The sequence below is a fragment of the Dendrobates tinctorius genome, unplaced genomic scaffold, assembly GCF_039654945.1.
Source record: "Dendrobates tinctorius isolate UK_male_01 unplaced genomic scaffold, ASM3965494v1 ptg000143l, whole genome shotgun sequence".
NCBI classification, from domain to species: domain Eukaryota; kingdom Metazoa; phylum Chordata; class Amphibia; order Anura; family Dendrobatidae; genus Dendrobates; species Dendrobates tinctorius.
This window is the reverse complement of record NW_027361810.1, coordinates 35,340,427-35,484,605: the sequence shown is the minus strand read 5'-3', so window position 1 is coordinate 35,484,605 and position 144,179 is coordinate 35,340,427. Positions and strand designations below refer to the sequence as shown.

Genomic DNA, 144,179 nt, shown 5'->3' with positions numbered 1-144,179 from the left:
GAGCCCCTGATGTACCTAAACAGTGGAACCCCCCACAAGTGACCCCATTTTGGAGACTAGACCCCCCAAGGAACTTACCTAGATGTGTGGTGAGCACCTTGAACCCCCAAGCACTTCACAGAAATTTATAACGCAGAGCCGTGAAAATAAAAAATATTTTTTTCCTCAAAAAATTATTTTTTAGTGCGCAATTTTTTATTTTCAGAAGAGTACCAGGATAAATTAGACCCCAAAAGTTGTTGTCCAGTTTGTCCTGAGTACACTGGTACCCCATGTGTGGGTGGGGACCACTGTTTGGGTACACGTTGGGGCTCGGAAGGGAAGTAGTGACATTATGAATTGCTGACTTTGATGGAATGGTCTGCGGGCATCATGTAACATTTGCAGAGCCCCTGATGTACCTAAACTGTGGAACACCCCCACAAGTGACCCCATTTTGGAAACTAGACCCCCCAAGGAACTTATCTAGATGTGTGGTGAGCACCTTGAACCCCCAAGTGCATCACAAAAGTTTATAACGCAGAGCCGTGAAAATAAATTTTTTTTTTTTTCCTCAAAAAAAATTATTTTTAGCCAGCAATTTTTTTTTTCACAAGGGTAGCAGGATAAATTGGACCCCAAAAGTTGTTGTACAGTTTGTCCTGAGTACACTGGTACCCCATATGTGGGTGGGGACCACTGTTTGGGCACACGTTGGGGCTCGGAAGGGAAGTAGTGACATTATGAAATGCTGACTTTGATGGAATGGTCTGCGGGCACCATGTAACATTTGCAGAGCCCCTGATGTACCTAAACTGTGGAACCCCCCCACAAGTGACCCCATTTTGGAAACTAGACCCCCCCAAGGAACTTATCTAGATGTGTGGTGAGCACCTTGAACCCCCAAGCACGTCACAGAAGTTTATAGCGCAGAGCCGTGAAAATAAAAAATAATTTTTTTTCCTCAAAAAAAAGATTTTCAGCCAGCAATTTCTTATTTTCACAGGGGTAGCAGGATATATTGGACCCCAAAATTTGTTGTACAGTTTATCCTGAGTACGCTAGTGCCCCATATATGGGGGGAACCATTGTTTGGGCACACATAAGGGCTCGGAATGGAAGTAGTGACGTTTTGAAATGCAAACTTTGATGGATTGGTCTGCGGTCGTCGTTACATTTGCAGAGCCCCTGATGTGTCTAAACAATAGAAACCCCCCACAAGTGACACCATTTTGGAAACTAGACCTCCCAAGGAACATACCTAGATGTTTGGTGAGCACTTTGAACCCCCTAGTGCTTCACAGAAGTTTATAACGCAGAGACGTGAAAATAAAAAAAAATTTTTTCCACAAAAATATTTTTTTAGCCCCCAATTTTTTATTTTCCCAAGGGTTCCAGGAGAAATTAGACCCCCAAAGTTGATGTGCAATTTTTCCTGAGTACACTGATACCACATATGTTGGGGTAAACCACTGTTTGGGCACACGTCGGGGCTTGGAAGGGAGGGAGCACCATTTACCTTTTTGAACGCAAAATTGGCTGGAATCAATGGTTGCACCATGTCGCGTTTGGCGACCCCCTGATGTGCCAAAACAGTGGAAACCCCACAATTCTAACTTTAACCCTAACCCCAACACACCCCTAACCACAGCCCTAACTCCAACACACCCCTAACCCTAATCCCAACCCTAACCACAACCCTAACCCTAATTCCAACCCTAACCCTAATTCCAATCCTAACCCTAATTCTAACCCTAATTCCAACCTTAACCCTAATTCCAACCCTAACCCTCTTTCCAACCCTAACCCTAACCCTCTTTCCAACCCTAACCCTCTTTCCAACCCTAACCCTCTTTCCAACCCTAACCCTAACCCTCTTTCCAACCCTAACCCTAACCCTAATGGAAAAATAAAAAAAAAATACTTTCTTTATTTTATCAGTTGATCCTGCCTATGGGCGTGATAAACGGGGGGTTTGTTTACATTTCATTCTATTTTGATCACTGTGAAAGTGATCAAAATGAATGAATGGAAAATGGAGCCGGCGGGCGCACTGCGCATGCGCCCGCCATTTTCCAATATGGCGGCGCCCATGGTCCGGGACCGCGGGACACCGGGAGCCATAACGGCACTCGGTGAGTACCGGGAGGTGGGAGGGGGGGCAATCGGAAGCTGGGGGGAGCTGAGGGAAGGCGGGGGGCAGATGATGACAGTGGCGGCACATCGCCGCTGTCATTCAGTGGCGGGGGGCAGATCGCCCCCGTTAACGGGTGGGGGGTTGGATCGCTGTCACCAGCCCTGTCCGATGCTACAGCAGCATCGGACATGGCTGGATTGTAATATTTCATCAATTTTCATTGATGAAATATTACTATCGCTCTGATTGGCTGTTTCACTTTTAACAGCCAATCAAAGCGATCGTAGTCACGTGGGGGCGAAGCCACGCCCCTATGCTGAAGAACAAAGCCCCCTGTATCTGTGGGTCGGGTGACCTTTCAGTGACCTAGGTCACCCGACCCGCATGGGGGCTTTAAAGTCATGACGCCACATAGGCGTCACTGGTCAGATTTGCACCAGTTTTCATGATGCCTACGTGGCGTCATTGGTCGTGAAGGGGTTAATTGTCTACCTGTTTCAAAGTCATATGGACTTCTTCCTCAGGAGACATAGTTCCCAATGCAATGAGTGAGTGAAAAACATCGTAGAGCAGGTACACTCCTCCCCCAAAACTCCCTGATCTCCACAATAGCAAAATATACAATCCAGACAAAATAATTGCCCTTATAATAAAACATTTGTGCTTTAAAACCAATATCCTGAGCAAAAATGAAGGATTACAGGAAGATAGACATATCAATCCTATTATTAAAGCAGATGGATTCTACTGCACGAGTGCGCATAATCCACCTGGCTTCCCTTCTAAGGAGGAGTTTATGCAAGTCTCTCCCCTGTTCTCCATCTTCTCCTCAAAGAGTGCTCCGATTCTCTCATCCGAGAGAATCGAATGACACTATGCTGACACTCAGTTCAAATAATTTGCATAATCGTCCCAATTCTCTTGGATGGTAGAATCTACAGCCATTTATTCTTACCCTTACCATAATTCCATAATTGATTTTTTTTTTTTGGGGGGGGCATGCCACCTTCCTCAGTTGTACTAACATAGACTGGCTAAAATAATATAGAGGTGTACAACAGTCATGGCGGAAAGTGTTGGCAGTCTTGAAATTGCTCCAGATAATGAAGTTTTTCCCCCAGAAAATTATTACAATTGCACGTTTTGTTATACACATCTTTAATTCATTGTCTCCTTACTAACTGAATAATTTTTTGTGACTCATTGAGCAATTTGTTAGCGGTAAATTTAAGCTTATATTTGTTATGTTTATTAGTGAATATAATGGAATTTTGGTGAACATATTGAAAATTGGCAATTTTTAAACTTTCAATTTTTGTGTCTTTAAACCAGATAGTTATATCACACAAAATAGTTAAGCTGGTTTCACATTTGCGTATCTGTGCGCAGCGTTTGTTCCGCATAGATCCGCATGCATCATGCGTACATATCTTTAACATGGTGTACGCAGGGACATGCATTTGCATGCGGATGCGTACACATGCGTCGTTTTGCATTGTGCGGCGGGGTGCAGCGAACTCAACATGTTGCATTTTTTGAGGCGTCAAAAATCCGTCAAATATGCGCAGGCATATGCATTTGGATGAGTGCGTAAAAAAACCCCGCATTACTGTCTATTGGAACGCATTGGTACGCTTGATCAGGCGTACGCATGCTTTCGATATGCATGCGTACTTCAGACTGAACAATCCTCCAACTGACTGCCACTTCCCCTGTAACAACTTCCCCAATCACTCCTAGCCTACCATCACAACCCAACACTTGCTATGAACAGGTCACCGAGGAGGCTAACAGAAATAGGCTAGGCCACCAGGAAACCAGAAAGGTTGGTCACTTAGCGGATTGCAGACCCCTAATACTAAAAACACAAGTAGCAGTAGCCGTGGAGCGTACCTACGATGCCCTAGATGCCTCAGCACAGCTGTAGAGCTAACTAAGCCTAAAGCAAGAAAGGTGAAATCTAAACTGCCCCGGAGTAGACCCCAAAGGAATAGATAGCCCCTAAACATATATTGTCGGTGAGACAAGATGAAAACACAAACGCAGGCAGAAAATAGACTGAGCAAATGATGGGGCCCAAACTGACTAGATAGGATAGGAAAGAAAAAACACTGTCTGCAATCACGCAAAAACCCTAAAAAATCCAACACGTCTGAAGTACAAAAAAAACACTGATGTCTCACGACCTCGCCCCTACTATATCAGCATTCTGGTATGAACTGGCAGCAAAGCAAAAGAGACTAATATAACAGGGGACTGAACAAACTAACACAAACTGCAACAAACGGAGTGGGGTCCAGCACAGCCCCCAGCAGGGAGCACGCTGAACCCTCACAACAAGCAGAAAGAAACAAAACCAGATCAAATGCAAAGAATTAGTAAATAAGCAACTTATCTGAACAATGCAGGATCAGGGCAGGAGACTAGAGTTGAGCGAAACGGGTCGAAAAAATTCAAAAGTCGCCGACTTTTGGCAAAGTCGGGTTTCATGAAACGAAACCCGACCCTAGGATGAGGTCGGCCACGAGGTCGGCGACTTACGCGCCAAAGTCGCGTTTCAAAAGTTTGTTTTGCGCTCTTTTTCAGCCAATCAGGATCCACGGACACTGTGGGCAACGTGATGACATAGGCACGGGTCACCACCATCTTTCAGAAGGGCATGCAAGTGATTGGCTTGCTTTGGGGGGCGTCACAGGGGGTATAAAAGGGCGTGCACGCCGACCGCCATGTTACTCATGCTGATCTCAGAATAGGGAGAGCTGCTGCTGCTGATGATTTTGTAGGGAGAGCGTTAGGCAGGGAAGAAGACACCAAAAACTGCTTCTGCTGCTAGCGATTTTGCCTGTACAACACACCAGTCACTGTGCAGTGCAAGGGGAGGCTATATAGTGGTGAATCAGTGGTGTTGGTTGTTGGGCTGCCTTCTAAGGCTTCCTGACATTCCTGCATTGCTGTTTACCCACTGCTCCGCACACTGCTTTTTTAAAAGCAATCCCAATTTTTTTTTTTATCCTGCTGAGAAGAAGAAAAAAAAACTGCTTCTGCTGCTAGCGATTTTGCCTGTACAACACACCAGTCACTGTGCAGTGCAAGGGGAGGCTATATAGTGGTGTATCAGTGGTGTTGGTTGTTGGGCTGCCTTCTAAGGCTTCCTGACATTCCTGCATTGCTGTTTACCCACTGCTACGCAAACTGCTTTTCTAAAAGCAATCCCAATTTTTTTTTTTGTCCTGCTGAGAAGAAAAAAAAACTGCTTCTGCTGCTAGCAATTTTGCCTGTACAACACACCAGTCACTGTGCAGTGCAAGGGGAGGCTACATAGTGGTGTATCAGTGGTGTTGGTTGTTGGGCTGCCTTCTAAGGCTTCCTGACATTCCTGCATTGCTGTTTACCCACTGCTCCGCAAACTGCTTTTTTAAAAGCAATCACAATTTTTTTTTTTGTCCTGCTGAGGTACTGAGCGTGCATTTTTTCACACCATACAGCGGTGTACGCTTCTCACACAGTACCGTGTAACGGCTGTTATCACAGCCACAGTGAAGCTATCAGAAAGTCACTCTGTGAGAATAAGTCGAGGACATGTTCCGTTCTTACAGACCTGCACTCTAGGGAGATTCCAATTCTGCCCAATTCTACATACACCTTGTAGTTTGTGATACACTAGCCAATTTCTGCCTGTGACAGAGCGCTCAGATACTCAGTGGGCCTCACACAATCCATAAGTGTCCAGTGTCCACAAGTGTGTGCAGAAATTCAAAATCTCCCTTATCCTCTAGTCACTTTGGTCACAGCTCTGCCATCGAGCCTGTGACAGAGCGCTCAGATACTCAGTGGGCCTCACACAATCCATAAGTGTCCAGTGTCCACAAGTGTGTGCAGAAATTCAAAATCTCCCTTATCCTCTAGTCACTTTGGTCACAGCTCTGCCATCGAGCCTGTGACAGAGCGCTCAGATACTCAGTGGGCCTCACACAATCCATAAGTGTCCAGTGTCCACAAGTGTCTGCAGAAATTCAAAATCTCCCTTATTCTCTAGTCACTTTGGTCACAGCTCTGCCATCGAGCCTGTGACAGAGCGCTCAGATACTCAGTGGGCCTCACACAATCCATAAGTGTCCAATGTCCACAAGTGTGTGCAGAAATTCAAAATCTCCCTTATCCTCTAGTCACTTTGGTCACAGCTCTGCCATCGAGCCTGTGACAGAGCGCTCAGATACTCAGTGGGCCTCACACAATCCATAAGTGTCCAGTGTCCACAAGTGTGTGCAGAAATTCAAAATCTCCCTTATCCTCTAGTCACTTTGGTCACAGCTCTGCCATCGAGCCTGTGACAGAGCACTCAGATACTCAGTGGGCCTCACACAATCCATAAGTGTCCAGTGTCCACAAGTGTGTGCAGAAATTCAAAATCTCTCTTATCCTCTAGTCACTTTGGTCACAGCTCTGCCATCGAGCCTGTGACAGAGCGCTCAGATACTCAGTGGGCCTCACACAATCCATAAGTGTCCAGTGTCCACAAGTGTCTGCAGAAATTCAAAATCTCCCTTATCCTCTAGTCACTTTGGTCACAGCTCTGCCATCGAGCCTGTGACAGAGCGCTCAGATACTCAGTGGGCCTCACACAATCCATAAGTGTCCAGTGTCCACAAGTGTGTGCAGAAATTCAAAATCTCCCTTATCCTCTAGTCACTTTGGTCACAGCTCTGCCATCGAGCCTGTGACAGAGCGCTCAGATACTCAGTGGGCCTCACACAATCCATAAGTGTCCAGTGTCCACAAGTGTCTGCAGAAATTCAAAATCTCCCTTATCCTCTAGTCACTTTGGTCACAGCTCTGCCATCGAGCCTGTGACAGAGCGCTCAGATACTCAGTGGGCCTCACACAATCCATAAGTGTCCACAAGTGTCTGCAGAAATTCAAAATCTCCCCTGTCCTATAGACACCTTGTACCTTGTTTTACATTACTATATAGTTTGTTGGATTTTGTCTACATTTCTACCAAAAATGAGGAAGGCTGGTGGAAGAGGCCGTGGAATTGGGCGGGGGTTGGCAGCTGGTAATGATGGTGTTGGTGGTGGATCTGATGGTAGTGGCAAGAGCAAAATAGGACCGAATGCAGGAGGTGTTGAGCCTGCATCATCGTCTGGCTACATAAGGCCTCGAACGCTTAGTTTTCTAGGAGTTGGCAAACCGCTTTTAAAGCCAGAGCATCAGGAAAAAGTTTTGTCTTACATTGCTGACTCAGCCACCAGCTCTATCGCCTCCTCTTCTTCAGTTGTAAAAAGTAAAAGCACTGAGTCGTCATTGGAGGCTCATGTTCATGAACCACACCTTTCCTTGTGTCCTTCACCCCAACCAAGATTGAAGGATGACGCAGGCCATACTACTGATTACTCCATGGAGCTGTTTTCACATACCATGCCTGGATTATCAAGTCAAATGGTGAATTACCCAGGCCAAGATGAATCTGACATGGAGTGCACTGATGCACAGCCGCTGATGGATGATTCTGCTGGTACATTCACTCAGAGCACTACATTGTCCTCGCAGTGTACAGAGCCAGATTCTGACCCTGATGAGACTCAGGTGCCCCTTCCCACACACTATACCACCATACACGGTGACACAGAGGAAGGTGCACATGACATAGAAGAGGAGGTGATGGATGACCCAGTTGTTGACCCAGATTGGCATCCATTGGGGGAAGAGGGTGCTGCTTCCAATAGCTCAGATGAGGAGCATCCACAGCAGACATCGACATCGCAACAGCTGTTATCTGGCAGGCCCGGAGCACTCCAAAGACAGGTTCCAAACATCAAAAGAGTTGCTGGACAGCTTGTCCAGAGGGTCAAAAGATCACAGCGTGCTAGGCCGCAAAATGTCTGCCAAAGTAGGAAGAGTGCAGTGTGGCACTTTTTTGAACAAAATCCTCATGATCAGGCCAAGGTTACCTGTAAGAAGTGCGCAAAGACCTTTAGCCGAGGGAAAAATCTGAAAAATTTGAAAACCAGTTGCATGATTAGACATTTAACCAGCATGCACTTGCAAGCGTGGACACAACACCAAACCTCAAGTGCCACATGTGCAACTGATCACAATGAAGGTAGTCAGCAACGCTACATTGTTTCCCCCACTGTAACCCCACCGGTTAGCACAGCAGCAAATGTTGAGGTGTCGTTGCAATGCCACAGCAGTCAGGGAATCCCACTGTTATATCAACGAAAGACTGATTCTAGGCCATCAGAAAGAACAACAACTCCATCACCATCATCAACCCTCTCTCAGTCTGCCCTGTCCACCGCTACTTCCACCATATGCAGCTCTCAGGTCCAGCTCACCCTCCCAGACACTATGAGTAGGTCAAGAAAGTACTCAGTCTCTCATCTGCGTACACTGGGTTTGAACGCCCACATTGCCAAACTAATCTCGTTTGAGATGATGCCCTTTCGGTTGGTGGAAAGCGCAGCTTTCCGCGAACTCATGGCCTATGCAGTACCACGCTATGACCTACCCAGTCGCCACTTCTTCTCTCGCAAAGCCATCCCAGCCCTCCACCATCATGTGAAAGACCGCATTGTCCATGCACTCAAGCAGTCAGTGAGCGGAAAGGTGCACCTCACAACTGATGCATGGTCCAGTCGGCATGGCCAGGGCCGTTACGTGTCCATCACTGTGCACTGGGTTAATGTGGTGGATGCAGGGTCCACAGGGGACAGCGGTGGTGGGACAGTGCTGCCTAGCCCACGGTATAGGAAACAGTTGGCTGTAGGCGTTCGACCCTCCTCCGCCTCCTCCTCCTCCAGAAGCGAAAGCTCGTCCACAGAGCGCAGTCGTACGAGCACTCCATCTGCAGCTGCCACTGTTGCACACGATGTGTCCCCCTATCGAGCAGCTAGTGGAAAGCGTCAGCAGGCTGTGTTGCAGATGATGTGTTTGGGCAACAGACACACCGCCGAGGTACTGGCCGAGTACTTGAAGCGACAAACTGAGTCATGGCTGGGCAGTGTACATCTTGAGGCAGGCAAGGTAGTTAGTGATAACGGCCGTAATTTTGTGGCAGCCATAGCCCTTTCAAAACTCAGCCACATACCTTGCTTGGCTCACACCTTGAACCTGGTGGTGCAGTGCTTCCTCAAAAATTATCCGGAGTTAACAGCCCTGCTCCAGAAGGTGCGAAGACTGTGCGCGCACATCCGCTGGTCGCCTGTACACTCCGTTCGTATGCAGAAGCTGCAGCGATTGCTCCACCTTCCCAACCACCGCCTCATTATCGACATTGCAACAAGGTGGCACTCCACCCTGCACATGGTGGAGCGGCTGTGCGAGCAGAGGCAGGCCATAATGCATTTGTGGGAGGATACACGGCCAGGCACTTTGAGAGCAGACATGGAGTTGACAGGTGTGCAGTGGTCGAAGCTGAAAGACCTCTGTAAAGTCCTTCAGTGTTTTGAGGAATGCACACTGCTGGTAAGCGCAGACGACGCCATCCTAAGCATGAGCATCCCACTTATGCGTCTGCTCATGCAAACTTTGACGCACCTTAAGGAGCAGGCGTCTGCAGCCAATGTTGATGAGGAGGAAGAGGAGGAGGGAATCCTTGATGACATTCAGCCATTGTCTGCTCAGGGACCTCTCCTGGACGAGGTGGAGGAAGAAGAGGAGGAGGAGGATGATGATGGGGATGATTACTTAGGGGAGGAGGATGCATCTCGTGGGGCAAGTGAAAATGTTGGCGTGGCAAGGTCTGGTACAGGGTTTGTGCGTGACTGGAGGGATGTGGATTTGCCAGAAAGTGCTCCTCCAACCAGCACTCGCAGTGCATCATTGACACCGGGAACATTGGCCCACATGTCAGATTATGCCTTGCAGATCCTAAAAAGGGACCCCCGCATTGCCAAAATGATGAACAATGACGACTACTGGTTGGCCAGCATCCTGGATCCACACTATAAAGGCAAATTACAAAACATCATGCCACAGGAGAACCTTGACCTAATATTGGCTAATAAACAAGCAACTCTGGTAAATCGGTTGCTTGAGGCATTCCCAGCACACAGCAGCGGTGATGGTTCTCACACGAGCCGTACGGGCCGGGGGCAGCTTGGCAGAGGTGTTCGTGGTGCACACAGCAGAAGTGGCGTTGGAGACAGGGGTTTCATGACAATGTTGTGGACTGATTTTTCAAATACCGCTCACACAACTGGTAATACTGCATCGATGGAAAGTGACAGGAGACAGCAGTTGTCAACTATGGTTACAAACTACTTTTCCTCCCATATCGATGTTCTCCCACACAGGTCATTCCCCTTTGACTATTGGGCCGCTAAACTGGACACCTGGCCTGAATTGGCCCAATATGCCTTACAAGAGCTCGCTTGCCCAGCTGCAAGTGTGCTATCGGAAAGAGTCTTCAGTGCAGCTGGATCAATCCTGACAGAAAAAAGGACCCGTCTGTCAACCCAAAATGTGGATGATCTAACCTTCATTAAAATGAATCATGCATGGGTTTCCAAGGATTTTGTCCCACCTTCCCCTGATGACACATAGGGTGACAGAAAAATGGCTTGCTTTGGTCCACCTCTTCCTGGGACTTCACCTATTTCGCCTTTTGCATCAGCTGAATGTCCAACATCAACATATGCCACTTTCTAAAACTCCCTAACTGTGCTGCCTCCACCCCCCATGGCCGGGGTCACCACCTAGCGCACGACACCGTGCGAGTGCCGTTGCCCTGGACAGGTGGGTAGGCCGACTCTTGGGCGCGGGCACTGGCACAGGGTCCCTCGTAGTGCAATCAAGTGTCTCTGACGGTGGTGGTGCACACCCGCCGTCAGACACACCGCTGTACTATGAGGGGCCCAGTGCCAGTACCGACGCCCACGAGTGGGCCCCCCTTGCTTGGGCAGGGCCCCAGCATTTGCAATCTTTACCTCTCCCTGCTCCTCCGCTGTGTAATCTGGGCCGTCAAATCCATACTGTGCCTGACACCGTCTGAGCCTGCCTCCTGATGTATAGACATATATTTTGAATGTGTACGCTATCCATACATGTTATCTGGGGATACGGTACCCTTTCTAACCTTTGTGCAATCACTTGCAATCCATACTGGGCCTAACACCGTCTGAGCCTGCCTCCTGATGTATAGACATACATTTTGAATGTATACACTATGCTATCCATACATGTTATCCGGGGATACGGTACCCTTTCTAACCTTTGTGCAATCACGTGCAATCCATACTGGGCCTAACACCGTCTGAGCCTGCCTCCTGATGTATAGACATATATTTTGAATGTGTACACTATGCTATCCATACATGTTATCCGGGGATATGGTACCCTTTCTAACCTTTGTGCAATCACGTGCAATCCATGCTGTGCCTGACACCGTCTGAGCCTGCCTCCTGATGTATAGACATATATTTTGAATGTGTACGCTATCCATACATGTTATCTGGGGATACGGTACCCTTTCTAACCTTTGTGCAAACAAGTGCAATCCATACTGAGCCTAACACCGTCTGAGCCTGCCTCCTGATGTATAGACATATATTTTGAATGTGTACACTATGCTATCCATACATGTTATCCGGGGATACGGTACCCTTTCTAACCTTTGTGCAATCACGTGCAATCCATACTGGGCCTAACACCGTCTGAGCCTGCCTCCTGATGTATAGACATATATTTTGAATGTGTACGCTATCCATACATGTTATCTGGGGATACGGTACCCTTTCTAACCTTTGTGCAATCACGTGCAATCCATAGTGGGCCTAACACCGTCTGAGCCTGCCTCCTGATGTATAGACATATATTTTGAATGTGTACGCTATCCATACATGTTATCTGGGGATACGGTACCCTTTCTCACCTTTGTGCAATCACGTGTAATCCATACTGGGCGTGAGAACGGCTGGCGAGCTGTTAAGCAAGCTACAGCACCTGTGGTTTGCACACGTAAGTTTTTAATTTTTTCAGGAATGACGGTTAGGCCTAATTCCGGAACTGCGGTTGACCTGCACTTACTGGGAAATCATTGTTCGCGGGTAATAATTGTAATCAGTGATCCCCATCACTAACGTTGTTCAGCGGGTTATCTGCACCTGTAAGCAACAAACGCTGGCCTTTTCAGTGTAGCGCACATGCAGCCATGGACATGTAAGGGCATGACACACCAGTTATTGGCCAATCTCATGTGCCAGAGTCTCACGTGTCCCTCTAGTAAGCCGGACTCGGACCGCGGGGCATGACGGAGTCTCGTTCGTTAACGGAATTAAGCTTGCAATGTGTGCATCTGTTCTGTAGCTGGCATGGTTGAGGTTTCCCAGGTGGAGTCGAATTTAACCGTAGGCTCCACTCCTGGTGGTGCCCTTCTGGACATTCCTTTAAGGTTCAGCTTTGCAACCATACTGCCCACGTAAAACAAACACTTTGCCTTCATGAACGCTGTTTGGAGAGTCATGACTCGTGGGAATAACGCCGCCCAATCAGTTAACCTGCTAGAGAGATCCTTCGTTGCTCCCAAGCATGACATCACACTCCCTAGGAGGAAGGTAATGCCACTGTGGCGACCGTACTCCTGGGGGCAACACAAGTGCACTGATGCCCAGCCACTGCTCAATGAATCTGCTGGTACATTGACCCAGACCACTACATTCCCCTCGCACGCTACACGGCCTGAATCTGACCCTGATGAAACTCAGGTTACCCTTCCCATATACAGTTCCATCTTACACGGTGACAAAGAGGAAGCTGCAGATGAAAGTGCAGGTTCGGCCCATCCACCATCAGACACACCACCGTACTATCAGGGGCCCTGTGCCAGTGCCGTCGCCAACAAGTGGGCCCCCCCTGCTTGCTCAGGATCACAGCACTTGCAAGGTTGAAATACTGTGCAGTGAGATGGAAGATGGGGACGACGAGGAGTCCAGACTAGTACAGGGATTCCCTAGCGAGGAGACTTATTTCATTGTTTTCAATGTTGGGACAGCAATTTTTGGGGAGCACTATACTCTGGAGAATGATAGATGGGGCCCACCATACACTGGAACATTCCAAAGGTGGACATCAGACACTGGAGCAGCATTTACAGGGCCCATTATACACTAGAGCATTAGAAATGGGGCCCATTATGTTTGGAGCATTATTTGGGCCCATAAGACAGTGGAGCTTCATCCATGGAGACCAACATATACTGTAGCATTATGTGGAGCTCATCATATACTGTTTCAAACATTATATGGGACCAATGATTCTGTATGGAGAAATAGATGGGCCTTGTCATGAGATGTAAAAAGTGAAGTATTTTTCATTGTACTATACCGCTATTTCTCTGCCGTATCGGAGCATGATGAGTTGTGGTATGTGTTAAAGGGGCGCTCTTTCGCCCAGGGCACATGAAAACCTGGAGCCAGCCCTCCCCCCCACAACTTTAGCCAAATAACCCCCATTTTTCAGTGCGTAACTTGTATTATGAAGTTAATTAAGGTTGACAAGCTTAAGTAAGAAGAATTGATGCTTTTGGCATTCAAATGGGCACTGTAGGTGTGTTTCCTGTCCTCCTCTCACTGCCGACTTTTATTCCCCATTGACTTACATTGGGTTTCGTGTTTCGGGACGACCCCGACTTTTCCCTATAATCGGACGATCTTGCTCGACCCGACTTTTGGAAAAGTCGGGTTTCATGAAACGAAACTCGACCCTAAAAAACCAAAAGTCGCTCAACTCTACAGGAGACATCAGACCTCAGAATGCCCAGAAAAACAAATCACCAGCAGGGATTGAAGGAAGCCTGCTAACTTAAATACTCCAATCGGTAACCCCAGATCTCCAATCATCATCATCATTATCAGGTGGCAGACCTCTGTCAATCCGACCAGCTCCACTACCCCCAGTAACCACCAGAGGGAGCCCTGACCCAGAAGTAAGAGAATTCACAACAAACACCCCCCAAATCCCAAAAGTAAAACGCTTTTTTATTTTTTGCTATTTTTCTAATTTCCTCTTGTTATGTTTGTTAATAAAAATTCTTTTGGTTCACAATACCTGTTTCTTTATCACTTTATTTAAACATATGGGTATTGTTGAGTGAAGTATTAACGGGTGTTACAGTAAAGGTGTTTATTATTAAAGTTGCAGTCAAAGTGTTAGTATTAAAGTCAGCAAACATTACCGGGACCTAACATTACAGGTACGTAACATTACAGGTCCATAACATTACAAGTCCATAACATTACAGGTCCATTTAACTTAGTGGCTTAAACGATTTTGTCCTGCCATGCCACACATCCAATATCCGAAGCAAAGTAAGCAGCAAATTTATCCCTCATTTGAGCAATTTCCACTGTAGTCCTCAGAGGGTGATCTTGGTAATCCTGCAATGTGGTATGAACAGGTTCGTTAAGTTCTAATTGTTGTCGCTCTTTCACCAGGATGAAATTGTGCAGAACAACACACGCTTTCACAACCTCATCAATTGTCTAAGTTTTTAGATTGATGGCTATTGCCAAAATGCGCTATGTAGATACCAGCAATCCAAATGCACACTCCACAGTTCTTCGTGCCCTTTCATTCAGTAGTTGTGAATCCTTTTGGTGTGATTCAAGTCCCAACTTGAGTATGGTTTTATGAGGTTGACACACATTTGAAATGCCTCATCCCCAACTGTTGTGAGTTCATTTTCCCATTCATTACTGAGGCCCGAGGAACTCCCTCTTCTGGTAAAGAAAGGTAGTGAGCCTGATTATCAAACACATGAGGCTGATGATGATGACTGGCTGAGTGGAGGTACTGACTGGATATAAGGCTGCCGACGCCCTTCTGCCCTGCGAGTGATTTCTCTGTGGGATCCTTGGAGACCAGTCTGAATTCCTGCTCCTCTAAAGCTAAGTTTGCTGCTCGGCCTTTTGCTTTGGTGCTTTGACTTTGTTTTGCTTTGTTTTTCTGGATTTCTGCCATTCCCTGCTGGGGTGTGCTGAATTCCTTTAGCTCTGTCTTCTGAAAATACCTGAGTGCTGATTTAGTTTTTGAAGCCTAGCTGCTTCAGGGCCTTTTTCATATCAGCTTGTTGGCTTATGTCTTTGATAGGGTTTTGGCAGATTGCAGACAGCAGCCTTCCTGTCCTTTCCTATCTAGGTAGTTTTGGGCCCCGTCTTTGCTCAGTCTATCTTTCTGTCTGTGTTAGTGTTTTCATCTTGCTTCACCGTCATTATATGTTGGGGGCTGCCTATTGCTTTGGGGTCTGCTCTGGGGCAGTTTAGATTTCCCCTTTCTTTCTTTAGGCTTATTTAATTCTCCGGCTGTGATCGAGGGGTCTAGGGCATCGTAGGAACCCCCCACGACTACTGCTAGTTGTGTTGATAGGTTCAGGGGTCTGCAATCTGATAGTTGCCAACTTCTCTGGTTTTCTGGACTTAGCTTGTATTTCTGCTTTTTCCTCCTACGGTGACTCATTCATAACAGAATCACCCGCCATACCGCAGATCCTAGGGTACTCAATAGCAGGAAAGAATTGTAAAAAAAAAAAAAAAAAAAAAAAGTGTGTATATTTTTTCCTCTATATCTCTGAGGCCGTAGGGGGAATTTTTTTTTCTCTCAGTGGAGATAAAGCAATTGTCTGATCGTGTGGAGCAGCTCGCTGCGGAAGTGCGGGGAATTTCCGCCTACCTTGCTCATTCACATGCTGCTGAACCAAAGATTCCTACACCTGATGTATTTTTTGGGGAGCGGTCTAAATTTTTGAATTTCAAAAATAATTGTAAATTAATTTTTGCCTTGAAGCCTAACTCGTCAGGGAGCTCCACGCAGCAGGTTAAAATTGTCATCTCTTTGCTGCGTGGCGATCCCCAGGATTGGGCGTTTTCTTTGAAACCAGATGATCCTATTCTGACTAATTTGAACGCATTTTTTCAGGCCTTGGGGTTGCTGTATGACAAACCTAATGCCATTGATCAGGCAGAAAAGACCCTGCTGGCATTGAACCAGGGTCGTGATTCTGCAGAATTGTACTGTCAAAAATTCCGAAAGTGGGCAGTACTTACTACCTGTAATGATAATGCCTTGGCTGCTCTCTTTCGGAAGGGGTTGTCAGAAGCCGTAAAAGATACTATGGTGGGATTTCCTGTTCCCTCTGGTCTTGACGATTCTATGTCATTAGCCATTCAGGTTGATCGGCGTTTGCGCGAACGCAAAGCTGCACGAGAGGTGTTGCCACCTGTTGAACAAATGTCTGAACCTATGCAATGTGATAGAGTTTTTTCCAGAGAGCAGCGTCAGGCGTTCAGAAGGCGTAATAAGTTGTGTTTTTTCTGTGGAGATGCCTCGCATATTATTTCTGTCTGTCCTAAACGAGAGAAACGCTTTGCACACACGTTTTCTGTTGGGGGTGTTCAACCTAAGTTTCTTCTGGCTATTACTCTGCTCTGCTCCCTGTCCACATTTTCCGCCAAGGCTTTTGTGGATTCGGGAGCATCCCTAAACCTAATGGACTTGGATTTTGCTAAACGTTGTGGATTTCCGATGACACCTCTGCAGACGCCTATCCCTTTGAGGGGATTGATGCTACTCCTTTGGCTAAAAATAAACCTCAGTTTTGGACCCAGGTGGTAATGTGGGTCGCCCCAGACCATCAAGAAAATTGCAGATTTTTGGTGTTGCATAATCTGCATGATACTATTGTTCTGGGGTTTCCCTGGTTACAAATTCATAAGCCAGTTTTGGATTGGAAATCTGTGTCTGTGGTGAGTTGGGGTTGTCGGTGTGCCTTTAGTGAGGCTCTGGTGTTTTCCACCTCTCCTCAGTCACATGATGTTCCTGATTATTTGGCGGACTTTTATGATGTATTTAGTGAGAATGAGTCTGCGTCTCTGCCTCCTCATAGGAGTTATGACTGTGCAATTGAACTGAGCCCGGGGTGTAAATTTCCCAAGGGTCGGCTCTTCAATTTATCTGTACCCGAGCACGAGGCTATGCGATCCTATATTAAGGAGGCGTTGGAGAAGGGTCATATTAGACCATCCTCATCACCCTTAGGTGCCGTTTTTTTTTGTAGCCAAAAAGGATGGATCATTAAGACCTTGTATTGATTATCGTGCCCTCAACAAAATTACTGTTAAATATCAGTATCCGTTACCCCTGATTTCTGATCTATTCTCCAGAGTTAAAGGTGCTTGCTGGTTTACCAAGCTTGACCTCAGGGGGCGTATAATCTTATTCGTATTAAGCATGGGGATGAATGGAAGACGGCGTTTAATACTCCGGAGGGACATTTTGAGTACCTGGTGATGTCTTTTGGGCTCACTAATGCCCCTTCTGTCTTCCAGTGCTTCATGAACGATATTTTCCGAGATTTTGTCGATAAATTTTTGATTATCTATCTGGATGATATTTTGATCTTCTCCAAGGATTGGGATTCTCATGTGGAACATATTCGGACTGTGTTCCGGATCTTGAGGGAGAATTCCCTGTATGTCAAAGGATCAAAATGCCTTTTTGGAGTACAGAGGATTTCTTTTTTGGGATTTATTTTGTCCCCGTCAACTATTGAAATGGACCCGGCCAAGGTACAGGCCATTTACGATTGGGTTCAGCCCACTTCTTTGAAGGCCCTCCAGAAGTTTTTGGGTTTTGCTAATTTTTATCGGAAATTTATAGCAAAATTTTCTAGTATTTGCAAGCCATTGACTGATTTGACTAAGTAAGGTGCTGATGTGTTAAATTGGTCTCCGGAGGCTGTTTCTTCCTTTCGGGAGCTGAAGCGAAGATTCACCTCCGCCCCGGTTTTGCGGCAACCTGATGTCTCACTTCCATTCCAGGTAGAGGTGGATGCTTCTGAGATTGGTGCAGGAGCTGTTTTGTCCCAAAAGGATCCTGTAACATCTAAAATGAATCCCTGTGCTTTCTTTTCCCGAAAGTTCTCTCCATCTGAACGTAACTATGATGTGGGGAATAGGGAACTGTTGGCCATGAAATGGGCATTTGAGGAGTGGAGACATTGGTTGGAGTGAGCCAAGCATCAAGTCGTGGTCCTCACTGACCACAAGAATTTGATTTACCTAGAGTCAGCTAAGCGCTTGAACCCTAGACAGGCTAGGTGGGCCTTGTTTTTTACACGTTTTGATTTTGTGGTTTCTTTTCTTCCTGGAACGAAGAATGTCAAGGCAGACGCCCTCTCTAGGAGATTCTTTGTTGATTCTCCTGTGGTGACCAAGCCTGCTACCATCTTAGGTGAAGGGGTAGTTCTTTCTGCCATCTCGCCCGATTTGAGACGTACTCTGGAGGAGTTCCAGGAGGACAAACCTGAGCGTTGTCCCAGTGGAAAGTTGTATGTTCCTGACCAGTGGAAGAAGAGAGTGATGTCTGAAGTTCATTGCTCTGCTTTGGCTGGTCATCCAGGTATTTTTGGTACTAGAGATCTGGTGAGTCGGTTTTTTTGGTGGCCCTCGTTGTCTCGTGATGTCAGGAATTTTGTGCAGTCCTGTGGGACGTGCTCCCGGTCTAAATCGTGTTCTCACTCTAGTGGGTTGTTGATGCCTTTGCCTGTCCCCAAGAGGCCATGGACCCATATTTCAATGGATTTCATCTCTGATATGCCTGTCTCTCAAAGGATGACTGTTATTTGGGTGATTTGTGATAGGTTCTCTAAGATGGTTCATCTTGTACCACTCCCTAAGTTGCCGTCTTCCTCTGAGTTGGTGCCCCTGTTTTTACAACAGGTGGTTCGTTTGCACGGGATTCCTGAGAACATTGTGTCTGACAGAGGAGTCCAGTTTGTGTCTAGATTTTGGAGAACTTTCTGTTCCAGGCTGGGAATTCAGTTGTCCTTCTCCTCTGCTTTTCACCCTCAGACCAATGGGCAGACAGAGAGAACAAACCAGACCTTGGAGTCATATTTGAGATGTTTTATTTCTGCTGATCAGGATGATTGGGTTTCATTTTTGCCCTTGGCTGAATTTGCTTTAAATAATAGAGCTAGTTCTGCCACTTTGATGTCACCTTTTTTTTGTAACTTTGGGTTTCATCCTCGATTTTCTTCAGGGCAGGTGGAGCCCTCTGCCTGCCCAGGTGTTGACACTGTGGTGGAGAGAATGCACCAGATCTGGGACCAAGTGGTGGATAAGTTATCTCTCTCCAAGGAAAAGGCCCAGCGGTTTTCCAACCGACATAGGACCATTGGTCCCCAGTTTAAGGTTGGTGATATGGTGTGGTTATCATCAAAAAATATTGCTATGAAGGTGGCTTCTCCTAAGTTTAAGCCTAGATTTATTGGACCTTACAATATTTTGGAGATTATTAATCCGGTCTCTTTTCGTTTGGCTCTTCCTGTCACATTTAAAATCTATAATGTGTTCCATAAATCTTTGTTGAAGAGGTTTGTTGAACCTGTTGTTCCGGGGGTGGCACCTCCAGACCCTGTATTGGTTGAAGGTAACATGGAATATGAGGTAGAGAAAGTACTGGATTCCCGTCTGGCTAGACGGAGACTCCAGTATTTGGTTAAGTGGAAGGGTTATGGTTAGGAGGATAATTCCTGGGTCCCTGCCTCTGATATTCATGACAAAAGATTGGTGCGTGCCTTTCATCGGGCTCACCCTGATTGCCCTGGTGGCGTAGTTGAGGGTTCGGTGACCCCTCCTCAAGGGGGAGGTACTGTTGTGAGTTCATTTTCCCCTTCATTACTGAGGCCCGAGGAACTCCCTCTTCTGGTAAAGAAAGGTAGTGAGCCTGATTATCAAACACCTGAGGCTGATGATGATGACTGGCTGAGTGGAGTTACTGACTGGATATAAGGCTGCCGACGCCCTTCTGCCCTGCGGGTGATTTCTCTGTGGGATCCTTGGAGACCAGTCTGAATTCCTGCTCCTCTAAAGCTAAGTTTGCTGCTCGGCCTTTTGCTTTGGAGCTTTGACTTTGTTTTGCTTTGTTTTTCTGGATTTCTGCCATTCCCTGCTGGGGTGTGCTGAATTCCTTTAGCTCTGTCTTCTGAAAATACCTGAGTGCTGATTTAGTTTTTGAAGCCTAGCTGCTTCAGGGCCTTTTTCATATCAGCTTGTTGGCTTATGTCTTTGATAGGGTTTTGGCAGATTGCAGACAGCAGCCTTCCTGTCCTTTCCTATCTAGGTAGTTTTGGGCCCCGTCTTTGCTCAGTCTATCTTTCTGTCTGTGTTAGTGTTTTCATCTTGCTTCACCGTCATTAAATGTTGGGGGCTGCCTATTGCTTTGGGGTCTGCTCTGGGGCAGTTTAGATTTCCCCTTTCTTTCTTTAGGCTTATTTAATTCTCCGGCTGTGATCGAGGGGTCTAGGGCATCGTAGGAACCCCCCACGGCTACTGCTAGTTGTGTTGATAGGTTCAGGGGTCTGCAATCTAATAGTTGCCAACTTCTCTGGTTTTCTGGACTTAGCTTGTATTTCTGCTTTTGCCTCCTATGGTGACTCATTCATAACACCCAACCACAACAAACAGCATTGGCATCCTTCAGTGTTCGGAAGAGGTCGTGGCTGTGGAAAATCGAAATTATTCCCATACAAACGTTGGCCCATGTCAAAGTTTTTGAAAGTCTGTGAGTCATTTCCTCATCCAAATGAGCCAAAGTCCACGGTCACAAATCGACAGTCAGCATCTGCTATTGCCATGAGAACAATAGAAAAATATTTTTTGCAATTGAAATACTCAGATCCACTTCCAGCAGATTTCCTAATCCGAATGTGTTTGCCGTCCACAGCCCCCAAACAGTTAGGAAAATTACATATGTCCTGGAATTTTGCAGCATTTTCCAGCCAGAGTTCAGTTGTGGGTTGGGGGAGGAATGCTTCATGCAAAACGTCACATAAATCACGACAGGTATCTCCAACAATCCAAGAAAGAATGGACACTCCAATCTGGAATTGAAAATGTAGAAATGATAAGGTCTCTCCGGTAACCAGGATTCTGCCGAACAGAAAATGGAAAAAAATATTAAGTACATGGCTTTTATAACAATAATAATAATGACATGTGTTTGGTTTTCAAAATTACGTACCTCAGGGTCACCAACAGATGTTTCTCAGCAGGAATTGCTCGACGTAGCTGTGTGTCCTGCCTGGTGATGGATCCTCGGACATGTAGCAGCACGTCATTGAAGCTCTGTTCCGACATTCTCATGTACTCGAAAAACATCTACGAGTTTTCACGCAGATCCGTGTACAAGGAGTGGTAGGATCCATGGCTCTCTCAGACTTCAACTATGAGGTGTTGCCAATAGAGACGACGATGTTTTCTCCGTCTTTCTCTTCTTCTTTCTTCTTCACATGCAAAAGCAAAGGCAAGAGCCAATTTCAATGACAAATCAAGATGAAGAAGGAAGCTCTCCACGCTAAGATCCATCTTGAAGCTGGATACAACAGCAAAAGACGAGGATTTCATCTGTGCAGTGTGTCTACATATAGAAATCCCATGAGACATGCCCATTGGGTGTCAAGGAAACTCTACAGGAAAAGCATTGGAAATAGAGTTGAGCGACTTTTGGTTTTTTAGGGTCGAGTTTCGTTTCGTGAAACCCAACTTTTCCAAAAGTCGGGTCGAGCAAGATCGTCCGATTATAGGGAAAAGTTGGGGTCGTCCCGAAACACGAAACCCAATGTAAGTCAATGGGGAATAAAAGTCGGCAGTGAGAGGAGGACAGGAAACACACCTACAGTGCCCATTTGAATGCCAAAAGCATCAATTCTTCTTACTTAAGCTTGTCAACCTTAATTAACTTCATAATACAAGTTACGCACTGAAAAATGGGGGTTATTTGGCTAAAGTTGTGGGGGGGGGGCTGGCTCCAGGTTTTCATGTGCCCTGGGCGAAAGAGCGCCCCTTTAACACATACCACAACTCATCATGCTCCGATACGGCAGAGAAATAGCGGTATAGTACAATGAAAAATACTTCACTTTTTACATCTCATGACGAGGCCCATCTATTTCTCCATACAGAATCATTGGTCCCATATAATGTTTGAAACAGTATATGATGAGCTCCACATAATGCTACAGTATATTTTGGTCTCCATGGATGAAGCTCCACTGTCTTATGGGCCCAAATAATGCTCCAAACATAATTGGCCCCATTTCTAATGCTCTAGTGTATAATGGGCCCTGTAAATGCTGCTCCAGTGTCTGATGTCCACCTTTGGAATGTTCCAGTGTATGGTGGGCCCCATCTATCATTCTCCAGAGTATAGTGCTCCCCAAAAATTGCTGTCCCAACATTGAAAACAATCAAATAAGTCTCCTCGCTAGGGAATCCCTGTACTAGTCTGGACTCCTCGTCGTCCCCATCTTCCATCTCACTGCACAGTATTTCAACCTTGCAAGTGCTGTGATCCTGAGCAAGCAGGGGGGGCCCACTCGTTGGCGACGGCACTGGCACAGGGCCCCTGATAGTACGGTGGTGTGTCTGATGGCGGGTGGGCCGAACCTGCACTTTCATCTGCAGCTTCCTCTTTGTCACCGTGTAAGATGGAACTGTATATGGGAAGGGTAACCTGAGTTTCATCAGGGTCAGATTCAGGCCGTGTAGCGTGCGAGGGAAATGTAGTGGTCTGGGTCAATGTACCAGCAGATTCATCGAGCAGTGGCTGGGCATCAGTGCACTTGTGTCGCCCCCAGGAGTACGGTCACCACAGTGGCATTACCTTCCTCCTAGGGAGTGTGATGTCATGCTTGGGAGCAACGAAGGATCTCTCTAGCAGGTTAACTGATTGGGCGGCGTTATTCCCACGAGTCATGACCCTCCAAACAGCATTCATGAAGGCAAAGTGTTTGTTTTAGGTGGGCAGTATGGTTGCAAAGCTGAACCTTAAAGGAATGTCCAGAAGGGCACCACCAGGAGTGGAGCCTACGGTTTAATTCGACTCCACCTGGGAAACCTCAACCATGCAAGCTGCAGAAAAGATGCACAGATTGCAAGCTTAATTCCGTTAACGAACGAGACTCCGTCATGCCCCGTGGTCCGAGTCCGGCTTATTAGAGGGACACGTGAGGCTCTGGCACATGAGATTGGCCAATAACTGGTGTGTCATGCCCTTACATGTCCGTGGCTGCATGTGCGCTACACTGAAAAGGCCAGCGTTTGTCGCTTACAGGTGAAGATAACCCGCTGAACAACGTTAGTGATGGGGATCTGTGATTACAATTATTACCCGCGAACGCTGATTTCCCAGTAAGTGCAGGTCAACCACAGTTCCGGAATTAGGCCTAACCGTCATTCCTGAAAAAATGAAAAACTTACGTGTGCAAACCACAGGTGCTGTAGCTTGCTTAACAGCTCGCCAGCCGTTCTCAGGCCCAGTATGGATTACACGTGATTGCACAAAGGTGAGAAAGGGTAGCGTATCCCCGGATAACATGTATGGATAGCGTACACATTCAAAATATATGTCTATACATCAGGAGGAAGGCTCAGACGGTGTTAGGCCCAGTATGGCTTGCAGGTGATTGCACAAAGGTGAGAAAGGGTACCGTATCCCCGGATAACATGTATGGATAGCGTACACATTCAAAATATATGTCTATACATCAGGAGGCAGGCTCAGACGGTGTTAGGCCCAGTATGGCTTGCAGGTGATTGCACAAAGGTGAGAAAGGGTACCGTATCCCCGGATAACAAGTAAGGATAGCGTACACATTCAAAATATATGTCTATACATCAGGAGGCAGGCTCAGACGGTGTTAGGCCCAGTATGGCTTGCAGGTGATTGCACAAAGGTGAGAAAGGGTACCGTATCCCCGGATAACATGTATGGATAGCGTACACATTCAAAATATATGTCTATACATCAGTAGGCAGGCTCAGACGGTGTTAGGCCCAGTATGGCTTGCAGGTGATTGCACAAAGGTGAGAAAGGGTACCGTATCCCCGGATAACAAGTAAGGATAGCGTACACATTCAAAATATATGTCTATACATCAGGAGGCAGGCTCAGACGGTGTTAGGCCCAGTATGGCTTGCAGGTGATTGCACAAAGGTGAGAAAGGGTACCATATCCCCGGATAACATGTATGGATAGCGTACACATTCAAAATATATGTCTATACATCAGGAGGCAGGCTCAGACGGTGTCAGGCACAGTATGGATTTGACGGCCCAGATTACACAGCGGAGGAGCAGGGAGAGGTAAAGATTGCAAATGCTGGGGCCCTGCCCAAGCAAGGGGGGCCCACTCGTGGGCGTCGGTACTGGCACTGGGCCCCTCATAGTACAGCGGTGTGTCTGACGGCGGGTGTGCACCACCACCGTCAGAGACACTTGATTGCACTATGAGGTACCCTGTGCCAGTGCCTGCGCCCAAGAGTCGGCCTACCCACCTGTCCAGGGCAACGGCACTCGCACGGTGTCGTGCGCTAGGTGGTGACCCCGGCCATGGGGGGGGAGGCAGCACAGTTAGGGAGTTTTAGAAAGTGGCATATGTTGATGTTGGACATTCAGCTGATGCAAAAGGTGAAATAGGTGAAGTCCCAGGAAGAGGTGGACCAAAGCAAGCCATTTTTCTGTCACCCTATGTGTCATCAGGGGAAGGTGGGACAAAATCCTTGGAAATCCATGCATGGTTCGTTTTAATGAAGGTTAGATCATCCACATTTTGGGTTGACAGACGGGTCCTTTTTTCTGTCAGGATTGATCCAGCTGCACTGAAGACTCTTTCCGATAGCACACTTGCAGCTGGGCAAGCGAGCTCCTGTAAGGCATATTGGGCCAATTCAGACCAGGTGTCCAGTTTAGCGGCCCAATAGTCAAAGGGGAATGACCTGTGTGGGAGAACATCGATATGGGAGGAAAAGTAGTTTGTAACCATAGTTGACAACTGCAGTCTCCTGTCACTTTCCATCGATGCAGTATTACCAGTTGTGTGAGCGGTATTTGAAAAATCAGTCCACAACATTGTCATGAAACCCCTGTCTCCAATGCCACTTCTGCTGTGTGCACCACGAACACCTCTGCCAAGCTGCCCCCGGCCCGTACGGCTCGTGTGAGAACCATCACCGCTGCTGTGTGCTGGGAATGCTTCAAGCAACCGATTTACCAGAGTTGCTTGTTTATTAGCCAATATTAGGTCAAGGTTCTCCTGTGGCATGATGTTTTGTAATTTGCCTTTATAGCGTGGATCCAGGATGCTGGCCAACCAGTAGTCGTCATCGTTTATCATTTTGGCAATGCGGGGGTCCCTTTTTAGGATCTGCAAGGCATAATCTGACATGTGGGCCAATGTTCCCGGTGTCAATGATGCACTGCGAGTGCTGGTTGGAGGAGCACTTTCTGGCAAATCCACATCCCTCCAGTCACGCACAAACCCTGTACCAGACCTTGCCACGCCAACATTTTCACTTGCCCCACGAGATGCATCCTCCTCCCCTAAGTAATCATCCCCATCATCCTCCTCCTCCTCCTCTTCTTCCTCCACCTCGTCCAGGAGAGGTCCCTGAGCAGACAATGGCTGAATGTCATCAAGGATTCCCTCCTCCTCATCAACATTGGCTGCAGACGCCTGCTCCTTAAGGTGCGTCAAAGTTTGCATGAGCAGACGCATAAGTGGGATGCTCATGCTTAGGATGGCGTCATCTGCGCTTACCAGCCGTGTGCATTCCTCAAAACACTGAAGGACTTTACAGAGGTCTTTCAGCTTCGACCACTGCACACCTGTCAACTCCATGTCTGCTCTCAAAGTGCCTGGCCGTGTATCCTCCCACAAATGCATTATGGCCTGCCTCTGCTCGCACAGCCGCTCCACCATGTGCAGGGTGGAGTTCCACCTTGTTGCAATGTCGATAATGAGGCGGTGGTTGGGAAGGTGGAGCAATCGCTGCAGCTTCTGAATACGAACGGAGTGTACAGGCGACCGGCGGATGTGCGCGCACAGTCTTCGCACCTTCTGGAGCAGGGCTGTTAACTCCGGATAATTTTTGAGGAAGCACTGCACCACCAGGTTCAAGGTGTGAGCCAAGCAAGGTATGTGGCTGAGTTTTGAAAGGGCTATGGCTGCCACAAAATTATGGCCGTTATCACTAACTACCTTGCCTGCCTCAAGATGTACACTGCCCAGCCATGACTCAGTTTGTCGCTTCAAGTACTCGGCCAGCACCTCGGCGGTGTGTCTGTCGCCCAAACACATCATCTGCAACACAGCCTGCTGACGCTTTCCACTAGCTGCTCGATAGGGGGACACATCGTTTGCAACAGTGGCAGCTGCAGATGGAGTGCTCGTACGACTGCGCTCTGTGGACGAGCTTTCGCTTCTGGAGGAGGAGGAGGGTCGAACGCCTACAGCCAACTGTTTCCTATACCGTGGGCTAGGCAGCACTGTCCCACCACCGCTGTCCCCTGTGGACCCTGCATCCACCACATTAATCCAGTGCGCAGTGATGGACACGTAACGGCCCTGGCCATGCCGACTGGACCATGCATCAGTTGTGAGGTGCACCTTTCCGCTCACTGACTGCTTGAGTGCATGGACAATGCGGTCTTTCACATGATGGTGGAGGGCTGGGATGGCTTTGCGAGAGAAGAAGTGGCGACTGGGTAGGTCATAGTGTGGTACTGCATAGGCCATGAGTTCGCGGAAAGCTGTGCTTTCCACCAACCGAAAGGGCATCATCTCAAACGAGATTAGTTTGGCAATGTGGGTGTTCAAACCCAGTGTATGCGGATGAGAGACTGAGTACTTTCTTGACCTACTCATAGTGTCTGGGAGGGTGAGCTGGACTTGAGAGCTGCATATGGTAGAAGTAGCGGTGGACAGGGCGGACTGAGAGAGGGTTGATGATGGTGATGGAGTTGTTGTTCTTTCTGATGGCCTAGAATCAGTCTTTCGTTGATATAACAGTGGGATTCCCTGACTGCTGTGGCCTTGCAACGACACCTCAACATTTGCTGCTGTGCTAACCGGTGGGGTTACAGTGGGGGAAACAATGTAACGTTGCTGACTACTTTCGTTGTGATCAGTTGCACATGTGGCACTTGAGGTTTGGTGTTGTGTCCACGCTTGCAAGTGCATGCTGGTTAAATGTCTAAGCATGCATCTGGTATTCAAATTTTTCAGATTTTTCCCTCGGCTAAAGGTCTTTGCGCACTTCTTACAGATAACCTTGGCCTGATCATGAGGATTTTGTTCAAAAAAGTGCCACACTGCACTCTTCCTACTTTGGCAGACATTTTGCGGCGTAGCACGCTTTGATCTTTTGACCCTCTGGACAAGCTGTCCAGCAACTATTTTGATGTTTGGAACCTGTCTTTGGAGTGCTCCGGGCCTGCCAGATAACAGCTGTTGCGATGTCGATGTCTGCTGTGGATGCTCCTCATCTGAGCTATTGGAAGCAGCACCCTCTTCCCCCAATGGATGCCAATCTGGGTCAACAACTGGGTCATCCATCACCTCCTCTTCTATGTCATGTGCACCTTCCTCTGTGTCACCGTGTATGGTGGTATAGTGTGCGGGAAGGGGCACCTGAGTCTCATCAGGGTCAGAATCTGGCTCTGTACACTGCGAGGACAATGTAGTGCTCTGAGTGAATGTACCAGCAGAATCATCCATCAGCGGCTGTGCATCAGTGCACTCCATGTCAGATTCATCTTGGCCTGGGTAATTCACCATTTCACTTGATAATCCAGGCATGGTATGTGAAAACAGCTCCATGGAGTAATCAGTAGTATGGTCTGCGTCATCCTTCAATCTTGGTTGGGGTGAAGGACACAAGGAAAGGTGTGGTTCATGAACATGAGCCTCCAATGACGACTCAGTGCTTTTACTTTTTACAACTGAAGAAGAGGAGGCGATAGAGCTGGAGGCTCAGTCAGCAATGTAAGACAAAACTTTTTCCTGATGCTCTGGCTTTAAAAGCGGTTTGCCAACTCCTAGAAAACTAAGCGTTCGAGGCCTTATGTAGCCAGACGATGACGCAGGCTCAACACCTCCTGCATTCAGTCCTATTTTGCTCTTGCCACTACCATCAGATCCACCACCAACACCATCATTACCAGCTGCCAACCCCATCCCAATTCCTCGGCCTCTTCCACCAGCCTTCCTCATTTTTGTTAGAAATGTAGACAAAATCCAACAAACTATATAGTAATGTAAAACAAGGTACAAGGTGTCTATAGGACAGGGGAGATTTTGAATTTCTGCAGACACTTGTGGACACTGGACACATTTGGATTGTGTGAGGCCCACTGAATATCTGAGCGCTCTGTCACAGGCTCGATGGCAGAGCTGTGACCAAAGTCACTAGAGGATAAGGGAGATTTTGAATTTCTGCACACACTTGTGGACACTGGACACTTATGGATTGTGTGAGGCCCACTGAATATCTGAGCGCTCGATGGCAGAGCTGTGACCAAAGTGACTAGAGGATAAGGGAGATTTTTAATTTCTGCACACACTTGTGGACACTGGACACTTATGGATTGTGTGAGGCCCACTGAATATCTGAGCGCTCTGTCACAGGCTCGATGGCAGAGCTGTGACCAAAGTCACTAGAGGATAAGGGAGATTTTGAATTTCTGCACACACTTGTGGACACTGGACACTTATGGATTGTGTGAGGCCCACTGAATATCTGAGCGCTCGATGGCAGAGCTGTGACCAAAGTGACTAGAGGATAAGGGAGATTTTTAATTTCTGCACATACTTGTGGACACTGGACACTTATGGATTGTGTGAGGCCCACTGAATATCTGAGCGCTCTGTCACAGGCTCGATGGCAGAGCTGTGACCAAAGTCACTAGAGGATAAGGGAGATTTTTAATTTCTGCACACACTTGTGGACACTGGACACTTATGGATTGTGTGAGGCCCACTGAATATCTGAGCGCTCTGTCACAGGCTCGATGGCAGAGCTGTGACCAAAGTCACTAGAGGATAAGGGAGATTATTAATTTCTGCACACACTTGTGGACACTGGACACTTATGGATTGTGTGAGGCCCACTGAATATCTGAGCGCTCTGTCACAGGCTCGATGGCAGAGCTGTGACCAAAGTCACTAGAGGATAAGGGAGATTTTTAATTTGTGCACACACTTGTGGACACTGGACACTTATGGATTGTGTGAGGCCCACTGAATATCTGAGCGCTCTGTCACAGGCTCGATGGCAGAGCTGTGACCAAAGTCACTAGAGGATAAGGGAGATTTTGAATTTCTGCACACACTTGTGGACACTGGACACTTATGGATTGTGTGAGGCCCACTGAATATCTGAGCGCTCTGTCACAGGCTCGATGGCAGAGCTGTGACCAAAGTCACTAGAGGATAAGGGAGATTTTGAATTTCTGCACACACTTGTGGACACTGGACACTTATGGATTGTGTGAGGCCCACTGAATATCTGAGCGCTATGTCACAGGCAGAAATTGGCTAGTGTATCACAAACTACAAGGTGTATGTAGAATTGGGCAGAATAGGAATCTCCCTAGAGTGCAGGTCTGTAAGAACGGAACATGTCCTCGACTTATTCTCACAGAGTGACACACTGATAGCTTCACTGTGGCTGTGATAACAACCGTTACACGGTACTGTGTGAGGAGCGTACACCGCTGTATGGTGTGAAAAAATGCACACTCAGTACCTCAGCAGGACAAAAAAAAAAAAAATTGGGATTGCTTTTAAAAAGCAGTTTGCGGAGCAGTGGGTAAACAGCAATGTTGGAATGTCAGGAAGCCTTAGAAGGCAGCCCAACAACCAACACCACTGATACACCACTATATAGCCTCCCCTTGCACTGCACAGTGACTGGTGTGTTGTACAGGCAAAATCGCTAGCAGCAGAAGCAGTTTTTTTTTCTTCTTCTCAGCAGGACAAAAAAAAAAAATTGGGATTGCTTTTAAAAAAGCAGTTTGCGGAGCAGTGGGTAAACAGCAATGCAGGAATGTCAGGAAGCCTTAGAAGGCAGCCCAAGAACCAACACCATTGATACACCACTATATAGCCTCCCCTTGCACCGCATAGTGACTGGTGTGTTGTACAGGCAAAATCGCTAGCAGCAGAAGCAGTTTTTTTTTCTTCTCAGCAGGACAAAAAAAAAAAATTGGGATTGCTTTTAAAAAGGCAGTTTGCAGAGCAGTGGGTAAACAGCAATGCAGGAATGTCAGGAAGCCTTAGAAGGCAGCCCAACAACCAACACCACTGATACACCACTATATACAGTAGCCTCCCCTTGCACTGCACAGTGACTGGTGTGTTGTACAGGCACAATCGCTAGCAGCAGAAGCAGTTTTTGGTGTCTTCTTCCCTGCCTAACGCTCTCCCTACAAAATCATCATCAGCAGCAGCTCTCTCTATTCTGAGATCAGCATGAGTAACATGGTGGTCGGCGTGCACACCCTTTTATACCCCCTGTGACGCCCACCAAAGCAAGCCAATCACTTGCATGCCCTTCTGAAAGATGGTGGTGACCCGTGCCTATGTCATCACGTTGCACACAGTGTCCGTGGATCCTGATTGGCTGAAAAAGAGCGCAAAACAAACTTTTGAAACGCGACTTTGGCGCGTAAGTCGCCGACCTCGTGGCCGACCTCATCCTAGGGTCGGGTTTCGTTTCATGAAACCCGACTTTGCCAAAAGTCGGCGACTTTTGAAATTTTTCGACCCGTTTCGCTCAACTCTAATTGGAAATATCAAACGCATGCACAGAAACAACACAAAATCATGCAAAAAGGCATACAAACGCATGCACACGCAGCATTTTCTTGCCGTCATGTGTAAGATGATGCGGATAAAAAACGCTGAGTAAACATGCGTTTTGCATGCATTTGTGCATGCGGATGATACGCTGCGGACTCAAACGCTAATGTGAACCTAGCCTAAATGAATAACATTTCCCACGTCTACTATACATCAGCATTATTTTTTAAACATTTTTTTTTCGATAGGAAGTTCGAAGGGTTAAAAAAATGTGATCAGCAATTTCTATAATTTCCCAAAAAGTTTACAAAACCAATTGTTTTTTGGAACCCCATGACAGCTTTGATGGGCTTATATGACAAAAAATACCCCAAAATGACACCAGTTTAAAACTGAACCCCTCAAAGTGCTCAAAAACACATTCAATAAGGTGAAAAGCCCTTCAGATGCTTGACAGGAATTAAAGCAATAGGAAAGGAAAAAATAAAAATTTTACTTTTTCCCACAAAAATGTTGAATTCGTCTGAAATGATATATTTTCACAAGGGTAACAAGAAAAAATAGAATCAATAGTAAAACAAATTTTGGGGTCTAAGTACACTGATTGATATGTGTTGAAAACTACTGTTTGGGGGCATTGCAGGGCTTGGAAGGGAAGGAGCACCATTTAACTTTTGGAGTGTAAAATTGTTTGGAATAGACAGCAGAAGTGGACGCCATGTCGCATTTGCAGAGCCCCTGATTTGCCTAAATAGTGAATACACCCCACAAGTGACCCCATTTGGGAAACTACACACCTCAAGGAACTTATAGAGAGGTGTGATGAGCACCTTGAACCCACAGATGCTTCACAGAATTTTATAATTTTTGATGAGCGAACAATTAAATGCTTGAATGCTCATCATTACTCAAACCAAGCAATTCCTAATGCTCAGATGCTCATTGCAAGTAATAATTATAATAGAAAAATTGCTGAATGGAAGGAGAACATCATGGGGAAGACCTCGAGAAGCATCTCTGACTCCCAGATCACTGCTGAGAACAATGGTGTCACAATTTAACTCCGCTTTAGAGACTAACAATAACACATTCAAATAAAAGAGAAATTGAAGTTTACAGGAAAAAAGTTAAGAAACATTCTTTCCTGTAAACTGACTTGTATATAAGACTAAAATTAAAATGGACTTTAAAATTTTTTTTTTTTTTTTAAGTAAACCATAATTGAAATTTGTATTAAAAAATTGAAAATTTCAGTGTAATTTATGAAGGAAACAAAAACTTCCATACATTAGATGGAAAAGGGACTCTCTGTTCAAATTGTCATGTATTGGTACATGTGGACTCATAAAGGCTATGCACTAAGTGCAAAGCCTGCAATAATGACAAGCAGGGTCTTCCATACAGCGTCGGACTGGCCCACCGGGGAGCCGGAGGATTCTCCGGTGGGCCCTTGCATCTGGTGGGCCCTGGCCCCTGCTGGCATACAGGGCCAGCAGTTGCCTTGGGCCCCCACTGCTCCAGGGGCTCCCAGCCAGTGCCACACAGCTGCTATGGGGACCCGTGCCAGCGGAGCAGCAGCGGGTGTCAGGAGGCAGGAGCCCCTGTCCCCGCTACTAAAGAGAAATGAATATTCACTGCGAAGCAGTGAATATCATTTCACTCTCGGTCTCCACTCCCCGGGGCCCCGCCCCCCAGCCTAGGCAGCCGGCCCCGCCCTCAATTGCAGTGGAAGAGAGAGCGTCTCTCTCCCATCAGTCCCCTCTGCTCCTGACTCACAGCCGGTGTGCGATGACGTTACCATCGTGCACCCGCTGTGTGTCTGGCAGATGGGACAGCTCCAGAGTCTGAAGCCGGCATCAGCATGGGAGTTAGGAGGAGAGGTGAGTATTGTGTTTTTTTTATCTATCTATCTCTATATCCATCTATCTCTATATTCATCTATCTATCTTATCCATCTATCTATCTCTATATCCATCTATCTATCTCTATATCCGTCTATCTATCTCTATATCATCTATCTCTATATCTATCTACAGTATCTCTATATCTATCTATCTATCTATCTCTATATCTGTCTATCTCTATCTATCTCTATATCTATCTATCTATTTCTATCTGTATATCTATCTCTATATCTATCTCTATATCTATCTATCTCTCTATCTCTCTATCTGTCTATCTCTATATCTACTGTATCTCTATATCTATCTATCTCTATATCTACAGTATCTCTCTATCTATCTCTCTATCTATCTCTATATCTATTTATCTCTATATCTATCTATCTCTATCTATATCTAGCTATATCTCTCTATATCTATCTATTTCTATCTGTATATCTATCTCTATATCTATCTATCTCTATTTATCTATCTATCTCTATATCCATCTCTCTAGCTATCTATCTATATCTATCTATCTCTCTATAGCTATCTATCCCTATATCAATCTATCTCTCTCTCTATCTATCTATATATCTGTCTATCTCTATATCTATCTATCTCTATATCTATCTTATATCTATCTATCTCTATCTATCTCTCTCTCTATATCTATCTATCTATCTATCTCTATCTGTATATCTATCTATCTCTATATCTATCTCTCTATCTATCTATCTCTATATCTATCTATCTATCTCTATATCTATCTATCTCTATATCTATCTCTATATCTATCTATCTATATCTCTCTCTATATCTATCTGTCTGTCTATCTCTATATCTATCTATCTCTATATCTATCCCTATAGCAATCTCTCTATCTATCTATCTCTATATATGTCTGTCTATCTCTATATCTATCTATCTCTATCTATCTATATCTCTCTATATATCTATCTATCTCTATCTGTATATCTATCTATCTATCTCTATCCTTATATCTATTAATCTCTATATCTATCTATCTCTATATATCTATCTATCTCTATATCTATCTCTATATCTATCTATCTATCTCTAGCTATCTATATCTCTCTCTATATCTATCTATGTGTCTATCTGTCTGTCTATCTCTATATCTATCTATCTATCTATCTATCTCTATCCCTATAGCAATCTCTCTATCTATCTCTATATCTGTCTATCTATCTCTGTATCTATCTATCTCTATCTATCTATATCTATCTATATATCTATCTCTATCTGTATATCTATCTATATCTATCTATCTATCTCTATCCCTATATCTATTAATCTCTATATCTATCTCTCTATCTATCTGTCTATCTCTATATCTATCTATCTGTCTATCTATCGCTATATCTATCTCTATATCTATCTCTATATCTATCTATTTCTATCTCTAGCTATCTATATCTCTCTATATATCTCTCTATATCTATCTATTTCTATCTGTATATCTATATCTATCTATCTCTATCTATTTCTATATCTATCTGTCTCTATCTTACATATAGAGATAGATATAGAGATAGATTGAGAGATATAGAGATAGATTTAGATAGTTATAGATAGATAGATAGAGAGATAGATATAGAGATAGATACAGAGAATAGATACAGAGATAGATAGATAGATATAGAGATAGATATAGAGATAGATATAGAGATAGATATAGATAGTCTATCTATCTCTATACCTATCTATAGCTATCTATATCTATCTATATGTATATTATCTTTATATCTATCTATTCATCTATCTATCATCTATCCATAGATCTATTTATCCTTTATCTATCTGTCCATCTCTATATCTATCTATAGCTATATATATATATCTCTATCTATTATCTTCATATCTATCTATCCATCTATCCATCGATCTATGTATTTATCCCCTATCTATCTACCCATCTATCTCTATCTATCTATATCTATCTATCTGTATCTATTTATAGCTATCTATTTCTATATATCTATCTATTTATCCATTATCTATCTTCTATCTATCTATTTATTTATCTAGTGTTATACCCTATGAGGGGGCAGCATTATATTCTATGAGGGGGTGCGCTATACCCTATGAGGAGGCAGCATTATACCCTATGAGGGGGGCAGCATTATACCCTAAGAGGGGGTGCATTATACCCTATGAGGGGGCTACATTATATTCTATGAGATGGCTGCATTATATTCTATGAGGGGGCTGCTTTATATTCTATTAGGGAGGCTACCCCAACTCCTGCTACATAACTAAGACCTGTACTGCCTTATATTATACCCTGATATTAGCGCGTTTTACCGCACAATTGGTGGTCTTGTATTTCTTTCTATGTAGCTACATAGTGGGCCCCAAGAATGATTTTCTCTGGTGGGCCCAAGGTGCTCCAGTTCGACGCTGCTTCCATATACCATAACCACAGATCTGTCTGGTCTGTTATTCCTTTCAATAACTCTGTGGTGGTGTGCGGTTTGTCCTTTAGAAAAATTTGCTTCAGCATAGCCTGTTGCCATTTTGCTGAGGCAACGCTGCAAAGCTTCCAGCTTCCAGCTGATGTGAACAACATGCTCTGTGATCACAAATCGGAAATGGAGGTTGAGGATGAGCATGAGTTTTGTAGGGACTTGTGTAGAGTGTATAAAGTGGAGGAAACCCTGATAGAAGTAGGGCCAGCATTCCTTGTAGTCAGTATCACATGTGCCATGCCAGGTTGGGATTCTTCTCCAGCCTCCACAATGTTTACCCAGTGTGCCCTGTGAAATATAGCATTCCTGGCCAGAAGCGCTTGTCCACGTGTCGGTCGTATAGTCGAAAATTTCAGTAAGTGTGTTGGCAATGGCATGAATGATGTTACAGGACACATGTTGGCACAAGGCAGGGTCGCCACATTGGAAGAAATTGTGGTGACTAGGGACCGAGTACCAAGGGACAGCTGTCAACATGAGTCAGCAGAAATCCTCCATGTCCATAAACCTAAATGGCAACATTTCCATGGCAAGCAGCCTGGAAATGTGCCAGTTTAGCATTTGAGCTAGTGGGTGGGTGGCTCAGAATTTTTTTTCGTTCCAAGGCCCGAGGTAGTGCTGTGCTGGGACAATGTATCACAAAGCACAGTATGGATGACAATTTCAATCCAGTAAATTATTTGTAACTTTTTTTAGCTTAATACCACTGCTTTGTGACAAAGCACAGTAAGCTGTATGAATCCAAATTTCAATACAGTAAATTTTTTTGAATATTTCCTTAAAGTTTAGTACCACTGTAATGTAACACAAAGCATGTTAAACTGAATGGATGACAGGTTCAATCCAGTAAATTTTTTAGAACTAATTTTTGGAGTATAATACCCCCATAATGTAACATACAGCATGTTAAACTATGTGAATGACAAATTCAATCAAGTGAACCATTTTTAACTATTTCTTGTAGTTTAATAACACCATAATGTAACACAAATCATGTTAAACTGTATAGATTGGAGGTTAATATCACTGTAACGATACACAAAGCATGTTAAACTATTTAGATGGCAAATTCAATCAAGTAAATATTTTTGAACGATTCTTTTGGAGTTTAATACCACTGTAATTTAGCACAAAGCACATTAAACTGTATGGATGACAATATAGTCAATTTTTTCACCCCCCCCAAAACAAAATGTAGTCACGTGCAGTAGCTATATATGTAGCAACGACCTGCAAAGTCCTAAGCCCTTCTTAGAGGCTGTGTTCAGTCACTCTCTCTGCTCCAGCAGCTATCCTTGTGCTAAATGCAGAATTTATCTCATAGAAACAGCAAAGCACAGGGTTAGCTCTTAGAACAACTTTTAGTATGATTGTTCAGCAAAATTACACTACTAGACGACTCTGGTTCCTAAAACTGTACATCAACTACTCTCTCCATCCAATCAGAACTGTCCCTGAACTGTGCAAAGGCATCAAGGTGCAGGGAGTAGTGGTGCTGGTCCCTTTATAACCTCGGATGAGGTAATGCACCTAGTCAGTCACAGTAATGCCACTAACAAGATGGCTATGGCATTTCAATGACTGGCAGAAAATCCCCGCAAGTTTATTGTCTGTGTAACAGGCACCAAACATGCAAGGCAGGGATTCAAGCATTAAATCTGTGCACAAGCCAATGCTCATCGAGTGCTGAGCACATCAAAGAAACCAGATACTCGTGTGATATCCGAATATCACCAAACACATCCGCTCATCACTAGGACATTGAGCCGTAAAACTGAAAAAAATTTCCTGCAAAATGTTGTTTTTTCCCCAAATTTTTCATTTTCACAAGGGTAACAGGAGAAAATGAACTGTTTAATTTGTTGTGAAATTTCTCCTGAGTACACCATTATCCCATATGTTGTGGAAAATACCATTTGGGCACACAGCAGGGCTCAGAAGGGAAGGAGCACCATTTGACTTTTGGAGTGCAAAATTAGCTGGAATAGATAGCGGACACCATGTTGCTTTTACAGTCACCCTGATGTGCCTAAACAGTACAAAAATCTCACAAGTGACCCCATTTTGGAAACTACACCACTCAAGGGACTTATCTAGATGTGTTTTAAGCACCTAGAACCCACAAGTACTTCACATAATTTCATAACGTTGAGCTGCAGAAATGTTAGTTTTGCGCTAAATTTTTCATTTTCACAGGGGTAACAGGAGAAAATGGACTGAATAATTTGTTGTTCATTTTCTCTGACTCCTGCCCACATGATCACCACGACATAAATTTACTTCATTTTGCGTGATCACTACCCGACATGACATAAACTCATGTCAAATGTTGTGAAGTGGTTAAAGGGGTGGTCCAAAATACTTTTGTCTCAAATGCCTGTTTACTTTCATAATCCAAACTATTATCTAATACATTTGAATTAATAGTCTCTATCCTTCACGCACTACACTGACAGACTGCTCTTTTTTTTTTTGTTCTGTTGCCAGCCAGTTACTGCTGATTTGAGCCAGTGTGAGCGCATACTGTCTTTTTGCACAGTGTACACTGCACAGGGACTAGTCCAGTCCCTGAAATGAAGGTCACTGATATTGCTTCATATCAGGGAGAGAGCGGAGGCTGAGGTTAGATCGTGTAGTTAGAGAAGGATAGGGATTTTTAAATCAAGTATATTAGGAAATACAATGTAGTTAAGATTTTGGCATTAAATAGGCATCTGGGATGAAAATTACTTTGTATTTTGGACCATACCTTTAAAAAAATTTGGAAGAATATGAAAGAGTGAATTAAGTTGTCTGAGAAACTATGTAGAAGTTGAGAAATATATTAATACAAGGAAAACTGATTAAAAGAGTTGTCCGCTTTCAAACAATATTCTGCCCCAGCTGCAGTTTGTTAAAAAAAACAACAAACCACAGTGTTCTCTCCTTTCCTGAGTCTACTCTGCTGCTAACAGTGTTGTACATTGGCTGCAGCGATGACATCACATGCACAATAAGGCAGCTAATTAGTGAGTCTAGTGGCTCAGTCATGTAGATGGAATGTCCGCCTTCAGATCCACGGAGTGTGCTGATTAGCTGCTGCGCTGTCGATGTAACATTAGCTCTGCAGTAGATGTCAGACATTGAGAGCAGCAGCGGAGACAAGCCGGTGGACCCAGGGAAGGTTAGCACAGAATGGTTTGTAATTTTTTACCAAACTACAGATGAAGCAGAATATTGCCTGACAAGGGATGACTCCTTTAAGTTTGAGCGGGATAATAGAGATTATCAGCATAATAATAAATTCACCTGGGCAGAAAAAAGTCACAAAGCAAGATCAAACATAAGAGGCTACCACCAGGTGGCAGCAGAATAGTAAAACAAGCCAGGTTGATACCAGAGAGTAGCGCAGTACCAAGAGAAATACCAAACACAGTGTCAGAGGAACGCCAAAAAGGTCAGTGCCATTCTGAAGCAGAAATACCAGAAGCAAGAGACAGGAGCAGGTCAGAGCCAAAGCAGAGTCGGGTACCGGGGAATCCAAACACACAAGGACACACAGAGACGAGACAGACAGGGACAAAGCACACAGACACAAGCAGTCAGCTAAGTGCAGCAGGACAAACCAGGGGTTCTCCAGAGTCAGCTACACAAGCCCTAGGCAGGAAATATAACTGACACTGCCTGCCAGAAGCAGCGCAGAGAAATACCTGAAACCAGAACGAGGCAGAGAAAAGTTAACCCCTGAATGACCAGACCGGGTAAAGGAGAGATAGGAAACACCCGGTCTGGATCATGACAATAATACCAAGATTCTAAGGACACACAGAACGGGAGAGTGAGGAAGTGCAAAAGAAATAGGTGAAACTGCGAGTACAGAGGAAGGCACAGTCATAAAAAAGAAAGGTATAAAGAAAAGGAATCAAAACATAATGTGATCCCTATCAATGCCAAATTATACCTGAAAGTTTTTTGGAGAATTGTTCATCTGACTTTGCAATATCTTATCTTCAGGAAAACTTTAGAAAAATGTTATGAAAACTGCCTCAAGATGCAAAAAGATGCTGGTACTTTCTGAAAAGGTTTCCACTTGACGCTAATGGTGTCCTCAGATAAACTCAACACTCCAAGACAACGGCGTGCAGTTCATCATTGTAGACTGATCTCAAATGGCTTTACTAAAATACTAAATGTGGGAGTCTAACATATTTGCATATTTGAGGCTTAAATACTCGGCAAAGTGATTTCTCATTAGCTTTGTCATGACTAGAAAATTTGTGACATCTCCCCCATTCCACACGAATAAGCCGGAAACCTTTCTGTGTCATGAGCATTGGAAATTTTTAACATACCTTATACAGTATACCGAACTGAAAAAAAAGAACGATCTCCATTTTATTTCACGTTTCATTTCTAAAAGAGGAAAACTATAGACTGCATATTTAATTGATGGCCTTTAAATGAACTGCAAAGCAAATGATGGGCTTTGCATTTTAATTGCCACTAAATGTAATCCTCTGTTTTTTTTTTTGCAGAAAGAGGGAAGAAATGAAGTCATTTATTGTAGTGTTCCTGCTGATAAAAGCAATGCTTGACAAAGGACATCTGATGGTAGTGTGCTAAAATGTGAGCAGAATGGAAGATTGTCATTATTACGTATATGGTGGTCTGCCTTTATTATTTTACATTGTACATGTTGCAGAGCTAAATGTGTCTTTTAACTTTCTATTTGTCCTCTATCATACAGCACATAAGTAAGAGATGAACGAATGGCTTCAAGAAAAATGGAATTAACCTCAAATTGCACAAAATTGTTGAAATTTGATTCATGTGAACCTAGACTGACTAGCAGAGATGGGCGAATAAATTCAAGTGGAAATGAATTCTACAATAATTTGTATCTCCTAAAATTTTTTTTATGTTATTCACACCTATGTGTATTTGGCAAAATGGCAATCCAAGGCTGACATTTTTCTGAACCATAAATACTCTTCTCCAAATAGTATATATGATTCCCTTCATCAAACCCCCAAATTAATGTAGACCTTATAAAGTAATACAGATGAGATTGTTTTGTCAAATACAGACTCCATTCATACCAAACTTCAAATACAAAAATAAACTATACCTATAAATAAGCCATAAACTAATTGTTAGGTGCCGGGTTCCTGCAGCTGCACAGCAGGAATCCAGAGCCATACAGCTAGCGGTCTCCCATTCCCCTCCCTCTGATATTGCGTGTGTGGCTAGGGACTTAGTCATAGAGTCAGCGCCAGTCAGTGGCACGCTACAGGCCACAGTTCACATCTTACAGCACTAGCGTCCCACAGTGCACCCCCTCTTGGGCATTGTCGTGTGGCGGCTGAGTCAGTCGCCGCGCTGCAGTCAGCAGCACTTATTGGCGTCTACGGTAGCGATGCTGCACGCACGGTAGGTCTAGACGGACATTGACCCTGAGTCTTGGGCCTAGTCCTGTGACCGTATACCGTGTGTGCACACTAGGGTGACCGCAAAAAATCGATATCGGAATTTTGTCCGTCTGGACCCCACAAAACGATTCCCCTTTCCAGGTATTGAGATAGCCAAAATTTGAGCTCGATCAAACGACGTTAACCCGTGCCGCTCGTCGCTCAAAGTTTGAAAAAATCCAAATTGAGGTATTTTAAGATTTAGGTATTTTGCATAGTCTGTTAGACTATAAAGAATGTGACAACAACATTGCAGAAATAGCCCTGACCCAATTTTCAAACCATTTGTGGTATTTGAATGCAGAGTTGGTGGGATTATCGTTTTTTGATCCCACCATTACAGACAATGAAAAGTTGTTAATGGCTAATAAATTGCTCAGTAGCACAGATGAACCATCAGAGCACGCTAGGGTTGTAAATCCAAAAGTTAGGAAAGAAAAATTAAAAGAGGTAGGAAGTAACCGACTTTAATGACCATCTGACAAAAGATGAAGAACAAAAGCAATATGTCCTGCAAGTTGTAAGCAAATGCCGAGCATTATATTCTGACTTTTCAAAAACTACTTTAACAAAAGCTCTAGAATAGATTAGATAACTATGTAAAATTATCAACTCATGTAGGTTAGCGTGCTCTGATGGTTCATCTGTGCTACTGAGCAATTTATTAGCCATTAACAACTTTTCATTGTCTGTAATGGTGGGATCAAAAAACGATAATCCCACCAACTCTGCATTCAAATACCACAAATGGTTCGAAAATTTGGTCAGGGCTATTTCTGCAATGTTGTTGTCACATTCTTTATAGTCTAACAGACTATGCAAAATACTTAAATCTTAAAATACCTCAATTTGGATTTTTTCAAACTTTAAGCGACGAGCGGCACGGGTTAACGTCGTTTGATCGAGCTCAAATTTTGGCTATCTCAATATCTGGAAAGGGGAATCGTTTTGTGGGGTCCAGACGAACAAGATTCTGACATTTTTTCCCCCCCATATGAGATCCGGTCACCCTAGTGCACACCACTGAGACCTGTGAGGTCAACAGGCTCGGCATTTATGTTTTAGGCGTCTCTGTGAGGTTAACAGAGTTCGCCAGCGCACATCGGGTGACGTATAACCCGTGTGTGCTATACCGCCATATAGCGCATCTGCCATTACATAGCAGTAGTTTAACACCTCTGCACGGTGGACACTGGGCGGCGAATGCACTTTCTGTTATTTAATATTTAGTGCGTTCTGCCATCCCTAACATTTTACTAGCTCCAGGGTCAGGCTAGTAATGGCGGACCTGCAGCAGCTACAGCGATACATTAGGAGCTGGAGCGCAGGTTGGCGGCTATTGAGAGCTCCACCTCAGCTGCGAATGCTACAGTGGCCGCAGCTCAGGCAGTCGCAGAGGCTGTCTCACGCGTGTCCACACCCACGCTGACAATAACCCACCTCCCATTACCCGATAAGTTTTCCGGTGACAGCACCGCCTGCAGGGATTTCATAAGTCAATGCTCTATCCAGCTTGAGTTACTGGCCACGCGATTTCCTACAGAGCGGGCTAAGGTGGGGTTTATTGTTTCTCTCCTATCAGGCAGGGCATTAGATTGGGCTACGCCATTGTGGGAGCGTGATGACCCCGTAGTTCAGGGCGCTGCTCAGTTCCTCACGGCCCTGAAGCAGGACTTTTTGGGACCACGGATCACGCACGACACCTCTCTCCAATTATTGGCCCTAACACAGGGGTCTCTCGGTCAGCCATTATGCCGTCCAATTCCGGACATTGGTTTCTGAACTGGAGTGGCCTGATAAAGCACTCATCCCTGTGTTTTGGAGAGGATTAGCGGAGCATGTCAAAGATGCTCTAGCAACCAGAGAGGTCCCCACAAGTCTGGAGGAATTGATTGCCATCGCCACCCGCATTGATCTCCGGTTTACGGAGTGCGAGCTGGAACGTGCGCAATCCAGACGAATGGTTAACTTGGCTCCCACCTTCTCCGACCCGCTAAGATTTCCAGCTCAGGAGTTTACACCTTCTGAACCTATGGAGGTGTCTCGCTCCAGCCCCAAGCCACGTCCGGTGGGAAACTCCGCACGGTGTTACCAATGCCGGCAGTTTGGTCACTCGGCTAGCACATGTCCTCTGCAGTCAAAAAAACGATCACGTCCAGTGGCCGTAGGTGGTGGTCTAACTAATATGAAACCCTTTTCTCCCAAACCAGTATTCCGAGGGACCTTAGATAGCGGGGCTTCCACCTGGGAGGTAGAGGTCATGGTGGATTCTGGGGCAGAAAAGAACTTTATGTCCTCGACCTTCGCCCTAAAGCACGCTATTCCTCTGGTGTTACTGCCCCAACCCCAGACCATCAGGGTGGTTAATGGTGCACCTTTACCATCTCAGGTGACCCACCAGACAGCACCACTCGGTCTCTCAATCTCACTGTCCCACCGTGAGATTTTGTTCTTGTTCATTTTGCCTGATGGCATCGACCAGGTGCTTCTCGGAGTTCCCTGGCTCCATTGCAATTCCCCTCATATTAATTGGGCTTCGGGGAATATACTGGGCTAGAGCAAGGACTGTGAGGGAAGGTGCCTGAGGGGCAGTGTTCAGGTAGCTTCCACTGAAGTACCCACGGATCTCTCCACGCTTCCCAAACCATACCATCAGTACACGGAAGTCTTCTCTAAAATATCTGCGGAGATGCTTCTGCCGCACCGTCCTTACGATTGTCCGATAGATCTATTGCCAGGCATGGAAACTCCTAGAGGCTGCGTGTATCCGCTATCACTCCCCGAGATGGAGGCTATGTCTCAATATATCCGGGAGAACCTGGCAAGAGGTTTTATCAGAAAGCTGGTGTCGCCGGCTGGTGCAGGGTTCTTCTTCGTGCAGAAGAAGAGTGGAGAGTTATGTCCCTGCATTGATTACAGAGGTCTCAATGCCATAACGGTTAAAAATAAGTACCCTCTTCCGTTGATCTCTCAGTTATTCGACAGGTTGCGAGGGGCCCGGATCTTTAGAAAATTAGATCTACGGGGGGCGTACAACCTGATCCGCATTCGCGAAGGAGACGAGTGGTAGACAGCATTTAACACTAGGGACAGCCATTATGAATATCTGGTCATGCCCTTCGGCCTCTGTAATGCGCCTGCTGTCTTCCAGGATTTCGTTAACGACGTCTTCTGCGATATACTCACTACCCCGGTGGTGGTCTATCTGGATGACATCCTCATCTTTTCGACAGATTTGACGTCCCACCGGAGAGACATCTGCAGGGTCTTCGACCGTCTGTGGGTGAACTCTCTTTTCGCCAAGCTGGAGAAGTGCCAGTTTGAGCAGGAGTCCTTGCCGTTCCTGGACTACATCATCTTGGCCCAGGGGTTGTCTATGGATCCGGCCAAACTGCAAGCGGTAATGGACTGGCAGGAACCACATTCAATCAAAGCGGTGCAGCGCTTTTTGGGGTTCGTCAACTATTATCGTCAGTTCATCACCCACTTCTCCACACTGGTAGCTCCTCTGGTTGCTCTCACAAACAAAGGAGCTAATCCTAAGGCTTGGTCTGAACAAGTCTCCAAGGCCTTCTTGTCTCTAAAATCCCATTTTGCTGGTGCTCCCATCTTACACCATCCCGATGTGGATAAACCTTTTATCCTAGAGGTAGATGCTTCTTCCATTGGTGCAGTAGCAGTCCTGTTCCAGAAGGATGCTCAAGGTCGGAAGCACCCCTGCTTCTTCTTCTCTAAGACCTTCTCACCGGCGGAGAAGAACTACTCCATCGGGGACAGGGAGCTGCTGGCAATGAAATTGGCCTTTTCCGAGTGGAGACATCTCCTGGAGGGAGCCCGGTTTCCCTTCCAGGTGTATACGGACCATAAAAATCTGGTCTATTTACAAAAGGCCCAGCGCTTGAACTCTCGTCAAGCTAGGTGGTCGCTCTTCTTCTCCCGCTTCTGCTTCACCTTGCACTCTCTCTATGGAGAGAAGAACATCCATGCAGATGCTCTCTCGTGCTCGCTGGTTTCAGCGGAGGAAGAGGAGGCTGAGCCTCAGCTAATTCTCCCTACTGAGAGTTTTAGGACCATGGCTCCAGTTGCTCTCGAGTCAGTTCCGCCGGGCAAGACCTTTGACCCTCCTCAGCTACGGCCGGAGGTTCTCACGTGGGCACACGTGTCCAGGGTGGGTGGTCACTTCGGCAATAAGCAGACCACAGAACTCATGGCAAGGTCTTATTGGTGGCCGCACTTGGCTTGAGACACGAAAGAATACATACAGGCATGCGTCTCGTGTGCGCGGAACAGGTCCTCTAGACAGAGGGGAAAATAATATGGCACCACTCAATGGCATATAATGATAAAAAACATTTTATTAATACAAGATATATAAAACACAGGACATGATAAGAAAGGTGTCAAACAAATCACAAAGGGACTAACAAAAGTCCATTGAAAATCCTGCCACAGCAATTTGTTAAAAAAACATTACGGTGCACCCAAGAATAAATTAAGCAAAGGACAAGAAGGCATATCGAGATGTATATTTAAATACCCTTTGTCTATAGTGAACAAGGAAAGACTAGAAGTAATGGGATGAAACTGAATGGGAGGAGACACAGATTAGATATTAGAAAAAACTTTTTGACAGTTAGAGTGATCAATGAGTGGAACAAGCTGCCACGAGAAGTGGTGAGTTCTCCATCAATGGAAGTCTTCAAACAGAGGCTGGACAGACATCTGACTGGGATGATTTAGCGAATCCTGCTTTGAGCAGGGGGTTGGACAAGATGGCCCAGGAGGTCCCTTCCAACTCTACGATTCTATGATTCTATGTACTAATCAATAATAATGTCAATTTCCTTATCACATAGATGTCCTAACAGTGCTAACTGCTGGGTAGATAAACCAATAAGGGTTAAATAACCATACAACAATACTACCTGTCCCTTCTGATGTACATATACTAGCGGTATTAACCGCAAGGCGGGTGAACAAATGAAAGGTAAGTTACCTATTAGTGAATGCTGGAGGAGAAACCTGGACATCCCTTGAGCCCCAAGATGTGAACTCAAGATGGGGCTCAAGATGTGAACTCAAGATGGGGCTCAAGGGATGTTCAGGTTTCTCCTCCAGCATTCACTAATAGGTAACTTACCTTTCATTTGTTCACCCGCCTTGCGGTTAATACCGCTAGTATATTTACATCAGAAGGGACAGATAGTATTGTTGTATGGTTATTTAATCCTTATTGGTTTATCTACCCAGCGGTTAGCACCGTTAGGACAGCTATGCGATAAGGAAATTGACATTGTTATTGATTAGTACATGTTCACTATAGACAAAGGGTATTTAAATATACATCTCGATATGCCTTCTTGTCCCTTGCTTAATTTATTCTTGGGTGCACCGTAATGTTTTTTTTAACAAATTGCTGTGGCAGGATTTTCAATGGACTTTTGTTAGTCCCTTTGTGATTTGTTTGACACCTTTCTTATCATGTCTTGTTTTATACAGTGGGGCAAAAAAGTATTTAGTCAGTCAGCAAAAGTGCAAGTTCCACCACTTAAAAAGATGACAGGCGTCTGTAATTTACATCATAGGTAGACCTCAACTATGGGAGACAAACTGAGAAAAAAAAATCCAGAAAATCACATTGTCTGTTTTTTTTTCATTTTATTTGCATATTATGGTGGAAAATAAGTATTTGGTCAGAAACAAGCAATCAAGATATCTGGCTCTCACAGACCTGTAACTTCTTCTTTAAGAGTCTCCTCTTTCCTCCACTCATTACCTGTAGTAATGGCACCTGTTTAAACTTGTTATCAGTATAAAAAGACACCTGTGCACACCCTCAAACAGTCTGACTCCAAACTCCACTATGGTGAAGACCAAAGAGCTGTCAAAGGACACCAGAAACAAAATTGTAGCCCTGCACCAGGCTGGGAAGACTGAATCTGCAATAGCCAACCAGCTTGGAGTGACGAAATCAACTGTGGGAGCAATAATTAGAAAATGGAAGACATACAAGACCACTGATAATCTCCCTCGATCTGGTGCTCCACGCAAAATCCCACCCCGTGGGGTCAGAATGATCACAAGAACGGTGAGCAAAAATCCCAGAACCACGCGGGGGGACCTAGTGAATGTACTGCAGAGAGCTGGGACCAATGTAACAAGGCCTACCATAAGTAACACACTACGCCACCATGGACTCAGATCCTGCAGTGCCAGACGTGTCCCACTGCTTAAGCCTGTACATGTCCGGGCCCGTCTGAAGTTTGCTAGAGAGCATTTGGATGATCCAGAGGAGTTTTGGGAGAATGTCCTATGGTCTGATGAAACCAAACTGGAACTGTTTGGTAGAAACACAACTTGTCGTGTTTGGAGGAAAAAGAATACTGAGTTGCATCCATCAGACACCATACCTACTGTAAAGCATGGTGGTGGAAACATCATGCTTTGGGGCTGTTTCTCTGCAAAGGGGCCAGGACGACTGATCCGGGTACATGAAAGAATGAATGGGGCCATGTATCGTGAGATTTTGAGTGCAATCCTCCTTCCATCAGCAAGGGCATTGATGATGAAACGTGGCTGGGTCTTTCAACATGACAATGATCCAAAGCACACCGCCAGGGCAACGAAGGAGTGGCTTCGTAAGAAGCATTTCAAGGTCCTGGAGTGGCCTAGCCAGTCTCCAGATCTCAACCCTATAGAAAACCTTTGGAGGGAGTTGAAAGTCCGTGTTGCCAAGCGAAAAGCCAAAAACATCACTGCTCTAGAGGAGATCTGCATGGAGGAATGGGCCAACATACCAACAACAGTGTGTGGCAACCTTGTGAAGACTTACAGAAAACGTTTGACCTCTGTCATTGCCAACAAAGGATATATCACAAAGTATTGAGATGAAATTTTGTTTCTGACCAAATACTTATTTTCAACCATAATATGCAAATAAAATGAAAAAAAAACAGACAATGTGATTTTCTGGATTTTGTCTCCCATAGTTGAGGTCTACCTATGATGTAAATTACAGACGCCTCTCATCTTTTTAAGTGGTGGAACTTGCACTATTGCTGACTGACTAAATACTTTTTTGCCCCACTGTACATCTTGTATTAATAAAATGTTTTTTCTCATTATAAGCCATTGAGTGGTGCCATATTATTTTCCACACTTTTTTGGTAACCACAAAGTGATTATTATCTGGTGGTGGTATATTACCCTTCATTGCGAATGTGCAATTATTGGGCAGTTTTTGTGATAATACCTCTAGACAGAGGCCAGCTGGGTTATTGTATCCTCTGCCGGTGGCAGACAGACCTTGGGAGATGGTTAGCATGGATTTTGTGGTTGGCCTGCCCAAGTCTGGTAGCAGTACGGTCATCTGGGTAGTCACCGACCATTTTTCTAAAATGGTGCATCTGGTGCCACTCGCGCAGTTGCCTTCCACTCGTGGTCTTGCCACACTGTTCATAAAACAGGTATTCCATTTGCATGGCATGCCGGACAAAATTGTCAGTGACCGAGGTCCCCAATTCGCATCCCGGTTTTGGAGGGAGCTCTGCAGCCTACTTAGCATTGAGCTAAACCTGTCCTCCGCTTATCACCCCGAGAAGAACGGGTTGGTTGAGAGAGCCAATCAAACCTTGGTCACGTACCTGTGGCATTTTGTCTATGCCAGGCAGGATGACTGGGCATCCTTGCTACCATGGGCTGAATTTGCCCTGAATAATGCAGTGGCTGATTCCACTTGTCAGACGCCGTTCCTTCTTAATTACGGCCAGCATCCACGCATCCCTGTCCCGATGCCAGTGTCCTCCACTGATTCCAGGGTGGCAGACTGGGCAGTGGAGGATCGAGACATTTGGAATCACACCCAGGATGCTATTCGAACCTCTAAAGAAAGAATGAGGGCGTCCGCTGACACATATCGGTGTCCCGCTCCAACCCTTTCCCACTTGGTGTGGCTCTCTGCTCGAAATATCAAGCTGCGGGCCGAGTCTACCAAGTTCGCGCCACGAAACATCGGACCTTTTAAGGTTCTTGAGCGAATCAGCTTGGTGGTCTACCGCCTGGCTCTCCCACCACATTTGGCCATCTCTGACGTCTTCCACGTGTCCCTTCTCAAACCTGTTCACATGGCCCAGTTCTCCGAGTCATCTGATGGCTCATCAGACTTGTCTTCGGATGAGTTTGAGGTTAACGCCATTGTGGGACGCAGGATTGTGCGTGGCAAAAAATTTTATTTGGTGGACTGGAAGGGTCATGGTCCAGAGGCCCGGACCTGGAAGCCAGTGGAGAACATCCACGCTCTGCTCCTGATCATGGCCTTTGAGCGAAGCAAGGCTCAGAGGGGGGCCTTAGGAGGGGGGGTAATGTTAGGCATCGGGTTCCTGCAGCTGCACAGCAGGAGCCCAGAGCCATGCAGCCAGCGGTCTCCCATTCCCCTCCGACCTCTCAGGGACCTGCACAGCAATCTCAGCGATCCAGACGCCCTGCCCAGACCAGTTCTCTGGGTCTGGTTGTTGCTGCCACCTCTGGACCGGCAATGGTAGTGCAGCGTGCTCTGCAGCAAGCCACTCCAGAGGCTAAGTCCTCTCGCCATGCTACTGGGCACGTTCACGAGACGATCTTCCAGTGGAGATCGGGAGTCATGTGCTCAGGTCCTTCTCCTGATCTGAATGGTCCATCTCAGTGATGTGGAAGGTCCCGGAAGTGCACGGCTATAAAAGGCCCGCATGGCCGCTCGGCCATGCGCTAGTATAGACTCTAATTGCTATGTGTGTGAATGATGATGAATGCATGTGCCTGCGAATGACTCATTAATATCCCCTCCCTCTGATATTACGTGTGTGGATAGGGACCTAGTCATAGAGTCAACACCAGTCACTGGCACGCTACAGTTCACATCTTACAGCACTAGCGTCCGACAGTGCGCCCCCTCTTGGGCATTGTTGTGTGGCGGCTGAGTCGGTCACCATGCTGCAGTCAGCAGCACTTATTGGCGTCCGTGGTAGTGACGCCGCATGCACGGTATGTCTAGACGGACATTGACCCTGAGTCTTGGGCCTAGTCCTGTGACCGTATACCGTGTGTGCACACAGCTGAGACCTGTGAGGTCAACAGGCTCGGCATTTATGATTTAGGCGTCTCTGTGAGGTTAGCAGAGTTCGCCAGCGCATATCGGGTGACGTATAACCCGTGTGTGCTATACCGCCATATAGCGCATCTGCCATTAATAGCAGCAGTTTAACACCTCTGCACGGTGGACCCCTGGCGGCGAACGCACTTTCTGTTATTTAATTCTTAGTGCGTTCCACCATCCCTAACACTAATGCAGACTCAAATAAATATCCCAAAAACAAGTTCAGACCCAAGATGAAACATGCAGAAGTTTACCTCTCCCTTTTCCTGTAGACCCCTTTTTGTGCCTCTACAGACAACGTCTTGACACAGATGCTAGACATAGGAGTGACTACAACTGCTGAAACAAACAAGTGAGAATATTTTAACTTTTACTTTAATCTCAAAATATGGCAGAATAAAATCTTTTTTTTTCTAAAGTAAATTCTGACATAAAAATTTCTGCCCAGTCTCTTTTATTCGATGTCAGTCATTAGACAAGGTTCAGGCAGCCACCAATGAAATTAGATTAGCAAGTATATTACCCAAATTGATATCCAGACCATTATCTATTTCAAAGACCCCTTTAATGGTTTATTAATCTTGAGAAATTTAATATTTTTTCCAAATATAAATAAAATAGTTTCTTAGCTACAATGTATCTATCAAATCCATATAGTTAATATCTAGTATTTAGATATTCTGAGCCTACAAAAAAAACTTTTAAAGTGATTTATTTTTTTAATTTATGTGAGGCTGGGAATTTAGTCAGTTTAAAATTTACTTCACTTTCTGGTGACTAACAAATGATCCCAACAATAGGAAGGCTACCATCTTTAGTGGAAGAACATCTTGCGGCTATCTGTCACGGTTTGCCATAACAATGAAGAGCCAGAAGGAGACCACAGCATCTGATTTCTCCTACTCCTGCACTGAATAGAAGAACTTTACCTTCATATTAAACGGTGTAAATTTCTTTGGACAGTGCAGGGGTTAATCTGCTCTGTTGAGAGCTCCTGGAGATAAGGCTCTCAGCTGTGCACTGTTAGCCACTCCCATCTCCTATATAATCTGGGTCCTGGCTAACACACATCATCAGAGTTAGCTTTTGCTGCATGGCTTGGAGGTTGCTGTTGGTGGTTATTTGAGTAGGTGTTTGGTGGATTTATTTGTAACTGTTGCTGGGTTTTGAGTGTGTGATAATTACCTTTCTTCACCTACTTTTGTTAACCCCATCCTCCACTCCCCGGCGCATACCTTTCTTATATGTGTATATTTGTATGTTTGGTATTTTCCGTTATCCCTGTTTGTATTACATTGTTAATTCTGGTTGGTATATTACGATACACTACTACTCCCCTCTTCCCTGGATGGGGGAAGGGTACAGACGGAGGGTGGATTCAGAAGTTAAGGCAAGGTACATGGCCCCAGCATCTTCACCAATAGAAGTAACCCAGAGAACAGGGCGAGCTAGTGCGCCTCCTAGCGGTAGTGACAGGGTAGGAGTGCCTGGTCCCAGGATATCTGACTCCAGAGTAGTGGCATTATCTTTAGAGAGACAACAATATCTAGACCTGGTTTTGGTACTAAAAGTGTGTTTTCATCACTTCATAATGATGCAATGAGCAAAAAAAATCAGCAAAATATGTAGTATAAATATACCGGGTGAGTCATAAAGGACGGACGTTTTTAAACTAATCATAAAATCGTTAAATATTTATTAAATATAAATGTATTCACAGATTTGGTTACGTATACTGACAAATATTTGACAAATTCAAGTGTGGAAAACAACATCTGCCATGTGGTGGCCATTATCAGTGATGCATTTCCAAAGGCGTTCTTGGAAGTTGGCATCAACACGTTCCAACACAACTCTGTCGATTTGGGCAACTTCCACTCGAATAGCTTCCTTCAGTTCTTGTAATGATCGAGGCTTAAGCTTGTATACACGTGATTTGAGGTGACCCCATAAGTAATAATCGCACATGGACAGGTCTGGGGACCTAGGAGGCCAATTAATATCGCCAAACCTGGAAATGATGCGACCAGGGAAGAGAGGGCGAAGAACGTTCATTGTTGCTCCGGCTGTGTGGGCCGTTGCCCCATCTTGTTGAAACCACACACTAGAGATGGGGATATGTTGCCGTCGTAACTCAGGAACAAAGAAGTTATTTATCATGGCGATATAACGTTGTGAGTTCACGGTAACAGTATTGCCATTATCGCCTTCGAAAAAGTACGGACCGATCACGCCATATTTGCCCATAGCGCACCACACCGTTACCTTAGGGCTGTGCAGCGGTCGTTCATGTAATTCTTTCGGATTTTCATAGGCCCAATAACGGCAGTTCTGCTGATTAACCATGCCATTGACACGGAAATGAGCTTCATCACTCATGAATAAAATAAGGTTGTCGTTTTGCTCAATAATTGCTTCCATCTCATGTGCGAACTTCAGTCGCGCTGCGTAATCCCCGCGCTCCAACTGTTGCACAATGGCCAATTTATAGGGGTGGAAATGCAGGTCTAAATGCAAAATACGCCTTACTGTACGATTACTGAGGGCAAGTTCTAAAGAATGTTTCCGAGCAGATCGACTCGGACTACGCAGCATGGCTTGCCTGACGCGTTCCACATTTTCAGGGGTACGTGCCGTTCGTGGAGCCCCCGGTGGTCGTTTGTTCATTAGTGTACCTCGTGTACGGAGTGCTTCAACCCAACGTAGGATAGTGTTACGAGCGGGAACAGCTTGATTTCTGTGAATATTGAAATGACGCCGAAACTCACGCTGAACGGCTGTGATACACTCATTATTCTTGACAAAACTGTCGTACGCAAAAACGCGATGTTCTATCGTCCACGGCACCATAGCTTAAACTGAAACTAAAATAAAAACAATGCTTTCACCTCACAAACATAACCCCGCCTCCCGCACATCTCTACCTCCACCTGGTGGTGAGTTATAGCCACTTCAAATACATCCGTCCTTTATGACTCACCCGGTATTTAGGTGTTCCTTTATGTGAAAAACAGTCTTCACGATGATGGGACGTATTGGTGGCATCAATTCTTGGATTTATTCACCCCACTTTTTGAACATAGAGCATTTTGGCCGATGTTTTAATAATAGTGAAAGTCTCAAAATGTCCAAATAAAAGAGCACTTCGGGCCTTGCCTTTTACTTTCATCCTTCTCATCTAAAATATGTTTCTTTCCTCTTTCATTTTAAGGTATATTTCTACAGAAGCTCCACTGCAAAAATACTGTTTCTCGATGACTGCAGGGAAGTGAGCCCCCTAAGAGCCAGTTTCAGATTAACACAAACCATTTTCCATTCTTTGGTTATGTTTTTCATCTCAAAAGACTTTCCTTTTCTGTTATTTTCAAGGTATCGCTCAGTATGAAGCTCAATGTGCTAAGGTGTTTCAATGACTGCAGTGAAGTGAACTCAAATAGTCTAACTTGAGAATGACATTTTGTTGAATTAATTTCATTCCTGGGTGGATAGGTGAAAATATATTTTCTTTTTAACAGAAACAATTTTCGCTTCTATAAATGGTACTGGCCAGCAGATGATATTGACACTTAATTATCTCTGCTACTTTTCTATATTTTCACAAACATGTTAATTGATGTCATTTTGATGCATAAAAAGGATTGTCAATTTAAGATTAAGACGCACGCTGCTTCATTTTAGCAATGTTGTGAGTTACCCCTAATTGATAATTAAAATTAAAATATTATATAATGAAGAAGAAGCGAAAACAAGAAAATAAGGACATCGTTTGTCTAATGAATTCTAATTATTTTAATTAGCTACATAGAAAATCTTGTATTTGTTGGTAAAGTTGACCTAAGGATGAAGAATTTGTTAAGATTACTTTCTGCTATTTTATACACTCAACATCATTCAAAACGCAGAGGGAACTTACAGAGAAAACAGACAGATTTTTAATAAATCATTAATTAAAGATTTCATTCTAAGGATGGAATCTGCCTGTACAAGGCTATGATCACACCACATTTGGGAAAACTTGCTATGCTACTAATTCCATGGTCACACCATAGGTTCAAGAAGACTCAAACAGTAGATAAGATATTCTGAAAAACAGTAGATAAGATATTCTGAAAATCAAGTAATTGTGTTATACCTTGAGTATGGAGGTTTACAGTTTTGCAATAGGTAGACTGGTTATTTGGTCATACAGTTGAAACTAGAAGAAGTTCACATACACTATGTAAAAAGACACATAAGCATGTTTTTTTCAATATCTGACATGAAATCAGAATAAAACTTTCCTGTTTTAGGTCAATTAGGATTACCATAATTATTAATATTTGCCAAATGTCAGAATAATGAGAAAGAGAGAGCATGTTTTAAGGCATTTTTACTTACTGCAAAGTCAAAAGTTTACATACACTAAGATTACTATGCCTTTAAACAATTCTGGACTGCCCATATGAGGATGTCATGTGTTTGGAAGCTTCTGATTGGTTTTTCGGCAACATGTGAGTTTTAGAGAAACACCTGTGTATGTATTTTAATGCACACCTGAAACACACTGCTTCTTTGTCTAGCATCATGGGAAAGTCTCAAGAAATCAGCCAAGATATCAGGAAGAGAATTTTGTTTTGGTTCAAGTCTGGCTTATCCTTGGGTACAAATTCAAGATACCTGAAGGTACCTCATTCTTCTGTTCAAACAATTATATGCAAGTACAAACAAGATGGGAATGTCCAGCCATCATACCGCTCAGGAAGTAGACAGGTTCTGTGTCCCAGAGATGAACGTGCTTTTGTCCAACATGTGCATATCAACCCAAGGACAAAAGCAAAAGACCTTGTGAAGATGATGGTGGAAGCTGATAAGATTGTGTCAATATCCACAGTGAAACGAATACTGTATCAACATGATCTGAAAGGCCACTCTGCCAGGAAGATGCAATTACTGCAAAAGAAACATAAAAAAAGATGGATTAATATTTGCAAATGCACACAGGAACAAACATCTTAATTTTTGGAGACATGTCCTGTGGTCTGATGAAACTAAAATTGAACATTTTGGGCATAATAACCATTGTTCCATTTGGAGGAAAAAGGGAGAAGCTTGGAAGCCTAAGAACACCATCCCAACTGTGAAACACGGGGGTGGCAGCAACATGTTGTAGAGTTGTTTTTCTGCAGGAGGGACTGGTGCACTTCACAGAATAGATGGCATCATGAGAAAAGAAGGTTATGTGGCAAAACTGAAGCAACATCTCAAGATATAAGCCAGGAAGTAAAAGCGTGGGGGAAATGGGTCTTCCAAATGGACAATGACCCGATGCATACTGCCAAAAAGATAAAGTGGCTTAAGGATAAAAAAGTTGAAAATTTAAAGGCAAATCTGAAAAGGCTGGTGCGAGCAAGGCAACATACAAACCTGGATCAATTACAGCAGTTTTGTCAGGCAGAATGGGCCCAAATTCCCACCAATTATTGTGAGAAGCTTGTGGAAGGATATCTCAAGACATTCAGTATAAGGGCAATGGAACCAAATACTAATGAAATGTATGTAAACTTTAGACTTTGCAGTAAGTAATAAAAATGCCTTAAAACATTCTCTCTCATTAATCTGACATTTTGCAAATATTTATAATTATGGTAAAAAACAATGATGTCACACTTAAGGACTGACAAAAAAACATTCAAAGCTTGCCAAAAATTACCAGCAGGTTGATCAATGCAACCTTGAAGGCACCAACTGTAGTGCCTCATTCAAATATTGCAAGCAAAGCATTTTTGTGGTAGTCTTACTCATCTAAAAATTATGAAGAGTGAAAAGACTTCCAAAAAATACAAGCAGGGTCATCTATACACCCTTGAAAGCATCAACTGGATGGCCTCACTAAAATATTAAAAAAGTGTACACCAATTTTGGTTTTTATTTGAAACCAACCAAATTTCACACAAAGCTGGATCTACAGTATATATGACAATAGTCAATTTTTTTACCAAAAATATTTTGTAAACTGTTCCAGGCAAAGTGGTTTTTAAAATTTTTAACTCACTATAGTTTTACACAAAGCACGCTAAACTATATGCATGAATGATTGAATTTGTAAAAATGTTTTTAACTTTTTTTAGAGTTTAAAATACCAGTGAAATGTACCAAGAACCACATTACAGTGTATGGATGAATCCTTGCATCCATAAAAAGTTTTTAAGCTTTATTTTAGCATTTAATATACCAGCAAAATGTAACAGGAACTGAGTTAGAATGTATTGATGACTAATTGAATAGCTAAGCAGTTTTGGAAGGGTTTTGGTTGAGCATACCAACAAAATGTAACAAGAACCACTCTACAGGGTATGGATGAATCCTTGAATACATAAAAAGTTTTGGAAAGTTTTTTTAAAGTTTAATATACCATCGAAATGTATTAAGAATCACATTACATTACATGGATGAATCATTGAATCCATATACATTTTTTTAATTTTTGGAGGATTTTTATATAACACGGAAATGTATCAGACAGCACATAATACTGTATAGATCAGTAATTGAATCAATAAAAAAGGCAATTTTTTGAGTTTTACATAACACCAAAATGAAACAGAAAGTACGTAAAACTATGAATGAGTAATTAAATCTTGACAAATTTCTCACTGCTTTTTTGTAGTATTATATATACACCACTGAACATGTAATACTGTATGGATGAGCAATATCAAACTGAAAAAAATGTGACAACTTGTTTTGAGGGTTATATACTACCTGTCACGAAGTGACTGGCCAAGTGTGACACGACCCAACACTCGGTCGGTCACTAATGGTAAAACAAACAAGGGAACACCCAGGACACAATTACAATGGTGGGCCCTGCAATAGGGAATGGGAAAATGGACACCTCCTGCACTCTTCTGAGGATGTGCCCTGCTAAAAATCAGTTAAATACTCAAGGGTCTCAAAATAGTAAATCATATAGTATACCCTAAAAATAATACTTTATTAATAAAAAACCACAAGGGTCACACCACAAGTGAACACAAAAAAACAAACAGAAAAAGGTGTCCAAAAATCCAAAATACATAAAATGTGGGGAATAACCTAGGAGTCCCTATTGATATCTCCTGTTATCACCTTCCTAGCTGCGGAGGTTGGCACCCTAGGGGGAACGTTGTGGTGCCCCCGCTCAACGGTGGCTGTCCCTGGGGACCCTGTTGCACCCTGGCACCTCTAATGGAGTCCCTTCCCCGATGCTAAGGGGACCCCTATCAGATAACAGAGAGAATCCTACGATAAGGGGGACCCTAGAACCCACAAAAAATTACACATATATTATAGATATAAAAGAACACATGAATAAATAGGCATATGGGGATACAGTACTAAAGATCTTGATATTAAAGGATTAATGTGCTATACACAGTTCCATCTAGACTCGTGGCTCAGACAAATAGATATAGCCGAAAAGATAAAAAATATTGTGACTCATCAGCAGCCAACAACATGTGTCAATCCACCTAGTTGTAGCAACATGTAATCTTAAATCTCAAAAATATATATATATAATTCAAAATGCCACATCCTCATATATATATAGGTCACAATATATAAAGATCGCCAAAGTCACACATTGAGCCCATATCCACAGCATTGATTCATAGATCTCATCACATTGTCAAACAATAGATAAAACGATTTCATCAGTGGAAAGCTCAAATAAAAGAGTTAGGATACTCATCGTGAAATCCATCCACTGTCCCATAGCCTCAGACGCCTCAACGCGTTTCACCCCTTTGGGATCATCAGGAGGCTCGATAGCAACCCTACTAGTGTACTGATGTGGTATGAGGATGTGCCCTGCTCTTAACCTCACTTATCTTTCTCTGCTGCAATGCACCGCACAGCAGAGTAAGGCACAAGATAACAGCATTCAGCTGAAGCACCATAGCACCAGCAACCTTCTGTCTTCAGCCCGGTTGGTATCCAAAAGTACCTGTATAACCAAGAGTCAGCTGATGCATCAGGTGACCTTTTAAAGGAAGGTGGGAGTAGTCACCACCTGCATCAGCAACTTCACCAGCAATCTAATTACACCAGCGGCCACTGGGGGAATAATTGATATTAACCCCTGATGGCCTGAAAGGAAAAACATTTTTATGTGAGAATCCAGATCTGTAACAGATCCAAAAATGGATTGTGACTAGAGTTGAGCGAAACGGGTCGAAAAATTTCAAAACTCGCCGACTTTTGGCAAAGTCGGGTTTCATGAAACGAAACCCGACCCTAGGATGAGGTCAGCCACGAGGTCGGCGACTTATGCGCCAAAGTAGCGTTTCAAAAGTTTGTTTTGCGCTCTTTTTCAGCCAATCAGGATCCACGGACACTGTGGGCAATGTGATGACATAGGCACGGGTCACCACCATCTTTCAGAAGGGCATGCAAGTGATTGGCTTGCTTTGGTGGGCGTCACAGGGGGTATAAAAGGGCGTGCACGCCGACCGCCATGTTACTCATGCTGATCTCAGAATAGAGAGAGCTGCTGCTGATGATGATTTTGTAGGGAGAGCGTTAGGCAGGGAAGAAGACACCAAAAACTGCTTCTGCTGCTAGCGATTTTGCCTGTACAACACACCAGTCACTGTGCAGTGCAAGGGGAGGCTATATAGTGGTGTATCAGTGGTGTTGGTTGTTGGGCTGCCTTCTAAGGCTTCCTGACATTCCTGCATTGCTGTTTACCCACTGCTCCGCAAACTGCTTTTTTAAAAGCAATCCCAATTTTTTTTTTTGTCCTGCTGAGGTACTGAGCGTGCATTTTTTCACACCATACAGCGGTGTACGCTCCTCACACAGTACCGTGTAACGGCTGTTATCACAGCCACAGTGAAGCTATCAGTGTGTCACTCTGTGAGAATAAGTCGAGGACATGTTCCGTTCTTACAGACCTGCACTCTAGGGAGATTCCTATTCTGCCCAATTCTACATACACCTTGTAGTTTGTGATACACTAGCCAATTTCTGCCTGTGACATAGCGCTCAGATATTCAGTGGGCCTCACACAATCCATAAGTGTCCAGTGTCCACAAGTGTGTGCAGAAATTCAAAATCTCCCTTATCCTCTAGTGACTTTGGTCACAGCTCTGCCATTGAGCCTGTGACAGAGCGCTCAGATATTCAGTGGGCCTCACACAATTCATAAGTGTCCAGTGTCCACAAGTGTGTGCAGAAATTAAAAATCTCCCTTATCCTCTAGTGACTTTGGTCACAGCTCTGCCATCGAGCCTGTGACAGAGCGCTCAGATATTCAGTGGGCCTCACACAATCCATAAGTGTCCAGTGTCCACAAGTGTGTGCACAAATTAAAAATCTCCCTTATCCTCTAGTGACTTTGGTCACAGCTCTGCCATCGAGCCTGTGACAGAGTGCTCAGATATTCAGTGGGCCTCACACAATCCATAAGTGTCCAGTGTCCACAAGTGTGTGCACAAATTCAAAATCTCCCTTATCCTCTAGTGACTTTTGTCACAGCTCTGCCATCGAGCCTGTGACAGAGCGCTCAGATATTCAGTGGGCCTCACACAATCCATAAGTGTCCAGTGTCCACAAGTGTGTGCACAAATTAAAAATCTCCCTTATCCTCTAGTGACTTTGGTCACAGCTCTGCCATCGAGCCTGTGACAGAGCGCTCAGATATTCAGTGGGCCTCACACAATCCATAAGTGTCCAGTGTCCACAAGTGTGTGCACAAATTAAAAATCTCCCTTATCCTCTAGTGACTTTGGTCACAGCTCTGCCATCGAGCCTGTGACAGAGCGCTCAGATATTCAGTGGGCCTCACACAATCCATAAGTGTCCAGTGTCCACAAGTGTGTGCAGAAATTCAAAATCTCCTTTATCCTCTAGTGACTTTGGTCACAGCTCTGCCATCGAGCCTGTGACAGAGCGCTCAGATATTCAGTGGGCCTCACACAATCCATAAGTGTCCAGTGTCCACAAGTGTGTGCACAAATTTAAAATCTCCCTTATCCTCTAGTGACTTTGGTCACAGCTCTGCCATCGAGCCTGTGACAGAGCGCTCAGATATTCAGTGGGCCTCACATAATCCATAAGTGTCCAGTGTCCACAAGTGTGTGCACAAATTAAAAATCTCCCTTATCCTCTAGTGACTTTGGTCACAGCTCTGCCATCGAGCCTGTGACAGAGCGCTCAGATATTCAGTGGGCCTCACACAATCCATAAGTGTCCAGTGTCCACAAGTGTGTGCAGAAATTCAAAATCTCCCTTATCCTCTAGTGACTTTGGTCACAGCTCTGCAATCGAGCCTGTGACAGAGCGCTCAGATATTCAGTGGGCCTCACACAATCCATAAGTGTCCAGTGTCCACAAGTGTGTGCAGAAATTCAAAATCTCCCTTATCCTCTAGTGACTTTGGTCACAGCTCTGCCATCGAGCCTGTGACAGAGCGCTCAGATATTCAGTGGGCCTCACACAATCCAAAAGTGTCCAGTGTCCACAAGTGTCTGCAGAAATTCAAAATCTCCCCTGTCCTATAGACACCTTGTACCTTGTTTTACATTACTATATAGTTTGTTGGATTTTGTCTACATTTCTACCAAAAATGAGGAAGTCTGGTGGAAGAGGCCATGGAATTGGGCAGGGGTTGGCAGCTGGTAATGATGGTGTTGGTGGTGGATCTGATGGTAGTGGCAAGAGCAAAATAGGACCGAATGCAGGAGGTGTTGATCCTGCGTCATCGTCTGTCTACATAAGGCCTCGAACGCTTAGTTTTCTAGGAGTTGGCAAACCGCTTTTAAAGCCAGAGCATCAGGAAAAAGTTTTGTCTTACATTGCTGACTCAGCCTCCAGCTCTATCGCCTCCTCTTCTTCAGTTGTAAAAAGTAAAAGCACTGAGTCGTCATTGGAGGCTCATGTTCATGAACCACATCTTTCCTTGTGTCCTTCACCCCAACCAAGATTGAAGGATGACGCAGGCCATACTACTGATTACTCCATGGAGCTGTTTTCACATACCATGCCTGGATTATCAAGTCAAATGGTGAATTACCCAGGCCAAGATGAATCTGACATGGAGTGCACTGATGCACAGCCGCTGATGGATGATTCTGCTGGTACATTCACTCAGAGCACTACATTGTCCTCGCAGTGTACAGAGCCAGATTCTGACCCTGATGAGACTCAGGTGCCCCTTCCCACACACTATACCACCATACACGGTGACACAGAGGAAGGTGCACATGACATAGAAGAGGAGGTGATGGATGACCCAGTTGTTGACCCAGATTGGCATCCATTGGGGGAAGAGGGTGCTGCTTCCAATAGCTCAGATGAGGAGCATCCACAGCAGACATCGACATCGCAACCGCTGTTATCTGGCAGGCCCGGAGCACTCCAAAGACAGGTTCCAAACATCAAAATAGTTGCTGGACAGCTTGTCCAGAGGGTCAAAAGATCACAGCGTGCTAGGCCGCAAAATGTCTGCCAAAGTAGGAAGAGTGCAGTGTGGCACTTTTTTGAACAAAATCCTCATGATCAGGCCAAGGTTATCTGTAAGAAGTGCGCAAAGACCTTTAGCCGAGGGAAAAATCTGAAAAATTTGAATACCAGTTGCATGCTTAGACATTTAACCAGCATGCACTTGCAAGCGTGGACACAACACCAAACCTCAAGTGCCACATGTGCAACTGATCACAACGAAAGTAGTCAGCAACGCTACATTGTTTCCCCCACTGTAAGCCCACCGGTTAGCACAGCAGCAAATGTTGAGGTGTCGTTGCAAGGCCACAGCAGTCAGGGAATCCCACTGTTATATCAACGAAAGACTGATTCTAGGCCATCAGAAAGAACAACAACTCCATCACCATCATCAACCCTCTCTCAGTCCGCCCTGTCCACCGCTACTTCCACCATATGCAGCTCTCAAGTCCAGCTCACCCTCCCAGACACTATGAGTAGGTCAAGAAAGTGCTCAGTCTCTCATCCGCGTACACTGGGTTTGAACGCCCACATTGCCAAACTAATCTCGTTTGAGATGATGCCCTTTCGGTTGGTGGAAAGCACAGCTTTCCGCGAACTCATGGCCTATGCAGAACCACGCTATGACCTACCCAGTCGCCACTTCTTCTCTCGCAAAGCCATCCCAGCCCTCCACCATCATGTGAAAGACCGCATTGTCCATGCACTCAAGCAGTCAGTGAGCGGAAAGGTGCACCTCACAACTGAAGCATGGTCCAGTCGGCATGGCCAGGGCCGTTACGTGTCCATCACTGCGCACTGGGTTAATGTGGTGGATGCAGGGTCCACAGGGGACAGCGGTGGTGGACAGTGCTGCCTAGCCCATGGTATAGGAAACAGTTGGCTGTAGGCGTTCGACCCTCCTCCTCCTCCTCCTCCTCCAGAAGCGAAAGCTCGTCCACAGAGCGCAGTCGTACGAGCACTCCATCTGCAGCTGCCACTGTTGCACACGATGTGTCCCCCTATCGAGCAGCTAGTGGAAAGCGTCAGCAGGCTGTGTTGCAGATGATGTGTTTGGGCAACAGACACACCGCGGAGGTACTGGCCGAGTACTTGAAGCGACAAACTGAGTCATGGCTGGGCAGTGTACATCTTGAGGCAGGCAAGGTAGTTAGTGATAACGGCCATAATTTTGTGGCAGCCATAGCCCTTTCAAAACTCAGCCACATACCTTGCTTGGCTCACACCTTGAACCTGGTGGTGCAGTGCTTCCTCAAAAATTATCGGGAGTTAACAGCCCTGCTCCAGAAGGTGCGAAGACTGTGCGCGCACATCCGCCGGTCGCCTGTACACTCCGTTCGTATGCAGAAGCTGCAGCGATTGCTCCACCTTCCCAACCACCGCCTCATTATCGACATTGCAACAAGGTGGAACTCCACCCTGCACATGGTGGAGCGGCTGTGCGAGCAGAGGCAGGCCATAATGCATTTGTGGGAGGATACACGGCCAGGCACTTTGAGAGCAGACATGGAGTTGACAGGTGTGCAGTGGTCGAAGCTGAAAGACCTCTGTAAAGTCCTTCAGTGTTTTGAGGAATGCACACGGCTGGTAAGCGCAGACGACGCCATCCTAAGCATGAGCATCCCACTTATGCGTCTGCTCATGCAAACTTTGACGCACCTTAAGGAGCAGGCGTCTGCAGCCAATGTTGATGAGGAGGAAGAGGAGGAGGGAATCCTTGATGACATTCAGCCATTGTCTGCTCAGGGACCTCTCCTGGACGAGGTGGAGAAAGAAGAGGAGGAGGATGATGGGGATGATTACTTAGGGGAGGAGGATGCATCTCGTGGGGCAAGTGAAAATGTTGGCGTGGCAAGGTCTGGTACAGGGATTGTGCGTGACTGGAGGGATGTGGATTTGCCAGAAAGTGCTCCTCCAACCAGCACTCGCAGTGCATCATTGACACTGGGAACATTGGCCCACATGTCAGATTATGCCTTGCAGATCCTAAAAAGGGACCCCCGCATTGCCAAAATGATGAACGATGACGACTACTGGTTGGCCAGCATCCTGGATCCACGCTATAAAGGCAAATTACAAAACATCATGCCACAGGAGAACCTTGACCTAATATTGGCTAATAAACAAGCAACTCTGGTAAATCGGTTGCTTGAGGCATTCCCAGCACACATCAGCGGTGATGGTTCTCACACGAGCCGTACGGGCCGGGGGCAGCTTGGCAGAGGTGTTCGTGGTGCACACAGCAGAAGTGGCGTTGGAGACAGGGGTTTCATGACAATGTTGTGGACTGATTTTTCAAATACCGCTCACACAACTGGTAATACTGCATCGATGGAAAGTGACAGGAGACAGCAGTTGTCAACTATGGTAACAAACTACTTTTCCTCCCATATCGATGTTCTCCCACACAGGTTATTCCCCTTTGACTATTGGGCCGCTAAACTGGACACCTGGCCTGAATTGGCCCAATATGCCTTACAGGAGCTCGCTTGCCCAGCTGCAAGTGTGCTATCGGAAAGAGTCTTCAGTGCAGCTGGATCAATCCTGACAGAAAAAAGGACCCGTCTGTCAACCCAAAATGTGGATGATCTAACCTTCATTAAAATGAACCATGCATGGGTTTCCAAGGATTTTGTCCCACCTTCCCCTGATGACACATAGGGTGACAGAAAAATGGCTTGCTTTGGTCCACCTCTTCCTGGGACTTCACCTATTTCACCTTTTGCATCAGCTGAATGTCCAACATCAACATATGCCACTTTCTAAAACTCCCTAACTGTGCTGCCTCCCCCCCATGGCCGGGGTCACCACCTAGCGCACAACACCGTGCGAGTGCCGTTGCCCTGGACAGGTGGGTAGGCCGACTCTTGGGCGCGGGCACTGGCACAGGGTCCCTCATAGTGCAATCAAGTGTCTCTGACGGTGGTGGTGCACACCCGCCGTCAGACACACCGCTGTACTATGAGGGGCCCAGTGCCAGTACCAACGCCCACGAGTGGGCCTCCCTTGCTTGGGCAGGGCCCCAGCATTTGCAATCTTTACCTCTCCCTGCTCCTCCGCTGTGTAATCTGGGCCGTTAAATCCATACTGTGCCTGACACCGTCTGAGCCTGCCTCCTGATGTATAGACATATATTTTGAATGTGTACGCTATCCTTACTTGTTATCCGGGGATACGGTACTCTTTCTCACCTTTGTGCAATCACCTGCAAGCCATACTGGGCCTAACACCGTCTGAGCCTGCCTCCTGATGTATAGACATATATTTTGAATGTGTACGCTATCCATACATGTTATCCGGGGATACGGTACCCTTTCTCACCTTTCTGCAATCACCTGCAAGCCATACTGGGCCTAATACCGTCTGAGCCTGCCTCCTGATGTAGAGACATATATTTTGAATGTGTACGCTATCCTTACTTGTTATCCGGGGATACGGTACCCTTTCTCACCTTTGTGCAATCACCTGCAAGCCATACTGGGCCTAACACCATCTGAGCCTGCCTCCTGATGTATAGACATATATTTTGAATGTGTACGCTATCCTTACTTGTTATCCGGGGATACGGTACCCTTTCTCACCTTTGTGCAATCACCTGCAAGCCATACTGGGCCTAACACCATCTGAGCCTGCCTCCTGATGTATAGACATATATTTTGAATGTGTACGCTATCCATACATGTTATCCGGGGATACGCTACCCTTTCTCACCTTTGTGCAATCACCTGCAAGCCATACTGGGCCTAACACCGTCTGAGCCTGCCTCCTGATGTATAGACATATATTTTGAATGTGTACGCTATCCTTACATGTTATCCGGGGATACGGTACCCTTTCTCACCTTTGTGCAATCACCTGCAAGCCATAATGGGCCTAACACCGTCTGAGCCTGCCTCCTGATGTATAGACATATATTTTGAATGTTTACGCTATCCATACATGTTATCCGGGGATACGGTACCCTTTCTCACCTTTGTGCAATCACCTGCAAGCCATACTGGGCCTAACACCATCTGAGCCTGCCTCCTGATGTATAGACATATATTTTCAATGTGTACGCTATCCATACATGTTATCCGGGGATACGCTACCCTTTCTCACCTTTGTGCAATCACGTGTAATCCATACTGGGCCTGAGAACGGCTGGTGAGCTGTTAAGCAAGCTACAGCACCTGTGGTTTGCACACGTAAGTTTTTCATTTTTTCAGGAATGACAGTTAGGCCTAATTCCGGAACTGCGGTTGACCTGCACTTACTGGGAAATCAGCGTTCGCGGGTAATAATTGTAATCACAGATCCCCATCACTAACGTTGTTCAGCGGGTTATCTTCACCTGTAAGCGACAAACTCTGGCCTTTTCAGTGTAGCGCACATGCAGCCACGGACATGTAAGGGCATGACACACCAGTTATTGGCCAATCTCATGTGCCAGAGCCTCACGTGTCCCTCCAGTAAGCCAGACTTGGACCGCGGGGCATGACGGAGTCTTGTTCATTAACGGAATTAAGGTGGCAATCTGTGCATCTTTTCTGTAGCTTGCATGGTTGAGGTTTCCCAGGTGGAGTCGAATTAAACCGTAGGCTCCACTCCTGGTGGTGCCCTTCTGGACATTCCTTTAAGGTTCAGCTTTGCAACCATACTGCCCACGTAAAACAAACACTTTGCCTTCATGAACGCTGTTTGGAGGGTCATGACTAGAGTTGAGCGATACCAGCCGATACTTGAAAATATCGGATCGGAATGGATCGGCCGATCTTAAAAAAAAAAGTATCGGTATCGCCGATTCCGATACCGGGAACCAATGCAAGTCAATGGGGCCAAAATATCGGTATTAAAAAAAACCCCTTTCTTTCCTTGTAGGTTAATTCTACATGAAGAAAAACAACTAAGAATAATGTAGAATGTATTGTGGGAGGTGGAGGAGACATTAAAGCCATAGAGGTTTAGCCCAATCAAATGGAATAGCAGGAATTAACTTTTTTTTTAAAGACGTTAGGAGTTACAAAGATATTGACTATGTTAGCCTCATTTATATTTTGCCAGACATGTATGTCTTCTTCTTCTTTCTTCTTCTTTCTTATTCTTCTTCCTTTTTTTACCTTCTTCTTCTTATTCCTTTTTTTACATTCTTCTTCTTCCTTTTTTTACATTCTTCTACTTCCTTTTTTTACATTCTTCTTCTTATTCCTTTTTTTACATTCTTCTTCTTCCTTTTTTTAAATTCTTCTACTTCCTTTTTTTACATTCTTCTTCTTCTTCCTTTTCTTACATTCTTCATATTCTTCTTATTCAACAATTATTATTCTACATATTCAACTTCTTCATCTTCTTCCTATTCTTCTTCATCATATTCTTATTTGTGTCAGGCATTCCTGTAGTTGTTATCTAGAAAAGTTAGAAGTTTACACCTTCCGTTCTGCCTGTCACAAAAGATTTACAACAGGATTTGTCCGCGTTCAGTTTGGCCTGCAGCAGCAGGCCTTTTCCAGGGGCACCACGAGGAGGAACGGACTCACCCCCATACACTGCTTAGTCTTCTTCTGCTTATAAATAAGATAATATCATTTGCTCAGAGTATTAGTCTTATGCTTAATGTTCTCCTGCTTTGTTTTTTTATGCTTCTTTGTCTTCTCTCTCTTGTTGTTCTGCATCTTGGTGGTTGTCTTCCTGTTCTTTGTCCTCTTGAACCAGCTGACGGTACTGGCACCCGGAGGGGCAGCAGAAGGAACAAGAGCCAATGGCACTACCGAGGACCAGCTGACGGTGCTGGAACCCGGATGGGTAGCATAAGCTGCAAGAGCAAATGGAAATAGCAAGGACCAGCTGACAGTGCTGGCACCCGGAGGGGCAGCAGAAGGAATTAGAGCCAATGGCACAACCGAGGACCAGCTGACGGTGCTGGAACACGGTTACTAAGCAGGAGGTACCTGTGCTACAAAGCACTACCAAGGACCAGCAGATGTTGCCGGAACTCGGATACCGAGATGGAGGCACCTAGGCCAAAGGCTCTGCCGAGAACCAGCTGACGGTGCTGGAACCCGGATGGGTAGCATAAGCTGCAAGAGCAAATGGAAATAGCGAGGACCAGCTGACAGTGCTGGCACCCGGAGGGGCAGCAGAAGGAATTAGAGCCAATGGCACAACCGAGGACCAGCTGACGGTGCTGGAACCCGGTTACTAAGCAGGAGGTACCTGTGCTACAAAGCACTACCAAGGACCAGCAGACGTTGCCGGAACTCGGATACCGAGATGGAGGCACCTAGGCCAAAGGCTCTGCCGAGAACCAGCTGACGGTGCTGGAACCCGGAGGGGTAGCATAAGCTGCAAGAGCAAATGGAAATAGCGAGGACCAGCTGACAGTGCTGGCACCCGGAGGGGCAGCAGAAGGAATAAGAGCCAATGGCACAACCGAGGACCAGCTGACGGTGCTGGAACACGGTTACTAAGCAGGAGGTACCTGTGCTGCAAAGCACTACCAAGGACCAGCAGACGTTGCCGGAACTCGGATACCGAGATGGAGGCACCTAGGCCAAAGGCTCTGCCGAGAACCAGCTGACGGTGCTGGAACCCGGAGGGGCAGCTGAAGTTACCCCTGAAAAGCAAAGTTGGCATGCCGCAAGCTGGCCGCAGTTACCGAATCACACAGTCCTACAGGGGGCGCTTGTTCTACTGGCACTACGGAACAAGCCTTTCTTACCAGAACCCGCAGTCCACATAGGAAGCACCTAAACTGCTGGCACCCTAGCCTCGGCTAACCCAACCGCAACACGACATGGCAACTTGGGGTGATAAACTGACATTGACACTTCCCGGAAACAGCAGGCAGGGCTGGAACCAAGCTGGGCAGGAGGGAGTACCCGTGCCAAAGTCAGTTATGAGCAGCAACTGGCGATGTTGGAGCCCAGGGACAAGCACTTAGCAGGCTGAGGCCTGATGTGCTGTCAATTGGGAGGCAGCAGGACAGATTGCCATCAAAACAGCAGGGGAACAGCTGACGTTACTGAACCCCACAAACACAGGAGCTAGTGTTTTACTCTGTGAAGACGGCACTTCCGAGCAACAACTGGCTGTGTTGAAGCCCAGGGACAAGCACGGAGCAGGCTGAGGCTGCATTGAAGAAATTTTAAGATCGGTTGTAGACTTCTACTAATTTTAACCAAGCTCCACTTAGGCCTGTGGCTTCACTGATTTTCGTATTTCCCCTGTCCTCCAACCCCGCCAGTTACAGCTCCGAAGTGGCGTCTGCACAATCCACACTTGTTCCTGTGTTACAGGTGTTCAGTCCGGTCAGTTAATCCCCTGATGTGTGTCCGGCAATGTCGCCTGCTCTGTCCACATTCCCATAACTAGTTATGGGAATGTGGACAGAGCAGGCGACATTGCCGGACACACATCAGGGGATTAACTGACCGGACTGAACACCTGTAACACAGGAACAAGTGTGGATTGTGCAGACGCCACTTCGGAGCTGTAACTGGCAGGGTTGGAGGACAGGGGAAATACGAGAGACAGTGGAGCCACAGGCCTAATTGGAGCACGGTTAAAAATCAGTAGTAGTAGGACTGTGTAGGCAGCAGGAGACTTTGCCATCCACACAGCAGGGGATCAGCTAGCGTTACTGAACCCCACTGAGACACGGGAGCAAGTGTCTCTTTCCGTGTGGACGGCACTTCCGAGCTACAACTGGCTGTGTTGAAGCCCAGGAAATAGGAGGGTGTAGGCAGAGGCCTACTGTCTTTGGAATGCGGAGACAGCAGGAGAGACTGCCATCCACACCGCAGGGGAACAGCTGGCGTTACTGAACCCCACTGAGACACGGGAGAAAGTGTCTATTTCCGTGTGGACGGCACTTCCGAGCTACAACTGGCTGTGTTGAAGCCCAGGAAATAGGAGGGTGTAGGCAGAGGCCTACTGTCTTTGGAATGCGGAGACAGCAGGAGAGACTGCCATCCACACAGCAGGGGAACAGCTGACGTTACTGAACCCCACTGAGACACGGGAGCAAGTGTCTCTTTCCGTGTGGACGGCACTTCCGAGCTACAACTGGCTGTGTTGAAGCCCAGGAAATAGGAGGGTGTAGGCAGAGGCCTACTGTCTTTGGAATGCGGAGACAGCAGGAGAGACTGCCATCCACACAGCAGGGGAACAGCTGACGTTACTGAACCCCACTGAGACACGGCAGCAAGTGTCTCTTTCCGTGTGGACAGCACTTCCGAGCTACAACTGGCTGTGTTGAAGCCCAGGCAAAATCTGGGTGTAGGCTGAGGCCTACTGTCTTTGGAAGGCAGAGACAGCAGGAGAGACTGCCATCCACACAGCAGGGGAACAGCTGACGTTACTGAACCCCACTGAGACACGGCAGCAAGTGTCTCTTTCCGTGTGGACGGCACTTCCGAGCTACAACTGGCTGTGTTGAAGCCCAGGAAATAGGAGGGTGTAGGCAGAGGCCTACTGTCTTTGGAATGCGGAGACAGCAGGAGAGACTGCCATCCACACAGCAGGGGAACAGCTGACGTTACTGAACCCCACTGAGACACGGCAGCAAGTGTCTCTTTCCGTGTGGACGGCACTTCCGAGCTACAACTGGCTGTGTTGAAGCCCAGGAAATAGGAGGGTGTAGGCAGAGGCCTACTGTCTTTGGAATGCGGAGACAGCAGGAGAGACTGCCATCTCCACAGCAGGGGAACAGCTGGCTGTGCTGAACCCCACTAACACTTGAACAAATGTGTTTGGCTCTGTGGAGACGACACTTCTGAACACCAACTGACGCTGTTGGAGCCCAGGATTAGGCGAGGAGCAGGCTGGGGCCTGTTGCTTTTGGCAGGTGAAGGCAGCAGGAGACTTGCCATCTCCACAGCAGGGGAACAGCTGGCAGTGCTGAACCCCACTAACACTTGAACGAATGTGTTTGGCTCTGTGGAGACGACACTTCTGAACACCAACTGATGCTGTTGGAGCCCAGGATCAGGCGTGGAGCAGGCTGGGGCCTACTGGATTTTGGAAGGTGTAGGCAGCAGGAGACTTGCCATCTCCACAGCAGGGGAACAGCTGGCAGTGCTAAACCCCACTAACACTTGAACGAATGTGTTTGGCTCTGTGGAGACGACACTTCTGAACACCAACTGACGCTGTTGGAGCCCAGGATTAGGCGAGGAGCAGGCTGGGGGCTGTTGCTTTTGGCAGGTGAAGGCAGCAGGAGACTTGCCATCTCCACAGCAGGGGAACAGCTGGCAGTGCTGAATCCCACTAACACTTGAACGAATGTGTTTGGCTCTGTGGAGACGACACTTCTGAACACCAACTGACGCTGTTGGAGCCCAGGATTATGCATGCCGCATGCAGAGGCCAATGGGCAGCGGTTTTTATGGAGGTTGTTGACTACTACTGATTCTAACCATGCTCCACTTAGGCCTCTGGCTCCACTGTCTCTACTATTTACCCTGGCCTCCAACCCCGCCAGCTACATCTCTGAAGTGGCGTCAGCACAATCTACACTTGTTCCTGTGTTACTGGTGCTCAGTCCCGTCAGTTGATCCCCTGATGTTTGTCCGGCAAGTTCGCCAGCTCTGTCCTCATTCCCACTACTGGTTATGGGAATGTGGACAGAGCAGGAGACCTTGCCGGACACACATCAGGGGATAAACTGATGGGACTGAGCCACAGGAACACAGGAACAAGTGTAGATTGTGCTGACGCCACTTCAGAGATGTAGATGGCGGGGTTGGAGGCCATGGGAAATAGTAGAGACAGTGGAGCCAGAGACCTAAGTTGGGCACGGTTAAAAATCAGTAGTAGTTTGAATGTTGATGGAGCTGGTGACTTTGCCGTCCACACAGCAGGGGATCAGCTGGCGTTACTGAACCCCACTAACACAGGAGCTAGTGTGTTTCTCTGTGCAGACGACACATCTGAGCGACAACTGGCTGTGTTGAAGCACAGGGATTATAGTTCAGGTGGTAGAAAAATGAACACACCAGCAGACCTGGATACAGTTGCCAACCACTAATTTAGTCTGTAAGAGGAATGGCAAAGTCTTTGGAGATCCAGGCCTTGTTCATTTTCAGAAAAGTCAGCCGGTCAACATTATTGGAAGATAGTCGCGTGCGACGGTCTGTTAGTACACCACCTGCGGCACTAAAGACGCGTTCCGATAATACACTGGCAGCAGGGCAAGCCAGCACCTCCAATGCATACTGGCTAAGCTCTGGCCATGTATCCAGCTTAGAGACCCAAAACTTGAAGGGTGAAGAGCCATCTGGGAGTACAGTGACAGGGCAAGACATGTAGTCTGACACCATCTGACGGAAGCGTTGCCTCCTGCTGACTCGAGGCGTCGCTGATGGTGTAGACAATTGTGGTGGACACACAAAACTTTGCCACATTTGGGCCATAGTGGTCTTGGCTTGTGCTGCGGCGCTGCCTCTGCTCCCTCTTTGTGCAGAGTTTCCTCCACTGCCTCGACGCACAGAGCTGCTTTGTAAAGCACTAGCAACAATGCTGTCGGGTGGAATGGAAAACATTATGGACTGCACCAGTGACTCTTCGTACTCCCGCAATTTACGCTCCCGGTTCAACTTTGGTATGAGCCTTTGTACGCTGTCCCGGTAGCGAGGATCTAGGAGGGTGTACACCCAATAATCAGCCGAGACGAGAATGTGGGCGAAGCGGCGGTCGTTTCTCAGGCACTGCAGCATGAAATCAACCATGTGCTGCAGACTCCCAACTGCCAAATAACCGCTGTCCCCTGTTTGAGGCGTGACCTCGGCCTGCTCTGCATCACCCCACCCTCGCTGTACATACTGAGTAGAGGTTTGTGTACCTCCCTCCTCTGGAGAGATGTCTTCCTCCTCCATCGACTCCTCCTCATCCTCCTCACAAAGTGTCCCCTGCCTAGGCCTTTGTGAGGAAACACGTAGCGCAGACTGTCCAGAAGCAGATGGCATTTGGGACTCCTCATCCTCCACCTCTTCCGAAACCTCATCCCTTAGTGCTTGCAGTGTTTGTTGAAGCAGGCAGATAAGGGGGACAGTCATGCTGACTAGTGCATCATCTGCACTCGCCATCCGCGTGGATTCATCGAAGGCACGCAAAACGAGGCAGATGTCCTTCATAGAGGCCCACTCAATGGTGCTGAAGTGTGAATGGCGCACAGTGCGACTTGTTTGCGCCTGATGCAGCTGGTACTCCATGACTGCTGCCTGCTGCTCACACAACCGCTCCAACATATGTAACGTTGAATTCCACCGGGTGGGTAGGTCACATATGATGCGATGTTCCGGAAGGCCAAATCGTCACTGCAGAGCAGCGAGGCGCGATCTTGCCGTGCTGGAACGCCGCAAGTGAGCGCACTCTATGCGGACCTTGTGCAACAGTGCATCAAGATCTGGATAGTCCCTCAGAAAGCTCTGCACGACCAAGTTAAGCACATGTGCCAGACATGGGATGTGTGTGAGGTTGCCTAGGCCAAGAGCTGCCACCAGATTTCGGCCATTGTCACACACTACCAAGCCCAGCTGGAGATTTGCTGGCCCAAACCACACATCGCTCTCCTGCTTGATAGCATTCCAGAGCTCCTGCGCTGTGTGGCTTCGATTCCCCAAAGAAATTAATTTGAGTACAGCCTGTTGACGTTTGGCCACGGCTGTGCTCATATCGGTCGTAACAGGCTCCTGCTCTGCTGTTTCTGAGGAACTTGAGTAGGAGGAGGAGTCTATGTGTACAGACTGGAGTCCTGCAATCCGTGGTGTTGGAAGAACACGTACAGCGCCACTCTCCAGATCTGTACCCGGCTCCACAACATTGACCCAGTGGGCAGTGAAGGAAAGGTATCGTCCCTGTCCATGGTTACTGGTCCACGCATCGGTGGTCAGGTGGACCTTGCTACTAACGGCGTTTAGTAGCGCATGTTTTATTTTGCCCTCAACATGTTTCTGCAGGGCAGGGACGGCTCGCCTACTGAAATAAAAGCGGCTGGGCACGTTGTATTGGGGGACTGCCAATGCCATTAAGTCCCGGAAGGTGTCAGTGTCCACCAGCCTGAATGACAGCATTTCAACTGTTAGAAGTTTGGCAATGCCAGCATTCAGAGACTGTGCTTGGGGATGGTTTGCCGAGTAAGGGCGCCTTTTATCCCATGCCTGTGCTACCGATGGCTGTGATGGATGGGAACGTGCTGCTATGGGTGGAATCTGACAGGGTCTCCGGACAACAGTGGCAGAGGTTCTTCCTTGGCGATCCTGTGAGGAAGCCGAACCAGCAGTGTGTGAGCTGGAGGAAGAGGCCCCAACACGAACTGAAGAGGTGGTAGGTGGTGCTGTACGTTGGCCTACGTCTTCAGGGTGTCTCTGCAACTCCAACTCGTGCTTGGTGCGCACATGTTTCCACATATTTGTGGTATTGAGGTTGCTGACATTTCTCCCTCTTTTGACTTTCTGATGACACAGCTTGCATTTGACAAAGCAAATGTCATCTGCAACTGTGTCAAAAAAGGACCACGCACTGCAAGTCTTGGGAGCGCCCGTTTTGCCTTTGGAATGAGGAATGCTCCTAACGGGTGCCGAAGTGGAGGGTACAGGCAACCAAGTCTTCCCTCTCCCTCTGCCTCCTGTTTTGGCTGGTAGGGGAATCTCTTCCTCCGAGCTGCTCCCACCACCTTCCTATTCCTCACGCCATGATGGGTCAAGGACCTCATCATCTTCCCTCCCCTCTTCAAACAGCTGCTTCTCCGGGGTTGTCTCGCCAGCACCGTACGCACCAGAAAGTGGCAACTGAGTCTCGTCATCATCTGATGCGTACTGAGGTGTGCTGACCATAGGCACTGGCCCACTCGCCTCTTCAGATTCAGAGGGACAAAGAAGTTGCGCATCACTGCATACTCCCTCTTCTTCACATTCAGGAATGCTGCTTGGCTGGCCCCCTCTTTCCAAGCCAACAGATTCCGAGAAGAGAAGTAGAGACTGTGATGGCTCCTGTCCATGTCTCTCTGACTGCCTGGGCACTTTGGCAGGTGGTGAAGAGACAGATGGTTGCTCTTCGGTGCTCTGGTCCTGAGAGGCTGTGGAAGTAATTGAAGTCGATGCGTTAGCTGCCATCCATCCGACAACGGCTTCAATTTGTTTCTCCCGCAGCAGTGGGGTACGTTGAAGTCCTACAAAGCTGCACATAAAGGACTGTTGCCTGCTAAAACTGGGGGATGCTGATCCACTGGTGCCCGCAGCAGGCCCAAAATCCCCACGTCCTCTACCTGCAGAATCCCCACGTTCTCTCCCTGCAGAATCCCCACGTCCTCTCCCTGCTGAAACTCCACGCCCACGCCCACACGCCTTACTCCCTGCCTTCTTCATCTTGCCAGACTGCTTAAGATAGGCAGAAAAGTACAAAGGGGGGCCTTAGTGTGCTTATTCCTGAACAGCTGGTTACAGGTACAAGAAACACTAATTTTATGAAGTGTGTGTGTGTGGACTACACTTTAATAGGAGCTGATGTGGCCTACACAAGTTCCAAATGTAGTGTTTGGTGAACTTTTTTTGTGGTTTCTTTGTTGGAAACAAACAAAGTATGTGAACAAAGAATTGAAACTGATAGTATCACCAACTTTTTGGAGCTATTACAATGCAGGCAGGTAACCTACAATGCAAAAGATGAGGCTCCAAAAAAATTGGGTAATACTAATCTGGCTGTGCCGGCAGGGCACAAGCCAGAAAAAAAGGCTCCTCTATCTACTCCTATATAGTGTTTGCAACCAACCAATGTTGATGGATACGGATGGATGCACACTAATAGGAGAAGAAAAAATGAGCTGCACTCAGAGACAAATATGTGTGAGGCAGTGACGCACGTTGAGCGTCCTACAACCAGACGTAGCTGCAGGACACTCTACTCAGCGTGAGCTGCACTCACACACAGTCAGAGACCTCTCAGACAGCCGTGAACAGTGCAGCTAAGTGGGCACTGGCACTGACAGGCTGCAGAAAGGCTCCGCTGTGTACTCCTATATAGTGTTTGCAACCACCGTAGATGGAGACGGATGGATGCACACTAATAGAAGAAAAAATGAGCTGCACTCAAATAAAAATATGTGTGAGGCACTGACGCACGCTGAGCGTCTTACAACCAGACGTAGCTGCAGGACACACTACACAGCGTGAGCTGCACTCACACACAGTCAGAGACCTCTCAGACAGCCGTGAACAGTGCAGCAAAGTGGACACTAGCACTGAAAGGCTGCAGAAAGGCTCCGCTGTCTACTACTAGTGTTTGCAACCAACGTATATGGATACGGATGGAAGCACACTAGATTGAAATTATGTAAAAAATGCAGCTCAAAAATTAAAAGATGTATGAGGCAGCAGTGAGGCACGCTGGGCAGCCTACAACCTGACGTGGCTGCAGGACCCACTCCACAGCGTGAGCTTCACTCACACAGCCCTTGCAGACAGCTGTGAACACTGCTGCTAGGACAAAGAAGGCTACAGTGGTGGTTTATGTAGCCTGGGTAAAGCACTAGATGTTTGGTGGAATCGCTATTTCTAACTGTCCCTCACAGTCTTCTACAGCAGCCTGTCCCTAACTGAATTCACAGCAGAGTGAACCAGAAATGGCGGCTGCGGTGGCTTTTATAGTGCATCATGACATCGTTTCAGCAGCCAATCACAGCCATGCCAATAGTTAACATGCCTACATGCCTAACAGGATGTGCCCACACTTCGGAGGATTCCCATTGGCTTAATCAAAGCAAGCAGGCTCATAGCATGATGGGAACTTCCGATTCCGGTATCCGATATGACAAAAGTATCGGAAGTCAGTATCGGAATTCCGATACCGCTAATATCGGCCGATACCCGATACTTGCGGTATCGGAATGCTCAACACTAGTCATGACTCGTGGGAATAACGCCGCCCAATCAGTTAACCTGCTAGAGAGATCCTTCGTTGCTCCCAAGCATTACATCACACTCCCTAGGAGGAAGGTAATGCCACTGTGGCGACCGTACTCCTGGGGGCGACACAAGTGCACTGATGCCCAGCCACTGCTCGATGAATCTGCTGGTACATTGACCCAGACCACTACATTCCCCTCGCACGCTACACGGCCTGAATCTGACCCTGATGAAACTCAGGTTACCCTTCCCATATACAGTTCCATCTTACACGGTGACAAAGAGGAAGCTGCAGATGAAAGTGCAGGTTCGGCCCACCCGCCATCAGACACACCACCGTACTATCAGGGGCCCTGTGCCAGTGCCGTCGCCAACGAGTGGGCCCCCCCTGCTTGCTCAGGATCACAGCACTTGCAAGGTTGAAATACTGTGCAGTGAGATGGAAGATGGGGACGACGAGGAGTCCAGACTAGTACAGGGATTCCCTAGCGAGGAGACTTATTTGATTGTTTTCAACGTTGGGACAGCAATTTTTGGGGAGCACTATACTCTGGAGAATGATAGATGGGGCCCACCATACACTGGAACATTCCAAAGGTGGACATCAGACACTGGAGCAGCATTTACAGGGCCCATTATACACTAGAGCATTAGAAATGGGGCCCATTATGTTTGGAGAATTATTTGGGCCCATAAGACAGTGGAGCTTCATCCATGGGGACCAACATATACTGTAGCATTATGTGGAGCTCATCATATACGGTTTCAAACATTATATGGGACCAATGATTCTGTATGGAGAAATAGATGGGCCTCGTCATGAGATGTAAAAAGTGAAGTATTTTTCATTGTACTATACCGTTATTTCTCTGCCGTATCGGAGCATGATGAGTTGTGGTATGTGTTAAAGGGGCGCTCTTTCGCCCAGGGCACATGAAAACCTGGAGCCAGCCCTCCCCCCCACAACTTTAGCCAAATAACCCCCATTTTTCAGTGCGTAACTTGTATTATGAAGTTAATTAAGGTTGACAAGCTTAAGTAAGAAGAATTGATGCTTTTGGCATTCAAATGGGCACTGTAGGTGTGTTTCCTGTCCTCCTCTCACTGCCGACTTTTATTCCCCATTGACTTACATTGGGTTTCGGGTTTCGGGATGACCCCGACTTTTTCCTATAATCGGACGATCTTGCTCGACCCGACTTTTGGAAAAGTCGGGTTTCACGAAACGAAACTTGACCCTAAAAAAACAAAAGTCGCTCAACTCTAATTGTGACACTACCGAAATATATCCAAGAACATGGAATACTATATGGATGAGCAATATAATACTGAAACAATGTTGAATTTTTTTGAAGAGTTAGATACCACCCAAATGCACCCAAGAAGACATAATATGCTATAGATGAACAACATAATACCTATACATTTTTGAACAATGTTTTTGAGGGATAGATACCACCAAACTCTACCCAAGAACACATAATACTGTATAGATGAGCAATATAACACCAATACATTTTTGAACAATTTTCTGGAGGGAGAGATACCAATGTAATCTACCCAAGAACATGTAAAACTCTGAATGAGCAATATAATGCCAATACATTTTTGAACAATTGTTTGGAGGGTTAGAAACCACCAAAATGCACTCAAGAAGATGTAATACTATAAGGATGAGCACTATAATACTGATTCATTTTTGAGCAATTTTTGGAAGGTTAAATACCACCTGTTAGAATCTGTTCAGTTTGTGACTATCCGCCATTTTCTTGTAGGGTTCTGGCTGCTGGTCTTTTTCCTCTGATGCTGGGTTTGTCTTGGGTCAGGTGATTGTATCACCCTTTATTAATCTGCACCTGTCTCCCATTCCTTGCTGGACAGCAGTGTTAATCTGCTTGAGTTCTGGCTTGGAGCTTTGCTTTGCCTTCTGTGTATTTAATTAGTGCAACGCTGGGACCTCCGGTTCTGCAAGTCTTAGTTTCTGTTTTCAGTTTGTTTCTGCAGCCTTCTCTTTGCTTTCTATTAGGAGGTGACTGTTTGGTACCCATTCCTTAGATCTTTCAGGGACCCCCTTCCCCCTATCTATAGGTCTTTGCTTGAGATTAATAAAGTAACTTGGCACTCAACTGAATGATCCTTTTTGAAGATAAGTTTTTAATGTGGCAGTCACAAAGGACGTTTCGGCCTACAATTGGCCTTCGGTAGACTGACGAAGGCCAATTGTAGGCCGAAACGTCCTTTGTGACTGCCACAATAAAAACTTATTTTCAAAAAGGATCATTCAGTTGAGTGCCAAGTTACTTTATTATTCACTTGGGTCTGGGTAACCTACTTGTGCACCTTGTAGTAGTGCAACGCTATACTTTGCTTGAGATTAACCTAGGATCGTCGGTGTATCTATTCGAAAGGAATGGGTCACACTGCAGGGTCAGTTTTTCCCCTCCTACCCTAGTCCTCTGCTGCAGTACCGTAACACCACCAAAATCTGCCCAAGAAGGTGTAAAACGCAATGAATAAGCAATATAATGCCGATACATTTTTGAACAATTTTTTGGAGCATTAGATACCAATGAAATACACCCAAGATGATGAAATACTCTAATGATGAGCAATATAATAGCAATACATTTTTTAACAATTTTTTGAATGGTTAGAAACCACCAAAATGCAATCAAGAATATGTAAAACTCTATATAATACTGATAAATGTTTGAACAATTTTTGGAGGGTTAGACATCACTGAAATCTACCCAAGAACATGTAATACTGCATGGATGAGCAACATAAAACCGATAAATTTTTGAATAATTTTTTTGGAGGGCTAGATACCACCGAAATCTACTCAAGAACATGTAAAAAAACAAGAAGTGAGTATTTGGGGGAAGTTCTCCCCATCTCTGGAAAATTTGGTAATAGCAGTGTGGGAGGAGCATTATCTGTTTAGTCACATGAATCCCTCCCATAACATGATACAATGGTATGGACACTTTATAGACGGCCTCCTGTTCATTTGGAAGGGCACACGGGATGACAACCAGGATTTTGTCTTTACCTGAATAATAACACTTGAAATCTGAAATGTAAACACTTTTGACAAAACAAAAACTAATTTTTTAGATGTCACTTTGTTGGGAGATATATACAAGAATGCCATTATTACTTCCACATACAGAAAATCAACTGACAGCAGGTCATTATTGTATGCACATTCATGTCACCCTCCTCACATTATCTGGAACATTCCTGTAGGTGAACTCATATGTACCAAATGTAATTGCACTAAACCTGAGGATTTTCAGTTGGAGTCTGATAGAGTCCTGACCAAACTGAGGGACAAAGGCTGTTTGGCAAATACTTTAAATTGTGTTTACCTGTATTATTGTTTGACTGTCTGTGAGCATGCCTATTATGGTGGTTCTAACATAGTGGTATTTTATTAAGTATAATCTGTGGGGGATGGTGAGAGGGTTTCACAAGCTTATATAGGCAGGTTTCACATTAGCGCTTTTTAAGCGCACGCACGGCCGGGGGTAGCTCCGCCCCCGAGCCGGCTCTCTGCCCGGCGTGCCCGCCCCTTGCTTGTAGCGCCGCCTACTAGCGGACAGCGGCGCCTGCGATCGGCGCACCCTATCTTTAGCATAGGGTGCGCAGATCGTGCGCAGGCCTTGCGCTAGTTGCGCTTTGACCTGCGCTGCGCACTTTTGACGGTGCGCCGTGCGCGCCAAAATCAAACTTTTCGGATTTTGGCGCGCACGGCGCACCGTCAAAAGTGCGCAGCGCAGGTCAAAGCGCAACTAGCGCACGGCCTGCGCACGATCTGCGCACCCTATGCTAAAGATAGGGTGCGCCGATCGCAGGCGCCGCTGTCCGCTAGTAGGCGGCACTACAAGCAAGGGGCGGGCACGCCGGGCAGAGAGCCGGCTCGGGGGCGGAGCTACCCCCGGCCGTGCGTGCGCTTAAAAAGCGCTAATGTGAAACCGGCCATACCTCTGACTTTTTACCCTCTGCCATTCGGCATTCATGTATGGGGTTTCTATGATTGAGTATTTAGACTTGTATGATCTTTGGTTTATTCCCTCTCCTTACTTATTGTATTTGGTGTCCATCTATGTCCCCCTTAGGGATTTTTTCATGGGTGACTCCTATTTACATAATATTCACCTTAGATTTGTCTTTACCACATCTTATCAGTCTTTATTCTAGCCATATGGTTATGTAGATTAATTATTTCATCAGAATAATCTTAAATATGCAGTGCATAAATTGTGGCTCTGTCTGTATTTTTGTAACTGTTTTTAATTATTTTTAAATCTCTTTGTGGTTTTGTGTGTCCCTATAAAAAATGAATAAATGTGTTAACATTTTTCTGGTGATCCCTGCTACTAGTATGTTTCTTGTCTCTTGTTAATACAAGACAGTCTCTGATATTGATAGACAAGATCTTTTAGAATGTATTAGAATAAAATTGGGGAAAAAATGTTTGTGCCACATGAACAAGACAGTTTGCGATTTCCACATTATCATCCTTTCAAGATCCACATAATGATTCTCAATTCATTTGTGGCAAAGATATCACCGTTGTTCCCCAAAATACATTCTACTACCCATTACAATCTAGAGTCCCATGTTTGGACTTATTTCAATCTTTGGTTGAAGGGGACTTGAGAAATTTGGACTCTGATATTCACTGTTCTGATTTTTTTCATAACTTGTCTTCTTCTCAGTCTCAAGCTATCAGAGAATTGCAGGATAATTCGAATATAGTAATAAGACAATCAGATAAGGGTGGCTGTACTGTTATTTTGGATTCAGATTTATATGCTCAAACTGTATATAACATTCTTAATGATTCATGTATGTATGCTCCTCTCATTTCCGATCCTCTGTTTTTTACAAAAACAAATTATTTAATCTGGTACAGGATGGTTTGTGCTCAGGTGTTTTAAGCTCTAAAATAGCCAAATGACTTGTACCCGATCATCCAGTAATCCCCATTTTTCATGGATTGCCTAAAATTCATAAGGAGATTTTTCCTCCACCCCTCCGTCCAATTATATCCAGTATAGGATCATTAAATGAGAATTTGAGTGTATGGATAGATCGCTTTTTACATCCATTAACTATTCGTGTTCCTGGTTATTTAAAAGACTCATTTTCAGTTGTGCATACATTTGAAAAATTCATTTGGCAGAAATAATTACGTTTTTTCACCTGTGACTAACTTATATTCTTCTATTCCTCATTCCCTGGCCATACGTGCGATAATCCATCATACGGACAATTATAGCAATTATTCTTGCGATTTGAAAGCATTCATAGTCAGGTCGACCACATACCTGCTAAGCCATAATTTTTTATGTTTAATAAAAGTTTTTTTTCCGCAAATCTTAGGAGCCCCGATGGGGTTAAATTTTTCACCTTCGCTTGCAATATTATACATGGCATGGTGGGAGGAACAATTCATTTTTCATGATTTAAATCCTTTTTATGACGGTATTTTTTGGTTTGGCGGGTATGTGGATGACCTGATCTTTGTATGGCAAGGTACTGCTTCTGATTTGCATCTTTTTCATTCTTATTTAAATTCCAACAATTTAAATTTAAAATTTGCCATCAGTCATATTGGTCCCAGTGTTCCCTTCTTGGATATTTTTCTGATGGGAGATTCTGAATCTGGGAAAGTTCACACTTCTATTTTCAGAAAAGAAACCGCTGGTAACTCTCTGTTACTATCCACATCATGTCACCCACAACACACTATAAAAGCTATCCCCTGTTGGGAATTCAATAGAGTTAAACGGATATGCTCAAATGAAAAACTTTTTCTTGAGGAGAGTAAAATTATTAGTAAAAGATTATATGATAGAGGGTATAGTTACCGCAGTATTAATGAAGCGTTGCAGAAAGTCTCTAAAAAACCCAGGTTTTTGAATTCCAAAAAATCACCTGCTATGACAGATAATTCAATGGTCACTTTTTCTACTCCGTTTAGCCCGCAATTTAACAAAATCAGAGATATTGTAAAAAAAAGTATTTGCCCGTAGTGAACCAAGATGAAAAACTAAAAAGTATTATTCAAAAAGGCTGTTATGTAGCTCGAAGAGGCACCAGTTTAGCTAATCAATTATCGCCAAGCCTTTTTACACAAAATTCTAGTACAACCTCTTGGCTGACCACTACTGTTTTTTTAAATGTGTGAGCACTAGATGTATTGTATGCATCTATGCGATGGATAGAACTAAATCCATTTTTTCCATACAGTGGTTTCTCTCAAAATATTGCTTATTTTATTAATTGTGATACTCAGTATGCAGTATACTGTATCTGCTGCACAAAATGTAAAATCCAGTATATTGGATGTATTATTATAAAAATTAAAAAAAGAATAGCTGAAACACCTGAAAAAAATTTAAATTAAAAAACACAGCGTATTCAGGCGCTGCAAAACACTTTATAAATGCGCATCAGGGTGAAGTCAGTTTTTTTCTTTTTTTGTTGTTGAGAAATTTCAAACTCCTATTAGAGGTGGAAATAAGCATAAATGCCTAACAATACGTAAGGCATTCTGGATAATAAAATTAAGCCCCCTTCACACATAGCGAGATCGCTATAGCGTCACCGATTTTGTGACGCAACAGCAATATCGGTAGCGATCTCGCTACATGTGACACTTACCTCCGACCCGGCTCCTCGCTGGATATCGCTGATCGCGCGAGAACGGGATGGTCCATTTCTCGTCGTCGGCTTCCTGCCGGGCTTCCTGCTGGCGCCGGCGAGCGACTACATGGACGCGGGCGGAAGACGTCACCCTCGCTGCATGTAACAGGTAAGTGACGACCGATGACCGCTGCTGCATCGCTGGTGAGATCTGCCTGTTTGGCAGCTCACTAGCGACCATTTAGCGATGCACCAGCGATCCTGACCGGGTCGTATCGTTGTCGGGATTGCTGGTGCATCGCTAAATGTAACGGGACCTTTAGACACAAAGTTTCCCTGTGGTATGAATTCCAGAAATGACCTTTATTACATTTATTAAGATTTTTCGTATGTTTGTCCATGTTAATACTCTGTTTCACCTGCCACTGTTTTTCGTTAATTATTTGCTGTTTTCTTATTGGTTGGAAACCTCTATATTATTTGTCTGTAATTTTGTTTTAACATACCTATGACTAAAGGTGCTTGTAGCACACCAGAAATGCGTCAGGTGTTCTGTGCATTTTAAACATGGCTTGAAAGCAGAATAAAGTTTTTCTAATTTTTTAATGGCTGGTGTGCCAAACTTTTGTTTTCTTTTCTTGGATTCTCTTATAACCTCTATTACTTTTTCCACTCAATAGAGTCCGCAATTTTATGAGATAACATCTGCTATAATTAAAAAATATCTACTGATTCTGAATCAGGATCCAAAACTAGGTAACATTGTTGTAATGCCAATATACGGTTTGTTGCAAAAAAAACCTGCCAGTCCTAGGCTCTTTATTATCCCCCAGTCTTTTTTTTAATGGATACCAAACATACCACAAAGGCATGGTTAAATCGCAAGGGTTTTTACAAATGTGGCAGGGCAAGATGTCTTTCTTGCGAACATGTAAATAAATGTACTAGTTTTCATTCATACACTACAGGTCAAAATTTTAATAGTCTTATAAATTGCAAAACTGCAGATGTAATTTACCCAATAGAGTGTACATCATGTCAAATTCAGTATGAAGAAATACAATTTATTAGAAGACATATGCAATAACTTAACTACAGCTCTAAATATAGCTGTGGTTTTCAGGCATTTTTTACATATGTACAAAGGGGATGTTTCTACTCTAAATGTACATGTATGTAAAGCAGTCAATACAAGAGAAGATGGTATTCTGCTACAGATGGATCTGGATAAGTTAGAAACTTGGGCGGAAAGGTGGCAGATGCGGTTTAACAATGATAAATGTAAGGCTATACACATTGGAAGAATTACACACTGAACGGGAAACCACTGGGTGAATCTGACATGGAGAAGGACTTGGGGATCCTAGTTAATGATAAACTTACCTGGAGCAGCCAGTACCAGGCAGTGGCTGCCAAGGCAAACAGGATCATGGGGTGCATTAAAAGAGGTCTGGATACACATGATGAGAGCATTATACTACCTCTGTACAAATCCCTGGTTAGATCGCACCTGGAGTACTGTGTACAGTTTTGGGCACTGGTGCTCAGGAAGGATATAATGGAACAAGAGTGAGTACAAAGGAGGGCAACAAAATTAATAAAAGGGGATGGGGGAACTACAATACCCAGAGAGATTAGCAAAATTATTATTATTTAGTCTAGAAAAAAAGACAACTGAGGGACGATCTAATAACCATGTATAAGTATATAAGGGGACAATACAACTATCTCTCCGAGGATCTGTTTATACCAGGGAATGTGACAGTCACAAGGGGGCATTCTCTGCGTCTGGAGGAGAGAAGGTTTTTCCACCAACACAGAAGATGATTCTTTACTGTTAGGGCAGTGAGAAACTGGAATTCCCTGCCTGAGGAGGTGGTGATGGCGAACTCAGTCGAGGGGTTCAAGAGAGGCCTGGATGTCTTCCTGGAGCGTAACAATATTGTATCTTACAGTTTTTAGGTTCTTTAGAAGGATGTAGATCTGGGGATTTATTCTGACGGAACATAGGCTGAACAGGATGGACAAATGCCTTTTTTCGGCCTTGCTAACAATGTTACTAGGTTAGAAAGAGTGCGCAAACCATTTAGAGGAGGGAATTTAAAAAGAAAGATTCTCAATAAGAATCATTGTGGATTTCCAGATTGAATACAAGAACCCCTCTTGATTTAAATGTTACACATTATTCTCCAATATATGTAATCCCTTTTTTGTACCTTTTTTATGTCTATGTAATGACATTTCTATATGTCTATATTTTTAATATGTTTCAATAGGTGTTCATATTATTTGCACCTTATATTCATTGGCTGTTGATCCAATCCATGGCAGGTGCTATTTAAGAAGGGTCTCTTAGAATATGTTCATACCATGAGTAAGGCTATATATTAGCAAAAATGCATAGATATGTGATGTGTATGGAGGTAGCACCACATATTTTAATGCACAATTAAAAGTGATGTTTTATATATATACTTACTTTTTCATTGTTGGAGGATTCTTTTTGTTTTCCTTGATTGCTATGCCTAGACCTGAGCAGCTCCGTGTGATGTCTGCACCATGAAAATCTCCATAGTTTAGCTTGTGAGCTGACTCTCCTTCTCCCTTCTTGGACATTTTAGAAACTAGAACCCCCAAGGAATTTATATAGATGTGTGGTGAGCACCTTGAATCCCCAGGTGCTTCACGGAAATGACACAAAAAATGTTTCTACTTTACACCCATTTTTTATTTTCACAAGGGTAACAGGAGAAAATGTACCACAAGAATTGTTGGGCAATTTGTCTTTTGTACTCTGATACCTCATATGTGGAGGAAAACTACTCGAAAGGGAAGGAGTGACATTTTGGAATGCAGTCTTTAAAGGAATAGTCTGTAGGCATCATGTAGCTTTTGGAAACCCCCTGATGTGCCTAAACAGTGAAAAAAACCCACAAGTGACCCTATATTGGAATTGATCTGCTGATTCCTGGTATGTGAATTTTATAATACTTGGCATATGTGAGTAGCGTAAAGTACATCTGGCATATGTGAGTTGTGTAAGTGAGAAATTAATCTAGTAGTCCATGAATGTGTGGTACAGTGTGAAGCATTCTTTTATACACAGGCCAGGTTTGTCTGGGGAAGGTGTCACATTGATAAGTGGTGTCCTTTCATTTCGCCCTTCTATAACACACTCAAAACCTCTTTTGCAACATTCTTTTCTTTGTGGTTTGAGGAACTTCACCAGAGAAATGTTGGCCTGGTACAATATGAGCACCTTAAGATTTGGAAGTACTGGGGCCCGTACCTTACTGATTTCCAAAGATTAGGGCCTTGGTTACTACCTCTTGGAACTGAAGGTATGCACCAGTTTGGGTTGCACATCATAATAGCACGCAAGTATTGTAAATTGCCATCTGTGCGATGTGCATGGCCATTTTCTTGAACCATATATTGACTTTTCTCATGGTACTCACCCATGTTCTTGTTGTACCCCAGTAAAAATGTTGGTTTAATGACCAGTATAGAAACCTCCTACAGTAGTGAGGTGCTACCATCACCATGTATGGTGGTCAAGAAGAGGACATACATCTTGTCCTTGTACCTGACCACCAGCATGTTGTCGCTACATTGGGCTCTGCTTTCATGCTTTCTGAGCAGTTTTCCAATTAGCATCTTTGGTACGCCTCTCTGATTTTTGAAGACAGTACCTCAAGCTGCAGTAACTCACGTAGAGAGGACCTTTAAGAGTGGGATGCTGGTATAAAAGTTATCTACATAGTGGCAAAAACGTTGATCCAGCATTGAGTACACCAAATTGCATACAATTTTCAAGGACAGGGAGACATTCAGGGGGTTCAATCTGAGTGTCCTTCCCTTTATGAACTCTAAAACTTTGGGTGTACCATGAGGTAGTTTCCCACAGCATGTAGAGTTTAATTCACTTTCTGGCCCTCTTACTGGGCAGGTATTGGCAGAATTTGAGCCTCCCTTGAAATATTTTAGGGACTCATTCATTTAGATGTCTCTTTGTCCCTTGTCGCTGAAGTGATCAATAACCAGCCAAAAAGTTGGTCAAAGTTGGGTAAACTCAGGGAGGATATTGTGCATTATCTCTGGATTGCCTCAAATCTTTTATGGGTCATAGCCATACGGAACAGTGGAGTCTTGTATAAAACATCAAGATTCCAATATTGCTGAAGTTTGGATCATAGAATGTTAGATTTGGAAAGTTTTTTCTAATATCTAATCTGTATCTTCTCCCTTTCAGTTTCATCCCATTACTTCTTGTGTTTCCATGTGCAAATGAGAATAAGGATGATCCCTCTACACTGTGACATCAGTGTAGGAAAGATCAGGGAACAGGGAAAGACCAGGAATGTCTTCTTTCTTCAGCAGCAGCTGGTAAACCAACAGTGATGGCACAGGTTTGAAAAAGGTTTGTGGCACCACAAGATCTGGCAGAGCGCAACACATCAGCACTATGAACACTCTGCACGCATCTGAAACTAGAAATGTCAGATTGCGTCTGTGCATTCTGATTGGTGCTATTGACATCATCGTCCGATCGAACCAATCAGAGCTGGACCTGGTGATGCAGCCATTGGTAGGCTTCAGCCTATGATCAATGCTGTTACAGCACCGATCATAGCCTGGACATTAGTGTTTCAGGCAATTTCATTGGCTGAAAAACTGAAAATGCTGTGATTGGCTGTTTAGAATTGAACAGCCTATCACAGTGATAGTAGACATGCCACCCCCAGTGACAATGACTCCCAGTGCCCTGCTGTAAGATTCAGCAAGCACCTAAATGCTATCACCGCAACTGCGGTTGCGGTGCTGCATTGAATATAGGACATATCCATACGTGCAAGGTCGGTTAGTATGGATACGTCCAAGGTCGTGAAAGGGTTAAGGACACCTGCAATGCTTATAACTATCAAAATGCACAAATGCAGGACGTAGGCTAAGTGGACTATGTTGCTGTCTAGAATGACAGTTGATGGTATATCTAACAACTTTGAAACTGAAATTTACAGATAAGCGGTGAAAGCACACGCTAATATGGGCACCAGGTTGGCTTGTTCAATCCCTGATGAATGAAAATGAGCCGGCATGGCAAGTCTGTAGTCTTTTATGTGCTTTCTGGTAAAGTCTTTTTTTGGGGGGATATAAAAACATACTTAGTTCTAAACAATATAGAATACTACGGTATATGCAATAGCTTTCTATTCTAGAGTTACCAGATTGAACAAGTTTACAAAAACATAACTGGTCTCCTCCAGAAGTAGCACCACATACAGTGTTTTCCCACCTACAAAGAATGGAGAGCTCTGCAGTTTTTGTCAAAGGCACACTTCAACTGTGAGAGACAGAATTTAAAAAGAAAAACCAGAAAATCACATTGTATAATTACATAATTAAACTGCATTTTATTGCATGAAATAAGTATTTGATCACCGACCAACCAGCAAGAGTTCTGGTTTTCACAGACCTGTTAGTTTTTCTTTAAGAAACCTCCTACTCTGCACTCATTACCTGTATTAATTGCACATATTTGAACTCGTTACTTATATAAAAGATCAATCACACTCAAACCTCTCCACCATGGCCAAGAGCCAATTAAGGACAATGACAAAATTGTAGACCTGCACAAGGCTTGCATGGGTTACAGGACAAAAGGCAAGCAGCTTGGTGAGAAGGCAACAACTGTTCACACAATTATTAGAAAATGGAAGAAACACAAGATGACTATCAGTCTTTCAATCCCCGCTGCAGTGTCTGCAAACTTTGTCAAAAACTACAGGAAAAGTACAACATCGGTAATTGCAAACAAAGGTTTCTGTACCAGATATTAAGTTCTGTTTTTCTATTGTATCAAATACTTATTTCATGCAATAAAGGACAAATTAATTATGTAAAAATCATACAATGTGATTTTCGGGATTTTTTTTTTCAAGATTCTGTCTCTTACAATTGAAGTGTACCTGCAATAAAAATTACAGACCTCTCCATTCTTTGTAGGTGGGAAAACTTGCAAAATTGGCAGTGTATCAAATGCTTATTCTCCCCACTGTCATTTCAATAGTTGTGGCCTATCATGACTGACATGAATGTGGCTGTGGCGCCATGATCATGTAACCCTGTGTAGGTCCTTTTTTGACACATCACCTGAAAATTTCATATAGGAAGAATCCAACCAAATGACATCCAGACGTATTATTAATAGGGACAGGAAGGGGTAAAAAAAATTGAAAGATTAAACTTACTTGTCCTATGTGCATCATGTCACGTGACCAGATGAGAACTAATCACCAGAAGATTGAAAAAGTGAAGACCGAAGGGAATGAGCAGAGGACCGGTAGGGGAGCTTCAGCAGCAGGACAAGTGAGGGGCTAGCCTAGGAATGGTTAGAATATCAATTTATTTTTTATAAATCCTTCCAAGCCCTCCAGTTATTATGCTAAAAGGGTATTAAATATATTTTTGGGGCATTTACATTTTGCTCCAAATTCGTTTCGGACCTGATCGCATCTGCTGGCTAATTGAGGCAATTCTACCGCAAATCTATATCGGGAGATTTGCTCAGCTCTATTAATAACATATTACTGTTATAGTAATATCCATAAAAGGTTACAAGGAATATTACTGAAGAACTGTCACATACAAAACATGGTGATGTAAAAACTTTTGGGTTTGCCTCATGTTTCTTGTTGACTGAAGTATTTTGATTGATTTTGTGGTAGGACTTCCTGCAACAGCTCAACCAATGATGGTATGTTCTCAACTGTAAGGAAAGTGCACTGGGATGTAAGGTCAATTTGATGAGAAAACCACTTAAGTGGTGGTTATTGTATTTTTTTTTCTGGTTTTGTTTCCAATTATTGTAGGTAATAGAAATCTTGTAGAACCAGCATTAAGTGAGTAAATCAAGATATTCAGTACAGCAGTGAATATTAATAATGGCCATATTACACAATGAAAATATTACCATGGCAGGATATATTTTGAACCTACTGTTGAGACTTAATACAATTCAGATTAACGTAAATTATGACATGTTTCTAAAAGACGGTTGGAAGAATTAATCTAAAATTGTCTACAAATGTGCCAAAAATGTATAAAATGCCAATTGTGCTCACACTTTTTAGCCTACGGGGTTTTCTCAGATTCAGGTTTTTACCCCAAACCTGTAGTCATAAAAGGGTTTTCCACTTATGGAGATTTTTTTCTTTACTTAAATACATATATTCATATACATGTCAAGCAATCAGTAGATTTGGGTTCCAGTACCATCTCTATGCTGATGACACCCAATTATACACTTCTCCTGATATCACGCCTGCCTTTTTGGAAAACACCAGTGATTGTCTTACCGCTGTCTCTAACATCATGTCCTCCCTCTATCTAAAACTGAACCTGTCAAAAATTGAACTCCTCGTGTTTCCTCCCTCTATTAACCTACCTATGCCCGACAGTGCCATTTCTGTGTGTGGTTGCTCCATTACTCCCCAACAACATGCCCGCTGTCTTGGGGTCATACTTGATTCTGAGCTTTCATTCACCCCCACTTCCGATCACTGGCTCGCTCTTGTTATCTGCACCTCAAAAACATTTCTAGAATTTGACCCTTTCTTACTTTCGACTCTGCAAAAACTCTTACTGTTTCTCTTATTCATTCTCGTCTGGACTATTGTAACTCTCTTCTAATCGGTCTCTCTCTAACCAAACTCTTCCCTCTCCAATCTGTCCTGAATGCTGCAGCTATGATTATATTCCTCACCAATCGTTGTACCAATGCCTCTACCTTGTGCCAGTTCTTACACTGGTTACCCATCCACTCCAGAATTCAGTATAAACTTATTACCCTCACCCACAAAGCACTCCATGGCTCAGCACCACACTACATCTCCACCCTTGCCTCAGCCTACCACCCTACCCGTGCCCTCCGTTCTGCTAATGAACTGAGGTTAACATCCTCAATAGTCAGAACCTCCCACTCCCGTCTCCAAGACTTTTCACGTGCTGCGCCAATTCTTTGGAATGCACTACCCAGGTTAATATGATTAATCCCCAATCCCCACAGTTTTAAGCGTGCACTAAAAACGCATATGTTCAGACTGGCCTATCGCCGCAACGCATTAACCTATATATCCCTGTGTGTCTCATTCAAAAATTTTTACCAGATTCCTCGCATCATGTTCTCACATGCTTTATGCATTTAATAGCCCTCTGTGTCTGTACTGTTACATATTTAGACTGTTAACTGGTTAATGCAGCAACAGGAACACCCGATTCTTACACTATGGCTGGTCCAAACAATGCAAGAAATTGTTACCACCCACCTTTCGTGTTTCCCCTTTTTCCTTATAAATTGTAAGCTTGCGAGCAGGGCCCTCATTCCTCTTGGTATCTGTTTTGATCTATGTGTTTATTGGTATGCTATAATGTCTATTGTAAGTAGAAGTCCTGTCTATAATGTAAACTGCTGCGAAATATGTTGGCGCTTTAGAAATAAAATTATTATTATTTATTATATATTTAGGGTTCAAAATCATTCTAGTCATTGGGATTTATTAAAATTTTTTCACTGCTTTGCATTCACAGGCTCTTTGTTTTCTGCTTATTCAACTTTGATCAGCAGAGAGGATCTCAGAAAAAGACAGAAAAATAAGCTAAAACTTATCATTAGACTGTCATAGTGGGCTCACGGTGTTAAACTGGAAAAATTTGTGGATGGTATCTGCGCTGCTGTATAAAATCTGATTAACACAATTTATGGATAAAGGTGATGGTTTATTCACTCAAGATTTGAATGTTGAACCTATTTAAACAGTATGTAGTGCAATTGTACATCTATAGCATTTCCTGAAGAAGAAGTGCTTGTGACGTCCTCAGGAGATGCTATAGATGTACAATCGCACTACATACTGTTTAAATAGGTTCAACATTCATCAAACAAACAAACCATCATCTTTATCCATAAATTGTGTTGATCGGATTTTATACATCAGTGCAGATACCATCCACGGATTTTTCCAGATTAACACTATGACTTGGTCACCGGTTTGACCAGTGGAGCTGCAGCAGCTGTCAACTCCGATGAGTTTCCATGCGCTAGTACAAAGAGGTGAGTGCAATCTGATTGTACATTATATTTTATCCATCGGATAACACCCTATTTGTGCTTCTCTCTCCTATAGTATTCCTTATAGTGGGCTCACTGACAGATTATCAGTTTAACTCATTCTGCAGGCTTCAATAAACACTGCAATACATAAGTTATAAAAGACAAACAGTGCTAGATTTTTTTGTATTTTTTTTGCCTCAAATACATGCATAGAAAACCCCCCAAAAGGTGCACAACCCCTTCATAACTGGTTGAAAACAAGGACATTTACCCCAATTCCTATCTAGGCACATATTGTTTTTTACTCTTACATGTGGTTTAAAGAGCCATATATGTTTTTCTCATTCGGAAATTATGTAAATTTTGTGGGGGGGTTTTCGGAATACATGGGGCTTCATTGTTATATTACTGTCATATCCTCTGCTTGTCTTTGCTTCAATCAGACGATATTGATGGGAAAATAAGAGAAATAAGGATCAGCCTTCAATTTTTTTAATGACCACAAAGAACCAATAAAATACATTTAAAAAGTTATTCTCAATTCTGTAACACTTTATATACTGTATGTCGAACATTTTGTATAAGGTGACTGGGCTAGTAACAATGATTTGATCTATAGTGGCAGTTGTATTTATTTATTTTACTTGTCATTTGTTATTTATTTTTCATTTATTTTGCTCCCCTGACCTTTTGGGAGTATTTCAATATGTTTATTTTCATCTTATTTACCTTCTAACTGGGGCAGGTATATTAGCCCTAGTTACAAAAGGAATGCTGCTGCTGGCTGAATATCAGCGCAATCTGGGTTTTCTATGAGCCAGCAGCGCCTAATCCCTGACTATACACATGTCAGTGCTTCATATTACTGCACACACTGGGGATACAATGATAGAGAAAATGTAGATGTTATAAACTAGAATATCATCAAAAAGTTAATTTATTTCAGTTCTTCAGTACAAAAGGTGAAACTTATTATATAGAATCATTACCAGGGCCGGCGTCAGCACCTGGTGCACCCGGGCAAGTGCCGGGGCCCTGGCGAGAAGGGTTGCCCACTCACGCTGTCTGGGATGTCCGCCGCCAAGCCCCCTATGCACCGACCCATTCTCGCCCTTCCATCACAGCCAGCAATAAGTTATCGGTAGGCTGTGTTCTCTTCTAGCACAGGACCTGTGATGAGGGCACAGAAGGGGAGGAGTCAGTGGTCACATGATCAGAAGACTCCGTGTCTGCAGGACTCTGCTGTGCTGTGTTGGTGGTCATCATCATGGTGTTGGATGAGGGAAGTTTATGTGTGGGGTAAGGAGGGGTTTACAGGGGGGATGTAGCAGAGCTGTGTGTGTTTACGGAGCAGAGCTGTGTGTGTACGGAGCAGAGCTGTGTGTTTACGGAGCAGAGCCATGTGTGTACGAGGTGTATGGAGCGGAGCCACATGTGTGCAAGGTGTATGGAGCACAGCCGTGTGTGTACGAGGTGTACCTGAGTGTAGCCGTGTGTGTGTGTGAGTTTTGCGGAGTGGAGCGGATCTGTGTGTGTACGAGGTGTACAGAGCAGAGCTATGTGTGTTCGAGGTGTACGGAGCGGAGCCGTGTGTGTACGAGGTGTACGGAACGGAGCCGTGTGTGTACGAGGTGTACAGAGTGGAGCCGTGTGTGTACGATGTGTGCGTAGCGGAGACGCATGTGTATAAGGTGTACGGAGCGGGACCGGAGCTGTGTGTATACAAGGTTTACAGAGCAGAGCCGCGTGTGTACAAGGTGTGCGGAAAGGAGCCATGTGTGTACAAGGTGTGAGGAGTGGAGCCGCATGTGTATGAGGTGTACAGAGTGGAGCCGCATGTGTACGAGGTGTATGGAGCAGAGACGGATGTGTACGAGGTGTGGGGAGCGGAGCCGCGTGTGTATGAGGAGTAGGGAGCGGAGCTGCGTGTGTACAAGGTGTGTGGAGTGGAGCCGTGTGTGTACGAGGTGTACGGAGCGGAGCTGTGTTCGTACGAGGTGTACAGAGCGGAGCCATGTGTGTACGAGGTGTACGGAACGGAGCCCTGTGTACAAAGTGTATGGAGCTGAGCAGTGTGTTTACGAAGCGGAGCAGAGTCGGGTGTGTACGGGGTGTACGGCGTGAAGCTGCGTGAGCATGGAGTGGAGCCGTGTGTGTACGAGGCATACAAGCCGGAGCCATGTGTGTATGAGGTGTGCAGAGCTGTACGTGTACGAGGTGTATGGTGGGGAGCATTCATATCTCCCATCCGTCCCGGATCCAGCGGGACAGTCCTGATTTTGAGAGAGAGACTGCCCCAGCCAGGAGCTTACTTTTCCCGTGGACACAGGAGTACACAGCGGAGCCCCAAGAAGCAATTTAAAACTCGCACGTGACATTCTACTGGAAGTGACGTGCTGGATGCTGACCGGAAATGAGGTAATTTCAGGAGGAGATTTTGATGGAACCATAGAGGCACTTCAGGGAATGCTTCAGATCCATCACTGTGTCCTCCGACAGCATGAACAGCAGGATCACCTTGGAATCGAGGATGCCGGTGATGTGAGTGGATCATGATATGTCCTGCATCGGGAGGCTCAGGTGGGCAATACAATGGGAGCCGGGCTGCTATGGTATCTTTATAGAATATTTCTTTCTCTCTAATCTTTTTTCTTTACCTCTCTCTGTTCTTTCTTTCTCTTCTCTTTCTTTCCCCTCTTTCTTTCTGTCACTCTGTCTTTCTTTCCTCTCTTTCTATCTCTCTTTTCTTTCTGTTTCTTTCTTTCTCTCTCTGTTCTTTCTCATCTTTCTTTCTCTCTGTTCTTTCTTTCCCCTCTTTCTTTCTCTCTGTTCTTTCTTTCCCCTCTTTCTTTCTTTCTCTGTTCCATCCCCTCTTTCTTTCTCTCTACCTCTCTGTTCTTTCTTTCCCCTCTTTCTTTTTTCTCTCTCTGTTGTTTTTTCTGTCCACTCTTTCTCTCTGTTCTTTCATTATTTCTTTCCCCTCTTTCTATCTCCCTCTCTGTTCTTTTTTCCCCCTCTTTCTTTCTCTCTCTGTTCCATCCCCTCTTTCTTTCTCTCTCCCTCTCTGTTCTTTCTTTCCCCGCTTGCTTTTTTCTCTCTCTCTGTTGTTTTTTCTGTCCACTCTTTCTTTCTCTCTCTGTTCTTTCATTATTTCTTTCCCCTTTATCTTTCTATTTCCCTCTCTGCTCTTTTTTCCCCCTCTTTCTTTCTCTCTGTTCTTTTTTTCTGTCCTCTCTTTCTCTCTGTTCTTTTTCTTTCTCGCTGTTTTCTTTCTTTCTTACCCCTATTTTTTTCTTTTTCTCTCTGTTCTTTCTTTCTCCTCTTTTTCTCTTTCTCTCTGTTCTTTCTTTCGTTCTGTTCTCTCTCCCTCTCTTTCTTTCGCCTCTTTCTTTCTCTGTTCTCTTTCCTCTCTATCTCTCTGTTCTTCCTTTCTTTCTCTCTGTTCTTTCTCTCTCTGTTCTTTCCCATCTTTCTTTCTCCCTGTTCTTTCTTTCCCGTCTTTTTTTCTTTCCTCTCTGTTCTCTTTCCTCTCTCTTTCACTGTTCTTCCTTTCTTTTTCTCTCAATCTCTGTTCTTTCTTTCTCTCTCTGTTCTTTCTTTCCCATCTTTCTTTCTCTCTCTGTTCTTTCTCTTTTTTTCCTTTCTCTTTCTTTCTTTGTTCTTTCTTTCCCCTCTTTTTTCTTTCTTTCAATCTCTGTTCTTTCTTTCCCCTCTTTCTTTATTTCTCTCTGTTCCTTCCCCTCTTTCATTCTACCTCTCCTTTCTTTCTTTCCCCTCATTCTTTTTTTCTCTGTTTTTTTTCTGTCCACTCTTTCGTTCTCTATCTGTTCGTTCTTTATTTCTTTCCCCTAATTTCTTTCCTCTCTTTCTTTCTCTCTGTTCTTTCTTTCGCTCTCTCCTTTCTCTCTCTTTGTTCTCTTTCTTTCCTATCTTTCTCTCTCTGTTCTCTTTCCCCTCTTTCTTTCTTTCTTTCCCCTCTTTCTTTCTCTGTTCTCTCTTTCTTTCACCTCTTTCTTTCTCTGTTCTCTTTTTCACCTCCTTCTTTCCTTCTCTCTCTGTTCCTTCCCCTCTTTCTTTCACTCTACCTCTCTGCTCTCTTTCTTTCGACTCTTTTTTCTCTCTCTGTTATTTTTTCCCATCTTTCTTTCTTTCTCTGTTTTTTTCTGTCCTCTCTTTCTTTCTCTGTTCTTTTTCTTTCTCGCTGTTCTTTCTTTCTTTCCACTCTCTTTCTCTCTCTGTTCTTTCTTTCCCCTCTTTCTTTCGTTCTCTCTCTGTTCTCTTTCCTCTCTATTTCTCTCTCTGTTCTTCCTTTCTTTCTTTATTTCCATCTGTTCTTTCTTTCTCTCTCTATTCTTTCTTTCCCATGTTTCTTTCTCTCTGTTTTTTCTTTTTCCCTCTTTTTTCTCTTTCTTTTCTCTCTCTCTGTTCTTTCTTTCCTTCCCCTCTCTCTGTTCCTTCCCCTCTTTCTTTCTACCTCTCCTTTCTTTCTCCTTTTTCTTTCCTCTCTTTCTCTCTCCGTTCTCTCTTTATTTCTTTCCCCTCTCTTTCCTCTCTGTTCTTTCTTTCTGTCCTTTCTTTCTCCCTTTCTGTTCTCTTTCTTTCTCTCTCTTTGTTTTCTTTCTTTTCCATCTTTCTCTGTTTCTTCTTTCCCCTCTTTCTTTCCTTCTCTCTGTTCCTTCCCCTCTTTCTTTCTACCTCTCCTTTCTTTCTCTTTCTTTCTTTCCCCTCTTTCTTTTTTTTCTCTCTCTGTTCTTTTTTTCTGTCCACTCCTTCTCTCTCTCTGTTCTTTCTTTATTTCTTTCCTCTCTTTCTCTCTCCGTTCTTTTATTTCTTTCCCCTCTTTCTTTCCTCTCTGTTCTTTCTTTCTGTCCTTTCTTTCTCTCTTTCTTTCTGTTCTCTTTCTTTCTCTCTCTTTGTTCTTTCTTTCCCATCTTTCTCTCTGTTTTTTCTTTCCCATCTTTCTTTCCTTCTCTCTCTGTTCCTTCCCCTCTTTCTCTCTACCTCTCTGTTCTTTCTTTCTTCTCTCTTTTTTCTCTCTGTTCTTTTTTCCCCTCTTACTTTCTCTTTCTTTCTTTCTCTGTTCTTTTTTTCTGTCCTCTTTCTCTCTTTTCTCTGTTCTTTCTTTCTTCCCCCTCTCTTTCTCTCTCTGTTCTTTCTTTCTTCCCCTCTTTCTCTCTCTTTGTTCTTTATTTGCCCTCTTTCTTTCTCTGTTCTTTTTTTCTGTCCTCTCTTTCTCTGTTCTATTTCTTTCTTCCTCTGTTATTTCTTCCCCCTCTTTCTCTCTCTGTTCTTTATTTCCCCTCTTTATCTCGCTCTGTTCTTTATTTCCTCTCTTTCTCTCTCTGTTCTCTTTGTTCTTTCTTTCTTTCCCATCTTTCTCTCTCTCTGTTCTTTCCCCTTTTTCTTTCCTTCTCTCTCTGTTCCTTCCCCTCTTTCTCTCTACCTCTCTGTTCTTTCTTTCCCCGCTTTCTTTTTTCTCTGTTTTTTTCTCCTCTTTCTTTCTGTTCTTTTTTTCTGTCCTCTCTTTCTCTGTTCTTTTTCTTTCTTCCTCTGTTATTTCTTCCCCTTCTTTCTCTCTGTTCTTTCTTTCCCCTCTTTCTCTTTCTTTCCTTCTCTGTTCTCTCTCTCTCTTCTTTCTTTCCTCTCTCTGTTCTTTCTTTCTTTCTCTCTTTCTGTTCTCTTTCTTTGTTCTTTCTTTCTTTCCCATCTTTCTTTCTCTGTTCTTTCCCCTCTTTCTTTCCTTCTCTCTCTGTTCCTTCCCCTCTCTCTACCTCTGTTCTTTCTTTCCCCTCTTTCTTTTTTCTCTCTGTTTTTTCTCCACTTTCTTTCTTTGTTCTTTTTTTCTGTCCTCTCTCTTTTCTCTGTTCTCTTTCTTTCTTTCTTTCCCCTCTTTCTTTTCTTTCTCTGCTCTTTCTTCCCCTCTCTCTCTCTGTTCTTTCTTTCCCTTTTTTCTTTCTCTCTCTTTCTCTTTGTTCTTTATTTCCCCTCTTTCTTTCTCTCTGTTCTTTATGTCAGCTCGCTCTTTCTCTCTCTGTTCTTTCATTATTTCTTTCCCCTCTTTCTTTCTCTCTCCCACTCTGTTCTTTTTTCCCTCTTTCTTTCTCTCTGTTCTTTTTTTCTGTCCACTCTTTCTCTGTTCTTTTTCTTTCTTCCTCTCTGTTCTTTCTTCCCCCTCTCTTTCTCTCTCTGTTCTTTCTTTCCCCTCTTTCTTTCTCTTTCTCTCTGTTCTCTCTCTCTGTTCTTTCTTTCCTTCTTTCTCTCTCTGTTATTTCTTTCTTTCATTATTTCTTTCTCTCTCTGTTCTTTCTTTACCTTCTTTCTTTTTTTCTCTGTTCTTTTTTTCTGTCCACTCTCTCTGTTCTCTATTTCTTTCCACTCTTTCTTTCTCTCTTCTTCTCTGTTCTTTTTTTCCCTATTTCTTTCTCTCTGTTCTTTTTTCTGTCCACTCTTTCTTTCACTCTGTTCTTTCTATCCCCTTCTCTGTTCTTTATTCCCCCCCTTTGTTTCTTTCTTTTCCCTCTTCCTTTCTGTTTCTCTCTGTTCTTTCGCTCTGTTTTTTCTTTCGTTCTCTTTCTTTCCCCTCTTTCTCTCTCTGTTCTTTCTTTCTCATCTTTATTTCATACATACACTACTAATCAATAGCCTCCTTCGCATGAATGTGTTTTGCCACAGAGCATGTGTCCATGTGGATCACATGCGTGTCTGTGTGATCCACATGGAGACAAGTCCGTTTTTGGCTGGCACCACAGATGCCACATGGCATGAATCATGGTATGTGTTAAAGGGGGCACACAGACTCTTTCGCCCTGGGCCCTAAAAAACCTGGTGCCGGCCCTAGTCATTACAAGCAAAGTGATATATTTCCAGTGTTTATTTCTGCTAATGCTGAGGATTATGGCTTACAGTAAATTAGAATACTTTATAACACCAGCTTGAAAAATAATTTGAAAATCCAAAATGTTGGCTTACTAAAATGTAGGTTCATTAAATGCACTCAATACTTGGTCGGGGCTCCTTTGGCATCAAATACTACATCAATGCAGCGTGGCATGGAGGCGATTAGCCTGTGACACTGCTGAGGGGTTATGGAAGCCCAGGTTGCTTTGATGGCAGCCTTCAGCTCATCTGCATTGTTGGGTCTGGTGTGTCATCTTCCTGTTGACAATACCCCATAGATTCTCTATGGGATTAAGGTCGGGCAAGTTTGCTGGCCAATCAAGTACAGTGATACTGTTGTTTTTAAATCAGGTATTGGTACTTTTGGCAGTGTGGACAGGTGCCAAGTCCAGCTGGAAAATAAAATTTCCATCTCCAAAAAGCTTGTCGGCAGAGGAAAGCATGAAGTGTTTTAAAATATCCTAGTAGATGGCTGCGCTGACTTTGGTCTGGTTAAAACACATTGGACCTACACTAGCAGATGACATGGCTCCCTAAACCATCACTGATAATGGAAACTTCACACTAGACCTCAAGCAGCTGGATTGTGGCCTCTCCACTCTTCCTCCAGACTTGGACCTTGATTTCCAAATGAAATGAAAAATTTAATTTCAGCTGAAAACAACACCTTGGACCACTGAGCAAGAGTCCAGTTCTTTTTCTCCTTGACTGAGGTAAGACACTTCTATTGTTGTCTATTGGTCAGGAGTTGCTTGACACAAGGAATGCGACACTTGTAGCCCATGTCCTGGATGCATCTGTGTGTGGTGGCTCTAGAAGCAATGAATCCAGCAGCAGTACACTCTTTGTGAACATCCTCCAAATTTTTGAATGGCTTTTTCTTAATAATCCTTTCAAGGCTGTGGTTATTCCGGTTGCTTGTGCACCTTTTTCTACCACACTTTTTCCTTCTACTCAATTTTCCATTAATATGTTTGGATACAGCACTCTGTGAACAGCAAGCTTCTTTAGCAATGACCTTTTATGGCTCACCCTTCTTGTGGAGTGTGTTAATGACAGCCTTCTGGACATCTGTCAAGTCAGCAGTCTCCCTCATGATTGTGGAGCCTACTGAAAGACTTTTTAAATGCTTAGGAAGCCTTTGCATGTGTTTTTTGTTAATTATTCTAATTTACTGAGATAATGACTTTTGGGTTTTCAATGGCTGAAAGCCATAATCATCAACATAAATAGAAATAAACATTTGATGTAGATCACTCTGTAATGACTGTATAATATATGATGAGTTTCTTTTTCATGATATTCTAATTTTGTGAGACGCATATATATTAATATATATATATATATACACACACACACACACACACACACATACACACACACACATACAGCTCTGGCAAAAATTAAGAGATCTCTGCAAAATTTTCAGTTTGTCTGATTTTTCTCTTTATAGGTATATTTTTGAGTAAAATGTAAATTGCTCTTTTATTCCATAAACTACTGGCAACATGTCTTCGAATTTCCAAGCACTAAATTTTGTATTTATGCTCAGAAAATTAGAAATGGTCAAAATACAGTGCCTTGCGAAAGTATTTGGCTCCCTGGAACTTTTCAACCTTTTCCCACATACAGTATCATGCTTCAAACATAAAGATACCAAATGTAAATTTTTGGAGAATAATCAACAGCAAGTGGGACACAATTGTGAAGTTGAATGAAATTTATTGGTTATTTTAAATTTTTGTGGAAATTCAAAAACTGAAAAGTGGGGCGTGCAAAATTATTTGGCCCCTTTACTTTCAGTGCAGCAAACTCAATCCAGAAGTTCATTGTGGATCTCTGAATGATCCAATGTTGTCCTAAATGACTAATGATGGTAAGTATAATCCACCTGTGTGTAATAAAGTCTCCGTATAAATGCACCTGCTCTGTGATAGTCTCAGGGTTCTGTTTGAAACACAGAGAGCATCATGAAGACCAAGGAACACAACAGGCAGGTCCGTGATACTGTTGTGGGGAAGATTAAAGCCGGATTTGGATACAAAATGATTTCCAAAACTTTAAACATCCCAAGGAGCACTGTGCAAGCGATCATATTGAAGTGGAAGGAGTATCATACCACTGCAAATCTACCAAGACCCGGCTATCCTTCTAAACTTTCATCTCAAACAAGGAGAAGACTGATCAGAGATGCAGCCAAGAGGCCCATGATCACTTTGGATGAACTGCAGAGATCTGCAGCTGAGGTGGGACAGTCTGTCCATAGGACAACAATCAGTCGTACACTGCACAAATCTGGCCTTTATGGACGAGTAAAAAAAAAATAAAAAAAAATAATTAAAAAAAAATAAATAAAAAACTGGAGTCTGAACTGAGAAGGTAAGTTAATGTGTATGCACAATGTAAGTGCATATTAACACATGACCATTAACCAGAGAAAACAAAAGCAAAAAACACAAACATCCTGAACTAAAAAGTAAAAAATAAACTGCAAATAATGCATAAAGGTAATAATAATAATAATAATAATAATAATAATAATAATAATAATAAGAAGAAGGGTATTTAGTAAATATAATTTTGATCAAAATAATGTACAAACCATCCCGCCACGTCACGGCAACCCTAAGCTTTTACTAGTGGTTCAGTCTCTCGATCCTTGTTCACATTCACATCACTTGGCAAGTGAAAAGGTTTTAAATACTAGAGTAGGGACTGTCCCACAAGGGTTGCCGTGACGTGGCGGGATGGCTTGTACATTATTTTGATCAAAATTATGTTTACTAAATACCCTTATTATTATTATTACCTTTATGCATTATTTGCAGTTTATTTTTTACTTTTTAGTTCAGGATATTTGTGTTTTTTGCTTTTTGTTTTCTTTATGGAAGAGTGGCAAGAAGAAAGCCATTTCTCAAAGATATCAATAAAAAGTGTCGTTTAAAGTTTTCTGTAGTTGCTGAGTGACATTCGAGTAAGATGACGTCGTCCCGGTCAGAGTCAGCCATCGGACGGTCTGTAGCTTTGTTGTCCCCAATATCTGCTGCTTGACTTTGTTGTAATGGACTGCCATCTTAGAAATTTTAAGGATGGAGGCAACATGACGCTCACTGTATCCCTCTGCTAGTAAAGCCAGAACTGAGCCCTTCTTTTTCTCACTCAAGACTTTTCAACTTCTTTGGCATGGTTAAAAGTTATTTTTCATTCCTATTACTTTTGGGATATTACTAGCACTTGTTTTGACATCCAGCTTGTCCTATTGCAAGAGGATTGTGAACAACACAGCTGGGTTTTTTTTTTATACTTTCCTTCGTTAAATAAGATTTGGTTCAGGTGATCACCTAATCAGAAGCACATTAAGTAGAATGAGGTGTACTCTGGTTAGAATTCAACTGACACTGTGCAGTGGTCTCTTAGTCTTTGCCAGAGCTGTATATATATTTCTTGATTTAAATATATCATGAAATAACCATGAAATATGTTTGTACTATGCTAGTTATAAATCGCGATTATTGGGAATCACGGAGTTGTGTATATCATTAGTGTACAATTCTGCTTTATAGCAAGCAACATTTGAGGTTTTTAATACATTTTTATTGTTTAATATTTCATACATTGTTTAATACTTCCATCCGAGTCTCCAAAGAAAATATACGTTAAGCATGAGATGCTTCATGAGAGTGCAGGTCCTGCCCGGTTTTTGTAGATTTATACATTTGAAGCACATAATAAATAAAACAATGAAGCAGCAATTTTTCACCAAACAGAATATGCGCATTTTAAATTCTTTGCTAAAAAAAGAATTTCCCCTTATGGAATACTGATCCTCTTCACATCTGATTTAACTGGTTTACGGAAAAAAAAAAAAAAAAGCTGAGAAAATGGGAATAAAGCTGCATCAATGTAGTTTGTAGAGTGGAAATTATTTTAATGTACTTGGCTGAAATGTTAATTTGTAGCTATTACTTTTTTTTCTTTCAGCCGTTGAAACATCCCAGAGCCTTTCATTTTGATAAAAAAAAAGCGGTAGCATATATTTGTGTATCTGGTTGTTTATGTTTATAAAGCTTGAGGCGTAATGAATTTATTTCTATATATATAGCACATAAATATTAAACAGTAGTATATAGAAAACTTGCTCATGTCATAACCTGCTTCTAGTGATCCTTTATGTACTATATGGACAAAAGAATTGTCACATACCTTAGCCGTTTCACAACATTTTCTTGATAGTGCAAGAAACATCGGCAGCTCTGATCGGCGGTAAGATTATTACCGTTGATCAGCTGATTACCATCAGCTGTCAGCTTTACATTGGCTGGTTATCAAGAATAGAGATGTCCCCATGCCATTTTTTTTTTAATTAATAATTTTAAAAAATGGCATGAGGTCCCCCATTTTGACAACCATCCAAGCTAAAGCAAACCAGCACTGTGTTCCCCATTAACTATAATTTCTGTTGACCAACAAATATAAATTAATCATTTACTGTGGCTTTTCCCACAATTCATTCTATGTCCCACTTATGTGTAGTCTATTCTCCAAATTCATTATAAGTCCCTGTATAGCATCCTCTCCTACCCCCAATTAATTATAAGCTCATCATAGCGTCTTCACCAGCCCCAAACACATAAGAATAAATCTCTAAAGCATCCTCTCCCAAGATTTGCACTTATACATTAAGTGCATCTCATGGGAGAGAGTTAAATAGTTTAGGACTGGGTACTGTAACAGCCGTTCACATACACTTTATCTGACCCATAAAGTGTAAGTGAACGTGATACGGCTGTTACATAGTCCTACACCATATTCCTTTCTCCTGTGGCAGCTTGGTGAGTTCCGTAAGTTCTTCTCTCTTATTAGACCACATGTACACACAAAGTATAAACATTACTTGACAGAGTATCGAAAAATATTTTTACTTTATTTTAAGCTTGTAAATTTGCACTCTACATCTCAAGATATGTTGAACAAAGGAACTAAGCAAGGAAAGGCAAACCAGTATGTGTTGGAATTTATGTAAAAATGAAGCAAGACATCACCATCAAAAAGAGTCACTACAGTACAACACAAAGTTAGGACTTTTTGAATTGATCTGTAATATGGTGCCCGTGGCTTGCTATGGACCAACATCTGATCCCATGTGCTTCCAATCATATGCATGCTACTTTATATTATTCTAGAGGACAATATTGTGCTTGTAGGAATTGATTGAAGCCATACCATTTGTGTCATGTGCATGGAACCTTAAAGGGTATCTGTCAGCAGGTTTTTGCAGGTGTAATCTGAGGATAGCATGATTTAGGGTTTGAAAAACTGAATTTAGAGATGTGTCACTTATCAGGCTGTGCACTGTTTGCTTACAATGAAGGTTTTAGCAACATGATATTACCATTGCTGGAATAGGTTTTACAAGACAGCTAGATTGAGTACGCCCCCTCCTATAATAAGCAGCTCGCTGTCAATATACAATGTACATAGAGAGCTGTGATGTGGGCGGGGTTTGTTTTTTGAGCTCTGCTTCATGCTGCATCTAAGGATTCTGATTGTGTCACAACTGCTGCACCCAGTAAAGTAAGTGATACATCGTTGGAATAAGAGTATTTTTGCCTACCTTACACTGCTCTCAGATGAGGTAGCAAAAACCAATTGACAAATTCCCTTTAAATTAAATGATTGGAAGTTGACACTTTCCCTTGAATAGAAATCTGTTGTATATCCATCAAACCCAGGTAATAGTACGTTCTTGTTATCATGCCTCCTGGCTATACATTCAGCTCTTCTACAACGGCTCCAACTTCAAATATCTCGAAAACTCTGTGACCTACCTTGTTGCTGTGTTATAAACAACATAACAAGAAAAATTGCACCACAATTATGAAGGGCACTGGGTTGCACAAATTGTGTAATAGTGGAGGCAATTATATACAAAATGACCAATTATATTTCCCTATCTAGCTTAGTCATTATGTTTAGATAGCCATTTTCACCTAACAACCATAGTTATAGCTAGTAATTTCTTTAGTCTAATGTGTATTAGTGAAAGAATCATTTAATGCATGCAGGGCATCCACTGCAGAGCACAGTCTATCTTAATGACCATGTAAATACGAAGGGCAGATTTATCATTAGCAAGCTTGTACGTGTGCTTTGCAAGAGTTATGGAAAGTATTTGGCCTCCGAATTAACTCATACGTATGAAAACTAAAAGCAACCTCTCATTAGCTTTCAGCTTGTTTGCCGTGCCTTGTTTTAATTATTCCCTAGTGGGAGGTTCCAAGGATTGATATAAAACCTCCTTATTTGCATAATTTAAAAGCAACAGGTCATCATTTGCATACATACCTATTCAAAAATAATAGTAGTGATTTTATGGGGAGCGATGGAAACTATGAATTCACAGATTATTGCCATTTCCATGCTTGCTTACCTATAGTGATGTATATATTAGTGGAATGGAGAAGGTACTAATGTATGGTAAGAGCTACGAGCCTCTGTTGCATAGTCTGATGATTTTCACCATTACCAATTCATATGCAGGACAAGAGTTCAAGGAGATGCTGGTCTATAACTGAAAAATCTGAAATCTCGGTTCTCAATTTGCATAGATTTGAATGTTGATCGTTACCTGCAAATAAATTTGCATAATTTATTTCAATATTGAACTTAGTAATGAAACGGTGTAATATTTAGAAAAAAAATCTCTAAAACTTATTATTCCCATGCACTACACATAAATTATGGCATAACTTAAATACACAATGAATGCTTTCCAGATGAGAGGTACAAGGCATTGACCTAAACTGTCAACTGCTTTTTTCATATTACTTCATATTCTTAGCAGTGTGCTTGGTGATGTAAGACTTGCATACAGCAGCTCAAACATGGAAACCCAATCCATTAAGCTCATGGTGGATAGTTCTTGTGCCAATATTATACAAGAGAAGGTTTGGAGCTCTGCAGTTAATGAACCAGAAAAATATTGGTGACTAGAGATGAGCGACTTTGCCTTTTTTCGGGTCGAACAAAATCGGCCGCTTATCGTGAAAAGTCGAAGGCCGACTGAAACACAAAACCCAACGCAAGTCAATGGGGAAGAAAAGTCGGCAGTGAGTGGAGGACACGAAACACACCTACAGTGCCCATTTTAATGCCAAAAACATCAATTTTTATTACTTAAGCTTGTCAACCTTAATTTACTTTATAATAATAGTTAGGCATTGAAAACTGGGGGTTATTTGGCTAAAGTTGTGGCTCCAGATTTTTGTGGGCCCAGGGCCAAAGAATGTCAATGGACTCCTTTAACACATGCCACAATTCATGATCCTCTGATACGGCAGAGAAATAGCGGTATAGTACAATGAAAAATACTTCACTTCTTACATCACATGACTGATATCCATTTTAAATTCTCCAATAGCTCCAAAAGCGGACAGTATCTTACTCCATACAGTATTATGGCCACCGCATAGTACGCTATACAGAGTAATGAGGCCCATATATTTCTCCATACAGAATCATTGGTCCCATATAATGTTCCATACAGTATTTGATGAGCTCCACATAATGCTACAGTATATGCTGATCCGCATGGATGAAGCTCCACTGTCTTATGGGCCCAAATAATGCTCCATATATAATGGGCCCCATTTCTAATGCTCTAGTGTATAATGGGCCCTATATATCATTCTCCAGAGTATAGTGCTCCCCAAAAATTGCTGTCCCAACATTGAAAACAATCAAATAAGTCTCCTCACTAGAGAATCCCTGTACTAGTCTGGACTCCTCGTCATCCCCATCTTCCATCTCTCTGCACTTGGACTGTTTAGGCAGAGGGTGTACAGGCGTAATGTCATCGCGCTCTCTGACCAGAATGTCACTATCAGGAAACGCGGAAGACGCACGGCGGTGGAGCAGGGAGAGGTAAGTATTTCAACTTTGCAAGTGCTGTGATCCTAAGCAAGCAGTGGGGGCCACTCGTTGGTGACGGCACTGACACAGGGCCCCTCATAGTACGGCAGTGTTTCTGACGGCGGGTGGGCACCGGCAGAGACACTTTTGCGTACTATGAGGGGCCCTGTGCCAGTGCGGTCGCCCATGAGTATGCTCCCCCACCTGCTCAAGGAACCTGCACTTTCATCTGCATCTTCCTCTTTGTCACCGTGTAAGGTGGTATAGTATGCGGGAAGGGGAACCTGAGTTTCATCAGGGTCAGATTCTGGCTGTGTAGAGTGTGAGGGGAATTTAGTGGTCTGGGTCAATGTACCAGCAGAATCATCTAGCAGTGGCTGGGCATCAGTGCACTTGTAGCACCCCCAGGAGTACGGTCGCCACAGTGGCATTACCTTCCTCCTAGGGAGTGTGATGTCATGCTTGGGAGCAACTAAGGATCTCTCTAGCAGTTAAACCAACACACAACACAGTTCCCACTCCAGGCCAGCAGGGAGAGCTCTGAAATCTGACTGCTGAGGAGCTGCTCTCTGTGTTCAGGGGGAGGGAAGTTAGGGCAGTCTGAGAAGGGAAGGGGAAGTGTGTGGATGTGAGAAAGGGAGCTGGAGGATGAGCAGATATAAGGCTCACTTCTAGCTGGAGCGCATGGTCGGGATTCCGGTCTCTGAGTTTGTAGGGACACTGATGGTCCTGCAGCAGAAACCGGAGGAAGTAGCAGCTGTAAATGCTCTGTTCCCAACTAAGGCTCAGAGGCCCCAGCAGCGACTTGTGTGAGCCAGAAGGAAAAGGCTACGGCTGCCTGCCATACGAGAAAGTTTCGAAAGAGAGTCAACAGGGGGAACTTCAGTGAACTCAGTACTGTGAGCACCTCTGATAAGCGCTAGAACGGAGGCCACACTACCTATCTGCAGAGAGAGGATTCCTAATTTGCTTCCAGGCTGACCAACTCCTCCATCTGTACTCTGGGTCCTGTATGGCACTTACCAAGTACAGGTAAAGGAACTGCACGACTGTGTCTGTCATCTTTCTCCTGCGCCTGGCGCATGGCTCTGCTACATCCTGCACTGCACACCATCTACCAACTCTTTCATCTGCCCTGCGACTATGGCCCTACCTGTGCAGGGCTTCTACATCTTAGCTGCACCACAACATCTGTCCCAGAGAAGCGACACTGCAGCGCTGGTCAATCTGATCAGAAACCACAGGTGGAGTCACGTATCATTCACCTATAAACGTTATTCACCCCTTTGCATGGACACCCAGGCCCACGGACCGGGTCACCACTACCGTGACACATCCCTCTGAGACACCGGCCCGGTACCGATTTACCCCACTGCTCTGGCTGGCCACCCACACTCCATGTCAGATTCCTCTTGGACTGGGGAATTCACGATTTGACTTGATAACCCAGGCGTAGTACAGTTGTGGCCAAAAGTATTGACACCCCTGCAATTTTGTCAGATAATACTCAGTTTCTTCCTGAAAATTATTGAAATCACAAATTCTTTGGTATTATTATCTTCATTTAATTTGTCTTAAATGAAAAAACACAAAAGAGAATTAAGCAAAAAGCAAAACATTGATCATTTCACACAAAACTCCAAAAATGGGCCAGACAAAAATATTGGCACCCTCAGCCTAATACTTGGTTGCACAATCTTTAGCCAAGATAACTGCGACCAACCACTTCCGGTAACCATTAATGAGTTTCTTACAATGCTCTGCTGGAATTTTAGACCATTCTTCTTTGGCAAACTTCTTCAGGTCCCTGATATTAGAAGGGTGCCTTCTCCAAACTGCCATTTTTACATCTCTCCACAGGTGTTCTATGGGATTCAGGTCTGGATTCATTGCTGGCCACCATAGAAGTCTCCAGTGCTTTCTCTCAAACCATTTTTTAGTGCTTTTTGAAGTGTGTTTTGGGTCATTGTCCTGCTGGAAGACCCATGACCTCTGAGGGAGACCCAGCTTTCTCACACTGGGCCCTACATTATGCTGCAAAATTTGTTGGTAGTCTTTAGACTTCATAATGCCATGCACACGGTCAAGCAGTCCAGTGCCAGAGGCAGCAAAGCAACCCCAAAACATCAGGGTACCTCCGCCATGTTTGACTGTAGGGACCATGTTTTTTTCTTTGAATGCCTCCTTTTTTCTCCTATAAACTCTATGTTGATGCCTTTGCCCAAACAGCACTACTTTTGTCTCATCTGACCAGAGAACATTCTTCCAAAACGTTTTAGGCTTTTTCAGGTAAGTTTTGGCAAACTCCAGCCTGGCTTTTTTAATGTCTCGGGGTAAGAAGTGGGGTCTTCCTGGGTCTCCTACCATACAGTCCCTTTTCATTCAGACACCGACGGATAGTACGGGTTGACACTGTTGTACCCTCGGACTGCAGGGCAGCTTGAACTTGTTTGGATGTTAGTCGAGGTTCTTTATCCAACATCCACACAATCTTGCGCTGAAATCTCTTGTCAATTTTTCTTTTCCGTCCACATCTAGGGAGGTTAGCCACAGTGCCATGGGCTTTAAACTTCTTGATGACACTGCGCCTGGTAGACACAGGAACATTCAGGTCCTTGGAGATGGACTTGTAGCCTTGAGATTGCTCATGCTTCCTCACAATTTTGTTTCTCAAGTCCTCAGACAGTTCTTTGGTCTTCTTTCTTTTCTCCATGCTCAATGTGGTACACACAAGGACACAGGACAGAGGTTGAGTCAACTTTAATCCATGTCAACTGGCTGCAAGTGTGATTTAGTTATTGCCAACACCTGTTAGGTGTCACAGGTAAGTTACAGGTGCTGTTAATTACACAAATTAGAGAAGCGTCACATGATTTTTCGAACAGTTCCAATACTTTTGTCCACCCTCTTTTTTATGTTTGGTGTGGAATTATATCCAATTTGGCTTTAGGACAATTCTTTTTGTGTTTTTTTCATTTAAGACAAATTAAATGAAGATAATAATAACAAAGAATTTGTGTTTGCAATAATTTTTAGGAAGAAACTGAGTATTATCTGACAAAATTGCAGGGGTGTCAATACTTTTGGCCACAACTGTATGTGAAAAGAGCTCCATGGAGTAATCTGTAGTGTGGCCTGCCGCATCCTTCACTTTTGGTAGGGGTGAAGGGCACAAGGAAAGGTGTTGTTCCTGACCAGGAGCCTCCACTGACGACTCAGTGCTTTTATTTTTTGAAACTTCAGAAGAGGAGGTGATAGAGCTGGAGGCTGTGTCAGCAACGTAAGCCAAAACTTGTTCCTGAAGCTCTGGCTTTAAAAGCAGTTTACCTACTCCCAGAAAAGGGAGCCTTCGAGGCCTTGTGGAGCCAGACGATGACACAGGCTCAACACCTCCTGCCTTAGGTGCTATTGTGCTTTTGCCACTACCAGCAGATGCACCACCACCCCCACCACCATCAGTACCAGCTGGCAACCCCCGCCCACTTCCACGGCCTCTTCCACCATACTTCCTCATTTTTGGAAAAATATACCACCAGCTATATGGTACTGTAAAACAAGGCACAAGGTGTATATAGTATTGTGGAGAATTTGAATCTCCCTAGAGATTTTAAGAGGCTGAGCTATTATCTCAGGCCCACTATACATTACACCTCAATTTAACAGGCTGAAATAGGCTGGTGTATGACAAAGTACAAGGTGTATATAGTATTGTGGAGAATTTGAATCTCCCTAGAGATTTTAGGAGACTGACAATGATGCTCTCAGTCCAAGTATGGAAGCAGGCAGCCTAATAAGCAGAACTTCTGCACACAAAAGTGTGGAAAAATGAACATTTGGTAACTGTGCAGAAAAGAGGAAGAAAAGTATTTTTGCTTTTAAAAAAGCAGTTTGCACAGCAGTGTGCAAACAGCAATGCAGCTATCAGGGAGCCTTATAAGACAGCCTAATAACCAACAGAGCTGATGCACAAAAAATATAGCCTCCCCTGTCACTGCACACAAACTGTTGTGTTGTACAGTGGAAATCGCTAACAGCAGAAGCAGTTTTGTTGCTCTTCTTCCCTGCCTAACGCTCTCCCTTATTCAGAATCAGCAGCTGCAACCTCTCCCTAATGCTAATATCGGCAGAAGTAAGATGGCGGTCGGCGTGCACGCCATTTTATAGCCCCTGTGATGCCACACAAAGCAAGCCAATCACTTGCATGCCCTTCTCAAAGATGGTGGTGACCGATGCCCATGTCATCGCGTTGCCCACATTGTGCGTCCTCCATCATTGGCAGAAAAAGGGCGCTGGAAGCATCATTTGAAACGCGACTTTGGCGCTCTGGTCGCCGACCTCGTGGCCGACCTCACGCTATGGTCGGGTTTCGTTTCATGAAACCCGACTTCAGCGAAAGTCAGCGACTTATGAATTTGACCGACCCGTTTCGCTCAACTCGGTGACTTTTATAGACTATGCGCCTCAGCATTTGGCAACTTCACTCTGTAACTTTACATAGTTTGCTGCCTCATGACTAAGTTGTTCTAGTTCCTAAATGCAATGTATTCAAACCAAAGGACAAGTTTATTCTTTCAAGACCCATAAGATGCACTGGTTTTTATACACCTGTAGCTGGTGATTAAATCTGCATGGGCTGTATGATACACCTTTTCCATTGCAGAGCAGGCAGAAATTGATATCTCAGTTATTGATGATGATCACACCTCTCCTATCACAGGTATATTGTAGAAGATTACAGTTCAGTTTCCCTAACTGTATACTTATTTTCTGTTATTTTTAGATCATTTAGGAGAATGTAGTCATAAGGATAATCAGTTTCACTCTAGCAGGCAGAGATTATATTTGAAACACAAAAAGAAAACACAGAATGACAAATGTGCAAAAATACCCTTCAGTAAAAAATATGACAGTAGCCAGCAAGTGCTGGTAAAAAGATAACAAATAAAGGGTATTTAGTCAATACGATTTTTTGCAAAAAAATGTATACCAAGCCACTCTACCTCGCCAAGGTAACCCTTTTTGGAGCAGTCCCTATCTAATGTATTTAAAACCTGAACATATGAACAGTGTTTAAATGAACAGGATTCAGACAGGCGCTTCCTAGTATGGGCACGTGGTGTAAGATGGATCTTTATGTGCATGTCACACAAGAGAGGGGTGGGGTCTCTCAAACCATGCATAAGCAAGGAAAAAATGGATTAAAAACACATGTGACATGCACAAAGGTGAACAAGTCGGTCGGACAGTGTTAACACCACCCACTGACAAACACAAAAAGAAAACACAGAATGACAAAAGTGCAAAAGTACCCTTCAGTAAAAAATGTGACAGTAGCCAGCAAGTGCTGATAAAAAGATAACAAATACAGGGTATTTAGGCAATACGAGTGTCTTGGTATACTTTTTTTTGCAAAAAAAGTATTGACTAAATACCCTTTATTTGCTATCTTTTTACCAGCACTTGCTGGCTACTGTCATATTTTTTACTGCAGGGTATTTTTGCACATTTGTCATTCTGTGTTTTCTTTTTGTGTTTCAGTCAGTGGGTGGTGTGAACACTGTCCGACCGACTTGTTCACATTTGTGCATGTCACATGTGTTTTTAATCCATTTTTTCCTTGCTTATGCATGGTTTGAGAGACCCCACCCCTCTCGTGTGACATGCACATAAAGAGCGGTCTTACACCACGTGCCCATACTAGGAAGCGCCTGACTGAATCCTGTTCATTTAGACACTGTTCATATGTTCAGGTTTTAAATACATTAGATAGGGACTGCTCCAATAAGGGTTACCTTGACAAGGTGGAGTGGTTTGGTATACATTTTTTTGCAAAAAAACGTATTGACTAAATACTCTTTATTTGTTATCTTTTTACCAGCACTTGCTGGCTACTGTCATATTTTTTACTGAAGGGTACTTTTGCTCATTTGTCTGTGTTTTCTTTTTGTGTTTCAGTCAGTGGGTGGTGTGAACACTGTCCGACCGACTTGTTCACATTTGTGCATGTCACAAGTGTTTTTAAGAGATTATATTTGGGAGCAACTCATGTGAAGTTACGCTGATGCAGCATGGGATTGGTAGTAGGAAGGATTTAAAGGAATAAAGTGCAGTAAAGAAGGTGTCTGAAGGGAAGCAATTTGTTATGGACTGATGGACTGTTTTAGTCATAAGCATCTGCATCAGTCATCATAATATATAAAACAAGAGAGGACGCTATGTATAAAGGGGCAAAACTATATACAGTTGTGCTCAAAAGTTTACATTACCCGGCAGAAAAATTCTTGGCCTTTTTTTCGGAGAATATGAATGATAACACCAAAACTTTTTCTCCACTCATGGGTAGTGGTTGGGTGAAGTCATTTATTGTCAAACTACTGTGTTTTCTCTTTTTAAATCATAATGACAACGAAAAACATCCAAATGACCCTGATCAAAAGTTCACATATCCCATTTCTTAATACCATGTATTGCCCCCTCTAACATCAATGACAGCTTAAAGTCTTTTGTGGTAGTTGTAGATGAGGTTCTTTGTTTTCTCAGATGGTAAAGCTGCCCACTCTTCTTGGCAAAAAGCCTCCAGTTCCTGTAAATTCCTGGGCTGTCTAGCCTGAAGTGGCTCAATGATATTGAGGTCAGGAGCCTGAGATCATCACTCCAGAAGCTTCACTTTGTTCTGCTGTAGCAAATGATAAGTCGACTTGGCCTTGTGTTTTGGATCATTGTCATGTTGGAATGTCCAGGTACGTGCCATGTTTAACTTCCTGGCTGATGATTTCAAATTTGCCTACAGTATTTGCTGATAACATTCTGCATTCATCTTTCCTTCAACTTTGACCAAGTTTCCTGTGCCTTTGAGGCTCACACATACCCAAAACATCAGCCATCCACCTCCGTGCTTTACAGTAGGAATGGTGTTCCTTTCATCATAGGCCTTGTTGACCTCTCTCCAAATGTAGTGTTTATGGTTGTGGCCAAAAAGTTCAATTTTGATCTCATCACTCCAAATTACCTTGTTGCAGAAGTTTTGAGGCTTATCTCTGTGCAGTTTTGCGTATTGTAGGCAAGATCCTTTTTGGCATTTGCGCAGTAATGGTTTTCTTCTGGTGACTCGACCACGCAGCCCATTTTTCTTCAAGTGCCTCCTTATTGTGCATCTTGAAACAGCCAAGCCGCTAGCTTTCAGAGAGTCAGGCATTTCAGCTTGTTATTTGTGGGTTTTTCTTTGCATCCAAAACAATTTTCCTGGCAGTTGTGAACAAAATTTTTGTTGGTCTACCTGACCGTGGTTTTGTTTTTACAGAGTCCCTGATTTTCCATTTGCTAATCACAGTTTGAACGCTGCTGACTGGCATTATCAATTCCTTGGATATCTTTTTTCATCCCTTTCCCATATTTTACAGTTCAACTACCTTTTCCAGTAGATCCATTGACAATTCTTTTGCTTTCCCCATGACTCACAATCCAGAAACGTCAGTGGCTGGATGAAAGATGCAAGAATCTTAAAATCGTAGAGTTGGAAGGGACCTCCTGGGCCATCTGGTCCAACCCCCTGCTCAAAGCAGGATTCGCTAAATCATCCCACACAGATATCTGTCCAGCCTCTGTTTCAAGACTTCTATTGAAAGAGGAAAAAACACTGTGTGCACAACTGTGGTGGTGCCGAGGTAGGTTCCCAAACCATATATAGTATAATGAAAACCTGGCACTCAACTTAAATGCTTAAATGGAACAGGTTATTTGTAGTACCAAACAAAACGTTTCTGTCAGTTCAGACCTTCATCAGTTACGTGCTCAAAGATTGTCTGTACTTTGATTGGAGGGCGCTTTTTGTATGTCCCTGTAAAGCCAAATGTCAGTGTGCTGCTGGAGTGCAGTTAAGTCTTATCTGTCTGGCAGGGAAAGTGCAAGCCTGGTCCTCCTGGACTCTGTGCATTTTTCCCTGTTAAAAACCATTCTGTTAGTTGCTGCCCACTTCTCCAGTTTATTTATATCTTTTTGAATCCTCTCTCTCTCTTCTCTAGTATTAGCTATCCCTCCTAGCTTTGTGTCATCAGCAAATTTAATCAGTTTACCCTCAATTCCTTCATCTAAATCATTGATAAAGATGTTGAACAATACAGGGCCCAGGACAGAGCCCTGTGATACCCCACTTGAGACATTCTTCCAACTGGATGTGCAGCCATTTACGACCACTCTTTGGGTCCGATCAGTAAGCCAGTTATGAATCCACCTAACAGTTGCCTGGTCCATTCCATACTTAGTCATTTTTTCAATAAGGATTGTGTGAGATACGAGGGGTGATCCAAAAGTAATGATAATCGGTTATTTCTATTGCACACAGTAATTAAAATAAAATGTTTTCTTCTCTCTTAGGTACCCACTAGTCCAGGAAAAAAAAATCACTTAAATAGGCCACGATTCCCTACTACAGTACTAGCTACATTCATTTGAATATGAACTGCCAAGGAGTGAACATCAAAATGGAAAAAAACGAGCTCAGAGCTGTCATCAAATACCTCTGCTTGAAAAAAATGTCTACCAAAGACATACACAGCGACTTGATAGAAACATTGGGGGACTCTTCTCCACCATATTCCACAGTTGCACTCTGGGCCAAGGAATTTAAGCTGGGAAGAACATCGACGGAAGATGAACATCGCGAAGGACACCCATCCACGTCCCTCAATGAAGAAAACGTGAAAAAAGTTGAAGAAGTTGTGTTGGCAGATCGAAGAATGACTATCAGGCATGTAGCTGAGGTCACAGGGATCTCATATGGCAGTATTCAAAGAATCCTTGCAAAAGAATTGCATATGAAAAAGGTCTCCGTGCGTTGGTTGCCAAAAATGTTAACCGACGAGCAAAAGAAGAAACGAATTGACGTTTCAATAGCAAATCTCGAAAAGTTCCAAGCAGACAAGGAGAATTTTTTGTCACTTTTTTGACCATGGATGAGACCTGGATCCACCACTTTGATCCCGAAACTAAACAATTGATGACATGGAAACGAGCCGACAAACCGACGCCGAAGAAATTCAAAGTGTCAAGCTCAGCAGGGAAGGTTATGGCGTCCATTTTTTGGGACGCTGAAGGAATTATTATGGTGCACTTTTTGGAGAAGGGAGCAACTATTACGGGCTCCTACTACGCAGAACAAATAAGAAGATTGCGGGAGGCTATCAAGGAGAAAAGGCGCGGCAAACTGCGGGCTGGAGTGCTGTTTCACCAAGATAACGCACCGGCTCACAAAGCTGCAGTTGCCATGGCTACCATTCAAGAAGCGGGCTTTGAACTGGTGGAACACCCCCCCATTCGCCAGATCTAGCCCCCAGTGACTTCTTTCTCTTTCCTCGGCTCAAGGAACACCTCCGGGGCAAGAAATTTGATGACAATAGCGACGTGATAACCGCTGTTGGGGAGATTTTTGAGGGTCAAGATCAAGAATTTTTTTCGAAGGGAATTCTAAGTTTAGAAAAGAGATGGACTAAATGTATAGACTTGTTAGGAGACTATATAGAAAAATAAAAAAATTTTTTGACTATATTCATTGTGTTTATCATTGATTATCATTACTTTTTGATCGCCCCTCGTACTTTGTCAAATGCTTTGCTGAAGTCAAGATATACTATATCTACAGCATTTCCTTGATCCACCCAATCAGTGATTCTGTCATAGAAGGAAATTAAGTTAGTCTGACATGACTTATTAGTTACAAACCCATGCTGACTCTGTTTAATCACTTCATTCTTATCCAGGTACTGACATACATGTTGTTTAATAATTTGTTCAAAGATCTTTCCTGGTATAGAAGTCAGACTCACCGGCCTATAGTTGCCTGGGTCCACCTTCTTCCCCTTTTTGAAGATAGGAACAACATTTGCTCTTCTCCAGTCTTTCTGGATCTGCCTGGATCTCAGAAACTCACTCAGCTTTTATGCACACACACTCAGTACAAGCAAACAGGTCACAGGTGAGGATGCTACCTTTAGTAGCCATTTAAACCCATTTGTGTCAACTTCTGTGCATATTATCAGGCCAAAATCACCAGGGTATGTAAACTTTTGATCAGATTCATTTGGATGTTTTGGGTTGTCATTATGATTTTAAAAGAGAAAACACAGTAGTTTGACAATAAATGGCTTCACTCAACCACTAACCATGACTGGAGAAAAAGGTTTGGTGTTAGGCTACTTTCACACATCCGCACATCCGTCGGGGAGATTCCGGCGGTGTGTGGCGAAAAGCCGGACGGCCGGAAGCGGAGGCAGCGGAAGTAGCTGCGGCGCAACTTATGGCGGACTCGGCAGTCGTCACCGCAGTACCGGGGAAGACCACTTTTCGAGAGAGAGAGAGAGAGAGAGAGAGATATCCGGGCATGCGCAGAGGAGGAAAACTGCAAGCGGTGGCCGGATCTGGTAAAAGCCTGATCTGGCTGCCGGACGTTACCATTGCCTTTCATTGGCCCACAGAGCCGGAAGTGCCGCATGCGTGCATGTCCGGCTTTTTTCGACGGACAAAAAAAACATTGCAGCACGGGTTCTGTCCGGCCGCTGGACAGCAGATTTCAGCCGGATCCGGTAAAAACCGGAACAAACGGAAGCACATGCGGAGCGATCCGGCTCATGTGCTATTCAATGACAAAAAAACGCATCCAGCTGAAAAAAAAAAATGGATCCGTTTCTTTACACACATGCCGGATTGCGCCTGATGGCAAAATCCAGATGTGTGAAAGAGGCCTTATTCATATTCTCTGTAAAAGGCCAAGAAACCTAAACTTCTGCCGGGGTATGTAAACTTTTGAGCACAACTGTAATTAGACAGGGCTTTACACATAATAAGAGATGTAACTACACATAATTAGAGAGAAAACACCAAAACCAGACAGTCATAAGGTCAAAAGGGATAATAGTAGCTTTATTATATTAAAATGTTTACTGACAAACAGACAAAATAGGGCTAGAAGATGGAACCTGATGATTCCAACATCATAAAAATAGGCCCAGAGTGGGTATGTCCAGAGAAAAAGTGTACAAAGGACAATAGTAATCAAGGTATTGATACTTAGGGATAATATCCATACATCAGATGTCCCCTTTATACATAGGTAATAGCAATATATAACACGGCAAAAAATAGCCCAGATATTGTACCGGAGACGGACCAAAGTAAAGCTACATCCATAGCAAAAGTATCATAATTGCGTGATGATGTGTTTAAATACCTTGTATATAATAGAACACCTTCCTGGACATACCCACCCGCCCCGACGCGTGTTTCGGCGGTGCCTTACTCAAGGCCTAAAACCTATGAAAGATCATAACTCCTTTCTGAGATGTCATAGGACAGCGATTCTGGTGCTATCGGATCCTACCAGGCCCCTGCTACTCATAGAGACTAAACACAATTTTGCTACCTAGCTGCTAGTGGCTGTTCTATGTAGCTCCCTTCACATGTGTGTTAAAATGACTCAAGATCCAGGCAGGCACTTACACTGTTCTGAGGATCTCTGAAATATATACATTGTACAGCTAGAATGTATAGTATTTCCATAACTCCTTTATGAAATCCTAGCTCGCTGAACAAAGGACTCAGGCTCCATGACTTGGATCCACAAGGGGTCTTCCTGTAGAAGGTTGCATACCAGCTAGCAAGGAGGAGGGTGAATCCCTTTGTTTGAAGCTGACCAGGTGTCATGTTACCACAGTGTGTGCTGCATGAGTTTTTATAATTCCATGCCCAATAGTATACAGATGATTGACATGGACTTATGTCTCCAATATTCTCCACAGCTGGTTTTAAATATTTGCAGGGATGAAAAATGTAATAAAAACACTGCACCTTGATAAAATACAAAAAAAGCTTCCTGGCTTGCTACGTTTGCACAATAACCCGAAGCTAGAATGCAGCCTGGTCTATAATAAAGTACATTGGAGGAACTGATCTCTTGGATCAAGTTCTGTAGCTTTATAGATTGCTTTAAAGCATAACACAAATCTATGGATTATTATACAAATCACCCATTAAGCTTTCAAATGTGCAGGGTACTCTCAATCCTGAAGCCCTGTGTTGTCATGCTCAGGCAAAGATAAGGACCACATGTTGGGTATTTATAACACCTAAAAGCATCATCATAAGTAGCTGTTTTTTTACAGTGGCACAAGCAGGGCACCACAAATGAAGTACTAAAATGTCATCTGTAGAAAATTTGCAATTTTCATTTAATGAGACAGAATTCTTACATAAGTTTTGTAAAAAAAAAAACACCTGACTTACATTCCTTCAACCATATTTATTTTGCATTTCGGACAAAACAAAGAGTGTGGCATGTCCGAGCAGGGGGTGTAGTATGTTTGGAAAAGAGTTTAAGGGGTACTCCAAGGAGATAAAACATTTTTGTGCTGTCCCTGCCCTCATAAACTATAAGATGCCCAGTGAACTTGAAATATCTGTATAACTCTTGTAACTTTGTGTGACAGCAGCTGTTCCTCACTGCTCTACCATCCCATCTGGGTCATTACCTCACAAACCAGTGTTCAGCTCCCCACTGTAACAGCCCGTCTGAGAAGAGGGAGCATGGCCATACCCCCTGTTCTATGCAGAGAAACAGCTATTATAAGGAGAGTGACTGATAGGCATGGGCTGCACACTGCTGTCATGTCCCTGTCTCTCTGTCTTCAGGTGAGGGGAGGTGACGGAAGCATGGCCTGTTCCCTGCTAGTAGCCATGCAGTTAAGGAGACATTATCAAGGACCTGGCTGCTGCTAGAGGCCAGAGGCCATGCCCACACCATGCCCCCTCACCACGAACTGCAGACAGGAAGACATCAGTTGGCTGTTGTGACGGCAGCTGCTCCTCACTGGTCACCCCTCCCTCTGGGACATTATAGTAAAGTAAAAAAAAAAAAAACACTATGGTCTATGAAAAAAAATTGCAACTGACAAAAGTAATTTTCAAGTTAACGTTTTCAAGTTTTACTGAATATCAACTAAAGAAAATCAGACATTGCTTCTGAATTGCGGTTCAACAGAAAAAAATGAGCTATTAGAAGTGGTCTGGACAAAAATGGTGCTGAAAAATTTCATGAAACAGCCGGAAGTGGAGAACGGGAGAAGAACAGTAGTGGCTCTGCTACCAAAGCCCCTGCGGCAGAGGGGGGCCCGTGACTAGTTGTTGGACCAAGTGAGGTGAGTTTATCTAAAGCCTCTATCCTCAGGTGTACATGGAGGAGACCTCAGTCCCTAACCCCCAAGAGAGCTGAGCAGATAGCAGGGGTGGTAGAAGAGAAAAGGCAGAGGGAGAGGAAGATCTTGGTGTAGTTACTGCATCAGGGGTAGGAGAGCCATGTCCGGCCAGATGACAAGCGGCCTTGTCCTCCGCTTCAATCCAACCCAAGGGTATGGGTTTATAAGAGAGGCCTGCACCAGACACAATGTCTACTTCAATGTGGGGGTCAGTCCAATTTCACATGCCTCAGCAAGAGTGGGGCTGTGTGCTCTTTATTAAAGAGGACTGGCCTAGAGGATATTACACGTTGGCTGTCACCATGTCCTCTTTGGAAAAGGGCTATCAGGTGGCGTCGACACAGAAAGTTGAACAGTCGCAGGCAAAGGCTGCTCTCCCTATCAAAGAGGACTCCCCTTTGCCCCAGAATCCAGAAGTTTAGCAGAAGCGAGAGAGGCTCCGTTTAATCCCCTGAGCCCCATACTCCTTGGAGAAAGTGCCTGGAAAGCAAGTGGACGGTCATCATCCAGTGAGTCCTCCAACACAACCATAATCATCCACCAGGGTCAGGGAGCGCCCCCCCATGTCAGGGAGACCGGGGTCCAAGAGGCCTGGGTATGATCACGGCCGCAAGTGAAGATGCGGCTCAAGAAAAAGAAGGAATTATTCCACATTCCTGAGGGCAGGAGGTGCTAATAAGTGACGGGGATCCTGCTGTCGGCCAGGACGGCCAGAAAAGTTGTGTTTTTTCCCCTCCCAGTTTGTTTTTGAGCACGAATGCACATTCTCCTGCTGTATTAATGGACTTTGAAATCTCAAAGGACACAAGACCCTTTTTGTCACTATGGACTATGCTACCAAAAAGAAATATTACCAGCAAAAGGGGGAGTAACTGGATGACCTGATGATCCAGCCAGGTCAGGACTATATGGACTGTATTGATTATACCCTTGTTATAAAAGACGAATGAAGGATCATATGAACTGTCATCATGGACTGATGAGCCATTGTTGTGTGGGCCTAAAGCCATTGTTATAGATAATCATGGACACATATGGATGCTAGTTGTGCGGTTCTGACCAAGAAAACTGCTCTTGTTTAAGCAAAAGTACAGGAGATGAACTTGAGATATGCACATGGGCTGTTTGGCAATGGACTGTTACCGGTATCTCGAGATTGGTGCCGGGACAATCGGGCACATCACACCTGCAGGCCTGCAGCGGAAGATAGACGTGGATTCTCAAAGGAGGAGGATGATGGAATCCGGGTGCGCTGCCATTGGTGTACAGGGATTCCTACAGGTAGTGGAGACAGAAGGAAAAAATACTCTAACAGGAACGAGTGCTAGGGCTGAAGCTATGTCTGGTACCTGAGGGAAAGACTGTAACCTGTTGTGCCCTAGCCCACATTCTCCACTGTAATGCCTGTGAACTTTTTAGCTATTGTAGAGTGAGTGAGATGATTGCACCAATAATCTGCCCCAATAAGCTCACCATCTTGTGGACTTGTCGTCTTGGAGACCAGGCTGAAGACAGGACAAGAGGAGGTTTCTTCAGTCTCTACAGTGGCGTCAAGGCAGTGGCATCTGCCAAGTCTCCACAATCCACCAACCAGGTGGAGGAACTCCAGTTGGTCCTTGAATTCTTTGGAGTGTCAACATACAGAGTGACTTCCCAATGCCCAGTTCCTGGTACTACGTCAGCTTCGTCCTCTGCTTAGGATGGCTTAATGGAAAGAAGCATACTAGTTTTGAAGATTAAAAACACACATGTGACATGCACAAATGCGAACAAGTCTGTTAGACAATGTTCACACCACCCTGACTGAAACACAGACCCCACCCCTCTCTTGTGTGACATGCACATAAGGAGCTGTCTTGCACCTCGCGCCCATACTAGAAAGTGCCTGTCTTAATCCTGCTCATTTAGACACTGTTCATATGTTCAGGTTTTAAATACATTAGATAGGGACTGCTTCAATACGGGTTACCTTGACGAGGTGGAGCAGCTTGGCATACTTTTTTTTGCAAAAAAACATAACGACTAAATACCCTGTATTTGTTATTACCTTTTATCAGCACTTGCTGACTACTGTCATATTTCTTACTGCAAGGTATTTTTGCACATTTGTCATTCTGTGCTTTTAGTTTTGAAGATGGTGAGAGGTGACACTTTTTTTCTAGTGGACATAAGAAGTCCTGGTCCTTAAAAGAAGTCGTGGGAGTCTGTTAAGAGGTGTTGAGCTCCAAATTCTCTGCAGAGAGTCCTTACAGGTTTATTCAAGAGGGGGTGTAAGGGAGTGTACTGTAGAGCTTTTGCTGGTGCCTCTGCATTGTGTCACCTTATCCCTCCATGCAGGTACGCCAGCTTACTCACTGCCCTGGCCCTCGGCATGACCCCTGAAACGATCCCCGGTGTGCTCCTGCTTCCTGTGTGCAAGCCGCAGTTGTGGCAGCACTCCTACTGTGCAAGCTCCCCTGATCTTAAAGGGGCAGTGTGCGCATATAGTAAATGCTATCAGCTTATGTGTGGCCAGTCCTGTATCTGAAGTCCCCTGATCCAAGTGTGACCAGTCCTATATCCATAGTCCCCTGGTCCCCGAGTGGCCAGTGCCTGAACCTAGTCCCCGGGACGAGTTGGGATATGTAACCACTCTGTAGAGGTGTCAGAACTTACTAGTCTGAACAGAGACCTAGCTCTTATCAGTGTCAGAGTACCTGCCTCCTGGAGTCAACAGCTACAGTACCGGACTTTGCCCAGGAGTGGTACATGGTGGCTATCTGCCACACAAGCCTGACCTCACTACTAGAGGCATCATTCAACACCAAGGTAGCTATTTAGTTGTGACCCTTCCTGGGTACGTCCAGCCCTGTGGAACAGTGGGTCCACAAATTCACATGCAACGTGGTTCGGTGTAACACTCTACTGTATTATCTATCTATCTAACACATAGGATAATTCTCAGATCAAATTTCTTTTTTAAGCTAACGACTTTAAAGCACGCGCAAAGAGCTGGACATATACGCTACACTCCCTGACAGAAGTTATGCCACTTATCCATGCTATGTAAATAAAAGCTTATAACCTGACGTTAAATTCATCCATTGGTTGTATAAATTATTCTTTTGAAAAGCTGAAACTTTCCAAAATGTGCTTTAGGTTAAGAAAATAAATTGCCATCAAAGCACAAATATTAATCATTTAAAGACACAGAATGGTCAGATTTTGGCAAGACAAAATTTTTGTTGCCTGGTCATATAATGCACCCAATCCTAGTATACATACTCACCTGTGCTCAGTAAATGATCAGTTAATTAGTGGGTGTGTATAAAAAGAAACCCAGCACCCCAGAACTTCACTTGAGCTGCAACTTGAGCTCTGACAACATGCCAAAAATCCACCCTGTGACCAAAGCCTGGATTATCAAGAGGCTGAAGACCAGATCCACTGCAGAGGTGGCTGGCACCTTTAATGTGTCTCAGCGTAAAGTACAAGGAATTAAAAAAAGATTCAAAGAGACTGGAGATGTGTTTGACAAGCCCAGGTCCGGAAAGCCCCGCAAGACAACTGCTCAGGAAGAATGTTTGTTGGTTAGAAAATCCAAAGCAAGCCCCTCTTCCACTGCAGCAGAGCTCCAACATGCCTGGTCACCCCAAGTCCCTGTGTCAACTAGAACAGTTTGTAGGACTCTGTCTCAAAATGGCCTCCATGGTCGAATCAGTGCCCAGAAGCCATCACTAAACAAAAGGCAAATAAAAAACCGTGTGGCATTTGCAAAGTCCCACAGCCTGCTTAACAGATGGACGCTGGAAAAGTGGCAGAAGGTGGATTTCTCTGATGAATCGTCAGTAGAATTACACCACAGCCACCGCAAATCCTGCAGGAGACCTACTGGAGCCCGTATGGATCCAAAATACACCGAGAAAACAGTTAAATTTGGTGGTGGAAAGATCATGGTCTGGGGTTACATTCAGTATGGGGGTGAGCGAAACATTTGAAAGGTGGAAGGCAATATCAATAGCCTAAAATATCAAGAAGTATTAGCTACCTCTTATATTCCAAATCATAAAAGGAGTCAAATTCTGCAGCAGGATGGTGCTCCATCTCATACATCCATCTCTACAACAAAGTTCCTCCAGGCAAAGTGCTCAAGGACTGGCCAGCCCAGTCACCAGACATGAACATCATTGAGCATGTTTGGGGTAGGATGAAAGAGGAAGCTTGGAAGACAAAACCAAAGAATCTAGATGAACTCTGGGAGGTATGTAAGACTGCATACTTTGCTATTCCTGATGACTTCATTAATAAATTGTACGAATCATTGTTGAACCGCATGGATGCAGTCCTTCAAGCTCATGGAATTCACACAAAATATTAAATATAACTCTAATAGCACCACAACTTTATTCACCAATGTTATGCAACATATATTTGTATTTTAAGTTATTTATTTGTTTGAATGTCACATTACTTTCAGCGGCCGACAAAACTTTTGTCTTGCCAAAATCTGACCATTCTGTGTCCACTAAATGATCAATATTTCTGCACTGATGGCAATTTATTTTCTTAACCTAAACCACATTTCGGAGGGTTTCAGCTTTCAAAAGAATAATTTATACAACCAATGGATGAATTTAACGTCAGGTTGTAAGCTTTTACTTACATAACATGAATAAGCGATATAACTTCGGTCAGGGAGTGTATGTATGATTTGATTAAGTTTAAAGGGGTTGTCCGGGCTTTTCACATAATCTCAGTACATATCTGGGCTGCAGAATTATGACAATAAGTAATTTACTTTCTGTCACTAGTTTGCAAGGTTTTCTAGATATTCTGAACAGAACATCCAAAGGGGGGGTGTTATGGCATTGAAATGAGAACTAGTCGTAACCTCCTACTCTACTCCAAACATGCCCTCTATAACAACAACCCCACCCTCTATAGCTACAGACCCTCCCCGTCCACATGAAGAAGCCCTCATCACACTGTAACAAATCCTCCCACTCTAGCAGCCTCACTGCAGAGTAGAGTAGGAGGTTATGACTAGTTCTCATTTCAATGCCATAACACCCCCCTCCCTTGGACGTTCTATTCAGAATATCTAGAAAACCATGCAAACTAGTGACAGAAAGTAAATTACTTATTGTCATAATTCTGCAGCCCAGATATGTACTGAGATTATGTGAAAAGCCCGGACAACCCCTTTAAGCACTAGGACATAAATATTACAAACCTACATCATGCTTTCATGTCAGATGATATCGTGAAGGTATATTAAAATAATTAGTGCTGATTAATGGAGATTTTACAAGTCTACTAAACCAATCTTCAGAGTCCAATATCCATGAATGCTACTTTTACAGAAGCTACAGTGAAACCCACAGGATAAAAGCCTCGTCTTTATAATTGCCCTATATTGTTGAAAATGGTTTCAGTTTTATTCTTTTTCTGTTATGTTCAAAAGCATAAAGGCAGCCTCTTGCTTCTATTCTTTGATGTGGCTACAGAGAAGAGCATTTTACTTTGTGTGAGAAAATGTGAAACATCCAATAACTACAATGGATTGCCGGATACTTTCCAGTTAAGATATTTTATTACCACAGTGCCATTTTTGTATGTTACCTGCTCATCTTAGGAGACAGTCAATTCTACTGGTGCAAACACAAAGCCATAAAGTGACACAGTTATTAGGAAGTTGCAAAGCTGCACTTAACTTTAATGACATCGTCTGTGGATATAGTTTTCCAAATATTCCATTGTGTGGTGTCTTTCATGTCAAAATGTTTTATAGTTCTTTAAAATTATTTTATTTTTTTCTATGCACTTTTTAGGCTAGTTTCACACTTGCTTTTTTTTGCAGCGCGTTTTTCCCGCAAAAAAACGCATTAAAAAAACGCATACAAATGCATACAAACGCTGCGTTTTTTTCCAGCATTTTAATGCGCATGCAGGAAAAAAACGCAGCGTTTTTGCGCGTTTGTATGCGTTTTTTGTGCGTTTGCGTTTTTTTACAGATTTTGGAAAAACCCCACAAAAAAGAAAATACAACCATTCAACAACACACAAGACCAATGGGACTTCATTGTGGGTGTGGTATGTTAATATATATAGACCTTGTCTACAGTATTCTTCACATTTGCTTGATTCTTCTCGTGACCATGGATCTGCGCTGGAAGAGTTTTCACTTCAACTTGGATTTGGACATCGCGATGGCTCAGGCGTATGCAGTTGCTTGCCATGAACAAAGGAAGAGAGAGAGGCAGCGAAGACGGCGGCGTATGTGGATACATCCGATTGTTGAACTCCGGGAGAGCCGTGGGGCATACCACACCCTCTACAGCGAGCTACGTGCAAACCCGGAGAAATTTAATGATTATATCCGGATGTCCCACGAAAGTTTCATGGATTTGCTTGCTCGTGTCCAACAATCCATCCGGAGACAGGACACACAGCTCCGTCTTGCGATTCCTCCTGAAGAACGGCTACTGGTGACATTACGGTATGTTTTAAAAACAAAGGGGTGTGGTCTGATGTTTTTTTTTGGAAATTTAGTATTCAAAACCTTGGGTAATTAGTTTTCGTGAATGTACTAATATCTTATTTTATAGTTTTTAAAAATAATATACATAAATATTAATTTTACTTCTTTGTCTGTTCACAGATTCCTGGCGACTGGAGAAACCCTATCCTCACTACACTTCCAGTACCGTATTGGAATCTCTACCTTGTCTGGAATTGTTGCTGACACCTGCCGGGCTCTCTGGAATGTTCTTTGCCCAGAATTTATGCCCCTGCCCACCGCTGAAAAGTGGATGGAAATTGCTGACAAATTCTGGACAGTATGCAATTTTCCCAACTGTTTGGGAGCTGTTGATGGGAAACACATACGGATCATCAAACCCCAAAGAACGGGATCTGAGTACTATAATTACAAAAAGTACTTTTCAATAGTACTCATTGCAATTGCGGATGCCGGATGTATGTTTGTAGCAGTGGACATTGGAGCATTTGGCCGTGGTAATGACTCGCAGGCTTTTAAAAACTCAGACATGGGCCGGAGGTTGTATGGCAACCAATTTAATTTCCCTATGCCACGGCCTCTTCCTCACACCGAAGCTCCGCCACTGCCCTTTGTAATGGTTGGCGATGAGGCTTTTCAAATGTGCGGAAACTTACTGAAACCCTACTCCAGCCGGGACTTGGACCACACCAAAAAAATATTTAATTACAGGCTGACCAGGGCCAGAAGAACTGTCGAGTGTGCTTTTGGGATTCTTGTTTCCAGATGGCGAATTCTGGGCACGGCCATTAATCTTAAACTTGAAACAGTCGATGAGGTGGTGAAGGCCTGTGTGGTTCTACATAACTTTGTGATGGCTAAAGAGCACCCGACCTTTGAACTGGACGATGATGCTCCTAACCCATTGCCTGAATTCACTCAGCACACTCTCAGGTCATCCGTTGAAGTTGGCCAAATGAGGGACAAATTTGCGGCCTACTTTATTTCTGATGTAGGACGGGTGCACTGGCAAGATGAAATGGTGTAATGTTGTTGTTTATGGTAATAAAAATCCTTATTTGATACCATTACTGAGTGCACTATATTTTTTAAACTCCAATTAATTAAAAAACTTCCCATGTATAACTGAATTTTTTTATGTTCACACACCTGGGCAGGTAAATACACATATGAGTTAAAATTCAGCATTGCTAGTCTGCGTGAAATATATTGGAATGAGCAAAGCTGCAGGCCATGAATCATGAAACCATTTTTTTTTCAATCGAAAATTGTGCAACTAGTTTAAAACAAAGTATGTGATTTTCTCAAAACACAACCCTCAAAACCCAACCCCAATGAAAGTCCATGGGGAATACAAGTAAGTTACACTAGGCCTTGGAATGACTATACTAGGCCGTGGTATTTCAAATATGAGTATATTAGGCCTTGTGCCTACTAGTATATTCATATGTGAAATACCACGGCCTAGTATAGTCATAACAAGGCCACAAGGCCTACTCGATTTTGGCAAACTAGTATCTTGTTTCACAAAACTTGACAAGTTTCAACAGTTTGAAAATAGATTCTAGTTGGTAAAACTAGAGTTATTACACTAGGCCTTGTAATGACTATACTAGGCCGTGGTATTTCAAATATGAGTATAGTAGGCCTTGGGGCTAGTAGTATAGTAATATGTGAAATACCACGGCCTAGTATAGTCATACCAAGGCCTACTGTAATAACTCGATTTTTAACAACTAGCATCTTGTTTCACAAAAAACAAACTGGTGAAACTAGAAAGAAACTTATTTTTTAGACAAGTTTCAACAGTTTGTTTTTCATGAAACCAGATTCTATTTGGTAAAAATAGAGTTATTACACTAGGCCTTGGAATGAATATACTAGGCCGTGGTATTTCAAATATGAGTATAGTAGGCCTTGGGGCTAGTAGTATAGTAATATGTGAAATACCACGGCCTAGTATAGTCATACCAAGGCCTACTGTAATAACTCGATTTTTAACAACTAGCATCTTGTTTCACAAAAAACAAACTGGTGAAACTAGAAATAAACTTATTTTTTAGACAAGTTTCAACATTTTGTTTTTCATGAAACCAGATTATATTTGGTAAAACTAGAGTTATTACACTAGGCCTTGTAATGACTATACTAGGCCGTGGTATTTCAAATATGAGTATAGTAGGCCTTGGGGCTAGTAGTATAGTAATATGTGAAATACCACGGCCTAGTATAGTCATACCAAGGCCTACTGTAATAACTCGATTTTTAACAACTAGCATCTTGTTTCACAAAAAACAAACTGGTGAAACTAGAAATAAACTTATTTTTTAGACAAGTTTCAACATTTTGTTTTTCATGAAACCAGATTATATTTGGTAAAACTAGAGTTATTACACTAGGCCTTGTAATGACTATACTAGGCCGTGGTATTTCAAATATGAGTATAGTAGGCCTTGGGGCTAGTAGTATAGTAATATGTGAAATACCACGGCCTAGTATAGTCATACCAAGGCCTACTGTAATAACTCGATTTTTAACAACTAGCATCTTGTTTCACAAAAAACAAACTGGTGAAACTAGAAAGAAACTTATTTTTTAGACAAGTTTCCACAGTTTGTTTTTCATGAAACCAGATTCTATTTGGTAAAACTAGAGTTATTACACTAGGCCTTGGAATGACTATACTAGTCCATGTTATTTCACATATGACTATACTAGCCCTTGGGTTTGTTTTTAACATGTATTTACCCATCAGTGTGTGTGAGCGGCGCAAACAACATTAATGAAACTTATTAATGGTGAACCACAAATGTAAATTTATTTTTTATCACAAAAATAAAACTAAAAATTATTTTTTACGGCGTTTGGGGGCAGATGGTTTCAATTTGGGGGTGTGCAGGGAATATGCAACACTTGCAGTTGAAGACGGTGTTTGAGGGGAAGGGGCAACAAAACTTGTGGGGGAAGGTAGTCCAGTTAAGGGAATTAAAGTAGGAACACTTGTAGGAGAGGAAATCTGTTCAGGTACATTAGTTGTAATGGCATGTCGCCGTAGGCTTGTGTGCCTGGACCGACTTTGGCCCAATGCCCGCCTTGATTGATTTCGCCTTGAACTAGGGGCAAATATGGAATGCAGGTCCCCCGTCTGCTGGTATGGCTGCTGCTGCTGAGGTGGCGGCTGCTGCTGAGGTGGCGGCTGCTGCTGAGGTGGCGGCTGCTGCTGAGGTGGCTGCTGCTGCTGAGGTGGCGGCTGCTGCTGAGGTGGCTGCTGCTGCTGAGGTGGTTGCTGCTGCTGCTGAGGTGGCTGCTGCTGCTGAGGTGGCTGCTGCTGCTGAGGTGGCTGCTGCTGCTGAGGTGGCTGCTGCTGCTCTTCGTTGTCAGTGCTCGTCCTTGCAGGAGGACTGGTGGCGGCAGTGATGGTCCAGGTTTGCAGAGTGGTGGTGGCAGGGCTACTACATGTTGTTGTAGCAGCAGGGCTGTTCCATGTTTGCCTAGTGGTGGCTGAGCTCCACGCATGCATGGGATTGGCGGTGGTGCTCCAGACAGGAGCAGCGCTTGCCATGGTGGTGTCGGTGAAGTGACCAGCTGCACTCAGACTTGTGGTGGTGTAACGGTGGGTGTCCTGGCTTTGAAGAGAGGTGTCCGTGCAGTGGTATGCAGCACAAGTCGGTAGTGAGGTGAAGCGAGTCAATGGTGGCACAGGTGGAAAGGACACCACTGACTGCTGACCGTACCGATTATGCTGCATAGCCTGCAAGAAAGCATTGTTGCAGGCCTGCAGCACATTCAGCTGTTGATCAGGACTAAGGTGTTCCGCCATGCCCTTTTCAATCTTACTAAAAAAATGGTGTGCTGGTCTGTTGAGGTCGGCCTCCAGACGGTCAAGGCGCTGTTCTACAGAATTGAAGCGGTGTTCAAAGTGGTTAAAACCACGTTCCATCAGTGCAAAACCGCTTTCAACTCTGTCGGACAGTGACTTGAGGCTGGAATTAAATGTCTCGCTCAAATGCATAAACTCGGGCAAGACATTCCTGTCCAAGGCCCTCTGCCGCTGGCGGGTAGTGCCCGCATAACCAGTGGCAGAGACCTGGGACAGGGGAACACCTGATGGCCCAGCTTCCTGGTCACCAGCTGTGTGTGTGTGGGACCTGCAAGGTGCTTCCTGGCTGTCGGATGGCTGGGACGGGTCAGAGGACGTCCGAGGAAGGACCGCTCCAGGGCCAGGTTGCAGGGTGCTGCTCCAGGTGCTGTGGAAGAAAGGAAAATCATTACTACCATGCCTTTACAAGAAGCATCAGCTGTGGATTAGAAAAACACAGATTAATAAAAATAAAAACCCAAAATGTATAATAATTACGATCTTGTGGCAAGGACCGGTCTTAGGAACTGCAACGCGTGATAGTGACGGTATCTAGTTCTGGTCCTTGACGCAGATCCACTGCGAACCTGGCCCTCAGCACGAACATCACTGTTGAAGCGGTCCTTGATCGAACGCCAACGTGTTCGGACTTTGTCCACTGTTGATAAAAAAAAACAGTGCCGTCAAGGACAACAGTCACTGCGTCACAATGTAGCAATACAATACTCAAAGCAGTCACTGTAGACCCCGATGACACTGTTGGGTTTCCTGCTATAATACGCCTAGCACGAAACCCAACAGTGCCGTCAAGGACAACAGTCACTGCGGCACAATGTAGCAATACAATACTCAAAGCAGTCACTGTAGACCCCGATGACACTGTTGGGTTTCCTGCTCGAATACACCTAGCACGAAACCCAACAGTGCCGTCAAGGACAACAGTCACTGCGGCACAATGTAGCAATACAATACTCAAAGCAGTCACTGTAGACCCCGATGACACTGTTGGGTTTCCTGCTCGAATACACCTAGCACGAAACCCAACAGTGCCGTCAAGGACAACAGTCACTGCGGCACAATGTAGCAATACAATACTCAAAGCAGTCACTGTAGACCCCGATGACACTGTTGGGTTTCCTGCTAGAATACACCTAGCACGAAACCCAACAGTGCCGTCAAGGACAACAGTCACTGCGTCACAATGTAGCAATACAATACTCAAAGCAGTCACTGTAGACCACGATGACACTGTTGGGTTTCCTGCTAGAATACGCCTAGCACGAAACCCAACAGTGCCGTCAAGGACAACAGTCACTGCGGCACAATGTAGCAATACAATACTCAAAGCAGTCACTGTAGACCCCGATGACACTGTTGGGTTTCCTGCTCGAATACACCTAGCACGAAACCCAACAGTGCCGTCAAGGACAACAGTCACTGCGGCACAATGTAGCAATACAATACTCAAAGCAGTCACTGTAGACCCCGATTACACTGTTGGGTTTCCTGCTAGAATACGCCTAGCACGAAACCCAACAGTGCCGTCAAGGACAACAGTCACTGCGGCACAATGTAGCAATACAATACTCAAAGCAGTCACTGTAGACCCCGATGACACTGTTGGGTTTCCTGCTCGAATACACCTAGCACGAAACCCAACAGTGCCGTCAAGGACAACAGTCACTGCGGCACAATGTAGCAATACAATACTCAAAGCAGTCACTGTAGACCCCGATGACACTGTTGGGTTTCCTGCTAGAATACACCTAGCACGAAACCCAACAGTGCCGTCAAGGACAACAGTCACTGCGTCACAATGTAGCAATACAATACTCAAAGCAGTCACTGTAGACCACGATGACACTGTTGGGTTTCCTGCTAGAATACGCCTAGCACGAAACCCAACAGTGCCGTCAAGGACAACAGTCACTGCGGCACAATGTAGCAATACAATACTCAAAGCAGTCACTGTAGACCCCGATGACACTGTTGGGTTTCCTGCTAGAATACGCCTAGCACGAAACCCAACAGTGCCGTCAAGGACAACAGTCACTGCGGCACAATACAGAGCAGGGAAATACTCACTAAACGCCTTTTTGGCGGATGCTGTGGCGCTGTCCCAGCCATCCATCAACGCTGCGGCCACCTCATTCCATAGCCGCCGGGTCACCACATTGTCCTTGTACAGCCGGTCACGGCTGTCCCACAACGGCGAACGCTCCTGGACCAGGCTGATGAGCTGCTCATTATCCAGGTAGACGTCTTCATCCCGTTGTGGAACCTAGACAAAACACATTCATTAGAATAATCAAATTTAAATTGACTAAAAAGTTACAAAAAAAGAAACAAAAAAAAGAGTAAAAATAGAAGATAAAAAAAAAAAAAAGAACATTACAAATCATTTGATACTTACATTCCGTATCACCACCGGGACTTGGCTTCGCTGCTCCTGCTCTTCGCCCTCACTATTCCCGTCCACAGATGATGATGACGATGTCTGAAAGTTGAAAAAAACGTAAGAGATTTGGAGAAGCAGCAGATATACTTACCAGATGCACGAAAATAATCACCTCACGGTCTGCTTGCGCCAATTCCTGCCGCGATGGGGAATACTCAGATTCTGAAGACATACTGCATGTAAAAATAATAAAAATCATTAGTACATACATAATTTAAAAGGACAGGCATATAATGTAATATACTCACATTCTTTGCTGATATAATGGGTTCTTGGTTGAATGTCTGCTCTTCAATCTGTCTAGTGTAGTAGTGGCAGAGTTTTGGCAGGCACCTCCTTTATATAGACTTTTTTTTTTTGACTTTAGAAGATTCTAACTAGGATAAAAAGTGGACACCACCCAAAAAACGCAGCGCTAAAAAATCGCATACCTGCGCATGCCAGTGCGCACGTATGCGCATCCATAGGCTATAATGGCCATTTTTAGCGCAAAACGTGCGCATACGTGCGCATGCGATTTTTTCAAGGGCCAAAAAATGCAACATGCAGCGTCTGGAAAATACCAACGCACACCCCAAAAAAACGCAGCGCATGAAAATCGCATACATGCGCTTACAAGCGCGCAGGTATGCGCACCCATGTTAAATATAGGGGAAAAATCGCATGCGCACGTATGCGTTTTTTTCCAGCGCTAAAAAACGCAAATGTGAAACCAGCCCTACAGGATTTGGACAAAATAATGGAAACACCCAACGTTTTGGTATCATAATCTTCAAACATGTTATAAACATGCAAACCGTGACATATGGTAATGTTTTGTAGTTGATTTGTGTTATGTGATATGTGTATGTAAATTAACTGTTTGTTTTGCAGAATTGTAAGAACATTGATGAAAACCTGATACCAATGGAAGACCTCTTGGATTTTCAAAGAGGCCAAATTGTTGGTGCTCGTATGGCAGGCGCTAATGTGACAGAAAGTGCCCGAATGCTTGGCGTGTGAAGAGGTACCGTCTCCAAAGTAATGACTGCGTTTGAAAGAGAAGGAAAAACGTCCGCAACAAAGCACAGGTCCGGCCGAAAGTCAAAGTTGACTGAGAGAGACCGTTGGACTCAAAAGCGAATTGTGAGAGAGGATCGCAAGATCAGGGCTCCGAAAATCACTGCTGAGCTCAATGAACACCTACAGAACCCAGTTTCCACGAAAACTGTTCGTCGGGAGCTGCACAAATCTTGATTCCACGGAAGAGCTGCAATTCGAAAACCGCTGCTCTCAATGACAAATGTTTCCAAGCGTTTAGAGAGGTGTAGAAACCTCCAGAATTGGTCCCTCGAGCAGTTGAAACATGTGACATTCTCAGATGAATCATCGTTTACCCTATTTCCGACCTCCAGCCGAGTGTACGTTTGGAGACAGCTGAAAGAAGCATTCCATCCAGACTGTCTTCTCCCTACCGTAAAACATGCCGGAGGTTCTGTGATGATCTGGGGTGCTATTTCGTGTAAATCCGCCGGGCCAATGATATCACTTCATGGAAGAATTAACAGCCGAGATTATTTAGGCATTTTGGGCGACCAAATGCATCCTATGGTTCAAGCACTGTTCCAGGAGGGGAGTGCCATCTTTCAGGATGATAATGCACCAATTAATACAGCTAGAATCGTTAAAGCATGGCACTAGGAACATTCTAATGAAGTTGAGCATCTCATCTGGCCCCCACAATCCCCAGACCTCAACATTATTGAGCATTTATGGTCGATTTTGGAGATTCAAGTTAGACATTGATTTCCGCCGCCATCGTCGCTCAAAGAACTGGAGGGTGTTTTAACTGAAGAATGGGCTAAAATTCCTTTGTATGAATCCATACCTCGGAGAATTGAGGCTGTAATCACAGCAAAAGGTGGACCTACACCATATTAAACTAACTATTGTTGATGTTTCTAGGAGTTTCCATTATTTTGTCCAACCCCTGTAAGTATGGTGCTTAAATAATCCACTATATTAAATATAATTTATATTAGCCTTTCTTTAGGGTTTGGCCAATGTTGGTTGAAGCTCTGGAAAAAAAAACAACATTTGGCGGGCATTGCTTCTGCAATATGCAAGTTTATCCACGGTGATTCAATCTTCATGTTTAACCCCTTCCTGACATGAGACGTACTATCCCGTCCATGGGACCCGGGCCCCTATGCCCATGGACAGGATAGTACGTCTACCGCGATCAGCGGCGCCCACGTGGTGAGCGCCGCTGATCGCGGCCGGGTGTCAGCTGATTATCACAGCTGACGCCCGGCACAATGTGTCAGGGGCAGTCACGGACCACCCCCGACATGTTAACCCCTTGCACACCGCGATCAAACACGATCACGGTGTACCGGGAGTTAAAGGGAAGCATCGGCAGGGAGGGGGCTCCCTCCATGCTTCCCTGAGCCCCCCACGGCAGCGCAATGTGCAGCGCTGCTGTGGGGGGCTCCTTTCCTCCAGGCCCCCGAATCCAAGATGGCGACGGGGGCCTTCGGGGGCCTGCAGGAAGCTGGCTTCCTCAGTGCCTGCAAAGCGCAGGCAAGAGGAAGTCTTCTTCAATGCCTGTGACAGATTGCTGATCTGTCACAGTGATCTGTGATGTGACAGATCAGCGATCTGTCACAGGACAGTGACGTCCCACCTGGGACTATGTAACAAAGTAAAAAAAAAATTAAAAAAAAGTGTAAAAATAATAAAAAAAAAAAAAAAAAAAATATTCCCCAATAAATTCATTTTTTGAAAATAAAAAAACCCCAAAACAATAAAACATATTAGGTATCGCCGCGTCCGTAACGACCCGCCCTATAAAACTGTCCCATTAGTTAACCCCTTTAGCGAACCCCTTAAAAAATAAAAATAAAAAATGAAGCAAAAAATAATGATTTATCATCATACCGCCAAATAAAAAGTGTAATAACGCGCGATCAAAAAGACGCATATAAATATCCATGGTACCGCTGAAAACGTCATCTTGTCCCACAAAAAACGAGCTGCCACACAGCATCATCAGCGAAAAAATAAAAAAGTTATAGCTCGCAGAATAAAGCGATGCAAAAATAATTATTTTTTATATAAAATAGTTTTCATTGCATAAAACCGACAAAACATAAAAAAACGACCTAAATGAGGTATCGCTGAAACCGTACTGACCCGAAGAATAAAACCACTTTATCAATTTTACCGCACGCGGAACGGTGTAAACGCACTCCCCCAAAAGAAATTCATGAAACGCTGGTTTTTGTACATTCTGCGTCCCAAAAATTGGAATAAAAAGCGATCAAAAAATGTCACGTGCCCGAAAATGGTACCAATAAAAACGTCAAGTCGTCCCGCAAAAAATAAGACCTCATATGACTCGGTGGGTCAAAATACGGAAAAATTATAGCTCTCAATATGTGGTGATGCAAAAACTATTTTTACAATAAAAAGCGTCTTTCAGCGTGCGACAGCTGCCAAAAATAAAAACCACCATAAATCGTAAATCAAACCCCCCCGTTATCACCCCCTTAGTTAGGGAAAAATAATAAAATTAAAAAAATGTATTTATTTCCATTTTTCCATTAGGGTTAGGGTTAGGGCTGAGATTAGGGTTAGGGGTGTGTTGGGGTTCAGGTTGGAGTTAGAATTGGGGGTTTCCACTGTTTGGGCACATCAGGGGCTCTCCAAATGCAACATTGCGTCTGATCTCAATTCCAGCCAATTCTGAGTTGAAAAGGTCATATGGTGCTCCTTCCCTTCCAAGCTCTGCCATGCGCCCAAACAGTGTTTTACCCCCACATGTAGGGTATCAGCCTACTCAGGACAAATTGCAAAACATTTTTTGGGGTCCAATTTCTCCTGTTACCCTTAGGAAAATAAAAAATTTGGGGCAAAAATATCATTTTTGTGGAAAAAAATGATTTTTTTATTTTCACGTCCGAACGTTATAAACTTCTGTGAAGCACTTGGGGGTTCAAAGTGCTCACCACACATCTAGATAAGTTCCGTGGGGGGGTCTAGTGTCCAAAATGGGGTCACTTGTGGGGAGTTTCAATAGTTTAGGTACATCAGGGGCTCTCCAAACGCACATGACACCCGCAGACCATTCCATCAAAGTCTGCATTCCATACAGTAGTTTTCTCCCACATATGGGGTGTCAGCGTACTCATGACAAATTGGACAACAACTTTTGGGGTCCAATTTCTCCTGTTACCCTTGGGAAAATGAAAAAATTGGGGACTAATTGATCATGTTTGTGGAAAAAATACGATTTTTTTATTTTCATGCCCGGGCATTATAAAATTCTGTGAAGCCCTTGGGGGTTCAAAGTGCTCACCACACATCTAGATAAGTTCCTTAGGGGGTCTAGTTTCCAAAATGGTGTCATTTGTGGGAGGTTTCCACTGTTTTGGTACATCAGGGGTTTTCCAATCGCGACATGATGTCCGATCTCAATTCCAGCCAAAAACGTCAAATGGCGCTGCTTCCCTTCCGAGCTCTGCCATGCGCCCAAATAGTGGTTTACCCCCACATGTGGGGTATCAGCATACTCAGGACAAATTGCACAATAACTTTTAGGGTCCTGTTACCCTTGGGAAAATAAAAATTGGGGTGAAAAGATCATTTTTGTGGAAAAAATATGATTTTTTAATTGTACCGCTGTACGTTATAAACTTCTGTAAAGCCCTTGTGGGTTCAAAGTTCTCACCACATATCTAGATAAGTTCCTTGGGGGGTCTAGTTTCCAAAATGGGGTCACTTGTAGGGGGTTTCCACTGTTTAGGTACATCAGGGACTCTCCAAACGTGACATGGCGTCCGATCTGAATTCCAGCCAATTTTGCATTGAAAAAGTCAAACGGCGCTCCTTCCTTTCTGAGCTCTGCCATGCGCCGAAACAGTCGTTCCCCCCACAAATCAGGTATCAGCGTACTCAGGACAAATTGCACAATAACTTTTGCAGTCCAATTTCTCCTGTTACCCTTGGTAAAATAAAAAAAATTGAACCTGAAGTATTTTTTTTGTGAAAAAAAGTTAGATGTTCATTTTTTTTAAATATTCAAAAAAATTCCTGTGACGCACCTAAAGGGTTAATAAACTTCTTGAATATGTTTTTGAGCACCTTAAGGGGTGCAGTTTTTAGAATGGTGTCACTTTTGGGTATTTTCTATCCTATAGACTCCTCAAAGTGGCTTCAAATGTGATGTGGTCCTAAAAATAAAATGGTGTTGTAAAAATGAGAAATCGCTGGTCAACTTAACCCTTATAACTTCCTAACAAAAAAAAATTTTGGTTCCAAAATTGTGCTGATGTAAAGTAAACATATGGGAAATGTTAGTTATCAAGTTTTTTGTGTGCCGTATCTCTGTGATTTAACCAGTTCCCGACCTGTGACACAGCGTATGCGTCATGAAAGTCGGTGCCAATCCGACCTATGATGCATACCCTGTGTCATGAATTCAAAGCCCCCCTGCGGGTCGGGTGACCTGGGTCAATGAAAGGTCACCTGACCCGCAGATACAGGGGGCTTTGTAATTCACCACAGGGGGCCTGGCTTCGCCCCCACGTGGCTACGATCGCTCTGATTGGCTGTTAAAAGTGAAACAGCCAATCAGAGCGATAGTAATATTTCATCAATGAAAATTGATGAAATATTACAATCCAGCCATGGCCGATGCTGCAGTAGCATCGGACATGGCTGGAGACACCGATTTGACCCCCCCCACCGGCGATCGCCCCCCCTGCCACTGAATGACAGCGGCGATCTGCCGCCGCTGTCATCATCTGCCCCCCCTCCCATTCCCTTCGCTCCCCGCCAGCTTCCGATCCCCCCCTCACCCACTCTCACCGCCCCCGGCACCTTCCAAGTCCCCCCGTCGCTCCCGGTGTCCGGCGGGTCTGGTTCATGGGCGCCGCCATCTTAGAAAATGGCGGGCGCATGCGCAGTGCGCCCGCCCGAATCTGCCAGCTGCAGATTCCATTATTTCATTTTGATCACTCTCAGAGTGATCAAAATGAAATAAAAAGTAAATGAACCCCCCGATTATCACCCCCATAGGTATGCAGAACTAATAAAATAAAGAAAATATATTTATTTTTATTTTTCTAACAGGGTTAGGGTTAGGGTTGGAAAGAGGGTTAGGGTTGGAAAGAGGGTTAGGGTTAGGGTTGGAAAGAGGGTTAGGGTTGGAAAGAGGGTTAGGGTTAGGGTTGGAAAGAGGGTTAGGGTTAGGGTTGGAAAGAGGGTTAGGGTTGAAAAGAGGGTTAGGGTTGGAAAGAGGGTTAGGGTTGAAAAGAGGGATAGGGTTGAAAAGAGGGATAGGGTTAGAATTAGGGTTAGGCTTGTGGTTAGTGTTATGGTTAGTGTTGGGGTTAGGGGTGTGTTGGGGTTAGGGTTAGGGTTGGGATTAGGGGTGTGTTGGGGTTAGGGTTGGAGTTAGAATTGAGGGGTTTCCACTGTTTAGCCACATCAGGGGGTCTCCAAACGCGACATGGTGCAACCTTTGATTCCAGCCAATTTTGCGTTCAAAAAGTCAAATGGTGCTCACTCCCTTCCAAGCCCCGACGTGTGCCCAAACAGTGGTTTACCCCCACATATGGGGTATCAGCGTACTCAGGAAAAATTGCACAACAACTTTTGCGGTCTAATTTCTCCTGTTACCCTTGGGAAAATAAAAAATTGGGGGCTAGAAAATTATTTTTGTGGAAAATAAATGTTTTTTTCATTTTCATGTCTCTGCATTATAAACTTCTGTGAAGCACTTGGGGGTTGAAAGTGCTCACCATACATCTACATAAGTTCCTTGGAAGGTCTAGTTTCCAAAATGGGGTCACTTGTGGGGGGTTTCCACTGTTTAGGCACATCAGGGGCTCTGCAAACGTAATGACGACTGCAGACTATTCCATCAAAGTCTGCATTTCAAAACGTCACTACTTCCATTCCGAGCCCTGACGTGTGCCCAAACAATGTTTCCCCCACACATATGGGGTATCAGCGTACTCAGGACAAACTGGACAACAACTTTTGGGGTCCAATTTATCCTGTGACCCTTGTGAAAATAAAAAATTGCGAGCTAAAAATTCATTTTTTGAGGAAAAAAAAAGATTTTTTATTTTCATGGCTCTGCGTTACAATCTTCTGTGAAGCACTTCGGGGTTCAAGGTGCTCACCACACATCTAGATAAGTTCCTTTGGGGGTCTTGTTTCCAAAATGGGGTCCCTTGTGGAGGGTTTCTACTGTTTAGGCACACAGGGGCTCAGCAAATGTAACATGATGCCCGCAGACTATTCCATCAAAGTCAGCATTTCAAAATGTCACTACTTCCCTTCCGAGCCCCGACGTGTGCCCAAACAGTGGTATCCCCCCACATATGGGGTACCAGCGTACTCAGGACAAACTGGAAAACAACTTTTGGGGTCCAATTTATCCTGGTACCCTTGTGAAAATAAAAAATTGCAGACTAAAAAATTTTTTTTTAGGAAAAAAAAAAGATTTTTTATTTTCACTGCTCTGCATTATAAACTTCTGTGAATCACCTGGGGGTTCAAAGTGCTCACTATGCATCTAGATAAGTTCCCTTAGGGGGTCTAGTTTCCAAAATGGGGTCATTTGTGGGGGAGCTCCAAAGTTTAGGCACACAGGGGATCTCCAAACACGACATGGTGTCCGCTAACGATTGGAGCCAATTTTCATTTCAAAAAGTCAAATGGCGCTCATTCCCTTCTGCGCCCTGCCGTGCACCCAAACAGTGCCCCCCCCCCACATATGGGGTACCAGCGTACTCAGGACAATCTGGACAACAACTTTTGTGGTCCAATTTCTCCTGTTACCCTTGTGAAAATAAAAAATAGCGTGCTAAAAAATCATTTTTGAGGAAAAAAAATGATTTTTTATTTTCACTGCTCTATGTTATAAACTTTTGTGAGGCACTTGGGGGTTCAAAGTGCTCACTACACATCTAGATAAGTTCCTTAAGGGGTCTAGTTACCAAAATGGTGTCACTTGTGGGGGAGCTCCAATGTTTAGGCACACAGGGGCTCTCCAAACGCGACATGGTGTCCGATAACGATTGGAGCTAATTTTCCATTCAAAAAGTCAAATGGCGCTCCTTCCCTTCCGGGCCCTGCCCTGCACCCAAACAGTGGTTTATGACCACATATGAGGTATTGGTGTGCTCAGGAGAAATTGCCCAACAAATTTTAGGATCCATTTTATCCTGTTGCCCATGTGAAAATGAAAAAACTGAGGCTAAAAGATAATTTTTGTGAAAAAAAAGTACTTTTTTTTTTTTACAGATCAATTTGAGAAGCACCTGGGGGTTCAAAGTGATCACTATGCATCTAGATAAGTTCCTTGGGGGGTCTAGTTTCCAAAATGGGGTCACTTGTGGGGGAGCTCCAGTGTTTAGGCACACAGCGACTCTCCAAACGTGACATGGCAACCGCTAAATATTCCAGCATATTTTCCATTCAAAAAGTCAAATGGTGCTCCTTCCCTTCTGAGCCCTGCCGTACGCCCAAACAGTGGTTTATGACCACATATGAGGTATCGGTGTACTCAGGGGAAATTGCCCAACAAATTTTAGGATCCATTTTATCCTGTTGCCCATGTGAAAATGAAAAAATTGATGCTGAAAGGAAATTTGTGTTGGAAAAATTAAAATGTCCATTTTTTCCTTCCACATTGCCTTAGCTGTTGTGAAACACCTGAAGGGTTAATAATCTTCTTGAATGTGGTTTTGAGTAGCTTGAGGGGTGCAGTTTTTAGAATGGTGTCACTTTTGGGTATTTTCTGCCATATAGACCCCTCAAAGTGACTTCAAATGTGAGGTGGTCCCTAAAAAAAATGGTTTTGTAAATTTTGTTGTAAAAATGAGAAATTGTTGGTCAACTTTTAACCCTTATAACTTCCTAACAAAAAAATATTTTGCTTCCAAAATTGTGCTGATGTAAAGTAGACATGTGGGAAATGTTATTTAGTAACTATTTTGTGTCACATAACTCTCTAGTTTAACAGAATAAAAATTCAAAATTTGAAAATTGCGAAATTTTCAAAATTTTCGCCAAATTTCTGATTTTTTCACAAATAAACGCAAAAATTATCGACCTAAATTTACCACTAACATGAAGCCCAATATGTCACGAAAAAACAATCTCAGAATCGCTAGGATGCGTTGAAGCGTTTCAGAGTTATTACCTCATAAAGGGACACTGGTCAGAATTGCAAAAAATGGCCAGGTCATTAAGGTCAAAATAGGCTGGGTCATGAAGGGGTTAAGGGCATAAAAATTCAAAGTTGGAAAATTGCGAAATTTTCAAAATTTTTGTCAAATTTCCGTTTTTTTCACAAATAAAGGCAAGTTATTTGAATGAAATTTTACCACTAACATGAAGTACAATATGTCACGAGAAAACTGTCAGAATCACCGGGATCCATGGAAGCGTTCCAGAGTTATGACCTCATAAAGGGACAGTGGTCAGAATTGTAAAAATTGGCCCGGTCATGAACGTGCAAACCACCCTTGGGGTGAAGGGGTTAAAGCACTTGCAGTAGAATGGTGCTACACCAATTTCTGACAAACACTGTAGGGAGCAAGATACCTCTACATGGTGGAGGTCCCTTGTCTGCTTTTCATTTTTGCCTTCCCTTTCAAATAGCCCTTTTTACGCCCCAGATTGGAGGGCACATTTTTTACATGAAGAATTAAAAGAAATTAGGTCTAAGGGTTTTTGGGTGCAATGACAAATTTGTGCTTGGCAAACAGTTGATTGCCAGTAGATAAACAAGCTACTTCCTAAATGAGTTGCTTCCTTTAGACAATCCCTCTTTATATTTCACCATTGAGGCCATTGAATGAATTTGAGTACAGTTCTCTCTCAAGCTCCACCCTATGTTAATCAGGGGTGCGACCTGTTAATCTATGTTAATCAGGGGTGGGGCCTGAGGGGCTGGAACACTCACTTAAATGGAAGCTATCATCAGAAAACAATCTATTTAAATCAGGTTTTTCTGTATTTAAAAAAGCAATTTATATTCATATATTCAGATTAGATTCTTAATTAAAAAAAAATTAGACTCATACTTCTTGCTCTTTCAGGAAGAGCTTTTAGCAAGGCTCCTTATTGTCAGAGGAAGAAGGATGAGAATGATGAGTAGCACCTGTATACACAGCTGATAAGAAAGGATCCACCAATCACAATAGATGATGACAAAGCTGACCCTGCTCCCCCTCCCTTCACGACCTTTGCACACGCTCATTAGATGCTCAGTACTAATGTGGTCAGAATATAACCATTGTGGCTAATGTACATGATTTATTTACTAAAACAGGCAGTTAGAGTTTAAAAAAGCACAGGTGGCCAATGTGAAAATTCCAATATTTATATTTTTTAATTTTTAATACAAATTATGATGTGGAAAAAATGATAATATTTAAAAATGCATTTAGCACAAAATAGACATGCATGAACTGCCAGTTACCATAGTAATAACACCTTATGACTGAAAACCTGCTCTCCAACAACAACAAAACTGGTGCAGAAGCTGAATAGTAGTAGAATATGAGTAGGTATTTCCAAGGTCCTTTTTATTGGACTCTACCCTGTATCTATCTGTTGTGTGAAGGATAAGCACAATGTGACCATTAAAACGTAAACATATCAATTTTACTTGTTAATTCGATAACAATACATTTGTTACTTTGATGTGTCTAGATAAAACTTCTAAAACTGACAATTTCCATTGGAATTTACCATTAATGCCCCAATGTTAGAGATGAACAAATATATTCGAGTGGACTCAAATTCTACTAAAATTTTACAAACATCTGCATTTGCAAAATTGTGTATTTTTTTGCAATTTGCTTATGCACACCATTTTACTGAACTATAAAAGGGCCATCAAAATGTTATTTTATATATATATATATATATATATATATATATATATATATATATATATATATATATATATATAGTACAGACCAAAAGTTTGGACACACCTTCTCATTCAAAGAGTTTTCTTTATTTTCATGACCATGAAAATTGTAGATTCACCCTGAAGGCATCAAAACTATGAATTAACACATGTGGAATTATATAATTAACAAAAAAGTGTGAAACAACTGAAAATATGTCTTATATTCTAAGTTCTTCAAAGTAAGAAGTGTGACATGGTGCATTTTCCTGCTGGAAAACCAGTCCTCAGAATTGGAGAACATTGCCTGAGCAGAAGGAATCAACTGTTTTCCAGGATAACCTTGTATGCGGCTTGATTCATATGTCCTTTGCAAAGATTAACCTGCCGAATTCCAGCCTTGCTGGAGCATCCCCAGATCATCACTGATCCTCCACCAAATTTCACAGTGTATGCAAGACACTGTGGCTTGTACTTCTCTCTAGGTCTCCACTTAGCCATTAGACGACCAGGTGTTTGGCAAACCTGAAAGTTAGACTCATCAGAGAATATTACCTTACTCCTGTCCTCTATGGTCCAATC

The 144,179-nt window shown here is 43.9% G+C and overlaps 1 long non-coding RNA gene across 1 annotated transcript; it reads right to left on the bottom strand.

Moving 5' to 3' along the window:
* Positions 1-54,054: 54,054 nt before the first annotated feature.
* LOC141049106 (uncharacterized) lies at positions 54,055-121,563 on the bottom strand. Its single transcript, XR_012220256.1, has 3 exons — positions 121,337-121,563; positions 105,142-105,339; positions 54,055-54,632 (listed from the first exon to the last, which is right to left on the bottom strand). It is a non-coding gene; the product is annotated as an uncharacterized lncRNA (long non-coding RNA).
* Between the last annotated feature and the right edge of the window lie 22,616 nt (positions 121,564-144,179).